General features: G+C 46.3%; 2 protein-coding genes across 2 annotated transcripts; both read left to right on the top strand.

The window, feature by feature from the left end:
* Positions 1–67,992: 67,992 nt before the first annotated feature.
* fap (fibroblast activation protein, alpha) lies at positions 67,993–118,551 on the top strand. Its single transcript, XM_084309506.1, has 26 exons — positions 67,993–68,178; positions 68,614–68,695; positions 69,217–69,309; positions 69,887–69,981; positions 70,887–70,961; positions 71,122–71,174; positions 71,402–71,474; positions 72,198–72,318; positions 73,435–73,589; positions 76,712–76,809; positions 82,145–82,274; positions 84,469–84,507; positions 86,503–86,601; positions 87,687–87,757; positions 88,887–88,940; positions 89,062–89,186; positions 90,232–90,285; positions 91,483–91,581; positions 92,895–92,964; positions 94,291–94,485; positions 96,312–96,366; positions 111,203–111,302; positions 112,333–112,391; positions 113,100–113,172; positions 115,121–115,194; positions 116,148–118,551. Exons 1-26 carry the CDS (start codon positions 68,176–68,178, stop codon positions 116,247–116,249), a joined length of 2,247 nt encoding a protein of 748 aa, XP_084165632.1. The 5' UTR covers positions 67,993–68,175; the 3' UTR covers positions 116,250–118,551.
* A 16,497-nt stretch (positions 118,552–135,048) lies between these two features.
* Positions 135,049–136,555, top strand: gcgb (glucagon b; the record flags this gene model as incomplete). The annotated part of the gene is made up of 3 exons (XM_084309787.1): positions 135,049–135,143; positions 135,834–135,986; positions 136,435–136,555. The coding sequence occupies 3 exons, from the start codon at positions 135,049–135,051 to the stop codon at positions 136,553–136,555; spliced, it is 369 nt and encodes a 122-aa protein (XP_084165913.1).
* Positions 136,556–144,179: the final 7,624 nt, after the last annotated feature.

The raw sequence follows: 144,179 nt of genomic DNA, 5'->3' as shown, positions 1-144,179 counted from the left end.
CTCTGTGATCATTTCTCATTGTCATTATAAAATTGGTTAATGGAATCTTACTGATTGTATTTCATCATATTCCTAGTCAATAATTTTCCAGATACATATGAACTCTGTGAAACAGTTCTTGTTTGTGAATCTGACAGTTGCTGTGAAGTGTTGATCATCTGTTCTCGGTCTGTCGTGTGGCAGGGCCAATACATACATAACAATGTGGACAATGTGTGTTCAGAAGTATCTTGTTCCACAGGTCTCTGATGATGTCTCTTCTTGACGATGCAGTCGGGAACATTCACTGGTCGTCGTTCATTCAGAGGGGGCCTACAGGAGGTCGCCGTCCGCTCCCTGTGTACCTTGTCAAGGGTCACCGGTAGCAGTCAACTATAGTGGTCTTTTCCTGCAGCCTATGTTGTTCTCCACCACCATCACATGTGTTGTGCTGGTTTCGCTGTCCTCTCCTCGTCAATGCGGTACCACTTGATGGAGGGCGAGGGCCCGCCGGTGTAGTGGCTAGTCAGTAGGACGCTCTCTCTCACACGGATGACAATCTTGTCATGGGAATCCACCTTGATGGTCGGGGCTTTGGTTCCCATCTGCAGGTGATGGGTTTGGTCTGCAGTGCCGGGGTGGAGGCCGTCAAAGGTTGATCTCCTCTTCGTCAGTGTCTCCTTGGTCAGTCTCCTTCGTGGTCCTCTGCTCCACTTTCTTGGGGATGTCTGTGGGCTGGGTTGGATGGTTCTCCCACGGTTGTTGTCGTCGCCTCTGGTTGTGTCCGCAGCTCCTTGGTTCAGGTCACGCGTCGTCTCACTCGTCCTGTCCTCTCACCAATTCGTGATCTGAGGGTGATAAACACTGCCTTAGAAAACTCCTCACATAAATGATTCAACGCCTTTCTGCTAAAGTGGAAAATCATTTTGGGATTAATTCAATTCATTGTAAATAAAATCACTTAATTGACAATAGGAAATGCAAGCCAATTGCATTAGCAGTGATTCCTTACGTCAAGAAGGTCACATTCACTACAATTTTATCAGATTTTGTATCTAACTAGATCTTACAGCATTAGGCTTTAAATAAAATTTGTAAATGAATGGCCAAAGTCTTGAATCAGATAAAATAGTCTGTGGTGTTAAATTGAAGTTGATCTTACCTCAGGCCGCGTACGATGGTGTGCTTCTTCAAGATACTTACCTCGCCATGACTTCTCGGTTGTTCTTCACATCTCAGTGTGGCTCATCATAGCATAGCATGGGGAAAAAACATAAAATCTAGGTAGCCAGTTAATTTTGCATGAAAAACAATCATTTCTTATCATTTAACCCTAACTAACCTTACTGTCATGCATTTGTCCTAATAAACTAATCTACACTGTAGCACTCAACACTAATAAAACTAACCTACACTGTGGCACTCAACACTTTGATGAACATTGTTACTCAGCTGATAGAGTTGTGCCCTTTTTGATGTCCTGTCATACAGTGTCAGCTAAATGATCAATGTATGTGTATACCTTGTACATTTAGATAATTGTGTTTCAATTTTGTGGTTGATATTTTTGCAGTCATGGAAAGTATTAGTTGTTAAAAGAATAGTCTAAGGAATAGTCATGCATGTTATTGGTTATAAACAGAGAATAGGAGGGGATTGTAAGTAAAGTTGTTTTCATCATTAATCTTTCATCTCGGGCACTTCTCTAATTCATGTGCCTCTTGAAAAGAGATGATGAAAACGACTGGTTAGTTATTGTTAGTATGGGAGTTAGGTAGATTTTCATAACTGCAAATTCATCACCGGTGTCTAATTCATGTTAATTAAGTGGTTCTCTGTTGCCATCCACCGCCAGGTGAGTTCATCAAGTCTGTGGTCACGAGTGTAGGCATTTGCATTGCTTTGTCTCCCAAGTGCCCACTCTGAAGAATTTACATGTGGGTATTTGGATGTAGATTTGTTCCAAATGGTCAATCGATTGTCTCTCAGCTCTGCACTGTCTCTCGGTTGACATGCAAATTGTTGGATTTTCTGTCTTTTGTGATACAATTTGGGTGTAGTCATTCACTGTTTTGCATCTCGCCTCAGAGCCAGATCTGTAAATACAAACACATGTTAATTTTCCACTCTTTTCTAAGTCCATCTGAGTGGGTTCTCCTTGATTGTCTGTGAGCTTAACAAAACATCAGCTATTTCTCATCCATCCTGTCCTAGGATGTAATGATAGTGTTATCATTTATCAATCATATCGCATATGTACACAAGCATCATATGAATGTGGAACCACACATTTTGAATCATGTTTAAAAATGTCTTACAATGGAAAGGGCTAGTTATCTTTCATTGGTTCTTTAGATAAACACATTAACTCAAGTGAATATAACCTAAACATCTTACTTTTAAACATGATCTATGTTGTTTGTGCCCACGTTTTTTAACATTAAAAGCTTATAAAGCCTAATCTAACGCTGTTTATGTGGACTACAAGGTACGCCCACAGATGTATTATAATTCTGAAACAGACATTGTAATTAGCTTTATGTGACTTATAATGTGTAAATTAAAGCAACATAAACACTCAATTGATCTGAGATAGTTGTAATTTACTGTAACTGAGATGATAGTTTCTACGTCAAATGACTCCCTTTTCTTGACTCCTTTTTTATCACAACCAGTACTGAATTTTCAAATCTGGTATGTCATAAATGTACAGATGTAGCAGTACTGACTATCTGTATGTCATGTATGTCATAATATGTCCTGATAATTTGAAAATGGGGGACCCTGATGTAAACAAATCTGGTATTGAAAATGGGGGACCCTGATGTAAACAAGACTAAAGTCTCTCTCTGGTCTGCATCCCCTTAACAATTGTGTGTTGAGCTGTGCTGTATTGTACCTATTCTGCAATCTGTTAATAAAGTTTTCAATCAATCAATCAAAGCATCTATATTTATGATTTTCATACTCACCGGGGAAAGCTGCAATGTTCGGTTCGTTTCTCCGGTGGTCTGGGATGGTGCAACCTGCATCTCGCCACTGCAACTCAACATTTTCCAATGGCAGCGCGCACATATATATACAAATAAAACATATACTACACGTGGATTTCACGCACCCTTGGCCTTGGGTACATTACACTTTACGTTCGCTTATGGATAGTTTAATATAAAATAATAACTTCACGGCACGCATAGCGTCACGTCATTGCTCCATGCGACGTTCGTGTGTTCTCATTCGCCTCGGAAATAACGCTTTGCAATTCATACAGTATTTTTCCACGAACTCTCAATAGCCTGGAATTCCTATACCAGCGTTTTGTTACCGAATGAACGTGCCTGTGCATATGTGAAACGTAAACAAACTGAAACGATAAAACTATACTTCCCCAAATGGCCGTTCCCGTGGGCCGGTGTTCTGCGGAATCCGGAAATTACTATCCTAGTTTGTTCCCGTGAACTGCACTTCAATGTTATTCTTTGTATAACGGTAACTCGTCTCTCAATGCTCGTCGCGCTATCCGCAGCCGGTTCTTGACTCAATAAAGCAACGCGACGGGTCCTATAATACTTGTGCACATACGAACGAGACTTAAACAGACAAACAAACAATAATACATATAAGTTAACGTGTGTGTATATCTGACTGTATTGGATCGCTGTACGTTTAGTCGGCCAACATCTGTTGCGACAAGGCATTGATACCCTTGATATATAACTACACATCGTTATTAAAATCATAACGACCGAACCTGACTTCGAAATTTACCAGCGATATATTAGATTATATATACCTTTTAATCATACTCTCGGCCTCTTAACCCGCGACTAACGTCCTGTTTAATGTACTTTCCGCGACTGATGTCCCGTTTAATGTACATTTACGTACTCCCGGGACATCGCGTAATCATGTACTAACTAGGACATCGCGTGATCATCTTCCCGCTATCTGTATTGATCAATTGGTTAATTTAATCCAAAATACATCGTTTTCAGGAAATGGAAGAGATTGTGAGCTTAGTTTGAGGTTGAAACAATGAATATTATGACGCTACTCTGGTAATTTCTAATTATGATTCCATCAGCTTCTCGGTCCTAACTTCCCGCCTCTTTGCAAAGGAATCACAGAACGTTTTTTAACAGAGTAGCGTTTTCAAGGATATCACATCTAATAAGCCCACGTTTCTTGCCTTGTTGCCTATTTTTTAGTCTGAATTAGACTTGGGGTAGCAATCCAACAACCTGTATTGTGTGCCTTAGCTTTTGGTCGGCTCCGACTCGACCTGGAATAGCACTTCAACCTTTGTGCCTAAACTTTTGGGAATAGCACTATAACCCATCCTCTCAGAACCGCCTGATAAAGGACCCAGGTGCACGCGCGCCCTGGTAACGATTCTCAATACAGATCAGATATATTAATGCACATTATCCTTACTCAGCCATGATCTCAATATTTGACAACATTCTGTAATATTCACCTGACACAGAGAAAAGCGGGAAGGTTTCAATTCCTTTCCATACATTTTTGGTCGACCATCCTATTATACTCACTTTTCTCTGTATAGTTGAATGATACAGCACGCCGGGAGGACGCAAAAAGTCTGTCACAAGTTCGTAGACGCCAATTGTGGGATATTTGTAGATATCCTGATGAAGAATGTGCTCAGTCAACCGAGGCTTGGATAATAACAAAGGTTTATTAACCAAACAGATAGAATACATAGAGAGAATGGCTGAGGCTCTCGCCCCAGGTGATCAGCTGAAATTACCCAGGTAAGAAGCCTCTATTGTGGTCGGGAGGAGCCCTTTATAATTCAACAAAGGGGGTGTGTGGTCCCATTTGATAGGTCAGATGGGGGGGAGGGGGTACAGGTTTGGGGACACAGGGGAGGGGGGTGTCTTATTCCACAGAGAGGGGGGGGGGGCACAGGTAAAGGGAACACAGGGGAGGGGGATATATTTACATGAGGACATATTATACCACACTGTCCTCCTCTCACATGTCTCCTGTCCTCCTCTCACATGTATCATGTCTGTCCTCCTCTCACATGTCTCCTGACTGTCCTCCTCTCACATGTCTCCTAACTGTCCTCTCACATGTCTCATGTCTGTCCTCCTCTCACATGTATCCTGTCTGTTCTCTCACATGTCTCATGTCTGTGCTCTCACATGTCTCATGTCTGTCCTCCTCTCACATGTCTCCTGTCTGTCCTGCTCTCACATGTCTCCTGACTGTCCTCTCACATGTCTCCTGTCTGTCCTCCTCTCACATGTCTCATGTCTGTCCTCACATGTCTCCTGTCTGTCCTCTCACATGTCTCCTGTCTGTCCTCTCACATGTATCCTGTCTGTCCTCCTCTCACATGTCTCCTGTCTGTCCTCCTCTCACATGTATCCTGTCTGTCCTCTCACATGTATCCTGTCTGTCCTCCTCTCACATGTCTCCTGACTGTCCTCTCACATGTCTCCTGTCTGTCCTCTCACATGTCTCCTGTCTGTCCTCCTCTCACATGTCTCCTGACTGTCCTCTCACATGTCTCCTGTCTGTCCTCCTCTCACATGTCTCCTGTCTGTCCTCTCACATGTCTCCTGTCTGTCCTCCTCTCACATGTCTCCTGACTGTCCTCCTCTCACATGTCTCCTGTCTGTCCTCCTCTCACATGTTTGTCTGTCCTCTCACATGTCTCCTGGCTGTCCTCTCATGTGTCTCCTGTCTGTCCTCTCACATGTCTCCTGTCTGTCCTCCTCTCATGTGTCTCCTGACTGTCCTCTCACATGTCTCATGTCTGTCCTCCTCTCACATGTCTCCTGACTGTCCTCTCACATGTCTCGTGTCTGTCCTCATGTGTCTCCTGACTGTCCTCACATGTCTCCTGACTGTCCTCACGTGTCTCCTATCATGTGTCTCCTGTCTGTCCTCTCACGTGTATCCTGTCTGTCCTCTCACATGTCTCCTGACTGTCCTCTCACATGTCTCCTGTCTGTCCTCACATGTCTCATGTCTGTCCTCTCACATGTCGCCTGTCTGTCCTCTCACATGTCGCCTGTCTGTCCTCTCACATGTCTCCTGACTGTCCTCACATGTCTCCTGTCTGTCCTCTCACATGTATCCTGACTGTCCTCTCACGTGTCTCCTGTCTGTCCTCTCACATGTATCATGTCTGTCCTCTCACATGTCTCCTGTCTGTCCTCTCACATGTCTCCTGACTGTCCTCACATGTCTCCTGTCTGTCCTCTCACATGTCTCCTGTCTGTCCTCTCACATGTCTCCTGACTGTCCTCACATGTATCCTGACTGTCCTCCTCTCACATGTATCCTGTCTGTCCTCTCACATGTCTCATGTCTGTCCTCTCACATGTCTCATGTCTGTCCTCCTCTCACATGTCTCCTGACTGTCCTCTCACATGTCTCCTGTCTGTCCTGCTCTCACATGTCTCCTGACTGTCCTCTCACATGTCTCCTGTCTGTCCTCCTCTCACATGTCTCATGTCTGTCCTCTCACATGTCTCCTGTCTGTCCTCTCACATGTCTCCTGTCAGTCCTCCTCTCACATGTCTCCTGTCTGTCCTCCTCTCACATGTATCCTGTCTGTCCTCTCACATGTCTCCTGTCTGTCCTCCTCTCACATGTCTCCTGACTGTCCTCCTCTCACATGTCTCCTGTCTGTCCTCCTCTCATGTGTCTCCTGTATGTCCTCTCACATGTCTCCTGTCTGTCCTCTCATGTGTCTCCTGTCTGTCCTCTCACATGTCTCCTGTATGTCCTCCTCTCACATGTCTCCTGTCTGTCCTCTAACATGTCTCCTGTCTGTCCTCTCACATGTCTCCTGTCTGTCCTCTCACATGTATCCTGTCTGTCCTCCTCTCACATGTCTCCTGACTGTCCTCCTCTCACATGTATCCTGTCCTCCTCTCACATGTATCCTGTCTGTCCTCCTCTCACATGTCTCCTGACTGTCCTCCTCTCACATGTCTCCTAACTGTCCTCTCACATGTCTCCTGTCTGTCCTCCTCTCACATGTCTCCTGACTGTCCTCTCATGTGTCTCCTGTATGTCCTCCTCTCACATGTCTCCTGTCTGTCCTCTCACATGTCTCCTGACTGTCCTCCTCTCACATGTCTCCTGTCTGTCCTCTCACATGTCTCATGTCTGTCCTCTCACATGTCTCCTGTCTGTCATCTCACATGTCTCCTGACTGTCCTCTCACATGTATCCTGACTGTCCTCCTCTCACGTGTCTCATGTCTGTCCTCTCACATGTCTCCTGACTGTCCTCCTCTCACGTGTCTCATGTCTGTCCTCCTCTCACATGTCTCCTGACTGTCCTCTCACATGTATCCTGTCTGTCCTCCTCTCACATGTCTCCTGTCTGTCCTCTCACATGTCTCCTGTCTGTCCTCTCACATGTCTCCTGACTGTCCTCCTCTCACATGTCTCCTGTCTGTCCTCCTCTCACATGTCTCATGTCTGTCCTCTCACATGTCTCCTGACTGTCCTCCTCTCACATGTCTCCTGTCTGTCCTCCTCTCACATGTCTCCTGTCTGTCCTCCTCTCACATGTCTCCTGTCTGTCCTCCTCTCACATGTATCCTGACTGTCCTATCACATGTCTCCTGTCTGTCCTCCTCTCACATGTCTCCTGTCTGTCCTCTCACATGTCTCCTGTCTGTCCTCCTCTCACATGTCTCCTGACTGTCCTCCTCTCACATGTCTCCTGTCTGTCCTCCTCTCACATGTTTGTCTGTCCTCTCACATGTCTCCTGGCTGTCCTCTCATGTGTCTCCTGTCTGTCCTCTCACATGTCTCCTGTCTGTCCTCCTCTCATGTGTCTCCTGACTGTCCTCTCACATGTCTCCTGTCTGTCCTCACATGTCTCCTGACTGTCCTCACATGTATCCTGACTGTCCTCCTCTCACATGTCTCATGTCTGTCCTCTCACATGTATCCTGTCTGTCCTCTCACATGTCTCCTGACTGTCCTCTCACATGTATCCTGTCTGTCCTCTTACATGTCTCATGTCTGTCCTCTCACATGTCTCATGTCTGTCCTCCTCTCACATGTCTCCTGACTGTCCTCTCACATGTCTCCTGACTGTCCTCTCACATGTATCCTGTCTGTCCTCTCACATGTCTCATGTCTGTCCTCTCACATGTCTCATGTCTGTCCTCCTCTCACATGTCTCCTGTCTGTCCTGCTCTCACATGTCTCCTGACTGTCCTCTCACATGTCTCCTGTCTGTCCTCCTCTCACATGTCTCATGTCTGTCCTCACATGTCTCCTGTCTGTCCTCTCACATGTCTCCTGTCTGTCCTCTCACATGTATCCTGTCTGTCCTCCTCTCACATGTCTCCTGTCTGTCCTCCTCTCACATGTATCCTGTCTGTCCTCTCACATGTCTCCTGTCTGTCCTCCTCTCACATGTCTCCTGACTGTCCTCTCACATGTCTCCTGTCTGTCCTCCTCTCACATGTCTCCTGTCTGTCCTCTCACATGTCTCCTGTCTGTCCTCCTCTCACATGTCTCCTGACTGTCCTCCTCTCACATGTATCCTGTCTGTCCTCCTCTCACATGTTTGTCTGTCCTCTCACATGTCTCCTGGCTGTCCTCTCATGTGTCTCCTGTCTGTCCTCTCACATGTCTCCTGTCTGTCCTCCTCTCATGTGTCTCCTGACTGTCCTCTCACATGTCTCATGTCTGTCCTCCTCTTACATGTCTCCTGACTGTCCTCTCACATGTCTCGTGTCTGTCCTCATGTGTCTCCTGACTGTCCTCACATGTCTCCTGACTGTCCTCACGTGTCTCCTATCATGTGTCTCCTGTCTGTCCTCTCACGTGTATCCTGTCTGTCCTCTCACATGTCTCCTGACTGTCCTCTCACATGTCTCCTGTCTGTCCTCACATGTCTCATGTCTGTCCTCTCACATGTCGCCTGTCTGTCCTCTCACATGTTGCCTGTCTGTCCTCTCACATGTCTCCTGACTGTCCTCACATGTCTCCTGTCTGTCCTCTCACATGTATCCTGACTGTCCTCTCACGTGTCTCCTGTCTGTCCTCTCACATGTATCATGTCTGTCCTCTCACATGTCTCCTGTCTGTCCTCTCACATGTCTCCTGACTGTCCTCACATGTCTCCTGTCTGTCCTCTCACATGTCTCCTGTCTGTCCTCTCACATGTCTCCTGACTGTCCTCACATGTATCCTGACTGTCCTCCTCTCACATGTCTCCTGTCTGTCCTCTCACATGTATCCTGTCTGTCCTCTCACATGTCTCCTGACTGTCCTCTCACATGTATCCTGTCTGTCCTCTCACATGTCTCATGTCTGTCCTCTCACATGTCTCATGTCTGTCCTCCTCTCACATGTCTCCTGACTGTCCTCTCACATGTCTCCTGTCTGTCCTGCTCTCACATGTCTCCTGACTGTCCTCTCACATGTCTCCTGTCTGTCCTCCTCTCACATGTCTCATGTCTGTCCTCTCACATGTCTCCTGTCTGTCCTCTCACATGTCTCCTGTCTGTCCTCCTCTCACATGTCTCCTGTCTGTCCTCCTCTCACATGTATCCTGTCTGTCCTCTCACATGTCTCCTGTCTGTCCTCCTCTCACATGTCTCCTGACTGTCCTCCTCTCACATGTCTCCTGTCTGTCCTCCTCTCATGTGTCTCCTGTATGTCCTCTCACATGTCTCCTGTCTGTCCTCTCATGTGTCTCCTGTCTGTCCTCTCACATGTCTCCTGTATGTCCTCCTCTCACATGTCTCCTGTCTGTCCTCTAACATGTCTCCTGTCTGTCCTCTCACATGTCTCATGTCTGTCCTCTCACATGTATCCTGTCTGTCCTCCTCTCACATGTCTCCTGACTGTCCTCCTCTCACATGTATCCTGTCCTCCTCTCACATGTATCCTGTCTGTCCTCCTCTCACATGTCTCCTGACTGTCCTCCTCTCACATGTCTCCTAACTGTCCTCTCACATGTCTCCTGTCTGTCCTCCTCTCACATGTCTCCTGACTGTCCTCTCATGTGTCTCCTGTATGTCCTCCTCTCACATGTCTCCTGTCTGTCCTCTCACATGTCTCCTGACTGTCCTCCTCTCACATGTCTCCTGTCTGTCCTCTCACATGTCTCATGTCTGTCCTCTCACATGTCTCCTGTCTGTCATCTCACATGTCTCCTGACTGTCCTCTCACATGTATCCTGACTGTCCTCCTCTCACGTGTCTCATGTCTGTCCTCTCACATGTCTCCTGACTGTCCTCCTCTCACGTGTCTCATGTCTGTCCTCCTCTCACATGTCTCCTGACTGTCCTCTCACATGTATCCTGTCTGTCCTCCTCTCACATGTCTCCTGTCTGTCCTCTCACATGTCTCCTGTCTGTCCTCTCACATGTCTCCTGACTGTCCTCCTCTCACATGTCTCCTGTCTGTCCTCCTCTCACATGTCTCATGTCTGTCCTCTCACATGTCTCCTGACTGTCCTCCTCTCACATGTCTCCTGTCTGTCCTCCTCTCACATGTCTCCTGTCTGTCCTCCTCTCACATGTCTCCTGTCTGTCCTCCTCTCACATGTATCCTGACTGTCCTATCACATGTCTCCTGTCTGTCCTCCTCTCACATGTCTCCTGTCTGTCCTCTCACATGTCTCCTGTCTGTCCTCCTCTCACATGTCTCCTGACTGTCCTCCTCTCACATGTCTCCTGTCTGTCCTCCTCTCACATGTTTGTCTGTCCTCTCACATGTCTCCTGGCTGTCCTCTCATGTGTCTCCTGTCTGTCCTCTCACATGTCTCCTGTCTGTCCTCCTCTCATGTGTCTCCTGACTGTCCTCTCACATGTCTCCTGTCTGTCCTCACATGTCTCCTGACTGTCCTCACATGTATCCTGACTGTCCTCCTCTCACATGTCTCATGTCTGTCCTCTCACATGTATCCTGTCTGTCCTCTCACATGTCTCCTGACTGTCCTCTCACATGTATCCTGTCTGTCCTCTTACATGTCTCATGTCTGTCCTCTCACATGTCTCATGTCTGTCCTCCTCTCACATGTCTCCTGACTGTCCTCTCACATGTCTCCTGACTGTCCTCTCACATGTATCCTGTCTGTCCTCTCACATGTCTCATGTCTGTCCTCTCACATGTCTCATGTCTGTCCTCCTCTCACATGTCTCCTGTCTGTCCTGCTCTCACATGTCTCCTGACTGTCCTCTCACATGTCTCCTGTCTGTCCTCCTCTCACATGTCTCATGTCTGTCCTCACATGTCTCCTGTCTGTCCTCTCACATGTCTCCTGTCTGTCCTCTCACATGTATCCTGTCTGTCCTCCTCTCACATGTCTCCTGTCTGTCCTCCTCTCACATGTATCCTGTCTGTCCTCTCACATGTCTCCTGTCTGTCCTCCTCTCACATGTCTCCTGACTGTCCTCTCACATGTCTCCTGTCTGTCCTCCTCTCACATGTCTCCTGTCTGTCCTCTCACATGTCTCCTGTCTGTCCTCCTCTCACATGTCTCCTGACTGTCCTCCTCTCACATGTCTCCTGTCTGTCCTCCTCTCACATGTTTGTCTGTCCTCTCACATGTCTCCTGGCTGTCCTCTCATGTGTCTCCTGTCTGTCCTCTCACATGTCTCCTGTCTGTCCTCCTCTCATGTGTCTCCTGACTGTCCTCTCACATGTCTCATGTCTGTCCTCCTCTCACATGTCTCCTGACTGTCCTCTCACATGTCTCGTGTCTGTCCTCATGTGTCTCCTGACTGTCCTCACATGTCTCCTGACTGTCCTCACGTGTCTCCTATCATGTGTCTCCTGTCTGTCCTCTCACGTGTATCCTGTCTGTCCTCTCACATGTCTCCTGACTGTCCTCTCACATGTCTCCTGTCTGTCCTCACATGTCTCATGTCTGTCCTCTCACATGTCGCCTGTCTGTCCTCTCACATGTCGCCTGTCTGTCCTCTCACATGTCTCCTGACTGTCCTCACATGTCTCCTGTCTGTCCTCTCACATGTATCCTGACTGTCCTCTCACGTGTCTCCTGTCTGTCCTCTCACATGTATCATGTCTGTCCTCTCACATGTCTCCTGTCTGTCCTCTCACATGTCTCCTGACTGTCCTCACATGTCTCCTGTCTGTCCTGCTCTCACATGTCTCCTGACTGTCCTCTCACATGTCTCCTGTCTGTCCTCCTCTCACATGTCTCATGTCTGTCCTCACATGTCTCCTGTCTGTCCTCTCACATGTCTCCTGTCTGTCCTCTCACATGTATCCTGTCTGTCCTCCTCTCACATGTCTCCTGTCTGTCCTCCTCTCACATGTATCCTGTCTGTCCTCTCACATGTCTCCTGTCTGTCCTCCTCTCACATGTCTCCTGACTGTCCTCTCACATGTCTCCTGTCTGTCCTCCTCTCACATGTCTCCTGTCTGTCCTCTCACATGTCTCCTGTCTGTCCTCCTCTCACATGTCTCCTGACTGTCCTCCTCTCACATGTCTCCTGTCTGTCCTCCTCTCACATGTTTGTCTGTCCTCTCACATGTCTCCTGGCTGTCCTCTCATGTGTCTCCTGTCTGTCCTCTCACATGTCTCCTGTCTGTCCTCCTCTCATGTGTCTCCTGACTGTCCTCTCACATGTCTCATGTCTGTCCTCCTCTCACATGTCTCCTGACTGTCCTCTCACATGTCTCGTGTCTGTCCTCATGTGTCTCCTGACTGTCCTCACATGTCTCCTGACTGTCCTCACGTGTCTCCTATCATGTGTCTCCTGTCTGTCCTCTCACGTGTATCCTGTCTGTCCTCTCACATGTCTCCTGACTGTCCTCTCACATGTCTCCTGTCTGTCCTCACATGTCTCATGTCTGTCCTCTCACATGTCGCCTGTCTGTCCTCTCACATGTCGCCTGTCTGTCCTCTCACATGTATCCTGACTGTCCTCTCACGTGTCTCCTGTCTGTCCTCTCACATGTATCATGTCTGTCCTCTCACATGTCTCCTGTCTGTCCTCTCACATGTCTCCTGACTGTCCTCACATGTCTCCTGTCTGTCCTCTCACATGTATCCTGACTGTCCTCTCACGTGTCTCCTGTCTGTCCTCTCACATGTATCATGTCTGTCCTCTCACATGTCTCCTGTCTGTCCTCTCACATGTCTCCTGACTGTCCTCACATGTCTCCTGTCTGTCCTCTCACATGTCTCCTGTCTGTCCTCTCACATGTCTCCTGACTGTCCTCACATGTATCCTGACTGTCCTCCTCTCACATGTCTCCTGTCTGTCCTCTCACATGTATCCTGTCTGTCCTCTCACATGTCTCCTGACTGTCCTCTCACATGTATCCTGTCTGTCCTCTCACATGTCTCATGTCTGTCCTCTCACATGTCTCATGTCTGTCCTCCTCTCACATGTCTCCTGACTGTCCTCTCACATGTCTCCTGTCTGTCCTGCTCTCACATGTCTCCTGACTGTCCTCTCACATGTCTCCTGTCTGTCCTCCTCTCACATGTCTCATGTCTGTCCTCTCACATGTCTCCTGTCTGTCCTCTCACATGTCTCCTGTCTGTCCTCCTCTCACATGTCTCCTGTCTGTCCTCCTCTCACATGTATCCTGTCTGTCCTCTCACATGTCTCCTGTCTGTCCTCCTCTCACACGTCTCCTGACTGTCCTCCTCTCACATGTCTCCTGTCTGTCCTCCTCTCACATGTCTCCTGTATGTCCTCTCACATGTCTCCTGTCTGTCCTCTCATGTGTCTCCTGTCTGTCCTCTCACATGTCGCCTGTCTGTCCTCTCACATGTCGCCTGTCTGTCCTCTCACATGTCTCCTGACTGTCCTCACATGTCTCCTGTCTGTCCTCTCACATGTATCCTGACTGTCCTCTCACGTGTCTCCTGTCTGTCCTCTCACATGTATCATGTCTGTCCTCTCACATGTCTCCTGTCTGTCCTCTCACATGTCTCCTGACTGTCCTCACATGTCTCCTGTCTGTCCTCTCACATGTATCCTGACTGTCCTCTCACGTGTCTCCTGTCTGTCCTCTCACATGTATCATGTCTGTCCTCTCACATGTCTCCTGTCTGTCCTCTCACATGTCTCCTGACTGTCCTCACATGTCTCCTGTCTGTCCTCTCACATGTCTCCTGTCTGTCCTCTCACATGTCTCCTGACTGTCCTCACATGTATCCTGACTGTCCTCCTCTCACATGTCTCCTGTCTGTCCTCTCACATGTATCCTGTCTGTCCTCTCACATGTCTCCTGACTGTCCTCTCACATGTATCCTGTCTGTCCTCTCACATGTCTCATGTCTGTCCTCTCACATGTCTCATGTCTGTCCTCCTCTCACATGTCTCCTGACTGTCCTCTCACATGTCTCCTGTCTGTCCTGCTCTCACATGTCTCCTGACTGTCCTCTCACATGTCTCCTGTCTGTCCTCCTCTCACATGTCTCATGTCTGTCCTCTCACATGTCTCCTGTCTGTCCTCTCACATGTCTCCTGTCTGTCCTCCTCTCACATGTCTCCTGTCTGTCCTCCTCTCACATGTATCCTGTCTGTCCTCTCACATGTCTCCTGTCTGTCCTCCTCTCACACGTCTCCTGACTGTCCTCCTCTCACATGTCTCCTGTCTGTCCTCCTCTCACATGTCTCCTGTATGTCCTCTCACATGTCTCCTGTCTGTCCTCTCATGTGTCTCCTGTCTGTCCTCTCACATGTCTCCTGTCTGTCCTCCTCTCACATGTCTCCTGTCTGTCCTCTAACATGTCTCCTGTCTGTCCTCTCACATGTCTCCTGTCTGTCCTCTCACATGTATCCTGTCTGTCCTCCTCTCACATGTCTCCTGACTGTCCTCCTCTCACATGTATCCTGTCCTCCTCTCACATGTATCCTGTCTGTCCTCCTCTCACATGTCTCCTGACTGTCCTCCTCTCACATGTCTCCTAACTGTCCTCTCACATGTCTCCTGTCTGTCCTCCTCTCACATGTCTCCTGACTGTCCTCTCATGTGTCTCCTGTATGTCCTCCTCTCACATGTCTCCTGTCTGTCCTCTCACATGTCTCCTGACTGTCCTCCTCTCACATGTCTCCTGTCTGTCCTCTCACATGTCTCATGTCTGTCCTCTCACATGTCTCCTGTCTGTCATCTCACATGTCTCCTGACTGTCCTCTCACATGTATCCTGACTGTCCTCCTCTCACGTGTCTCATGTCTGTCCTCTCACATGTCTCCTGACTGTCCTCCTCTCACGTGTCTCGTGTCTGTCCTCCTCTCACATGTCTCCTGACTGTCCTCTCACATGTATCCTGTCTGTCCTCCTCTCACATGTCTCCTGTCTGTCATCTCACATGTCTCCTGTCTGTCCTCTCACATGTCTCCTGACTGTCCTCCTCTCACATGTCTCCTGTCTGTCCTCCTCTCACATGTCTCATGTCTGTCCTCTCACATGTCTCCTGACTGTCCTCCTCTCACATGTCTCCTGTCTGTCCTCCTCTCACATGACTCCTGTCTGTCCTCCTCTCACATGTCTCCTGACTGTCCTCCTCTCACATGTCTCCTGTCTGTCCTCCTCTCACATGTCTCCTGTCTGTCCTCTCACATGTCTCCTGTCTGTCCTCTCACATGTCTCCTGTCTGTCCTCCTCTCACATGTCTCCTGTCTGTCCTCTAACATGTCTCCTGTCTGTCCTCTCACATGTCTCATGTCTGTCCTCTCACATGTATCCTGTCTGTCCTCCTCTCACATGTCTCCTGACTGTCCTCCTCTCACATGTCTCCTGTCCTCCTCTCACATGTATCATGTCTGTCCTCCTCTCACATGTCTCCTGACTGTCCTCCTCTCACATGTCTCCTAACTGTCCTCTCACATGTCTCATGTCTGTCCTCCTCTCACATGTATCCTGTCTGTCCTCTCACATGTCTCATGTCTGTCCTCTCACATGTCTCATGTCTGTCCTCCTCTCACATGTCTCCTGTCTGTCCTGCTCTCACATGTCTCCTGACTGTCCTCTCACATGTCTCCTGTCTGTCCTCCTCTCACATGTCTCATGTCTGTCCTCACATGTCTCCTGTCTGTCCTCTCACATGTCTCCTGTCTGTCCTCTCACATGTATCCTGTCTGTCCTCCTCTCACATGTCTCCTGTCTGTCCTCCTCTCACATGTATCCTGTCTGTCCTCTCACATGTATCCTGTCTGTCCTCCTCTCACATGTCTCCTGACTGTCCTCTCACATGTCTCCTGTCTGTCCTCCTCTCACATGTCTCCTGTCTGTCCTCTCACATGTCTCCTGTCTGTCCTCCTCTCACATGTCTCCTGACTGTCCTCTCACATGTCTCCTGTCTGTCCTCCTCTCACATGTCTCCTGTCTGTCCTCTCACATGTCTCCTGTCTGTCCTCCTCTCACATGTCTCCTGACTGTCCTCCTCTCACATGTCTCCTGTCTGTCCTCCTCTCACATGTTTGTCTGTCCTCTCACATGTCTCCTGGCTGTCCTCTCATGTGTCTCCTGTCTGTCCTCTCACATGTCTCCTGTCTGTCCTCCTCTCATGTGTCTCCTGACTGTCCTCTCACATGTCTCATGTCTGTCCTCCTCTCACATGTCTCCTGACTGTCCTCTCACATGTCTCGTGTCTGTCCTCATGTGTCTCCTGACTGTCCTCACATGTCTCCTGACTGTCCTCACGTGTCTCCTATCATGTGTCTCCTGTCTGTCCTCTCACATGTCTCCTGTCTGTCCTCCTCTCATGTGTCTCCTGACTGTCCTCTCACATGTCTCATGTCTGTCCTCCTCTCACATGTCTCCTGACTGTCCTCTCACATGTCTCGTGTCTGTCCTCACGTGTATCCTGTCTGTCCTCTCACATGTCTCCTGACTGTCCTCTCACATGTCTCCTGACTGTCCTCTCACATGTCTCGTGTCTGTCCTCACGTGTATCCTGTCTGTCCTCTCACATGTCTCCTGACTGTCCTCACGTGTCTCCTATCATGTGTCTCCTGTCTGTCCTCTCACGTGTATCCTGTCTGTCCTCTCACATGTCTCCTGACTGTCCTCTCACATGTCTCCTGTCTGTCCTCACATGTCTCATGTCTGTCCTCTCACATGTCGCCTGTCTGTCCTCTCACATGTCGCCTGTCTGTCCTCTCACATGTCTCCTGACTGTCCTCACATGTCTCCTGTCTGTCCTCTCACATGTATCCTGACTGTCCTCTCACGTGTCTCCTGTCTGTCCTCTCACATGTATCATGTCTGTCCTCTCACATGTCTCCTGTCTGTCCTCTCACATGTCTCCTGACTGTCCTCACATGTCTCCTGTCTGTCCTCTCACATGTATCCTGACTGTCCTCTCACGTGTCTCCTGTCTGTCCTCTCACATGTATCATGTCTGTCCTCTCACATGTCTCCTGTCTGTCCTCTCACATGTCTCCTGACTGTCCTCACATGTCTCCTGTCTGTCCTCTCACATGTCTCCTGTCTGTCCTCTCACATGTCTCCTGACTGTCCTCACATGTATCCTGACTGTCCTCCTCTCACATGTCTCCTGTCTGTCCTCTCACATGTATCCTGTCTGTCCTCTCACATGTCTCCTGACTGTCCTCTCACATGTATCCTGTCTGTCCTCTCACATGTCTCATGTCTGTCCTCTCACATGTCTCATGTCTGTCCTCCTCTCACATGTCTCCTGACTGTCCTCTCACATGTCTCCTGTCTGTCCTGCTCTCACATGTCTCCTGACTGTCCTCTCACATGTCTCCTGTCTGTCCTCCTCTCACATGTCTCATGTCTGTCCTCTCACATGTCTCCTGTCTGTCCTCTCACATGTCTCCTGTCTGTCCTCCTCTCACATGTCTCCTGTCTGTCCTCCTCTCACATGTATCCTGTCTGTCCTCTCACATGTCTCCTGTCTGTCCTCCTCTCACACGTCTCCTGACTGTCCTCCTCTCACATGTCTCCTGTCTGTCCTCCTCTCACATGTCTCCTGTATGTCCTCTCACATGTCTCCTGTCTGTCCTCTCATGTGTCTCCTGTCTGTCCTCTCACATGTCGCCTGTCTGTCCTCTCACATGTCGCCTGTCTGTCCTCTCACATGTCTCCTGACTGTCCTCACATGTCTCCTGTCTGTCCTCTCACATGTATCCTGACTGTCCTCTCACGTGTCTCCTGTCTGTCCTCTCACATGTATCATGTCTGTCCTCTCACATGTCTCCTGTCTGTCCTCTCACATGTCTCCTGACTGTCCTCACATGTCTCCTGTCTGTCCTCTCACATGTATCCTGACTGTCCTCTCACGTGTCTCCTGTCTGTCCTCTCACATGTATCATGTCTGTCCTCTCACATGTCTCCTGTCTGTCCTCTCACATGTCTCCTGACTGTCCTCACATGTCTCCTGTCTGTCCTCTCACATGTCTCCTGTCTGTCCTCTCACATGTCTCCTGACTGTCCTCACATGTATCCTGACTGTCCTCCTCTCACATGTCTCCTGTCTGTCCTCTCACATGTATCCTGTCTGTCCTCTCACATGTCTCCTGACTGTCCTCTCACATGTATCCTGTCTGTCCTCTCACATGTCTCATGTCTGTCCTCTCACATGTCTCATGTCTGTCCTCCTCTCACATGTCTCCTGACTGTCCTCTCACATGTCTCCTGTCTGTCCTGCTCTCACATGTCTCCTGACTGTCCTCTCACATGTCTCCTGTCTGTCCTCCTCTCACATGTCTCATGTCTGTCCTCTCACATGTCTCCTGTCTGTCCTCTCACATGTCTCCTGTCTGTCCTCCTCTCACATGTCTCCTGTCTGTCCTCCTCTCACATGTATCCTGTCTGTCCTCTCACATGTCTCCTGTCTGTCCTCCTCTCACACGTCTCCTGACTGTCCTCCTCTCACATGTCTCCTGTCTGTCCTCCTCTCACATGTCTCCTGTATGTCCTCTCACATGTCTCCTGTCTGTCCTCTCATGTGTCTCCTGTCTGTCCTCTCACATGTCTCCTGTCTGTCCTCCTCTCACATGTCTCCTGTCTGTCCTCTAACATGTCTCCTGTCTGTCCTCTCACATGTCTCCTGTCTGTCCTCTCACATGTATCCTGTCTGTCCTCCTCTCACATGTCTCCTGACTGTCCTCCTCTCACATGTATCCTGTCCTCCTCTCACATGTATCCTGTCTGTCCTCCTCTCACATGTCTCCTGACTGTCCTCCTCTCACATGTCTCCTAACTGTCCTCTCACATGTCTCCTGTCTGTCCTCCTCTCACATGTCTCCTGACTGTCCTCTCATGTGTCTCCTGTATGTCCTCCTCTCACATGTCTCCTGTCTGTCCTCTCACATGTCTCCTGACTGTCCTCCTCTCACATGTCTCCTGTCTGTCCTCTCACATGTCTCATGTCTGTCCTCTCACATGTCTCCTGTCTGTCATCTCACATGTCTCCTGACTGTCCTCTCACATGTATCCTGACTGTCCTCCTCTCACGTGTCTCATGTCTGTCCTCTCACATGTCTCCTGACTGTCCTCCTCTCACGTGTCTCGTGTCTGTCCTCCTCTCACATGTCTCCTGACTGTCCTCTCACATGTATCCTGTCTGTCCTCCTCTCACATGTCTCCTGTCTGTCATCTCACATGTCTCCTGTCTGTCCTCTCACATGTCTCCTGACTGTCCTCCTCTCACATGTCTCCTGTCTGTCCTCCTCTCACATGTCTCATGTCTGTCCTCTCACATGTCTCCTGACTGTCCTCCTCTCACATGTCTCCTGTCTGTCCTCCTCTCACATGACTCCTGTCTGTCCTCCTCTCACATGTCTCCTGACTGTCCTCCTCTCACATGTCTCCTGTCTGTCCTCCTCTCACATGTCTCCTGTCTGTCCTCTCACATGTCTCCTGTCTGTCCTCTCACATGTCTCCTGTCTGTCCTCCTCTCACATGTCTCCTGTCTGTCCTCTAACATGTCTCCTGTCTGTCCTCTCACATGTCTCATGTCTGTCCTCTCACATGTATCCTGTCTGTCCTCCTCTCACATGTCTCCTGACTGTCCTCCTCTCACATGTCTCCTGTCCTCCTCTCACATGTATCATGTCTGTCCTCCTCTCACATGTCTCCTGACTGTCCTCCTCTCACATGTCTCCTAACTGTCCTCTCACATGTCTCATGTCTGTCCTCCTCTCACATGTATCCTGTCTGTCCTCTCACATGTCTCATGTCTGTCCTCTCACATGTCTCATGTCTGTCCTCCTCTCACATGTCTCCTGTCTGTCCTGCTCTCACATGTCTCCTGACTGTCCTCTCACATGTCTCCTGTCTGTCCTCCTCTCACATGTCTCATGTCTGTCCTCACATGTCTCCTGTCTGTCCTCTCACATGTCTCCTGTCTGTCCTCTCACATGTATCCTGTCTGTCCTCCTCTCACATGTCTCCTGTCTGTCCTCCTCTCACATGTATCCTGTCTGTCCTCTCACATGTATCCTGTCTGTCCTCCTCTCACATGTCTCCTGACTGTCCTCTCACATGTCTCCTGTCTGTCCTCCTCTCACATGTCTCCTGTCTGTCCTCTCACATGTCTCCTGTCTGTCCTCCTCTCACATGTCTCCTGACTGTCCTCTCACATGTCTCCTGTCTGTCCTCCTCTCACATGTCTCCTGTCTGTCCTCTCACATGTCTCCTGTCTGTCCTCCTCTCACATGTCTCCTGACTGTCCTCCTCTCACATGTCTCCTGTCTGTCCTCCTCTCACATGTTTGTCTGTCCTCTCACATGTCTCCTGGCTGTCCTCTCATGTGTCTCCTGTCTGTCCTCTCACATGTCTCCTGTCTGTCCTCCTCTCATGTGTCTCCTGACTGTCCTCTCACATGTCTCATGTCTGTCCTCCTCTCACATGTCTCCTGACTGTCCTCTCACATGTCTCGTGTCTGTCCTCATGTGTCTCCTGACTGTCCTCACATGTCTCCTGACTGTCCTCACGTGTCTCCTATCATGTGTCTCCTGTCTGTCCTCTCACATGTCTCCTGTCTGTCCTCCTCTCATGTGTCTCCTGACTGTCCTCTCACATGTCTCATGTCTGTCCTCCTCTCACATGTCTCCTGACTGTCCTCTCACATGTCTCGTGTCTGTCCTCACGTGTATCCTGTCTGTCCTCTCACATGTCTCCTGACTGTCCTCTCACATGTCTCCTGTCTGTCCTCACATGTCTCATGTCTGTCCTCTCACATGTCGCCTGTCTGTCCTCTCACATGTCGCCTGTCTGTCCTCTCACATGTCTCCTGACTGTCCTCACATGTCTCCTGTCTGTCCTCTCACATGTATCCTGACTGTCCTCTCACGTGTCTCCTGTCTGTCCTCTCACATGTATCATGTCTGTCCTCTCACATGTCTCCTGTCTGTCCTCTCACATGTCTCCTGACTGTCCTCACATGTCTCCTGTCTGTCCTCTCACATGTCTCCTGTCTGTCCTCTCACATGTCTCCTGACTGTCCTCACATGTATCCTGACTGTCCTCCTCTCACATGTCTCCTGTCTGTCCTCTCACATGTATCCTGTCTGTCCTCTCACATGTCTCCTGACTGTCCTCTCACATGTATCCTGTCTGTCCTCTCACATGTCTCATGTCTGTCCTCTCACATGTCTCATGTCTGTCCTCCTCTCACATGTCTCCTGACTGTCCTCTCACATGTCTCCTGTCTGTCCTGCTCTCACATGTCTCCTGACTGTCCTCTCACATGTCTCCTGTCTGTCCTCCTCTCACATGTCTCATGTCTGTCCTCTCACATGTCTCCTGTCTGTCCTCTCACATGTCTCCTGTCTGTCCTCCTCTCACATGTCTCCTGTCTGTCCTCCTCTCACATGTCTGTCCTCTCACATGTCTCCTGTCTGTCCTCCTCTCACATGTCTCCTGACTGTCCTCCTCTCACATGTCTCCTGTCTGTCCTCCTCTCATGTGTCTCCTGTATGTCCTCTCACATGTCTCCTGTCTGTCCTCTCATGTGTCTCCTGTCTGTCCTCTCACATGTCTCCTGTATGTCCTCCTCTCACATGTCTCCTGTCTGTCCTCTAACATGTCTCCTGTCTGTCCTCTCACATGTCTCCTGTCTGTCCTCTCACATGTATCCTGTCTGTCCTCCTCTCACATGTCTCCTGACTGTCCTCCTCTCACATGTATCCTGTCCTCCTCTCACATGTATCCTGTCTGTCCTCCTCTCACATGTCTCCTGACTGTCCTCCTCTCACATGTCTCCTAACTGTCCTCTCACATGTCTCCTGTCTGTCCTCCTCTCACATGTCTCCTGACTGTCCTCTCATGTGTCTCCTGTATGTCCTCCTCTCACATGTCTCCTGTCTGTCCTCTCACATGTCTCCTGACTGTCCTCCTCTCACATGTCTCCTGTCTGTCCTCTCACATGTCTCATGTCTGTCCTCTCACATGTCTCCTGTCTGTCATCTCACATGTCTCCTGACTGTCCTCTCACATGTATCCTGACTGTCCTCCTCTCACGTGTCTCATGTCTGTCCTCTCACATGTCTCCTGACTGTCCTCCTCTCACGTGTCTCATGTCTGTCCTCCTCTCACATGTCTCCTGACTGTCCTCTCACATGTATCCTGTCTGTCCTCCTCTCACATGTCTCCTGTCTGTCCTCTCACATGTCTCCTGTCTGTCCTCTCACATGTCTCCTGACTGTCCTCCTCTCACATGTCTCCTGTCTGTCCTCCTCTCACATGTCTCATGTCTGTCCTCTCACATGTCTCCTGACTGTCCTCCTCTCACATGTCTCCTGTCTGTCCTCCTCTCACATGTCTCCTGTCTGTCCTCCTCTCACATGTCTCCTGTCTGTCCTCCTCTCACATGTATCCTGACTGTCCTATCACATGTCTCCTGTCTGTCCTCCTCTCACATGTCTCCTGTCTGTCCTCTCACATGTCTCCTGTCTGTCCTCCTCTCACATGTCTCCTGACTGTCCTCCTCTCACATGTCTCCTGTCTGTCCTCCTCTCACATGTTTGTCTGTCCTCTCACATGTCTCCTGGCTGTCCTCTCATGTGTCTCCTGTCTGTCCTCTCACATGTCTCCTGTCTGTCCTCCTCTCATGTGTCTCCTGACTGTCCTCTCACATGTCTCCTGTCTGTCCTCACATGTCTCCTGACTGTCCTCACATGTATCCTGACTGTCCTCCTCTCACATGTCTCATGTCTGTCCTCTCACATGTATCCTGTCTGTCCTCTCACATGTCTCCTGACTGTCCTCTCACATGTATCCTGTCTGTCCTCTTACATGTCTCATGTCTGTCCTCTCACATGTCTCATGTCTGTCCTCCTCTCACATGTCTCCTGACTGTCCTCTCACATGTCTCCTGACTGTCCTCTCACATGTATCCTGTCTGTCCTCTCACATGTCTCATGTCTGTCCTCTCACATGTCTCATGTCTGTCCTCCTCTCACATGTCTCCTGTCTGTCCTGCTCTCACATGTCTCCTGACTGTCCTCTCACATGTCTCCTGTCTGTCCTCCTCTCACATGTCTCATGTCTGTCCTCACATGTCTCCTGTCTGTCCTCTCACATGTCTCCTGTCTGTCCTCTCACATGTATCCTGTCTGTCCTCCTCTCACATGTCTCCTGTCTGTCCTCCTCTCACATGTATCCTGTCTGTCCTCTCACATGTCTCCTGTCTGTCCTCCTCTCACATGTCTCCTGACTGTCCTCTCACATGTCTCCTGTCTGTCCTCCTCTCACATGTCTCCTGTCTGTCCTCTCACATGTCTCCTGTCTGTCCTCCTCTCACATGTCTCCTGACTGTCCTCCTCTCACATGTCTCCTGTCTGTCCTCCTCTCACATGTTTGTCTGTCCTCTCACATGTCTCCTGGCTGTCCTCTCATGTGTCTCCTGTCTGTCCTCTCACATGTCTCCTGTCTGTCCTCCTCTCATGTGTCTCCTGACTGTCCTCTCACATGTCTCATGTCTGTCCTCCTCTCACATGTCTCCTGACTGTCCTCTCACATGTCTCGTGTCTGTCCTCATGTGTCTCCTGACTGTCCTCACATGTCTCCTGACTGTCCTCACGTGTCTCCTATCATGTGTCTCCTGTCTGTCCTCTCACGTGTATCCTGTCTGTCCTCTCACATGTCTCCTGACTGTCCTCTCACATGTCTCCTGTCTGTCCTCACATGTCTCATGTCTGTCCTCTCACATGTCGCCTGTCTGTCCTCTCACATGTCGCCTGTCTGTCCTCTCACATGTCTCCTGACTGTCCTCACATGTCTCCTGTCTGTCCTCTCACATGTATCCTGACTGTCCTCTCACGTGTCTCATGTCTGTCCTCTCACATGTATCATGTCTGTCCTCTCACATGTCTCCTGTCTGTCCTCTCACATGTCTCCTGACTGTCCTCACATGTCTCCTGTCTGTCCTCTCACATGTCTCCTGTCTGTCCTCTCACATGTCTCCTGACTGTCCTCACATGTATCCTGACTGTCCTCCTCTCACATGTCTCCTGTCTGTCCTCTCACATGTATCCTGTCTGTCCTCTCACATGTCTCCTTACTGTCCTCTCACATGTATCCTGTCTGTCCTCTCACATGTCTCATGTCTGTCCTCTCACATGTCTCATGTCTGTCCTCCTCTCACATGTCTCCTGACTGTCCTCTCACATGTCTCCTGTCTGTCCTGCTCTCACATGTCTCCTGACTGTCCTCTCACATGTCTCCTGTCTGTCCTCCTCTCACATGTCTCATGTCTGTCCTCTCACATGTCTCCTGTCTGTCCTCTCACATGTCTCCTGTCTGTCCTCCTCTCACATGTCTCCTGTCTGTCCTCCTCTCACATGTATCCTGTCTGTCCTCTCACATGTCTCCTGTCTGTCCTCCTCTCACACGTCTCCTGACTGTCCTCCTCTCACATGTCTCCTGTCTGTCCTCCTCTCACATGTCTCCTGTATGTCCTCTCACATGTCTCCTGTCTGTCCTCTCATGTGTCTCCTGTCTGTCCTCTCACATGTCTCCTGTCTGTCCTCCTCTCACATGTCTCCTGTCTGTCCTCTAACATGTCTCCTGTCTGTCCTCTCACATGTCTCCTGTCTGTCCTCTCACATGTATCCTGTCTGTCCTCCTCTCACATGTCTCCTGACTGTCCTCCTCTCACATGTATCCTGTCCTCCTCTCACATGTATCCTGTCTGTCCTCCTCTCACATGTCTCCTGACTGTCCTCCTCTCACATGTCTCCTAACTGTCCTCTCACATGTCTCCTGTCTGTCCTCCTCTCACATGTCTCCTGACTGTCCTCTCATGTGTCTCCTGTATGTCCTCCTCTCACATGTCTCCTGTCTGTCCTCTCACATGTCTCCTGACTGTCCTCCTCTCACATGTCTCCTGTCTGTCCTCTCACATGTCTCATGTCTGTCCTCTCACATGTCTCCTGTCTGTCATCTCACATGTCTCCTGACTGTCCTCTCACATGTATCCTGACTGTCCTCCTCTCACGTGTCTCATGTCTGTCCTCTCACATGTCTCCTGACTGTCCTCTCACATGTCTCCTGACTGTCCTCCTCTCACATGTCTCCTGTCTGTCCTCCTCTCACATGTTTGTCTGTCCTCTCACATGTCTCCTGTCTGTCCTCCTCTCACATGTATCCTGTCTGTCCTCTCACATGTATCCTGTCTGTCCTCCTCTCACATGTCTCCTGACTGTCCTCTCACATGTCTCCTGTCTGTCCTCCTCTCACATGTCTCCTGTCTGTCCTCTCACATGTCTCCTGTCTGTCCTCCTCTCACATGTCTCCTGACTGTCCTCTCACATGTCTCCTGTCTGTCCTCCTCTCACATGTCTCCTGTCTGTCCTCTCACATGTCTCCTGTCTGTCCTCCTCTCACATGTCTCCTGACTGTCCTCCTCTCACATGTCTCCTGTCTGTCCTCCTCTCACATGTTTGTCTGTCCTCTCACATGTCTCCTGGCTGTCCTCTCATGTGTCTCCTGTCTGTCCTCTCACATGTCTCCTGTCTGTCCTCCTCTCATGTGTCTCCTGACTGTCCTCTCACATGTCTCATGTCTGTCCTCCTCTCACATGTCTCCTGACTGTCCTCTCACATGTCTCGTGTCTGTCCTCATGTGTCTCCTGACTGTCCTCACATGTCTCCTGACTGTCCTCACGTGTCTCCTATCATGTGTCTCCTGTCTGTCCTCTCACATGTCTCCTGTCTGTCCTCCTCTCATGTGTCTCCTGACTGTCCTCTCACATGTCTCATGTCTGTCCTCCTCTCACATGTCTCCTGACTGTCCTCTCACATGTCTCGTGTCTGTCCTCACGTGTATCCTGTCTGTCCTCTCACATGTCTCCTGACTGTCCTCTCACATGTCTCCTGTCTGTCCTCACATGTCTCATGTCTGTCCTCTCACATGTCGCCTGTCTGTCCTCTCACATGTCGCCTGTCTGTCCTCTCACATGTCTCCTGACTGTCCTCACATGTCTCCTGTCTGTCCTCTCACATGTATCCTGACTGTCCTCTCACGTGTCTCCTGTCTGTCCTCTCACATGTATCATGTCTGTCCTCTCACATGTCTCCTGTCTGTCCTCTCACATGTCTCCTGACTGTCCTCACATGTCTCCTGTCTGTCCTCTCACATGTCTCCTGTCTGTCCTCTCACATGTCTCCTGACTGTCCTCACATGTATCCTGACTGTCCTCCTCTCACATGTCTCCTGTCTGTCCTCTCACATGTATCCTGTCTGTCCTCTCACATGTCTCCTGACTGTCCTCTCACATGTATCCTGTCTGTCCTCTCACATGTCTCATGTCTGTCCTCTCACATGTCTCATGTCTGTCCTCCTCTCACATGTCTCCTGACTGTCCTCTCACATGTCTCCTGTCTGTCCTGCTCTCACATGTCTCCTGACTGTCCTCTCACATGTCTCCTGTCTGTCCTCCTCTCACATGTCTCATGTCTGTCCTCTCACATGTCTCCTGTCTGTCCTCTCACATGTCTCCTGTCTGTCCTCCTCTCACATGTCTCCTGTCTGTCCTCCTCTCACATGTCTGTCCTCTCACATGTCTCCTGTCTGTCCTCCTCTCACATGTCTCCTGACTGTCCTCCTCTCACATGTCTCCTGTCTGTCCTCCTCTCATGTGTCTCCTGTATGTCCTCTCACATGTCTCCTGTCTGTCCTCTCATGTGTCTCCTGTCTGTCCTCTCACATGTCTCCTGTATGTCCTCCTCTCACATGTCTCCTGTCTGTCCTCTAACATGTCTCCTGTCTGTCCTCTCACATGTCTCCTGTCTGTCCTCTCACATGTATCCTGTCTGTCCTCCTCTCACATGTCTCCTGACTGTCCTCCTCTCACATGTATCCTGTCCTCCTCTCACATGTATCCTGTCTGTCCTCCTCTCACATGTCTCCTGACTGTCCTCCTCTCACATGTCTCCTAACTGTCCTCTCACATGTCTCCTGTCTGTCCTCCTCTCACATGTCTCCTGACTGTCCTCTCATGTGTCTCCTGTATGTCCTCCTCTCACATGTCTCCTGTCTGTCCTCTCACATGTCTCCTGACTGTCCTCCTCTCACATGTCTCCTGTCTGTCCTCTCACATGTCTCATGTCTGTCCTCTCACATGTCTCCTGTCTGTCATCTCACATGTCTCCTGACTGTCCTCTCACATGTATCCTGACTGTCCTCCTCTCACGTGTCTCATGTCTGTCCTCTCACATGTCTCCTGACTGTCCTCCTCTCACGTGTCTCATGTCTGTCCTCCTCTCACATGTCTCCTGACTGTCCTCTCACATGTATCCTGTCTGTCCTCCTCTCACATGTCTCCTGTCTGTCCTCTCACATGTCTCCTGTCTGTCCTCTCACATGTCTCCTGACTGTCCTCCTCTCACATGTCTCCTGTCTGTCCTCCTCTCACATGTCTCATGTCTGTCCTCTCACATGTCTCCTGACTGTCCTCCTCTCACATGTCTCCTGTCTGTCCTCCTCTCACATGTCTCCTGTCTGTCCTCCTCTCACATGTCTCCTGTCTGTCCTCCTCTCACATGTATCCTGACTGTCCTATCACATGTCTCCTGTCTGTCCTCCTCTCACATGTCTCCTGTCTGTCCTCTCACATGTCTCCTGTCTGTCCTCCTCTCACATGTCTCCTGACTGTCCTCCTCTCACATGTCTCCTGTCTGTCCTCCTCTCACATGTTTGTCTGTCCTCTCACATGTCTCCTGGCTGTCCTCTCATGTGTCTCCTGTCTGTCCTCTCACATGTCTCCTGTCTGTCCTCCTCTCATGTGTCTCCTGACTGTCCTCTCACATGTCTCCTGTCTGTCCTCACATGTCTCCTGACTGTCCTCACATGTATCCTGACTGTCCTCCTCTCACATGTCTCATGTCTGTCCTCTCACATGTATCCTGTCTGTCCTCTCACATGTCTCCTGACTGTCCTCTCACATGTATCCTGTCTGTCCTCTTACATGTCTCATGTCTGTCCTCTCACATGTCTCATGTCTGTCCTCCTCTCACATGTCTCCTGACTGTCCTCTCACATGTCTCCTGACTGTCCTCTCACATGTATCCTGTCTGTCCTCTCACATGTCTCATGTCTGTCCTCTCACATGTCTCATGTCTGTCCTCCTCTCACATGTCTCCTGTCTGTCCTGCTCTCACATGTCTCCTGACTGTCCTCTCACATGTCTCCTGTCTGTCCTCCTCTCACATGTCTCATGTCTGTCCTCACATGTCTCCTGTCTGTCCTCTCACATGTCTCCTGTCTGTCCTCTCACATGTATCCTGTCTGTCCTCCTCTCACATGTCTCCTGTCTGTCCTCCTCTCACATGTATCCTGTCTGTCCTCTCACATGTCTCCTGTCTGTCCTCCTCTCACATGTCTCCTGACTGTCCTCTCACATGTCTCCTGTCTGTCCTCCTCTCACATGTCTCCTGTCTGTCCTCTCACATGTCTCCTGTCTGTCCTCCTCTCACATGTCTCCTGACTGTCCTCCTCTCACATGTCTCCTGTCTGTCCTCCTCTCACATGTTTGTCTGTCCTCTCACATGTCTCCTGGCTGTCCTCTCATGTGTCTCCTGTCTGTCCTCTCACATGTCTCCTGTCTGTCCTCCTCTCATGTGTCTCCTGACTGTCCTCTCACATGTCTCATGTCTGTCCTCCTCTCACATGTCTCCTGACTGTCCTCTCACATGTCTCGTGTCTGTCCTCATGTGTCTCCTGACTGTCCTCACATGTCTCCTGACTGTCCTCACGTGTCTCCTATCATGTGTCTCCTGTCTGTCCTCTCACGTGTATCCTGTCTGTCCTCTCACATGTCTCCTGACTGTCCTCTCACATGTCTCCTGTCTGTCCTCACATGTCTCATGTCTGTCCTCTCACATGTCGCCTGTCTGTCCTCTCACATGTCGCCTGTCTGTCCTCTCACATGTCTCCTGACTGTCCTCACATGTCTCCTGTCTGTCCTCTCACATGTATCCTGACTGTCCTCTCACGTGTCTCATGTCTGTCCTCTCACATGTATCATGTCTGTCCTCTCACATGTCTCCTGTCTGTCCTCTCACATGTCTCCTGACTGTCCTCACATGTCTCCTGTCTGTCCTCTCACATGTCTCCTGTCTGTCCTCTCACATGTCTCCTGACTGTCCTCACATGTATCCTGACTGTCCTCCTCTCACATGTCTCCTGTCTGTCCTCTCACATGTATCCTGTCTGTCCTCTCACATGTCTCCTTACTGTCCTCTCACATGTATCCTGTCTGTCCTCTCACATGTCTCATGTCTGTCCTCTCACATGTCTCATGTCTGTCCTCCTCTCACATGTCTCCTGACTGTCCTCTCACATGTCTCCTGTCTGTCCTGCTCTCACATGTCTCCTGACTGTCCTCTCACATGTCTCCTGTCTGTCCTCCTCTCACATGTCTCATGTCTGTCCTCTCACATGTCTCCTGTCTGTCCTCTCACATGTCTCCTGTCTGTCCTCCTCTCACATGTCTCCTGTCTGTCCTCCTCTCACATGTATCCTGTCTGTCCTCTCACATGTCTCCTGTCTGTCCTCCTCTCACACGTCTCCTGACTGTCCTCCTCTCACATGTCTCCTGTCTGTCCTCCTCTCACATGTCTCCTGTATGTCCTCTCACATGTCTCCTGTCTGTCCTCTCATGTGTCTCCTGTCTGTCCTCTCACATGTCTCCTGTCTGTCCTCCTCTCACATGTCTCCTGTCTGTCCTCTAACATGTCTCCTGTCTGTCCTCTCACATGTCTCCTGTCTGTCCTCTCACATGTATCCTGTCTGTCCTCCTCTCACATGTCTCCTGACTGTCCTCCTCTCACATGTATCCTGTCCTCCTCTCACATGTATCCTGTCTGTCCTCCTCTCACATGTCTCCTGACTGTCCTCCTCTCACATGTCTCCTAACTGTCCTCTCACATGTCTCCTGTCTGTCCTCCTCTCACATGTCTCCTGACTGTCCTCTCATGTGTCTCCTGTATGTCCTCCTCTCACATGTCTCCTGTCTGTCCTCTCACATGTCTCCTGACTGTCCTCCTCTCACATGTCTCCTGTCTGTCCTCTCACATGTCTCATGTCTGTCCTCTCACATGTCTCCTGTCTGTCATCTCACATGTCTCCTGACTGTCCTCTCACATGTATCCTGACTGTCCTCCTCTCACGTGTCTCATGTCTGTCCTCTCACATGTCTCCTGACTGTCCTCCTCTCACGTGTCTCATGTCTGTCCTCCTCTCACATGTCTCCTGACTGTCCTCTCACATGTATCCTGTCTGTCCTCCTCTCACATGTCTCCTGTCTGTCCTCTCACATGTCTCCTGTCTGTCCTCTCACATGTCTCCTGACTGTCCTCCTCTCACATGTCTCCTGTCTGTCCTCCTCTCACATGTCTCATGTCTGTCCTCTCACATGTCTCCTGACTGTCCTCCTCTCACATGTCTCCTGTCTGTCCTCCTCTCACATGACTCCTGTCTGTCCTCCTCTCACATGTCTCCTGACTGTCCTCCTCTCACATGTCTCCTGTATGTCCTCCTCTCACATGTCTCCTGTCTGTCCTCTCACATGTCTCCTGTCTGTCCTCTCACATGTCTCCTGTCTGTCCTCCTCTCACATGTCTCCTGTCTGTCCTCTAACATGTCTCCTGTCTGTCCTCTCACATGTCTCCTGTCTGTCCTCTCACATGTATCCTGTCTGTCCTCCTCTCACATGTCTCCTGACTGTCCTCCTCTCACATGTCTCCTGTCCTCCTCTCACATGTATCATGTCTGTCCTCCTCTCACATGTCTCCTGACTGTCCTCCTCTCACATGTCTCCTAACTGTCCTCTCACATGTCTCATGTCTGTCCTCCTCTCACATGTATCCTGTCTGTCCTCTCACATGTCTCATGTCTGTCCTCTCACATGTCTCATGTCTGTCCTCCTCTCACATGTCTCCTGTCTGTCCTGCTCTCACATGTCTCCTGACTGTCCTCTCACATGTCTCCTGTCTGTCCTCCTCTCACATGTCTCATGTCTGTCCTCACATGTCTCCTGTCTGTCCTCTCACATGTCTCCTGTCTGTCCTCTCACATGTATCCTGTCTGTCCTCCTCTCACATGTCTCCTGTCTGTCCTCCTCTCACATGTATCCTGTCTGTCCTCTCACATGTCTCCTGTCTGTCCTCCTCTCACATGTCTCCTGACTGTCCTCTCACATGTCTCCTGTCTGTCCTCCTCTCACATGTCTCCTGTCTGTCCTCTCACATGTCTCCTGTCTGTCCTCCTCTCACATGTCTCCTGACTGTCCTCTCACATGTCTCCTGTCTGTCCTCCTCTCACATGTCTCCTGTCTGTCCTCTCACATGTCTCCTGTCTGTCCTCCTCTCACATGTCTCCTGACTGTCCTCCTCTCACATGTATCCTGTCTGTCCTCCTCTCACATGTTTGCCTGTCCTCTCACATGTCTCCTGGCTGTCCTCTCATGTGTCTCCTGTCTGTCCTCTCACATGTCTCCTGTCTGTCCTCCTCTCATGTGTCTCCTGACTGTCCTCTCACATGTCTCATGTCTGTCCTCCTCTCACATGTCTCCTGACTGTCCTCTCACATGTCTCGTGTCTGTCCTCATGTGTCTCCTGACTGTCCTCACATGTCTCCTGACTGTCCTCACGTGTCTCCTATCATGTGTCTCCTGTCTGTCCTCTCACGTGTATCCTGTCTGTCCTCTCACATGTCTCCTGACTGTCCTCTCACATGTCTCCTGTCTGTCCTCACATGTCTCATGTCTGTCCTCTCACATGTCGCCTGTCTGTCCTCTCACATGTCGCCTGTCTGTCCTCTCACATGTCTCCTGACTGTCCTCACATGTCTCCTGTCTGTCCTCTCACATGTATCCTGACTGTCCTCTCACGTGTCTCCTGTCTGTCCTCTCACATGTATCATGTCTGTCCTCTCACATGTCTCCTGTCTGTCCTCTCACATGTCTCCTGACTGTCCTCACATGTCTCCTGTCTGTCCTCTCACATGTCTCCTGTCTGTCCTCTCACATGTCTCCTGACTGTCCTCACATGTATCCTGACTGTCCTCCTCTCACATGTCTCCTGTCTGTCCTCTCACATGTATCCTGTCTGTCCTCTCACATGTCTCCTGACTGTCCTCTCACATGTATCCTGTCTGTCCTCTCACATGTCTCATGTCTGTCCTCTCACATGTCTCATGTCTGTCCTCCTCTCACATGTCTCCTGACTGTCCTCTCACATGTCTCCTGTCTGTCCTGCTCTCACATGTCTCCTGACTGTCCTCTCACATGTCTCCTGTCTGTCCTCCTCTCACATGTCTCATGTCTGTCCTCTCACATGTCTCCTGTCTGTCCTCTCACATGTCTCCTGTCTGTCCTCCTCTCACATGTCTCCTGTCTGTCCTCCTCTCACATGTATCCTGTCTGTCCTCTCACATGTCTCCTGTCTGTCCTCCTCTCACATGTCTCCTGACTGTCCTCCTCTCACATGTCTCCTGTCTGTCCTCCTCTCATGTGTCTCCTGTATGTCCTCTCACATGTCTCCTGTCTGTCCTCCTCTCACATGTCTCCTGTCTGTCCTCTAACATGTCTCCTGTCTGTCCTCTCACATGTCTCCTGTCTGTCCTCTCACATGTATCCTGTCTGTCCTCCTCTCACATGTCTCCTGACTGTCCTCCTCTCACATGTATCCTGTCCTCCTCTCACATGTATCCTGTCTGTCCTCCTCTCACATGTCTCCTGACTGTCCTCCTCTCACATGTCTCCTAACTGTCCTCTCACATGTCTCCTGTCTGTCCTCCTCTCACATGTCTCCTGACTGTCCTCTCATGTGTCTCCTGTATGTCCTCCTCTCACATGTCTCCTGTCTGTCCTCTCACATGTCTCCTGACTGTCCTCCTCTCACATGTCTCCTGTCTGTCCTCTCACATGTCTCATGTCTGTCCTCTCACATGTCTCCTGTCTGTCATCTCACATGTCTCCTGACTGTCCTCTCACATGTATCCTGACTGTCCTCCTCTCACGTGTCTCATGTCTGTCCTCTCACATGTCTCCTGACTGTCCTCCTCTCACGTGTCTCATGTCTGTCCTCCTCTCACATGTCTCCTGACTGTCCTCTCACATGTATCCTGTCTGTCCTCCTCTCACATGTCTCCTGTCTGTCCTCTCACATGTCTCCTGTCTGTCCTCTCACATGTCTCCTGACTGTCCTCCTCTCACATGTCTCCTGTCTGTCCTCCTCTCACATGTCTCATGTCTGTCCTCTCACATGTCTCCTGACTGTCCTCCTCTCACATGTCTCCTGTCTGTCCTCCTCTCACATGTCTCCTGTCTGTCCTCCTCTCACATGTCTCCTGTCTGTCCTCCTCTCACATGTCTCCTGACTGTCCTATCACATGTCTCCTGTCTGTCCTCCTCTCACATGTCTCCTGTCTGTCCTCTCACATGTCTCCTGTCTGTCCTCCTCTCACATGTCTCCTGACTGTCCTCCTCTCACATGTCTCCTGTCTGTCCTCCTCTCACATGTATCCTGTCTGTCCTCTCACATGTCTCCTGTCTGTCCTCCTCTCACATGTCTCCTGACTGTCCTCTCACATGTCTCCTGTCTGTCCTCCTCTCACATGTCTCCTGTCTGTCCTCTCACATGTCTCCTGTCTGTCCTCCTCTCACATGTCTCCTGACTGTCCTCCTCTCACATGTCTCCTGTCTGTCCTCCTCTCACATGTTTGTCTGTCCTCTCACATGTCTCCTGGCTGTCCTCTCATGTGTCTCCTGTCTGTCCTCTCACATGTCTCCTGTCTGTCCTCCTCTCATGTGTCTCCTGACTGTCCTCTCACATGTCTCATGTCTGTCCTCTCACATGTCTCCTGACTGTCCTCTCACATGTCTCGTGTCTGTCCTCATGTGTCTCCTGACTGTCCTCACATGTCTCCTGACTGTCCTCACGTGTCTCCTATCATGTGTCTCCTGTCTGTCCTCTCACGTGTATCCTGTCTGTCCTCTCACATGTCTCCTGACTGTCCTCTCACATGTCTCCTGTCTGTCCTCACATGTCTCATGTCTGTCCTCTCACATGTCGCCTGTCTGTCCTCTCACATGTCGCCTGTCTGTCCTCTCACATGTCTCCTGACTGTCCTCACATGTCTCCTGTCTGTCCTCTCACATGTATCCTGACTGTCCTCTCACGTGTCTCCTGTCTGTCCTCTCACATGTATCATGTCTGTCCTCTCACATGTCTCCTGTCTGTCCTCTCACATGTCTCCTGACTGTCCTCACATGTCTCCTGTCTGTCCTCTCACATGTCTCCTGTCTGTCCTCTCACATGTCTCCTGACTGTCCTCACATGTATCCTGACTGTCCTCCTCTCACATGTCTCCTGTCTGTCCTCTCACATGTATCCTGTCTGTCCTCTCACATGTCTCCTTACTGTCCTCTCACATGTATCCTGTCTGTCCTCTCACATGTCTCATGTCTGTCCTCTCACATGTCTCATGTCTGTCCTCCTCTCACATGTCTCCTGACTGTCCTCTCACATGTCTCCTGTCTGTCCTGCTCTCACATGTCTCCTGACTGTCCTCTCACATGTCTCCTGTCTGTCCTCCTCTCACATGTCTCATGTCTGTCCTCTCACATGTCTCCTGTCTGTCCTCTCACATGTCTCCTGTCTGTCCTCCTCTCACATGTCTCCTGTCTGTCCTCCTCTCACATGTATCCTGTCTGTCCTCTCACATGTCTCCTGTCTGTCCTCCTCTCACACGTCTCCTGACTGTCCTCCTCTCACATGTCTCCTGTCTGTCCTCCTCTCACATGTCTCCTGTATGTCCTCTCACATGTCTCCTGTCTGTCCTCTCATGTGTCTCCTGTCTGTCCTCTCACATGTCTCCTGTCTGTCCTCCTCTCACATGTCTCCTGTCTGTCCTCTAACATGTCTCCTGTCTGTCCTCTCACATGTCTCCTGTCTGTCCTCTCACATGTATCCTGTCTGTCCTCCTCTCACATGTCTCCTGACTGTCCTCCTCTCACATGTATCCTGTCCTCCTCTCACATGTATCCTGTCTGTCCTCCTCTCACATGTCTCCTGACTGTCCTCCTCTCACATGTCTCCTAACTGTCCTCTCACATGTCTCCTGTCTGTCCTCCTCTCACATGTCTCCTGACTGTCCTCTCATGTGTCTCCTGTATGTCCTCCTCTCACATGTCTCCTGTCTGTCCTCTCACATGTCTCCTGACTGTCCTCCTCTCACATGTCTCCTGTCTGTCCTCTCACATGTCTCATGTCTGTCCTCTCACATGTCTCCTGTCTGTCATCTCACATGTCTCCTGACTGTCCTCTCACATGTATCCTGACTGTCCTCCTCTCACGTGTCTCTTGTCTGTCCTCTCACATGTCTCCTGACTGTCCTCCTCTCACGTGTCTCATGTCTGTCCTCCTCTCACATGTCTCCTGACTGTCCTCTCACATGTATCCTGTCTGTCCTCCTCTCACATGTCTCCTGTCTGTCCTCTCACATGTCTCCTGTCTGTCCTCTCACATGTCTCCTGACTGTCCTCCTCTCACATGTCTCCTGTCTGTCCTCCTCTCACATGTCTCATGTCTGTCCTCTCACATGTCTCCTGACTGTCCTCCTCTCACATGTCTCCTGTCTGTCCTCCTCTCACATGACTCCTGTCTGTCCTCCTCTCACATGTCTCCTGATTGTCCTCCTCTCACATGTCTCCTGTCTGTCCTCCTCTCACATGTCTCCTGTCTGTCCTCTCACATGTCTCCTGTCTGTCCTCTCACATGTCTCCTGTCTGTCCTCCTCTCACATGTCTCCTGTCTGTCCTCTAACATGTCTCCTGTCTGTCCTCTCACATGTCTCCTGTCTGTCCTCTCACATGTATCCTGTCTGTCCTCCTCTCACATGTCTCCTGACTGTCCTCCTCTCACATGTCTCCTGTCCTCCTCTCACATGTATCATGTCTGTCCTCCTCTCACATGTCTCCTGACTGTCCTCCTCTCACATGTCTCCTAACTGTCCTCTCACATGTCTCATGTCTGTCCTCCTCTCACATGTATCCTGTCTGTCCTCTCACATGTCTCATGTCTGTCCTCTCACATGTCTCATGTCTGTCCTCCTCTCACATGTCTCCTGTCTGTCCTGCTCTCACATGTCTCCTGACTGTCCTCTCACATGTCTCCTGTCTGTCCTCCTCTCACATGTCTCATGTCTGTCCTCACATGTCTCCTGTCTGTCCTCTCACATGTCTCCTGTCTGTCCTCTCACATGTATCCTGTCTGTCCTCCTCTCACATGTCTCCTGTCTGTCCTCCTCTCACATGTATCCTGTCTGTCCTCTCACATGTCTCCTGTCTGTCCTCCTCTCACATGTCTCCTGACTGTCCTCTCACATGTCTCCTGTCTGTCCTCCTCTCACATGTCTCCTGTCTGTCCTCTCACATGTCTCCTGTCTGTCCTCCTCTCACATGTCTCCTGACTGTCCTCTCACATGTCTCCTGTCTGTCCTCCTCTCACATGTCTCCTGTCTGTCCTCTCACATGTCTCCTGTCTGTCCTCCTCTCACATGTCTCCTGACTGTCCTCCTCTCACATGTATCCTGTCTGTCCTCCTCTCACATGTTTGCCTGTCCTCTCACATGTCTCCTGGCTGTCCTCTCATGTGTCTCCTGTCTGTCCTCTCACATGTCTCCTGTCTGTCCTCCTCTCATGTGTCTCCTGACTGTCCTCTCACATGTCTCATGTCTGTCCTCCTCTCACATGTCTCCTGACTGTCCTCTCACATGTCTCGTGTCTGTCCTCATGTGTCTCCTGACTGTCCTCACATGTCTCCTGACTGTCCTCACGTGTCTCCTATCATGTGTCTCCTGTCTGTCCTCTCACGTGTATCCTGTCTGTCCTCTCACATGTCTCCTGACTGTCCTCTCACATGTCTCCTGTCTGTCCTCACATGTCTCATGTCTGTCCTCTCACATGTCGCCTGTCTGTCCTCTCACATGTCGCCTGTCTGTCCTCTCACATGTCTCCTGACTGTCCTCACATGTCTCCTGTCTGTCCTCTCACATGTATCCTGACTGTCCTCTCACGTGTCTCCTGTCTGTCCTCTCACATGTATCATGTCTGTCCTCTCACATGTCTCCTGTCTGTCCTCTCACATGTCTCCTGACTGTCCTCACATGTCTTGTGTCTGTCCTCTCACATGTCTCCTGTCTGTCCTCTCACATGTCTCCTGACTGTCCTCACATGTATCCTGACTGTCCTCCTCTCACATGTCTCCTGTCTGTCCTCTCACATGTATCCTGTCTGTCCTCTCACATGTCTCCTGACTGTCCTCTCACATGTATCCTGTCTGTCCTCTCACATGTCTCATGTCTGTCCTCTCACATGTCTCATGTCTGTCCTCCTCTCACATGTCTCCTGACTGTCCTCTCACATGTCTCCTGTCTGTCCTGCTCTCACATGTCTCCTGACTGTCCTCTCACATGTCTCCTGTCTGTCCTCCTCTCACATGTCTCATGTCTGTCCTCTCACATGTCTCCTGTCTGTCCTCTCACATGTCTCCTGTCTGTCCTCCTCTCACATGTCTCCTGTCTGTCCTCTCACATGTCTCCTGTCTGTCCTCCTCTCACATGTCTCCTGACTGTCCTCCTCTCACATGTCTCCTGTCTGTCCTCCTCTCATGTGTCTCCTGTATGTCCTCTCACATGTCTCCTGTCTGTCCTCCTCTCACATGTCTCCTGTCTGTCCTCTAACATGTCTCCTGTCTGTCCTCTCACATGTCTCCTGTCTGTCCTCTCACATGTATCCTGTCTGTCCTCCTCTCACATGTCTCCTGACTGTCCTCCTCTCACATGTATCCTGTCCTCCTCTCACATGTATCCTGTCTGTCCTCCTCTCACATGTCTCCTGACTGTCCTCCTCTCACATGTCTCCTAACTGTCCTCTCACATGTCTCCTGTCTGTCCTCCTCTCACATGTCTCCTGACTGTCCTCTCATGTGTCTCCTGTATGTCCTCCTCTCACATGTCTCCTGTCTGTCCTCTCACATGTCTCCTGACTGTCCTCCTCTCACATGTCTCCTGTCTGTCCTCTCACATGTCTCATGTCTGTCCTCTCACATGTCTCCTGTCTGTCATCTCACATGTCTCCTGACTGTCCTCTCACATGTATCCTGACTGTCCTCCTCTCACGTGTCTCATGTCTGTCCTCTCACATGTCTCCTGACTGTCCTCCTCTCACGTGTCTCATGTCTGTCCTCCTCTCACATGTCTCCTGACTGTCCTCTCACATGTATCCTGTCTGTCCTCCTCTCACATGTCTCCTGTCTGTCCTCTCACATGTCTCCTGTCTGTCCTCTCACATGTCTCCTGACTGTCCTCCTCTCACATGTCTCCTGTCTGTCCTCCTCTCACATGTCTCATGTCTGTCCTCTCACATGTCTCCTGACTGTCCTCCTCTCACATGTCTCCTGTCTGTCCTCCTCTCACATGTCTCCTGTCTGTCCTCCTCTCACATGTCTCCTGTCTGTCCTCCTCTCACATGTCTCCTGACTGTCCTATCACATGTCTCCTGTCTGTCCTCCTCTCACATGTCTCCTGTCTGTCCTCTCACATGTCTCCTGTCTGTCCTCCTCTCACATGTCTCCTGACTGTCCTCCTCTCACATGTCTCCTGTCTGTCCTCCTCTCACATGTTTGTCTGTCCTCTCACATGTCTCCTGGCTGTCCTCTCATGTGTCTCCTGTCTGTCCTCTCACATGTCTCCTGTCTGTCCTCCTCTCATGTGTCTCCTGACTGTCCTCTCACATGTCTCCTGTCTGTCCTCTCACATGTCTCCTGACTGTCCTCACATGTATCCTGACTGTCCTCCTCTCACATGTCTCCTGTCTGTCCTCTCACATGTATCCTGTCTGTCCTCTCACATGTCTCCTGACTGTCCTCTCACATGTATCCTGTCTGTCCTCTTACATGTCTCATGTCTGTCCTCTCACATGTCTCATGTCTGTCCTCCTCTCACATGTCTCCTGACTGTCCTCTCACATGTCTCCTGACTGTCCTCTCACATGTATCCTGTCTGTCCTCTCACATGTCTCATGTCTGTCCTCCTCTCACATGTCTCCTGTCTGTCCTGCTCTCACATGTCTCCTGACTGTCCTCTCACATGTCTCCTGTCTGTCCTCCTCTCACATGTCTCATGTCTGTCCTCACATGTCTCTTGTCTGTCCTCTCACATGTCTCCTGTCTGTCCTCTCACATGTATCCTGTCTGTCCTCCTCTCACATGTCTCCTGTCTGTCCTCCTCTCACATGTATCCTGTCTGTCCTCTCACATGTCTCCTGTCTGTCCTCCTCTCACATGTCTCCTGACTGTCCTCTCACATGTCTCCTGTCTGTCCTCCTCTCACATGTATCCTGTCTGTCCTCTCACATGTCTCATGTCTGTCCTCTCACATGTCTCATGTCTGTCCTCCTCTCACATGTCTCCTGTCTGTCCTGCTCTCACATGTCTCCTGACTGTCCTCTCACATGTCTCCTGTCTGTCCTCCTCTCACATGTCTCATGTCTGTCCTCACATGTCTCCTGTCTGTCCTCTCACATGTCTCCTGTCTGTCCTCTCACATGTATCCTGTCTGTCCTCCTCTCACATGTCTCCTGTCTGTCCTCCTCTCACATGTATCCTGTCTGTCCTCTCACATGTCTCCTGTCTGTCCTCCTCTCACATGTCTCCTGACTGTCCTCTCACATGTCTCCTGTCTGTCCTCCTCTCACATGTCTCCTGTCTGTCCTCTCACATGTCTCCTGTCTGTCCTCCTCTCACATGTCTCCTGACTGTCCTCTCACATGTCTCCTGTCTGTCCTCCTCTCACATGTCTCCTGTCTGTCCTCTCACATGTCTCCTGTCTGTCCTCCTCTCACATGTCTCCTGACTGTCCTCCTCTCACATGTATCCTGTCTGTCCTCCTCTCACATGTTTGCCTGTCCTCTCACATGTCTCCTGGCTGTCCTCTCATGTGTCTCCTGTCTGTCCTCTCACATGTCTCCTGTCTGTCCTCCTCTCATGTGTCTCCTGACTGTCCTCTCACATGTCTCATGTCTGTCCTCCTCTCACATGTCTCCTGACTGTCCTCTCACATGTCTCGTGTCTGTCCTCATGTGTCTCCTGACTGTCCTCACATGTCTCCTGACTGTCCTCACGTGTCTCCTATCATGTGTCTCCTGTCTGTCCTCTCACGTGTATCCTGTCTGTCCTCTCACATGTCTCCTGACTGTCCTCTCACATGTCTCCTGTCTGTCCTCACATGTCTCATGTCTGTCCTCTCACATGTCGCCTGTCTGTCCTCTCACATGTCGCCTGTCTGTCCTCTCACATGTCTCCTGACTGTCCTCACATGTCTCCTGTCTGTCCTCTCACATGTATCCTGACTGTCCTCTCACGTGTCTCCTGTCTGTCCTCTCACATGTATCATGTCTGTCCTCTCACATGTCTCCTGTCTGTCCTCTCACATGTCTCCTGACTGTCCTCACATGTCTCCTGTCTGTCCTCTCACATGTCTCCTGTCTGTCCTCTCACATGTCTCCTGACTGTCCTCACATGTATCCTGACTGTCCTCCTCTCACATGTCTCCTGTCTGTCCTCTCACATGTATCCTGTCTGTCCTCTCACATGTCTCCTGACTGTCCTCTCACATGTATCCTGTCTGTCCTCTCACATGTCTCATGTCTGTCCTCTCACATGTCTCATGTCTGTCCTCCTCTCACATGTCTCCTGACTGTCCTCTCACATGTCTCCTGTCTGTCCTGCTCTCACATGTCTCCTGACTGTCCTCTCACATGTCTCCTGTCTGTCCTCCTCTCACATGTCTCATGTCTGTCCTCTCACATGTCTCCTGTCTGTCCTCTCACATGTCTCCTGTCTGTCCTCCTCTCACATGTCTCCTGTCTGTCCTCTCACATGTCTCCTGTCTGTCCTCCTCTCACATGTCTCCTGACTGTCCTCCTCTCACATGTCTCCTGTCTGTCCTCCTCTCATGTGTCTCCTGTATGTCCTCTCACATGTCTCCTGTCTGTCCTCCTCTCACATGTCTCCTGTCTGTCCTCTAACATGTCTCCTGTCTGTCCTCTCACATGTCTCCTGTCTGTCCTCTCACATGTATCCTGTCTGTCCTCCTCTCACATGTCTCCTGACTGTCCTCCTCTCACATGTATCCTGTCCTCCTCTCACATGTATCCTGTCTGTCCTCCTCTCACATGTCTCCTGACTGTCCTCCTCTCACATGTCTCCTAACTGTCCTCTCACATGTCTCCTGTCTGTCCTCCTCTCACATGTCTCCTGACTGTCCTCTCATGTGTCTCCTGTATGTCCTCCTCTCACATGTCTCCTGTCTGTCCTCTCACATGTCTCCTGACTGTCCTCCTCTCACATGTCTCCTGTCTGTCCTCTCACATGTCTCATGTCTGTCCTCTCACATGTCTCCTGTCTGTCATCTCACATGTCTCCTGACTGTCCTCTCACATGTATCCTGACTGTCCTCCTCTCACGTGTCTCATGCCTGTCCTCTCACATGTCTCCTGACTGTCCTCCTCTCACGTGTCTCATGTCTGTCCTCCTCTCACATGTCTCCTGACTGTCCTCTCACATGTATCCTGTCTGTCCTCCTCTCACATGTCTCCTGTCTGTCCTCTCACATGTCTCCTGTCTGTCCTCTCACATGTCTCCTGACTGTCCTCCTCTCACATGTCTCCTGTCTGTCCTCCTCTCACATGTCTCATGTCTGTCCTCTCACATGTCTCCTGACTGTCCTCCTCTCACATGTCTCCTGTCTGTCCTCCTCTCACATGTCTCCTGTCTGTCCTCCTCTCACATGTCTCCTGTCTGTCCTCCTCTCACATGTCTCCTGACTGTCCTATCACATGTCTCCTGTCTGTCCTCCTCTCACATGTCTCCTGTCTGTCCTCTCACATGTCTCCTGTCTGTCCTCCTCTCACATGTCTCCTGACTGTCCTCCTCTCACATGTCTCCTGTCTGTCCTCCTCTCACATGTTTGTCTGTCCTCTCACATGTCTCCTGGCTGTCCTCTCATGTGTCTCCTGTCTGTCCTCTCACATGTCTCCTGTCTGTCCTCCTCTCATGTGTCTCCTGACTGTCCTCTCACATGTCTCCTGTCTGTCCTCTCACATGTCTCCTGACTGTCCTCACATGTATCCTGACTGTCCTCCTCTCACATGTCTCCTGTCTGTCCTCTCACATGTATCCTGTCTGTCCTCTCACATGTCTCCTGACTGTCCTCTCACATGTATCCTGTCTGTCCTCTTACATGTCTCATGTCTGTCCTCTCACATGTCTCATGTCTGTCCTCCTCTCACATGTCTCCTGACTGTCCTCTCACATGTCTCCTGACTGTCCTCTCACATGTATCCTGTCTGTCCTCTCACATGTCTCATGTCTGTCCTCCTCTCACATGTCTCCTGTCTGTCCTGCTCTCACATGTCTCCTGACTGTCCTCTCACATGTCTCCTGTCTGTCCTCCTCTCACATGTCTCATGTCTGTCCTCACATGTCTCTTGTCTGTCCTCTCACATGTCTCCTGTCTGTCCTCTCACATGTATCCTGTCTGTCCTCCTCTCACATGTCTCCTGTCTGTCCTCCTCTCACATGTATCCTGTCTGTCCTCTCACATGTCTCCTGTCTGTCCTCCTCTCACATGTCTCCTGACTGTCCTCTCACATGTCTCCTGTCTGTCCTCCTCTCACATGTCTCCTGTCTGTCCTCTCACATGTCTCCTGTCTGTCCTCCTCTCACATGTCTCCTGACTGTCCTCCTCTCACATGTCTCCTGTCTGTCCTCCTCTCACATGTTTGTCTGTCCTCTCACATGTCTCCTGGCTGTCCTCTCATGTGTCTCCTGTCTGTCCTCTCACATGTCTCCTGTCTGTCCTCCTCTCATGTGTCTCCTGACTGTCCTCTCACATGTCTCATGTCTGTCCTCCTCTCACATGTCTCCTGACTGTCCTCTCACATGTCTCGTGTCTGTCCTCATGTGTCTCCTGACTGTCCTCACATGTCTCCTGACTGTCCTCACGTGTCTCCTATCATGTGTCTCCTGTCTGTCCTCTCACGTGTATCCTGTCTGTCCTCTCACATGTCTCCTGACTGTCCTCTCACATGTCTCCTGTCTGTCCTCACATGTCTCATGTCTGTCCTCTCACATGTCGCCTGTCTGTCCTCTCACATGTCGCCTGTCTGTCCTCTCACATGTCTCCTGACTGTCCTCACATGTCTCCTGTCTCTCCTCTCACATGTATCCTGACTGTCCTCTCACGTGTCTCCTGTCTGTCCTCTCACATGTATCATGTCTGTCCTCTCACATGTCTCCTGTCTGTCCTCTCACATGTCTCCTGACTGTCCTCACATGTCTCCTGTCTGTCCTCTCACATGTCTCCTGTCTGTCCTCTCACATGTCTCCTGACTGTCCTCACATGTATCCTGACTGTCCTCCTCTCACATGTCTCCTGTCTGTCCTCTCACATGTATCCTGTCTGTCCTCTCACATGTCTCCTGACTGTCCTCTCACATGTATCCTGTCTGTCCTCTCACATGTTTCATGTCTGTCCTCTCACATGTCTCATGTCTGTCCTCCTCTCACATGTCTCCTGACTGTCCTCTCACATGTCTCCTGTCTGTCCTGCTCTCACATGTCTCCTGACTGTCCTCTCACATGTCTCCTGTCTGTCCTCCTCTCACATGTCTCATGTCTGTCCTCTCACATGTCTCCTGTCTGTCCTCTCACATGTCTCCTGTCTGTCCTCCTCTCACATGTCTCCTGTCTGTCCTCCTCTCACATGTATCCTGTCTGTCATCTCACATGTCTCCTGTCTGTCCTCCTCTCACATGTCTCCTGACTGTCCTCCTCTCACATGTCTCCTGTCTGTCCTCCTCTCACATGTCTCCTGTATGTCCTCTCACATGTCTCCTGTCTGTCCTCTCATGTGTCTCCTGTCTGTCCTCTCACATGTCTCCTGTCTGTCCTCCTCTCACATGTCTCCTGTCTGTCCTCTCACATGTCTCCTGTCTGTCCTCTCACATGTATCCTGTCTGTCCTCCTCTCACATGTCTCCTGACTGTCCTCCTCTCACATGTATCCTGTCCTCCTCTCACATGTATCCTGTCTGTCCTCCTCTCACATGTCTCCTGACTGTCCTCCTCTCACATGTCTCCTAACTGTCCTCTCACATGTCTCCTGTCTGTCCTCCTCTCACATGTCTCCTGACTGTCCTCTCATGTGTCTCCTGTATGTCCTCCTCTCACATGTCTCCTGTCTGTCCTCTCACATGTCTCCTGACTGTCCTCCTCTCACGTGTCTCATGTCTGTCCTCCTCTCACATGTCTCCTGACTGTCCTCTCACATGTCTCCTGTCTGTCCTCTCACATGTCTCCTGTCTGTCCTCTCACATGTCTCCTGACTGTCCTCCTCTCACATGTCTCCTGTCTGTCCTCCTCTCACATGTCTCATGTCTGTCCTCTCACATGTCTCCTGACTGTCCTCCTCTCACATGTCTCCTGTCTGTCCTCCTCTCACATGTCTCCTGTCTGTCCTCCTCTCACATGTCTCCTGACTGTCCTCCTCTCACATGTCTCCTGTCTGTCCTCCTCTCACATGTCTCCTGTCTGTCCTCTCACATGTCTCCTGTCTGTCCTCTCACATGTCTCCTGTCTGTCCTCCTCTCACATGTCTCCTGTCTGTCCTCTAACATGTCTCCTGTCTGTCCTCTCACATGTCTCCTGTCTGTCCTCTCACATGTATCCTGTCTGTCCTCCTCTCACATGTCTCCTGACTGTCCTCCTCTCACATGTCTCCTGTCCTCCTCTCACATGTATCATGTCTGTCCTCCTCTCACATGTCTCCTGACTGTCCTCCTCTCACATGTCTCCTAACTGTCCTCTCACATGTCTCATGTCTGTCCTCCTCTCACATGTCTCCTGACTGTCCTCTCATGTGTCTCCTGTATGTCCTCCTCTCACATGTCTCCTGTCTGTCCTCTCACATGTCTCCTGACTGTCCTCCTCTCACATGTCTCCTGTCTGTCCTCTCACATGTCTCATGTCTGTCCTCTCACATGTCTCCTGTCTGTCATCTCACATGTCTCCTGACTGTCCTCTCACATGTATCCTGACTGTCCTCCTCTCACGTGTCTCATGTCTGTCCTCTCACATGTCTCCTGACTGTCCTCCTCTCACGTGTCTCGTGTCTGTCCTCCTCTCACATGTCTCCTGACTGTCCTCTCACATGTATCCTGTCTGTCCTCCTCTCACATGTCTCCTGTCTGTCCTCTCACATGTCTCCTGTCTGTCCTCTCACATGTCTCCTGACTGTCCTCCTCTCACGTGTCTCATGTCTGTCCTCCTCTCACATGTCTCCTGACTGTCCTCTCACATGTATCCTGTCTGTCCTCCTCTCACATGTCTCCTGTCTGTCCTCTCACATGTCTCCTGACTGTCCTCTCACATGTCTCCTGACTGTCCTCCTCTCACATGTCTCCTGTCTGTCCTCCTCTCACATGTCTCATGTCTGTCCTCTCACATGTCTCCTGACTGTCCTCCTCTCACATGTCTCCTGTCTGTCCTCCTCTCACATGTCTCCTGTCTGTCCTCACGTGTCTCCTGACTGTCCTCTCACATGTCTCCTGACTGTCCTCCTCTCACATGTCTCCTGACTGTCCTCTCACATGTCTCCTGACTGTCCTCCTCTCACATGTCTCCTGACTGTCCTCTCACATGTCTCCTGACTGTCCTCTCACATGTCTCCTGACTGTCCTCCTCTCACATGTCTCCTGTCTGTCCTCTCACATGTCTCCTGACTGTCCTCACATGTCTCCTGACTGTCCTCTCACATGTCTCCTGTCTGTCCTCCTCTCACATGTCTCCTGTCTGTCCTCTCACATGTCTCCTGACTGTCCTCTCACATGTCTCCTGACTGTCCTCCTCTCACATGTCTCCTGTCTGTCCTCTCACCTGTCTCCTGTATGTCCTCTCACATGTCTCCTGACTGTCCTCTCACATGTCTCCTGTCTGTCCTCTCACATGTCTCCTGTCTGTCCTCCTCTCACGTGTCTCCTGACTGTCCTCTCACATGTCTCATGTCTGTCCTCTCACATGTCTCCTGTCTGTCCTCTCACATGTCTCCTGTCTGTCCTCTCACATGTCTCCTGACTGTCCTCTCACATGTGTCCTGTCTGTCATCCTCACCTGTCTCATGTCTGTCCTCTCACATGTCTCCTGACTGTCCTCTCACATGTCTCCTGACTGTCCTCCTCTCACATGTATCATGTCTGTCCTCTCACATGTCTCCTGACTGTCCTCCTATCACATGTCTCCTGACTGTCCTCCTCTCACATGTCTCCTGTCTGTCCTCTCACATTTCGCCTGTCTGTCCTCTCACATGTCTCCTGTCTGTCCTCTCACATTTCGCCTGTCTGTCCTCTCACATGTCTCCTGACTGTCCTCTCACATGTCTCCTGTCTGTCCTCTCACATGTCTCCTGTCTGTCCTCTCACATGTCTCCTGACTGTCCTCCTCTCACATGTCTCCTGTCTGTCCTCTCACATGTCTCCTGTATGTCCTCTCACATGTCTCCTGTCTGTCCTCTCACATGTCTCCTGTCTGTCCTCTCACATGTCTCCTGACTGTCCTCCTCTCACGTGTCTCATGTCTGTCCTCCCCTCACATGTCTCCTGACTGTCCTCCTCTCACATGTCTCCTGACTGTCCTCCTCTCACATGTCTCCTGACTGTCCTCTCACATGTCTCCTGACTGTCCTCTCACATGTCTCCTGACTGTCCTCTCACATGTCTCCTGTCTGTCCTCACACATGTCTCCTGTCTGTCCTCTCACATGGCTCCTGTCTGTCCTCCTCTCACATGTCTCCTGACTGTCCTCCTCTCACATGTATCCTGTCTGTCCTCTCACATGTCTCCTGACTGTCCTCTCACATGTATCCTGTCTGTCCTCTCACATGTCTCATGTCTGTCCTCTCACATGTCTCATGTCTGTCCTCCTCTCACATGTCTCCTGTCTGTCCTGCTCTCACATGTCTCCTGACTGTCCTCTCACATGTCTCCTGTCTGTCCTCCTCTCACATGTCTCATGTCTGTCCTCACATGTCTCCTGTCTGTCCTCTCACATGTCTCCTGTCTGTCCTCTCACATGTATCCTGTCTGTCCTCCTCTCACATGTCTCCTGTCTGTCCTCCTCTCACATGTATCCTGTCTGTCCTCTCACATGTCTCCTGTCTGTCCTCCTCTCACATGTCTCCTGACTGTCCTCTCACATGTCTCCTGTCTGTCATCCTCTCACATGTCTCCTGTCTGTCCTCTCACATGTCTCCTGTCTGTCCTCCTCTCACATGTCTCCTGACTGTCCTCCTCTCACATGTCTCCTGTCTGTCCTCCTCTCACATGTTTGTCTGTCCTCTCACATGTCTCCTGGCTGTCCTCTCATGTGTCTCCTGTCTGTCCTCTCACATGTCTCCTGTCTGTCCTCCTCTCATGTGTCTCCTGACTGTCCTCTCACATGTCTCCTGTCTGTCCTCCTCTCACATGTCTCCTGACTGTCCTCTCACATGTCTCGTGTCTGTCCTCATGTGTCTCCTGACTGTCCTCACATGTCTCCTGACTGTCCTCACGTGTCTCATATCATGTGTCTCCTGTCTGTCCTCTCACGTGTATCCTGTCTGTCCTCTCACATGTCTCCTGACTGTCCTCTCACATGTCTCCTGTCTGTCCTCACATGTCTCATGTCTGTCCTCTCACATGTCGCCTGTCTGTCCTCTCACATGTCGCCTGTCTGTCCTCTCACATGTCTCCTGACTGTCCTCACATGTCTCCTGTCTGTCCTCTCACATGTATCCTGACTGTCCTCTCACGTGTCTCCTGTCTGTCCTCTCACATGTATCATGTCTGTCCTCTCACATGTCTCCTGTCTGTCCTCTCACATGTCTCCTGACTGTCCTCACATGTCTCCTGTCTGTCCTCTCACATGTCTCCTGTCTGTCCTCTCACATGTCTCCTGACTGTCCTCACATGTATCCTGACTGTCCTCCTCTCACATGTCTCCTGTCTGTCCTCTCACATGTATCCTGTCTGTCCTCTCACATGTCTCCTGACTGTCCTCTCACATGTATCCTGTCTGTCCTCTCACATGTCTCATGTCTGTCCTCCTCTCACATGTCTCCTGACTGTCCTCTCACATGTCTCCTGTCTGTCCTGCTCTCACATGTCTCCTGACTGTCCTCTCACATGTCTCCTGTCTGTCCTCCTCTCACATGTCTCATGTCTGTCATCTCACATGTCTCCTGTCTGTCCTCTCACATGTCTCCTGTCTGTCCTCCTCTCACATGTCTCCTGTCTGTCCTCCTCTCACATGTATCCTGTCTGTCCTCTCACATGTCTCCTGTCTGTCCTCCTCTCACATGTCTCCTGACTGTCCTCCTCTCACATGTCTCCTGTCTGTCCTCCTCTCACATGTCTCCTGTATGTCCTCTCACATGTCTCCTGTCTGTCCTCTCATGTGTCTCCTGTCTGTCCTCTCACATGTCTCCTGTCTGTCCTCCTCTCACATGTCTCCTGTCTGTCCTCTAACATGTCTCCTGTCTGTCCTCTCACATGTCTCCTGTCTGTCCTCTCACATGTATCCTGTCTGTCCTCCTCTCACATGTCTCCTGACTGTCCTCCTCTCACATGTATCCTGTCCTCCTCTCACATGTATCCTGTCTGTCCTCCTCTCACATGTCTCCTGACTGTCCTCCTCTCACATGTCTCCTAACTGTCCTCTCACATGTCTCCTGTCTGTCCTCCTCTCACATGTCTCCTGACTGTCCTCTCATGTGTCTCCTGTATGTCCTCCTCTCACATGTCTCCTGTCTGTCCTCTCACATGTCTCCTGACTGTCCTCCTCTCACATGTCTCCTGTCTGTCCTCTCACATGTCTCATGTCTGTCCTCTCACATGTCTCCTGTCTGTCCTCTCACATGTCTCCTGTCTGTCCTCCTCTCACATGTCTCCTGTCTGTCCTCCTCTCACATGTATCCTGTCTGTCCTCTCACATGTCTCCTGTCTGTCCTCCTCTCACATGTCTCCTGACTGTCCTCCTCTCACATGTCTCCTGTCTGTCCTCCTCTCACATGTCTCCTGTATGTCCTCTCACATGTCTCCTGTCTGTCCTCTCATGTGTCTCCTGTCTGTCCTCTCACATGTCTCCTGTCTGTCCTCCTCTCACATGTCTCCTGTCTGTCCTCTAACATGTCTCCTGTCTGTCCTCTCACATGTCTCCTGTCTGTCCTCTCACATGTATCCTGTCTGTCCTCCTCTCACATGTCTCCTGACTGTCCTCCTCTCACATGTATCCTGTCCTCCTCTCACATGTATCCTGTCTGTCCTCCTCTCACATGTCTCCTGACTGTCCTCCTCTCACATGTCTCCTGTCTGTCCTCTCACATTTCGCCTGTCTGTCCTCTCACATGTCTCCTGTCTGTCCTCTCACATTTCGCCTGTCTGTCCTCTCACATGTCTCCTGACTGTCCTCTCACATGTCTCCTGTCTGTCCTCTCACATGTCTCCTGTCTGTCCTCTCACATGTCTCCTGACTGTCCTCCTCTCACATGTCTCCTGTCTGTCCTCTCACATGTATCCTGTATGTCATCTCACATGTCTCATGTCTGTCCTCCTCTCACATGTCTCCTGACTGTCCTCCTCTCACATGTCTCCTGACTGTCCTCCTCTCACATGTCTCCTGTCTGTCCTCTCACATGTCTCCTGTATGTCCTCTCACATGTCTCCTGACTGTCCTCTCACATGTCTCCTGTATGTCCTCTCACATGTCTCCTGTCTGTCCTCTCACATGTCTCCTGTCTGTCCTCTCACATGTCTCCTGTCTGTCCTCTCACATGTCTCCTGACTGTCCTCTCACATGTGTCCTGTCTGTCCTCCTCACCTGTCTCATGTCTGTCCTCTCACATGTCTCCTGACTGTCCTCTCACATGTCTCCTGACTGTCCTCCTCTCACATGTATCATGTCTGTCCTCTCACATGTCTCCTGACTGTCCTCCTATCACATGTCTCCTGTCTGTCATCTCACATTTCGCCTGTCTGTCCTCTCACATGTCTCCTGTCTGTCCTCTCACATTTCGCCTGTCTGTCCTCTCACATGTCTTCTGACTGTCCTCTCACATGTCTCCTGTCTGTCCTCTCACATGTCTCCTGTCTGTCCTCTCACATGTCTCCTGACTGTCCTCCTCTCACATGTCTCCTGTCTGTCCTCTCACATGTATCCTGTATGTCATCTCACATGTCTCATGTCTGTCCTCCTCTCACATGTCTCCTGACTGTCCTCCTCTCACATGTCTCCTGACTGTCCTCCTCTCACATGTCTCCTGTCTGTCCTCTCACATGTCTCCTGTATGTCCTCTCACATGTCTCCTGACTGTCCTCTCACATGTCTCCTGTATGTCCTCTCACATGTCTCCTGTCTGTCCTCTCACATGTCTCCTGTCTGTCCTCTCACATGTCTCCTGACTGTCCTCCTCTCACGTGTCTCATGTCTGTCCTCCCCTCACATGTCTCCTGACTGTCCTCCTCTCACATGTCTCCTGACTGTCCTCCTCTCACATGTCTCCTGACTGTCCTCTCACATGTCTCCTGACTGTCCTCTCACATGTCTCCTGACTGTCCTCTCACATGTCTCCTGTCTGTCCTCACACATGTCTCCTGTCTGTCCTCTCACATGGCTCCTGTCTGTCCTCCTCTCACATGTCTCCTGACTGTCCTCCTCTCACATGTATCCTGTCTGTCCTCTCACATGTCTCCTGACTGTCCTCTCACATGTATCCTGTCTGTCCTCTCACATGTCTCATGTCTGTCCTCTCACATGTCTCATGTCTGTCCTCCTCTCACATGTCTCCTGTCTGTCCTGCTCTCACATGTCTCCTGACTGTCCTCTCACATGTCTCCTGTCTGTCCTCCTCTCACATGTCTCATGTCTGTCCTCACATGTCTCCTGTCTGTCCTCTCACATGTCTCCTGTCTGTCCTCTCACATGTATCCTGTCTGTCCTCCTCTCACATGTCTCCTGTCTGTCCTCCTCTCACATGTATCCTGTCTGTCCTCTCACATGTCTCCTGTCTGTCCTCCTCTCACATGTCTCCTGACTGTCCTCTCACATGTCTCCTGTCTGTCATCCTCTCACATGTCTCCTGTCTGTCCTCTCACATGTCTCCTGTCTGTCCTCCTCTCACATGTCTCCTGACTGTCCTCCTCTCACATGTCTCCTGTCTGTCCTCCTCTCACATGTTTGTCTGTCCTCTCACATGTCTCCTGGCTGTCCTCTCATGTGTCTCCTGTCTGTCCTCTCACATGTCTCCTGTCTGTCCTCCTCTCATGTGTCTCCTGACTGTCCTCTCACATGTCTCCTGTCTGTCCTCCTCTCACATGTCTCCTGACTGTCCTCTCACATGTCTCGTGTCTGTCCTCATGTGTCTCCTGACTGTCCTCACATGTCTCCTGACTGTCCTCACGTGTCTCATATCATGTGTCTCCTGTCTGTCCTCTCACGTGTATCATGTCTGTCCTCTCACATGTCTCCTGACTGTCCTCTCACATGTCTCCTGTCTGTCCTCACATGTCTCATGTCTGTCCTCTCACATGTCGCCTGTCTGTCCTCTCACATGTCGCCTGTCTGTCCTCTCACATGTCTCCTGACTGTCCTCACATGTCTCCTGTCTGTCCTCTCACATGTATCCTGACTGTCCTCTCACGTGTCTCCTGTCTGTCCTCTCACATGTATCATGTCTGTCCTCTCACATGTCTCCTGTCTGTCCTCTCACATTTCTCCTGACTGTCCTCACATGTCTCCTGTCTGTCCTCTCACATGTCTCCTGTCTGTCCTCTCACATGTCTCCTGACTGTCCTCACATGTATCCTGACTGTCCTCCTCTCACATGTCTCCTGTCTGTCCTCTCACATGTATCCTGTCTGTCCTCTCACATGTCTCCTGACTGTCCTCTCACATGTATCCTGTCTGTCCTCTCACATGTCTCATGTCTGTCCTCCTCTCACATGTCTCCTGACTGTCCTCTCACATGTCTCCTGTCTGTCCTGCTCTCACATGTCTCCTGACTGTCCTCTCACATGTCTCCTGTCTGTCCTCATCTCACATGTATCATGTCTGTCATCTCACATGTCTCCTGTCTGTCCTCTCACATGTCTCCTGTCTGTCCTCCTCTCACATGTCTCCTGTCTGTCCTTCTCTCACATGTATCCTGTCTGTCCTCTCACATGTCTCCTGTCTGTCCTCCTCTCACATGTCTCCTGACTGTCCTCCTCTCACATGTCTCCTGTCTGTCCTCCTCTCACATGTCTCCTGTATGTCCTCTCACATGTCTCCTGTCTGTCCTCTCATGTGTCTCCTGTCTGTCCTCTCACATGTCTCCTGTCTGTCCTCCTCTCACATGTCTCCTGTCTGTCCTCTAACATGTCTCCTGTCTGTCCTCTCACATGTCTCCTGTCTGTCCTCTCACATGTATCCTGTCTGTCCTCCTCTCACATGTCTCCTGACTGTCCTCCTCTCACATGTATCCTGTCCTCCTCTCACATGTATCCTGTCTGTCCTCCTCTCACATGTCTCCTGACTGTCCTCCTCTCACATGTCTCCTAACTGTCCTCTCACATGTCTCCTGTCTGTCCTCCTCTCACATGTCTCCTGACTGTCCTCTCATGTGTCTCCTGTATGTCCTCCTCTCACATGTCTCCTGTCTGTCCTCTCACATGTCTCCTGACTGTCCTCCTCTCACATGTCTCCTGTCTGTCCTCTCACATGTCTCATGTCTGTCCTCTCACATGTCTCCTGTCTGTCCTCTCACATGTCTCCTGTCTGTCCTCCTCTCACATGTCTCCTGTCTGTCCTCCTCTCACATGTATCCTGTCTGTCCTCTCACATGTCTCCTGTCTGTCCTCCTCTCACATGTCTCCTGACTGTCCTCCTCTCACATGTCTCCTGTCTGTCCTCCTCTCACATGTCTCCTGTATGTCCTCTCACATGTCTCCTGTCTGTCCTCTCATGTGTCTCCTGTCTGTCCTCTCACATGTCTCCTGTCTGTCCTCCTCTCACATGTCTCCTGTCTGTCCTCTAACATGTCTCCTGTCTGTCCTCTCACATGTCTCCTGTCTGTCCTCTCACATGTATCCTGTCTGTCCTCCTCTCACATGTCTCCTGACTGTCCTCCTCTCACATGTCTCCTGTCTGTCCTCTCACATTTCGCCTGTCTGTCCTCTCACATGTCTCCTGTCTGTCCTCTCACATTTCGCCTGTCTGTCCTCTCACATGTCTCCTGACTGTCCTCTCACATGTCTCCTGTCTGTCCTCTCACATGTCTCCTGTCTGTCCTCTCACATGTCTCCTGACTGTCCTCCTCTCACATGTCTCCTGTCTGTCCTCTCACATGTATCCTGTATGTCATCTCACATGTCTCATGTCTGTCCTCCTCTCACATGTCTCCTGACTGTCCTCCTCTCACATGTCTCCTGACTGTCCTCCTCTCACATGTCTCCTGTCTGTCCTCTCACATGTCTCCTGTATGTCCTCTCACATGTCTCCTGACTGTCCTCTCACATGTCTCCTGTATGTCCTCTCACATGTCTCCTGTCTGTCCTCTCACATGTCTCCTGTCTGTCCTCTCACATGTCTCCTGTCTGTCCTCTCACATGTCTCCTGACTGTCCTCTCACATGTGTCCTGTCTGTCCTCCTCACCTGTCTCATGTCTGTCCTCTCACATGTCTCCTGACTGTCCTCTCACATGTCTCCTGACTGTCCTCCTCTCACATGTATCATGTCTGTCCTCTCACATGTCTCCTGACTGTCCTCCTATCACATGTCTCCTGTCTGTCATCTCACATTTCGCCTGTCTGTCCTCTCACATGTCTCCTGTCTGTCCTCTCACATTTCGCCTGTCTGTCCTCTCACATGTCTTCTGACTGTCCTCTCACATGTCTCCTGTCTGTCCTCTCACATGTCTCCTGTCTGTCCTCTCACATGTCTCCTGACTGTCCTCCTCTCACATGTCTCCTGTCTGTCCTCTCACATGTATCCTGTATGTCATCTCACATGTCTCATGTCTGTCCTCCTCTCACATGTCTCCTGACTGTCCTCCTCTCACATGTCTCCTGACTGTCCTCCTCTCACATGTCTCCTGTCTGTCCTCTCACATGTCTCCTGTATGTCCTCTCACATGTCTCCTGACTGTCCTCTCACATGTCTCCTGTATGTCCTCTCACATGTCTCCTGTCTGTCCTCTCACATGTCTCCTGTCTGTCCTCTCACATGTCTCCTGACTGTCCTCCTCTCACGTGTCTCATGTCTGTCCTCCCCTCACATGTCTCCTGACTGTCCTCCTCTCACATGTCTCCTGACTGTCCTCCTCTCACATGTCTCCTGACTGTCCTCTCACATGTCTCCTGACTGTCCTCTCACATGTCTCCTGACTGTCCTCTCACATGTCTCCTGTCTGTCCTCACACATGTCTCCTGTCTGTCCTCTCACATGGCTCCTGTCTGTCCTCCTCTCACATGTCTCCTGACTGTCCTCCTCTCACATGTATCCTGTCTGTCCTCTCACATGTCTCCTGACTGTCCTCTCACATGTATCCTGTCTGTCCTCTCACATGTCTCATGTCTGTCCTCTCACATGTCTCATGTCTGTCCTCCTCTCACATGTCTCCTGTCTGTCCTGCTCTCACATGTCTCCTGACTGTCCTCTCACATGTCTCCTGTCTGTCCTCCTCTCACATGTCTCATGTCTGTCCTCACATGTCTCCTGTCTGTCCTCTCACATGTCTCCTGTCTGTCCTCTCACATGTATCCTGTCTGTCCTCCTCTCACATGTCTCCTGTCTGTCCTCCTCTCACATGTATCCTGTCTGTCCTCTCACATGTCTCCTGTCTGTCCTCCTCTCACATGTCTCCTGACTGTCCTCTCACATGTCTCCTGTCTGTCATCCTCTCACATGTCTCCTGTCTGTCCTCTCACATGTCTCCTGTCTGTCCTCCTCTCACATGTCTCCTGACTGTCCTCCTCTCACATGTCTCCTGTCTGTCCTCCTCTCACATGTTTGTCTGTCCTCTCACATGTCTCCTGGCTGTCCTCTCATGTGTCTCCTGTCTGTCCTCTCACATGTCTCCTGTCTGTCCTCCTCTCATGTGTCTCCTGACTGTCCTCTCACATGTCTCCTGTCTGTCCTCCTCTCACATGTCTCCTGACTGTCCTCTCACATGTCTCGTGTCTGTCCTCATGTGTCTCCTGACTGTCCTCACATGTCTCCTGACTGTCCTCACGTGTCTCATATCATGTGTCTCCTGTCTGTCCTCTCACGTGTATCATGTCTGTCCTCTCACATGTCTCCTGACTGTCCTCTCACATGTCTCCTGTCTGTCCTCACATGTCTCATGTCTGTCCTCTCACATGTCGCCTGTCTGTCCTCTCACATGTCGCCTGTCTGTCCTCTCACATGTCTCCTGACTGTCCTCACATGTCTCCTGTCTGTCCTCTCACATGTATCCTGACTGTCCTCTCACGTGTCTCCTGTCTGTCCTCTCACATGTATCATGTCTGTCCTCTCACATGTCTCCTGTCTGTCCTCTCACATTTCTCCTGACTGTCCTCACATGTCTCCTGTCTGTCCTCTCACATGTCTCCTGTCTGTCCTCTCACATGTCTCCTGACTGTCCTCACATGTATCCTGACTGTCCTCCTCTCACATGTCTCCTGTCTGTCCTCTCACATGTATCCTGTCTGTCCTCTCACATGTCTCCTGACTGTCCTCTCACATGTATCCTGTCTGTCCTCTCACATGTCTCATGTCTGTCCTCCTCTCACATGTCTCCTGACTGTCCTCTCACATGTCTCCTGTCTGTCCTGCTCTCACATGTCTCCTGACTGTCCTCTCACATGTCTCCTGTCTGTCCTCATCTCACATGTCTCATGTCTGTCATCTCACATGTCTCCTGTCTGTCCTCTCACATGTCTCCTGTCTGTCCTCCTCTCACATGTCTCCTGTCTGTCCTTCTCTCACATGTATCCTGTCTGTCCTCTCACATGTCTCCTGTCTGTCCTCCTCTCACATGTCTCCTGACTGTCCTCCTCTCACATGTCTCCTGTCTGTCCTCCTCTCACATGTCTCCTGTATGTCCTCTCACATGTCTCCTGTCTGTCCTCTCATGTGTCTCCTGTCTGTCCTCTCACATGTCTCCTGTCTGTCCTCCTCTCACATGTCTCCTGTCTGTCCTCTAACATGTCTCCTGTCTGTCCTCTCACATGTCTCCTGTCTGTCCTCTCACATGTATCCTGTCTGTCCTCCTCTCACATGTCTCCTGACTGTCCTCCTCTCACATGTATCCTGTCCTCCTCTCACATGTATCCTGTCTGTCCTCCTCTCACATGTCTCCTGACTGTCCTCCTCTCACATGTCTCCTAACTGTCCTCTCACATGTCTCCTGTCTGTCCTCCTCTCACATGTCTCCTGACTGTCCTCTCATGTGTCTCCTGTATGTCCTCCTCTCACATGTCTCCTGTCTGTCCTCTCACATGTCTCCTGACTGTCCTCCTCTCACATGTCTCCTGTCTGTCCTCTCACATGTCTCATGTCTGTCCTCTCACATGTCTCCTGTCTGTCCTCTCACATGTCTCCTGTCTGTCCTCCTCTCACATGTCTCCTGTCTGTCCTCCTCTCACATGTATCCTGTCTGTCCTCTCACATGTCTCCTGTCTGTCCTCCTCTCACATGTCTCCTGACTGTCCTCCTCTCACATGTCTCCTGTCTGTCCTCCTCTCACATGTCTCCTGTATGTCCTCTCACATGTCTCCTGTCTGTCCTCTCATGTGTCTCCTGTCTGTCCTCTCACATGTCTCCTGTCTGTCCTCCTCTCACATGTCTCCTGTCTGTCCTCTAACATGTCTCCTGTCTGTCCTCTCACATGTCTCCTGTCTGTCCTCTCACATGTATCCTGTCTGTCCTCCTCTCACATGTCTCCTGACTGTCCTCCTCTCACATGTATCCTGTCCTCCTCTCACATGTATCCTGTCTGTCCTCCTCTCACATGTCTCCTGACTGTCCTCCTCTCACATGTCTCCTAACTGTCCTCTCACATGTCTCCTGTCTGTCCTCCTCTCACATGTCTCCTGACTGTCCTCTCATGTGTCTCCTGTATGTCCTCCTCTCACATGTCTCCTGTCTGTCCTCTCACATGTCTCCTGACTGTCCTCCTCTCACATGTCTCCTGTCTGTCCTCTCACATGTCTCATGTCTGTCCTCTCACATGTCTCCTGTCTGTCATCTCACATGTCTCCTGACTGTCCTCTCACATGTATCCTGACTGTCCTCCTCTCACGTGTCTCATGTCTGTCCTCTCACATGTCTCCTGACTGTCCTCCTCTCACGTGTCTCATGTCTGTCCTCCTCTCACATGTCTCCTGACTGTCCTCTCACATGTATCCTGTCTGTCCTCCTCTCACATGTCTCCTGTCTGTCCTCTCACATGTCTCCTGTCTGTCCTCTCACATGTCTCCTGACTGTCCTCCTCTCACATGTCTCCTGTCTGTCCTCCTCTCACATGTCTCATGTCTGTCCTCTCACATGTCTCCTGACTGTCCTCCTCTCACATGTCTCCTGTCTGTCCTCCTCTCACATGTCTCCTGTCTGTCCTCCTCTCACATGTCTCCTGACTGTCCTCCTCTCACATGTCTCCTGTCTGTCCTCCTCTCACATGTCTCCTGTCTGTCCTCTCACATGTCTCCTGTCTGTCCTCTCACATGTCTCCTGTCTGTCCTCCTCTCACATGTCTCCTGGCTGTCCTCTAACATGTCTCCTGTCTGTCCTCTCACATGTCTCCTGTCTGTCCTCTCACATGTATCCTGTCTGTCCTCCTCTCACATGTCTCCTGTCCTCCTCTCACATGTATCATGTCTGTCCTCCTCTCACATGTCTCCTGACTGTCCTCCTCTCACATGTCTCCTAACTGTCCTCTCACATGTCTCATGTCTGTCCTCCTCTCACATGTCTCCTGACTGTCCTCTCATGTGTCTCCTGTATGTCCTCCTCTCACATGTCTCCTGTCTGTCCTCTCACATGTCTCCTGACTGTCCTCCTCTCACATGTCTCCTGTCTGTCCTCTCACATGTCTCATGTCTGTCCTCTCACATGTCTCCTGTCTGTCATCTCACATGTCTCCTGACTGTCCTCTCACATGTATCCTGACTGTCCTCCTCTCACGTGTCTCATGTCTGTCCTCTCACATGTCTCCTGACTGTGCTCCTCTCACGTGTCTCATGTCTGTCCTCCTCTCACATGTCTCCTGACTGTCCTCTCACATGTATCCTATCTGTCCTCCTCTCACATGTCTCCTGTCTGTCCTCTCACATGTCTCCTGTCTGTCCTCTCACATGTCTCCTGACTGTCCTCCTCTCACGTGTCTCATGTCTGTCCTCCTCTCACATGTCTCCTGACTGTCCTCTCACATGTATCCTGTCTGTCCTCCTCTCACATATCTCCTGTCTGTCCTCTCACATGTCTCCTGACTGTCCTCTCACATGTCTCCTGACTGTCCTCCTCTCACATGTCTCCTGTCTGTCCTCCTCTCACATGTCTCATGTCTGTCCTCTCACATGTCTCCTGACTGTCCTCCTCTCACATGTCTCCTGTCTGTCCTCCTCTCACATGTCTCCTGTCTGTCCTCACGTGTCTCCTGACTGTCCTCTCACATGTCTCCTGACTGTCCTCCTCTCACATGTCTCCTGACTGTCCTCTCACATGTCTCCTGACTGTCCTCCTCTCACATGTCTCCTGACTGTCCTCTCACATGTCTCCTGACTGTCCTCTCACATGTCTCCTGACTGTCCTCCTCTCACATGTCTCCTGTCTGTCCTCTCACATGTCTCCTGACTGTCCTCACATGTCTCCTGACTGTCCTCTCACATGTCTCCTGTCTGTCCTCCTCTCACATGTCTCCTGTCTGTCCTCTCACATGTCTCCTGACTGTCCTCTCACATGTCTCCTGACTGTCCTCCTCTCACATGTCTCCTGTCTGTCCTCTCACCTGTCTCCTGTATGTCCTCTCACATGTCTCCTGACTGTCCTCTCACATGTCTCCTGTCTGTCCTCTCACATGTCTCCTGTCTGTCCTCCTCTCACGTGTCTCCTGACTGTCCTCTCACATGTCTCATGTCTGTCCTCTCACATGTCTCCTGTCTGTCCTCTCACATGTCTCCTGTCTGTCCTCTCACATGTCTCCTGACTGTCCTCTCACATGTGTCCTGTCTGTCCTCCTCACCTGTCTCATGTCTGTCCTCTCACATGTCTCCTGACTGTCCTCCTCTCACATGTATCATGTCTGTCCTCTCACATGTCTCCTGACTGTCCTCCTATCACATGTCTCCTGACTGTCCTCCTCTCACATGTCTCCTGTCTGTCCTCTCACATTTCGCCTGTCTGTCCTCTCACATGTCTCCTGTCTGTCCTCTCACATTTCGCCTGTCTGTCCTCTCACATGTCTCCTGACTGTCCTCTCACATGTCTCCTGTCTGTCCTCTCACATGTCTCCTGTCTGTCCTCTCACATGTCTCCTGACTGTCCTCCTCTCACATGTCTCCTGTCTGTCCTCTCACATGTATCCTGTATGTCATCTCACATGTCTCATGTCTGTCCTCCTCTCACATGTCTCCTGACTGTCCTCCTCTCACATGTCTCCTGACTGTCCTCTCACATGTCTCCTGACTGTCCTCCTCTCACATGTCTCCTGTCTGTCCTCCTCTCACATGTCTCCTGTCTGTCCTCCTCTCACATGTCTCCTGACTGTCCTCCTCTCACATGTCTCCTGTCTGTCCTCCTCTCACATGTCTCCTGTCTGTCCTCTCACATGTCTCCTGTCTGTCCTCTCACATGTCTCCTGTCTGTCCTCCTCTCACATGTCTCCTGGCTGTCCTCTAACATGTCTCCTGTCTGTCCTCTCACATGTCTCCTGTCTGTCCTCTCACATGTATCCTGTCTGTCCTCCTCTCACATGTCTCCTGTCCTCCTCTCACATGTATAATGTCTGTCCTCCTCTCACATGTCTCCTGACTGTCCTCCTCTCACATGTCTCCTAACTGTCCTCTCACATGTCTCATGTCTGTCCTCCTCTCACATGTCTCCTGACTGTCCTCTCATGTGTCTCCTGTATGTCCTCCTCTCACATGTCTCCTGTCTGTCCTCTCACATGTCTCCTGACTGTCCTCCTCTCACATGTCTCCTGTCTGTCCTCTCACATGTCTCATGTCTGTCCTCTCACATGTCTCCTGTCTGTCATCTCACATGTCTCCTGACTGTCCTCTCACATGTATCCTGACTGTCCTCCTCTCACGTGTCTCATGTCTGTCCTCTCACATGTCTCCTGACTGTGCTCCTCTCACATGTCTCATGTCTGTCCTCCTCTCACATGTCTCCTGACTGTCCTCTCACATGTATCCTGTCTGTCCTCCTCTCACATGTCTCCTGTCTGTCCTCTCACATGTCTCCTGTCTGTCCTCTCACATGTCTCCTGACTGTCCTCCTCTCACGTGTCTCATGTCTGTCCTCCTCTCACATGTCTCCTGACTGTCCTCTCACATGTATCCTGTCTGTCCTCCTCTCACATATCTCCTGTCTGTCCTCTCACATGTCTCCTGACTGTCCTCTCACATGTCTCCTGACTGTCCTCCTCTCACATGTCTCCTGTCTGTCCTCCTCTCACATGTCTCATGTCTGTCCTCTCACATGTCTCCTGACTGTCCTCCTCTCACATGTCTCCTGTCTGTCCTCCTCTCACATGTCTCCTGTCTGTCCTCACGTGTCTCCTGACTGTCCTCTCACATGTCTCCTGACTGTCCTCCTCTCACATGTCTCCTGACTGTCCTCTCACATGTCTCCTGACTGTCCTCCTCTCACATGTCTCCTGACTGTCCTCTCACATGTCTCCTGACTGTCCTCTCACATGTCTCCTGACTGTCCTCCTCTCACATGTCTCCTGTCTGTCCTCTCACATGTCTCCTGACTGTCCTCACATGTCTCCTGACTGTCCTCTCACATGTCTCCTGTCTGTCCTCCTCTCACATGTCTCCTGTCTGTCCTCTCACATGTCTCCTGACTGTCCTCTCACATGTCTCCTGACTGTCCTCCTCTCACATGTCTCCTGTCTGTCCTCTCACCTGTCTCCTGTATGTCCTCTCACATGTCTCCTGACTGTCCTCTCACATGTCTCCTGTCTGTCCTCTCACATGTCTCCTGTCTGTCCTCCTCTCACGTGTCTCCTGACTGTCCTCTCACATGTCTCATGTCTGTCCTCTCACATGTCTCCTGTCTGTCCTCTCACATGTCTCCTGTCTGTCCTCTCACATGTCTCCTGACTGTCCTCTCACATGTGTCCTGTCTGTCCTCCTCACCTGTCTCATGTCTGTCCTCTCACATGTCTCCTGACTGTCCTCCTCTCACATGTATCATGTCTGTCCTCTCACATGTCTCCTGACTGTCCTCCTATCACATGTCTCCTGACTGTCCTCCTCTCACATGTCTCCTGTCTGTCCTCTCACATTTCGCCTGTCTGTCCTCTCACATGTCTCCTGTCTGTCCTCTCACATTTCGCCTGTCTGTCCTCTCACATGTCTCCTGACTGTCCTCTCACATGTCTCCTGTCTGTCCTCTCACATGTCTCCTGTCTGTCCTCTCACATGTCTCCTGACTGTCCTCCTCTCACATGTCTCCTGTCTGTCCTCTCACATGTATCCTGTATGTCATCTCACATGTCTCATGTCTGTCCTCCTCTCACATGTCTCCTGACTGTCCTCCTCTCACATGTCTCCTGACTGTCCTCCTCTCACATGTCTCCTGTCTGTCCTCTCACATGTCTCCTGTATGTCCTCTCACAGGTCTCCTGACTGTCCTCTCACATGTCTCCTGTATGTCCTCTCACATGTCTCCTGTCTGTCCTCTCACATGTCTCCTGTCTGTCCTCTCACATGTCTCCTGTCTGTCCTCTCACATGTCTCCTGACTGTCCTCTCACATGTGTCCTGTCTGTCCTCCTCACCTGTCTCATGTCTGTCCTCTCACATGTCTCCTGACTGTCCTCTCACATGTCTCCTGACTGTCCTCCTCTCACATGTATCATGTCTGTCCTCTCACATGTCTCCTGACTGTCCTCCTATCACATGTCTCCTGACTGTCCTCCTCTCACATGTCTCCTGTCTGTCCTCTCACATTTCGCCTGTCTGTCCTCTCACATGTCTCCTGTCTGTCCTCTCACATTTCGCCTGTCTGTCCTCTCACATGTCTCCTGACTGTCCTCTCACATGTCTCCTGTCTGTCCTCTCACATGTCTCCTGTCTGTCCTCTCACATGTCTCCTGACTGTCCTCCTCTCACATGTCTCCTGTCTGTCCTCTCACATGTATCCTGTATGTCATCTCACATGTCTCATGTCTGTCCTCCTCTCACATGTCTCCTGACTGTCCTCCTCTCACATGTCTCCTGACTGTCCTCCTCTCACATGTCTCCTGTCTGTCCTCTCACATGTCTCCTGTATGTCCTCTCACATGTCTCCTGACTGTCCTCTCACATGTCTCCTGTATGTCCTCTCACATGTCTCCTGTCTGTCCTCTCACATGTCTCCTGTCTGTCCTCTCACATGTCTCCTGACTGTCCTCCTCTCACGTGTCTCATGTCTGTCCTCCCCTCACATGTCTCCTGACTGTCCTCCTCTCACATGTCTCCTGACTGTCCTCCTCTCACATGTCTCCTGACTGTCCTCTCACATGTCTCCTGACTGTCCTCTCACATGTCTCCTGACTGTCCTCTCACATGTCTCCTGTCTGTCCTCACACATGTCTCCTGTCTGTCCTCTCACATGGCTCCTGTCTGTCCTCCTCTCACATGTCTCCTGACTGTCCTCCTCTCACATGTATCCTGTCTGTCCTCTCACATGTCTCTTGACTGTCCTCTCACATGTCTCCTGACTGTCCTCTCACATGTATCCTGTCTGTCCTCCTCTCACATGTCTCCTGACTGTCCTCTCACATGTCTCCTGTCTGTCCTCTCACATGTCTCCTGACTGTCCTCTCACATGTCTCCTGTCTGTCCTCTCACATGTCTCCTGTATGTCCTCTCACATGTCTCCTGTCTGTCCTCCTCTCACATGTCTCCTGTCTGTCCTCTCACATGTCTCCTGACTGTCCTCTTCTCACATGTCTCCTGTCTGTCCTCCTCTCACATGTCTCCTGTCTGTCCTCTCACATGTCTCCTGACTGTTCTCCTCTCACATGTCTCCTGTCTGTCATCTCACGTGTCTCCTGTCTGTCCTCTCACATGTCTCCTGACTGTTCTCCTCTCACATGTCTCCTGTCTGTCCTCTCACGTGTCTCCTGTCTGTCCTCTCACATGTCTCCTGACTGTTCTCCTCTCACATGTCTCCTGTCTGTCCTCTCACGTGTCTCCTGTCTGTCCTCTCACATGTCTCCTGACTGTTCTCCTCTCACATGTCTCCTGTCTGTCCTCTCACGTGTCTCCTGTCTGTCCTCTCACATGTCTCCTGTCTGTCCTCTCACATGTCTCCTGTCTGTCCTCTCATGTGTCTCCTGACTGTCCTCTCATGTGTCTCCTCTCTTTCCTCCTCACGTCTCCTGGAGGCGTGAATACTTTACCCAAACCCAAGGCAATTGTCCTTCCGCGTTCGGTTTGCGCGCCCTGATTGGCCTCTCGGCGCCCAATCGTGTTAGCCCTACTATCGCCGCACGGAGGAATACTATCCTCGAGTTAACCTAATTTATACAAATGGAGGTATTGATTTTGCCGTATCGAATCATTAAAAATATATACCGTTAACTGGAATATGTTGTTTCTTTACACATATGTTGGATTATGTAATTGGTTTGTCATGACAAACCAATAAAAAATTGCGAATTAACCAGTGGTTATCCTATTATATTAACATAGCTACAACAACACACAGTAACGTTAATATAATTACATGCATCATTGTTTACAATGAACGGTGGGGTTCTGTGTTTGTTGGTGTCTGTAGATTGTTGGTGAACAACTAACTTTAGGTTAGTTTTAACGTTAGCTAGCAGCAGGGATGGACGCCTTTGTGCAAATGCAGGCAGCTACAGGCACTCGAGGTGGAAGAGCTGCTGAATTTAATCGGCAGGAGAGAGAGAGGTCGTCAAAGCCGGATATATCCCTGTGGCTATGGTGTGGTTGTAGGCACGAAAATGCAGCTCGAACTACCTGTTATATTAAATTGATTGATTGCTGTTTAACTTGTCCGTGTCCAGTCCTTTCGATTAGCCCCACCGTTCATTGTAAACAATGATGCATGTAATTATATTAACGTTACTGTGTGTTGTTGTAGCTATGTTAATATAATAGGATAACCACCGGTTAATTCGCGATTTTTTATTGGTTTGTCATGACAAACCAATTACATAATCCAACATATGTGTAAAGAAACAACATATTCCAGTTAACAGTATTTTTTTTTAATGATTCGTTACGGCTAAATCAATACTTCCATTTGTATAAATTAGGTTAACTCGAGGATAGTATTCCTCCGTAGGGCTAACGCGATTGGGCGCTGAGAGGCCAATCAGGGTGCGCAAACCGAACGCGGAAGGACAACTGCCTTTGGTAAAGTATTCACACCTCCTGGAGAGCTGCCTGATAGCTGTTGTTCAGGCCCACCTGTCAGCAGAAGCACACATGCTCTATTTAGTCCCCACCACAGACACACACACACACAGAGGAGAGACACAGACACACAGAGAGAGAGACAGATGCTAGGGTTTTTCCATTCAACACAACTGTTCAAATTAGTCATAATTACTTTTTTAATGTGATCAACTGTCTCCACGTGGTGGGGAGGAGGGGCTTGGTGGAGAGGGAGGGGCCTGGTGGGGAGGGAGTGGCTTGGTGGGAAGGGAGGGGCCTGGTGGGGAGGGAGTGGCTTGGCGCTACACTACTGGGGTTAAGGCTTTCAGTTCCCACTCTGAAAAGTGCTTTGCACTTGTGGAACCATGATAGAAGCACTTAATAAGAATAGGCATCCTTGTTTATATACAGACATCTGAGTGTGGTGTCGTTAGCATAATAGTGAATGGTTGAAATGGTGTGTATATGGACACTGGGTTATATAATAAAGTGTGGAGGGTTTTTATGGAGAGATGGGGGTGGGGGGGGGGGGTTCTAGTACTAGTGTTTTTTTGTCATTGCATCGTATCTATACTATTACGTTGCTGCTTGATTACATGCATGTCTAATTTGGGGTCATCCCTATGTTCCCCGTGTCCTATGTTCCCCGATTGATTGATTGAAAATTGTATTAATTTTTATTATTTTATTAATTATTAATGTCCGCCTTGTTTCGAACTGGTTAAGCTTGGCGACTCTTTCGAAGTTGGTTAAGGTTAGAGTTTGGAATCAGGGCTGGTGGTCTGACTATCTATCGCTACCGGGGAACATGGGACCCGGGGAACATAGGACCCGGGGAACATAGACATGCTCCCTCTAATTTAAGGTGCTGTAAGTGGTATTTTTTGGTTTGTTGAAATAAGTAGTCTATATGTTAAAATAATAGCTCTTCTACATTCTGACATCCGTAAATGGCTGCATTTATATAGCGCTTTTATCCAAAGCGCTTTACAATTTGTTCCTCATATTTTACCTATTCACTCACACATTCACACACTGATGGCAGAGGAGACCATGCAAGGTGCCAACCTGCCCACCGGGAGCAATTAGGGGTTAAGTGTTGCTCAAGGACACTTCGACAAGCTGGCTGGGTGGAGTGGGAATCGAACCGGGAACCTCTGGATTACCAGACGACTGCTCTACCTCCTGATCCTGAACCACTGTCGCCGCCACATATCAGCGATCACTGATTATAGTGTCTGGTCAGTAACTAGGGTGACCAGGTGTCCCCCTTTTGGTTGTACTGTCCCACCATTTGACCAAATGTCCCACGTCCCTCATATTGAGAGGATGTCCCTCTTTTCGAAGCCAAAAAAACATGCGTCTAAAAGCCCCTCGCTACAGACAGTAAACGTAGCAACCCGCCTCTTGTCCACACACATTGCTCTGATTGGTTATAGTACTTTAGCGCGCTGCTTGCCTGCTTGTGACGTGACTGAGTCGTGACGCTACCTCATATCGCAGATCTGATTGGTTATAGTAATTTAGCGCACTGCTCTGCTCGTGAGAGTTGAACTTGTGACGCTACTTCATATTGCAAATCTGATTGGTCAAAAAAAACACAACAACATTACAAGCGAACTAGTTCAAGATGGAAAGCAGTAAAAAGAAACGGACCTGCAATTACAACCAAGACTGGCAAACGACACATGACTGGGTGAGGCAGATGGCAGGCAATCCGCAGCAGGCTTTCTGTGTTTTGTGTCATAGTTCTTTTTCAATTGCGCATGGAGGAGAATACGACTTGAAGCGCCACAGTGGACGTGAGTCTCACTTGAAAGTGGTTTACCAAAAAGAAACATCCAGATCTATGGATACGTTTCTTTTTAAACCAAACAATGATAGCCAGACGGACAAGGTCACTGCAGCTGAGATAACAAGTGTCTATCACACAGTACAACACTCCCATTCATACAGGTCAGCCGACTGTGGTATGAAACTAGCTCCTGTCATTTTGCCAGACTCTGTTATTCAATTAAAAAAATTTACATTATCTATCTGTCCCACTTTGTCCCACCAAAATCTTACTGTTGTCCCACCAAAATCTTACTGTTGTCCCACTTTTGGACTTTTTGCATCTGGTCACCCTATCAGTAACATCTAACTATCTATCTAAACAGAATACATTTCCTGGTATCCCTTCCCACTTTATCTAATCAGGAGAGAGAAAAATAAGAAGTAAAAACTAGCTTTAAGCAAATGTGTCGTTGAAACAAGTCAAATAATATTACTACCAGTGCAGTAAATTTGGCTTGGCAAGATTTCTTGAAAAATGTATTTTGTGTTTACTGCAGAGTGGAGGGACTGAGAGACCCATGATGTTACTGACCAGACTCTCAGTGATGGCTGTTGGAATGTAGATATATTCAACACTAATTTTAACACACAAAAAAACATTACAGCGCTTTTAAGCAGAATGCAATTTCATGAAATGTACTATTATACTATACCTACACAGTGCCTTTTGCCGCGGTGTGAAAAATGCAACTATACCAATTATAAATCTTTGTTTACACCGCGGTGAAAATGTGACGACTCGGGACAAAACAATGAATAAAAAGTTTGCTGATGTGATTTTCTCCGCACAATAACATGTCCTGATTTGTTTGACTTTTGATCCGCGGCCAGTGAGAAAAGCTACTTCCTAAATAAACAAGGCAGAGACTTGAGTCCTGCGGGCTGCAGACTGGAGGAGCAAGAAGAGAGACGCGACTGCAGGGATTCGGACTCTTGACGAATGCATTACTATAAGCCCTGCTTATAGTTTCAACCTCAGTCGCACGGAGTCACGGTATTCTTCCGTCGGCTGACGATTATAGCAAATGTTTTATTTTTTTTGTGTTCTTCTCGTGGTACAGTATGAGTTTGTAAATCAGGCCGTTTTGTCCATGAAGTCAACTTCAACAACTCGTCGGCGACTTTTTAAAGGATTGTAAAAGAAAAAAAAGAAACTTGAGAACTGGATGACTCGCCGTTGGATGTCGATCAGACCATCCGTGTTATGGTCAGTAAAGCTCACCTGGCTGTCAGGGGATGAATGAATGAAAACTTTATTTAACAGATTGCAGAATGGGTACAATACAGTACGGCTCAATACACACAATTGTTAAGGGGATGCAGTCAGACCAGAGAATTTTTTTTGGTTTGTTTACATCAGGGTCCCCCATTCACACACATATAACTGGATAAACACACATTAACTGTAGCGAAAGTTTATAAATAAAGCAAAGAAAAATACGATATTTAAATATAAAATGACTTACCTCGAAATAACTTCTGCAGGTGATCTCTTCTGAAATGCACCAGATGAGCAGGAGCGGGATTGTTGTATTATTGCTTGTAAGGATGTTATTGAAACGTGTCTCACCTGCAGGGTATAGCAGCTATAGACTTGTATTATTGCTTGTAAGGATGTTTTTGAATCGTGTCTCACCTGCAGGGCAGCAAGGTGCTTTGGGGGTTGGTGGGGGCGGCTGTCGTCATCACGTTAATAACTGTCCCAGTAACAGTTTATGTAAACAGTAAGTTGATTTATATAAGATAACTTTTCATCATCAATTCTACCAATTCCATTTTGCAGGCTTGAAACATTCGCTTTCAAAGTCATGGGCTTATATAGTCAAGTTATTTTAGAATACATTTTTGGTTGACGTTTAATTAATTTGATTAGTCCTAATTCCAGTTGATCTATCCGTTCGATTGAGTTTAGGGGCTTTGGTTTGACCACCCTGTTCATCATTGTCGTAGGGATACGAGTGACAGTATTATTGTGTTGAAATAAATTCTACTTTAACGAAGTTGTATTTGAAGCTGTTTAAAGTGAGTCAGTCTGCGGTACGAGCTGTTATTCAAAGGGCGCCACCATGTGACTGTAGGATCTGTTTTACAACACTGTTGTACTGTAAGACATATCCACGTCCACGCTGCAGAATGTGAAGAACATTCACACTTGCGCCAATAGCAAGATGTTTTTTTGTATTGAATAATGTTTTGGCTACTAATTTGCCATAAATCACACAGTTGAATCTGATTATTATTCCAGGAGCTGGTTCAGGTGCCAAAAGGTCTTTTACTCTGGCAGATTATTTCAATGACACCATCAGGTACAGGGCGTATAATCTGCGGTGGATATCAGGTACGCTACTACTTTCAGTCCTCCACTAAATACTGTCCATCCACATCTGTCTGTACATACCTGCATAATAATCATTGTTACATATCTGTAGATGCTATATCTATATCTGTAGGCCTACATATCCCTTACCTACTCTTACGCTGCTGGCCAGTATGATTTATATAGTGTCTTTATACATGTATCACTGTACATATTAATACTATATCTATATCTCTACATATCCCTTACTATACTAGTTACGCTGCTGGCCAGTATGACTTACCATAGTGTCTTTATACCTGTATCATTGTGCATATTAATACTACAACTCTGTACATACATCTGATTAGCACTATTACTCAGTAGTACTAATTTATATATTTTATACCCAGTTTAACCACATGTACATTGTATATTACTATTGCACTTTACTGTTACATGTGTACTCTGGTTGGATGCTGAACTTACTTTCGTTGTACTTGTGCTGTGTGATGACAATACATTTTTAATCTAATCTAATGATTTGGTGGTGAATCGTCATATACACCCCCCCCCCCCCCTCTCACAAGAGTTAATCCTCTGTCTCTTCCGTCTGCAGATAAGGAATACCTGCATAAAACAGGAGAGGGAAACGTCCGCTACTTCAACGTTGAGACACAGAAGGACTCTGAGTATCTGAGCAACACGTCCTTTGTAAGATATTCCTGCCGTGAAAGGGTTTGGCAAACACAGTTTGGGAACCACTGTCCTAGAGTGCCTGAGCAGTGGACAACTGCGACCTTATATAGCCTGATGGCTGATGACGTCTCATGATGACCTGTCTGAGCAGCCAATCATGATTTATGACATTATGCACTTTCAATAAAGCATGATTTAAAAAAAAAAAAACATGTCATTCTTATGTTGTGGCAGCAGCAGGGGTGACGACAACTTAGTAACCTAGTTACTTTCAATTACAGGCATCATGAGGCGACAGTGACATGTTTTAAACCACATCAGAATTGGAACCAGAAAAGTCTTTATTGCCAAATACTGTAGTTTTCACATACAAGGGATTTGATTTGTTTATTTGGTGCGACATTAACGGATGGTAGAATAAAATCAAATGGAATATAAACTGAATTAGAATAGAAGCACAATAGAATATAATAGAATTATACAATCAAATATGCCAGGGCTGTACAATTGTGCACGATGTGGTCAAGTATACACGTATTAGAATAAAAATAACAATAGAGTGGGATGGAATATTTAGCAGGGCTGTGCAATTGAGCAGTAATTAGCCAAAAGTATGAACAGTGAAGTATGAACAAGTATGAAGAGTTTTGATTGTATCTACAAATATATAATATAGTCCAGTAGGGGTGTGTTAATGTAACACAGTGGGGGGTGTCAGTGGGGGTCCCGAGCCTTGTTGATGAGGCCCACTGCAGAGAGCCTTTAGTTGCTCATACCGTATTCTATAATGTTTTATTGTCTGCTATAGTAGTATACCTTCATATTAGTATAAATCATATTGAAAATTGTATCACTGTTGATCATTTGTATTTACTCCATCTCTGATGTATTTGAACTTTGAACTCTGCACCCTACTGCAGGCCCAAGTGGACGCCACAGATTATATCCTCTCAGGTGACCAGAAATACGTCTGCTTTGAAAGTAATTACACAAAGGTGAGGAAATTATGCCCACATTTTTATATCAATGAAACTTTAGCTAGTGAAACTTAGCATGTATGTACTTACAATTTACCATTTTTGATGGGGGGGGGGGGGTCTTACGTGAAAGATCCCAAGCAACACATGAATAACAAAGTGTTCTAATAATCCACAGCAATGGAGACATTCATACACAGCCTCCTACACCATCTTTGACCTTGAGAAGTCGTAAGTACCCCATATGCTATGATGCTATACATGTCGTTTTAACTAATCATTGCTTGTTTCGTTTGCAGTGTTCAAATATTGACTATAAGGCTAATCAATATTAAGGATATAGGATTCCTATTTCAACATTACTATTATATGGATGGACAGACACGTCCATCTATAAGGCACTGATGTATTATATCACCATCTCTCACTGAGGATTAATGTTCCTGTACTTGTTCCAGAACATTTGTTACTGCTCTGAACCTTCCAGAAGTTATCCGATACTTTTCCTGGGCACCAACAGGAAACACACTTGTGAGTCCAGACCATTGAAATGTACTGTCTAGATCCCATCACCCAGAAGGGCATTGGCTGTGATATGGAAGGGGTGTGTGTGTGTGTGTGTGTGTGGGGGGGGGGGGGGGTTGTTGTTGTCATAACTCATAATTGTCACCAAACAGTTATTTATAAACATATCCCTTCCCTTAACCCTAACCTTGACTGTACTCTGTATAGTGAAATTCCAGTATACTCGGTATACCTACAGTACACATTCTAAATACATTTAGATAACATTAGATTAGATTAAAATGTATTGTCATTATAGAGCACAATTGGGCGTAAAAAATGATGAATATATTATTTGATCTTATCTTATCTCACCTTACCTTATCTTACCTTGTCTTATCTTAACTTATCTTATCTTAATTGATTTTCTCTTATCTTATCTTACCATATCTTATCTTATCTTGTCTTAAAAGATATCATGTTGTGTGAAAGTGTTAAAAGCTTGTGACTTGCGCTCCCAACGACAGACCGCTCAAAGTGTCTGATTCTGCCCGGGCCACATACTACACATAATACGTGTTTGCCTTGATAGATACTTACTGTATGCAAAGCAACATGCGGTGGGGCTTAACGGCCCCCCGGGAAATGTTTAGGTCAGACTGTTGCAACAACAAGAATTCAGAGTTTGCTTGGTAGCAGAAGTGAGCGAGGATGGAATGTGAGCGTAACCCGAGCGTCTCTCTCCTGCAGGCCTACATCTGGAATTTCAATATTTATTTGAAAGCCAGCGTCACCGCTGATCCAATACAAGTGACCCACAATGGAAAAGAGAACGAGATCCAAAATGGAGTCCCTGACTGGGTATATGAGGGTGAGTAACATTCACTCTTTTACTGGAAGTGTGTGTGTGTGTGTGTGTGTGTGTGTGTGTGTGTGTGTGTGTGTGTGTGTGTGTGTGTGTGTGTGTGTGTGTGTGTGTGTGTGTGTGTGTGTGTGTGTGTGTGTGTGTGTGTGTGTGTGTGTGTGTGTGTGTGTGTGTGTGTGTGTGTGTGTGTGTGTGTGTGTGTGTGTGTGTGTGTGTGTGTGTGTGTGTGTAAATGGCTGCATTTATATAGCACTTTTATCCAAAGCGCTTTACAATTTGTTCCTCACATTTCACCCATTCACTCACACATTCACACACTGACGGCGGAGGCGACCATGCAAGGTGCCAACCTGCTCATCAGGAGCAATTATGGGTTAAAGGGGAACTCCACTTTTTTTGGAAATTAGCTTATTTAACATCTTCCCTGGAGTTAGACAAGAAGATGCATACCTTTTTTGTCTCTGTGCGTGCATTTTAGCTTTGGGAATAGACGCTCCGTTAGCATAGCTTAGCTTCATCACTGGAAGTGAGGCAGGACAGTAGCCTTACAGTGCCTTACAGTGTATTGCAAGGTCTGACATTGACCAAACTTGATATGCATGACCTTGGTGGGCTCTAGGTCAACTCCTGAAAAGGGGGTCAATGTCAGACCTTGCAATCAAAAGTTAGGGGGCGCACTGAAATTATGGCAAGGGTTATTAGCCCCCTAACTTTTGATTGGCACTGTAAGGCTACTGTCCTGCCTCACTTCCAGTGATGAAGCTAAGCTATGCTAACGGAGCGTCTATTCCCAAAGCTAAAATGCACGCACAGAGACAAAAAAGGTATACATCTTCTTGTCTAACTCCAGGGAAGATGTTAAATAAGCTAATTTCCAAAAAAAGTGGAGTTCCCCTTTAAGTGTCTTGCTCAAGGACACTTCGACACGCTGCCCAGGAGGAGCGGGAATCAAACCGGGACTCTCCGGATTACCAGACGACTGCTCTACCTCCTGAGCCACTCTCGCCCCCACTGTCGTGTGTGTGTGTGCGTGTGTGTGTGTGTGTGTGTGTGCGTGCGTGGATAGGGTCAGAAATTCCACAAGGAAACCGTTTGAAAATCGTTTTCCCTGATCAATTTCAGAGGAGGTGTTCTCGTCAAACGAAGCGATCTGGTTCTCGACAAACGGAAAGTTCTTGGCTTACGTGGAGTTTAACGACACCGAGGTCCAGAGAGTGGAGTTCTCCTGGTATGGGTCTGGACAGTACCCCAGAACCGTGGCTGTTCCGTATCCAAAGGTGGGACTGCTCAGATATTCCCAAACATGGACTGTTTACACTGTATGGATTGAGAGATGAGATTTAAGCATGTGCTTCAGCCTATTCCTTTGATTTTGAATTTTGTGTGTGAGATTGCCTTGAATATGTACATTTGTGATTTATTTTTCTTTTTTCTTTTCCTTTTGTAAGTCCACATGGGTGTGTTTGATTTGTCTGTAAACAAAACCGAAAAAATAAACATCATTCATTCATTCATTTATTCATTCATTCAGAGACACATTAATATCAGTGCTATATCGTGTACATAAGATAAGATATTGTTAGGGATTAGTGTTGGCAGAGGACCCAAATGCAGAACAGGATGAGGAGAAGAGGCAATAGGCAATAGCGAGAAAACGGAGCCAGGGGTGAATGTCAAAAGTATAATGCTTTACTGAGCAAAAACAAGGAGAGCACAACAATGGCTGGCAGAGAGCAAAGTACTAAATAACAAGAAACAAAACCACAGCAGTGCTGGTAGGGAAACAATTTACAAACTAATCTACAAACAAACACTGACAAAAACGACTGTAAACACGAAAAACAAAGATGGTAAAACAAACTGAAAACTAGACTTACTGACAAGGAACAAATGACAGAGCAAGAGTACACACGAGGACATCAAACAAGGAACCAAAACAAACGATGAACCGAAACAATGAACCCACAACAAGGGTAGGGAACACACACCAGTTATAGAGGGAACAATTAACACTAGAGAGACAGCAGGGCAATTAGCAAAACGAGACGCACATGGGGTGAGACAACCAGGAAGGAAACACACAAGAAAATACTGAACACTAGACAGAGTAACATAACAACCATACAACCACACAAGGAACTAATAAACAAGGAACATAACATTTAACAGGGGAGCAAGAGACAAAGTAGCAGGGGAAGGGCACAGAGAGACATGTAGACATTAAAGATACACCAGTGCACCAGGAGGGTATGCATGAGGGAGATAAGGGGAAGTTCAGGTGAATGTCCAGCAGGGGGAGGTACAGAGTGAGGAGCATTATTCATGAGTGGAGGACGTCCATGGACAGGTGAACCCTTACAGATATTCCTTTATTGATCCCCTCGGGGAAAATTCAGGCATCATAGCAGCATGGGGGAGGGGGGGGGGGGGTACAGGTATCGGCAGGGTAATAGTAGAAAGACATAAATACAAGTAATAAGATTATAGTACAGTAGAAAGTAAAAATAGACAGTGTAAATAATATAATTAACTCTGAATATACGCACATGAGCAAGTAGGCAGTGTGATCAAGGTGCAGATGAGGGTCTGTATGCCCTATCAGTTATATTATACATTACAATAAATATGGTTACAATAAACACTAGAATCTAAATGTATACTATGAGTAAGTAAAGTATACACAGGTGGTACATATGGTACTGTATATAAGAACAATGATAGATAAACTTCAGAACACAAGTGAAGTGAAATACTGAACAGTAGGTAGGGTGACCAGATGCAAAAAGTCCAAAAGCAGGAAGATTTTGGTGGGACAAAGTGGGACAGATAGATAATGTAATTTTTTTTATTAGAATAACATGGTCTTCACCGAGACCAATGTTTTTTTTTTTGCTTCAAAAAGAGGGACATCCTCTCAATATGTGGGACGTTCGGTCAAATGGTGGGACAGTACAACCAAAAGGGGGACACCTGGTCACCCTAACAGTAGGCCTACAGTCACGTGATTCACACTGTATTTCAAGTACATTATATACTATATTTAGCATTAAATCAAGTCATAATGTAAATGTAAAGTCAAGTCAAGTGTTCCTTTATTAATCCCCTTGAGGGAATTCAAGTGTCATAGCAGCGTGGGGAAGGGGGGTACAGGTAGGATAGGTAGTAGTAATGATAGAACATAGAACAAAGTGCAAAGTAATAATGATGATAGTGATAACAGTAGTAGTAGCAGTGAACAGGATTCAGTCAGACAGTAGTAATAGTAATGATGGTATACATGGTCCAAACCGTAGTAACACACTGCACCAGAGTCCGTCCACTGTTTGTTATTAAGAGTCAGACAGTCCTAACAGTGTATATTAGTAAGAGTCAGATAGTCCTAACAGTGTTTATTATTAAGAGTCAGATAGTCCTAATAGTGTTTATTATTAACTCATTCAGCGCCGGAGCTATATGCCCGATATAGATCTAGATGGCCACCGCTTTAATCAATGGGAGGAGTGGGAGATTTTCGAGTGCTTAAAATATATCTTAAATTATGGCTATGGGTCTAATACACTCGTAGATTATCAGTGAGTTGCTTGCAGTCAACATGTACTAAACGGATTGTTTTTTCATCAGTACATTTCCATTTTATACCGTTTTGAATACGAGTATAGTTTTGGTGATTTCTAGTAATTCCAGAGAACGACGCGATAATAGCCCTTTAGTGGAATACACAAAACACGTTGTAATTTTTCAGCTGATTATCGAATCTTCCTGAAATCAACGCTAGATCATAATTATTATCCTTCCTCGTGCACGCATGCAATGTTGTTTAGACCAGATCTATCATTGAAATCAGGTTACCTCGCCTGATTATTTAAACCACGCCCGCACAGCTTGGATCATCCCAGAAAAAAAAACGATACCATTCCCAGTGGAGTGCAATACCAGCCGGAAGGCGTAGGGGGCGGTATTTGCCCTTTTGCGAGCTCAGACCCATTCCCAACGATAACATCAGGCTGGATGGATGAAAATGAATGGATATCGCTAATAAAATAAATAACGATTAAAACCCGACTATACTCGTGATTGGTGCTCAAGCGATGGCGAGTTAACCCGACTATCATCAGGTCTGGCGTCCAATGAGTTAAGAGTCAGATAGTCCTAACAGTGTTTATTATTAAGAGTCAGATAGTCCTAACAGTGTTTATTATTAAGAGTCAAATAGTCTGAACAGTGTTTATTATTAAGAGTCAGACAGTCCTAACAGTGTTTATTATTGAGAGTCCTAACAGTTCTCAAGTTCACCAGCTGTTAGTATTTCACATTTCTTCAGTTCTTCAGTTTTAATTTAGTCTTATGCACCTTATTAAACCATTTTAAACAAGTTGAATGCTTCTTGTATTTCATCCAGGCTGGGTCAACTATTCCTAAGGTGAAACTCTTTGTAGTTGATACAGCAAATCCAACAAGTCGGACACAAGTGATGGCCCCGGCTTCCATTGCTGCAGGGTCTGTACACTATCACTTAAATTAAAGGTGTTGTTAATGTTGTTTTTCTATTGTTTCTATTGGGAAATGCGCTTACCGACTTCTCCGGAGTCAGAGTAGAAAAAGAAGATTCCCTCTCTGTGCGCTCTCTCCGGCTGCGAGTTAGCCTAGCTTAGCACAAACGACTGGAAGTGGAATATGCACCACTAGCCTAGCTTAAAACTCCGGGAGAGTTTCCCCCCCCCCCCTCCCAACAGCTAGGCTAGCTGTTTCGTATCCGCTTCCATTAATTTGTGCTACTGAACGCACAGAGAGGAAACTGGTATTTATCTTTTTGTCTGACTCTGCAGAAGACGGTACGTGCATTCCCCATAATGTTGGCGTGTTCCTTTAAGTCTAGACAGAATGTAACCTGACTTGCTCCTCGCTTTCCTCAGCCTGCTTTCCTCAACTTGGGGGGGGGGGGGGGTCAGGAACAAATTGGTCCTCAACCGAGCTGACATCCTCCACAGGGGGTATAACTTCAGTCTGATGGATGAGCTGAAGGTTGACGTCGCTCAGCAGGAGATATAGTTCCCTACTTGGGCTCCAGATATCCTTCCACACTAGGAGATACTGGCCCTACAGTACGTCTGCCACACACGTAGCAGGGTACCTGCGGGGTATTAAAGGAACACGCCAACATTTTGGGAAATTAGCTTACCATCTTTTCCAGAGAGAGACAAGAAGATAGATACCAGTTTCCTCTCTGTGCATTCAGCTATCTGGCTGCACGTTAGCCTAGCTTAGCACAATGAATGGAAGCAGACAGTGCCGGTTAGCCTAGCCATTGTCCAACTAACACCTCTCCCGAAGGCTAACCAGCACTGTCCACTTCCATTCATTGTGCTAAGCTAGGCTAACGTGAACGCACAGAGAGGAAACTGGTATCTATCTTCTTGACTCTCTCTGGAGAAGACGATAAGCTAACATTTCCCAAAATGTTGGCGTGTTCCTTTAAATAGTCTTAAAAAGTATTACATTCATAATTCTCAATTTAAGGCCTTAACATGTATTAAAATGTCTTACATTTTATTTGCACAGGTATTATGTTTGGGGGGGGGGGGGGGCAGCCCAGCTGTCGGTAGATGAAGGAATATTAAATAGGCCTATATGAAAAGTCGTTATGCAACTGCCAGTTCAGTGTTGCTATGTGTTCTGTTTTTTTTTGCTAGTATGCTTGTGAAATTGGTATAACATTTTGCAAGTGGTATTAAAAAGGTCTTAAAACGTCTTAAATTTTATTTGTTATGGGTAGGCAGATATTCCCTTTAAGGACAGTCTGCATTACCTCGGTCCACCAGCAGAGGGCAGGTGTCTAAGGGACATTTTCCCAGAGGACAGAAATCCCTGTCACTTTCAGGCCAAATATGCATTATTCAGTTTTCTCACCTTGTTACTTTGGTGACTCATAGACGCTGCACTCTTGAATTAAAACATTGACTTACAAGATAAGATAAGATGGATGAGATGAGATAAGATAAGATAAGATAAGATAAGATGAGATGAGCTGAAATGAGATGAGATGAAATGAGATGAGATGAGTTAACCTGTTAACCTGCAGTGAGTCTCCTGGCCATTTTAGTTTTCGTTTTTGAGGACTGCATACTTTTTTTGCAAACCAAAACAACATACTTTATACTTATAGCCCATGCATGAGCCTGGTCTCTTTTGAAAGATGACATTCTGAAGTTTCTGATTCCAGAGGAAAATTCACTTCTAGTGCTAACGTAATAGAGTTACATAGGTCTGAACTTGAGTTGTAAAAAAAAAACTTGTTACTCAAGTTTTTCTGTAGTAGTTAGTAGTCCAGAGGTAGATCCATTCAGAACTGTGTACAAAGAAAAACTCAGTTTTCTCATAAACTTCAATTCATTTGGCTTCCTGTTAAAGAATTTAGTTGTTCACCTATTCAATCCAATTCAATTCAATTTATTTAATGACCACACAGCCAGGCTGGTGGAATTTAGTTTCAGTGCAGGTTTCATAGCAGTTCCAACATAAAAACATAAAACCACAAAAACATAGAACATATAACATCACTTACAGCGTACATAAAAGAAAACACAATTACATAGATACAGTTCAGAGTTTGTGAGTTTGTCCATGTCCATGTCAGCAGAGGTAAGGGGGGTTGCGGGGGGTACTGCAGGGGGGGGGGGGTGCTACAGGGAGTTCAGTGTCCGTATGGCAGTGGGGAAGAAGCTGTTTTTGAACCGGGTTGTTTTGGTGGTCAGGGATCTGTAGCGCCTCCCGGAGGGCAGCAGCTGGAAGATGTGGTGTGCTGGGTGAGTGGGGTCGGAGATGATTTTCCTGGCTCTCCTGATTGTAATTTGGCGGTGGAGTGATTCGAGGGAAGGGAGGGGGGTGCAGATTATTTTTGAGGATTTATTGATGATTCTTTGTAGTTTGTTTTTTGAGTGAGTGTCCAGATTGCTGTACCAAACGGTTATGGAGAAGGTGAGGATGCTTTGTATAATGGCCTGGTAGAAACGGAGCAAGAGATGTTTATTGACTCTGTATTTCTTAAGCTGGCGGAGGAAGAAGAGTCTTTGATTTGCTTTTTTGTGTATGTGGTCTGTGTTGGTATTCCATTTGAGATTATTGCTTATGTGAGTGCCGAGAAATTTGAAGGAATCTGTGGTGATTATGGGTTTGCCGGAGATGGATATGGGGGTTTTGGGGTTTGGCTGGCGTCTGAAATCTATGATGAGTTCTTGGGTTTTTGATGAGTTGAGAAGGAGGTTATTGTCTGTGCACCAGGTGAGTGTGTGGTTGATTTGTGTACGGTATTCTGTTTCGTTATTGTCTGTGATGAGGCCTATAAGGGTTGTGTCGTCTGCATATTTATATATTTTTACGGAGTTGTGGAGGGATATGAGCAGGTTGGTGTATAGGGAGAAAAGCCAGGGTGAAAGGACGCAGCCTTGGGGGGCTCCTGTGCTGAGATATAAAGGGTGGGATGTGATGTTATTTATTTTGACCTTCTGCTGTCTGTTGGAGAGGAAGCTGTGGATCCAGTGGCAGATGCAGGGGTTGATGTTCATGTCCAGAAGTTTATTGGTGAGTTTGGCTGGGATAATTGTGTTGAATGCGGAACTGAAGTCCATAACCAGAATGCGGGCGTATGAGTTGCGGGTTTCCAGGTGTTGCAGCAGGTGGTGAGTGGCTGTGTTGACTGTGTCATCCACAGACCTGTTGGTTCTGTAGGCAAATTGATGTGGGTCCATGAGGGGGGTGGTGCTGGTTTTGAGGTGAGGTGGGTAGATCCCTGATTCACACATCCCTACATGGGGTATCATTGGAAGCCACACTCATTGGCTACAACGATCCACAATCATTTTCGAGATCGGATCTAGATTGACGGAACTACTGCAGCCTGATGCGGGAGTGGTATTTTGCGCAATACCGTGTACTTTGCACAAGCCTCAAATACCGGCATGTAACTCGAGAACCGCTGAACGGATTTTGTCGGATCTTATCACTATCGACAGGCAACAAAGAAGCCTTCAATTCGATATATATATATTGTATTACAAAATATGCACACCCGAGCCACTAGGGGTCGCCAAAGTTCCGGTTGCAAAAAGTCCGAAAAACGTCCCTGATATGGGCTGTCGCAGGCTAAGAGTTAAGATAAGAGATACAATAAGATAAGATAAGATATTCCTTTATTGATCCCCTTGGGGAAATTCGTGCATCATAGCAAATATAGGCAATACAATTTGATCTGAATATAAAAATATGAGAAAGATAAACAGTGTAAACAATATAATTAACTCTGAAAATAAAAATATGAGAAAAATAAACAGTGTAAACAAAGGTGCAGATGCCCTATCGGTTATATTATATGTTACAATAAATATAGGCAATAAATAATTTGAATCTGAATATATACTATGAGTAAGAGTGAAAGTAAACAGTATACAGAAAGGTACCCTAACTCGCACGACATACGTCATACGTTGTTGTGAGGGCTGCAGGTGTGTCACGGCTTGGCATATTGAACCCAACATGCAGACAAAGAGAAAAGGCAGACAGGTCTCGTTAAAACCCAATATGGGTATATTTAATAAGAGGTCAAAGGTCGATTTACACGGGGGAGAATCTCGTACAGTCCAGGGGCGTGTGCGGGACAGGATAGTCAGACAGGCAGCGGTCGACTCGATACACGGGTTACAGGGTAGTCAGCTAGGCAGGAGTCAAAACGAGTTCAGGTCCTCATACGTTCCGGGAAAAGGCAAGGAGAGTTGTCAGGCAGGCGGAGGTCAGACCATGTTTGTCCAGAGCCAGAGATCAGGGTGAAGAGCCAGGTATTGGACTGCGGTGAAAGGAGGACAACAAAGGGTTAGGCACGGTCAAAGAACAACAGACTAAGTAACTATACGAGTGCATTCATTTATTAAATCTTTTTTGGACTTTATGGTGTTTTTGTTTTGTTCTTGATTTATTGTGATGTTTCTTCTTGACTTGTTTAAATAAGACGTGTCCGGCCCATGGGGACATTAACGTGTGTTGTCGGGCCTTACAAATACATTTGATTAGATTTGATTTGATTTGAATAACACAACTAACTGCTAAGCATCACGACATCTGAGGCGGGGTTATATCACTGACGTAACCGGCCCACAGACGTCGAGAGAGAGAGAGAGAGAGATGCAGGGACTGTGACAGGGTGTTTTGGTCGCTAGCAAATAATAGGGACTCTTTAAGTTATTCGTATAACGAATAACCACTAAACTGCTACAGTATGCAGACATTAAGGAGAAGGGGAAAAGTAAACAACAAAAAACAACCTTTACAGGTGGAAGCCTCATTCATTCCTGTAATTCCTAGCGGTCAGACATTCCTAATACCGTAGTTCTGCCGGCGTCAGTTCTCCGGCTGCTGACAGCAGTCCATGCCCAGGGTTGCGGAGCCTGTAGTTTGCTTGCATTTGTAGTTCAAGTTTGTTTTTATTTGTCACGTTTAAGGTACATGTACATTACAGTGAAATGCTTGGTTCTGTATGAGCCCCTGAGAATGTGCTTCATACAGTAAAAAAGTAAGTAAAAAAGGAATAACACTATACAATACAATATACAAACTAAAGTACAACCTATAAGTACAATCTAAGTAAAATGAAGTAAAAATGCAGACAACGAGGTACAGATGCAGACAATGAGGTACAAAACTAAGGCAAGGTGCAAATGCAAATGCAAATGATGTAGAGCCTTATAGTGAAACAGTGAAAGCAGATGAAATAGTCAAAACATGGTCACAGTCATCACAGTGTCTACTGTCTACACGTGACATGTTGTTCCTTGTTTTTCCTCAGTGATCACTTCTTGAGCTCGGTGACGTGGGTCTCAGACGAGCGCGTTGCAGTTCAATGGCTCACGAGGAAGCAGAACTATGTGCTCGTTCAGCTGTATGACTTTGATGGGAGCAGCTGGAAGGAGACGCAGGTATCTGTTATTAGACATCAGCCGCCGGACGATCTCTGGCAGAATGTCAACTGAGTGAATTATGATATTACATCTGTGTGGTAGAAAAACTGCAAATAGAATACATCCCGATTTACAGGGTTTGGGTCGATATAATAAAATCTAAACGTAAACAGGTTATGCTAATATGTCTATATTACTACCTACTATGCTAATATGTCTATATTACTACCTACTATGCTAATATGTCTATACTACTACCTACTATGCTAATATGTCTATATTACTACCTACTATGCTGGTATGTCTATACTACTACCTACTATGTTAATATGTCTATACTACTACCTACTATGCTAGTATGTGTTATGGTTTGAAACTGACCCCAATCGCACAACACAAGACAGGTATTAGAGTAAGCCAAAACAGGGCAATATTTATTAAATAACAAAAAGCAACACAGTCCCTTTAAGGGAGAACACAAAAAACACAAGAGTCCATGAAATAGGAAAACTGCGGCACTGTGCCTTTAACGGGCGAACAGGCTAAGGGACCAGGGCTAAGGGTCAGGGCTAAGTGTCAGGGCTAAGGGTCATGACCAGGACCAGGGCTAAGGGCCAGGGCTAAGTGTCAGGGCTAAGGGTCAGGACCAGGACCACTTACAGGGATGAGGACAGGGTTACGACAGCGGAGGCCGGGCACGGAGATCCTCCTCCCGTCCCTACACCGAGTAGGGCTCTGCTGCTCAGGAAGGAATCCTCCTCCTCATCCTCGGATGCTGCAGACGGGCAGCGCAGAACAAAGGGGGTCCGAGGGGAAACGGGATGGGCACACGCCATCCTCCCGTGGAATACTAGGGAGCAACGGCGAGCCTGGGTCCGAGGGGAAACGGGATGGGCACACGCCATCCTCCCGTGGAATAATAGGGAGCGACGGCGAGCCTGGGTCCGAGGGGAAACGGGATCGGCACACGCCATCCTCCCGTGGAATAATAGGGAGCGACGACGAGCCGGGGTCCGAGGGGAACGGGATGAGCACACGCCATCCTCCCGTGGGATAATAGGGAGCGACGACGAGCCGGGGTCCGAGGGGAACGGGATGAGCACACGCCATCCTCCCGTGGAATAATAGGGAGCGACGACGAGCCGGGGTCCGAGGGGAACGGGATGAGCACACGCCATCCTCCCGTGGAATAATAGGGAGCGACGGCGAGCCTCACCCCAGGAACGAGGATCACGAAGAGACGCCTTCCTCCCGTGGAATCGGGAGCGATGGCAAGCCGGCTTGACGTCTGGAGTGGGAACACTGGAAACCTCCCGTAGAGAATTAGAGAGCGAAGGCGGTGTCCCACTCCAGGCAAACGGCGACAGGTGGTGATGGCTGGCACGTCGTCTCACGCCGGAGACGCGGCAGGTGATGGTAACGTACAGAATACAGAACGAACACAGAGTCCAGAACACAGAACGACCCGACAAGGACTGGAGGGGAGTCTGCAACCTAAGTACTCTCCCGAGCTGATTGCAAACTCCCAACAGGTGCGTGAAGGTAGAGGAACAAGAATGTCCAAGGGTGGGGGCTGGTGAAGAGTAGGAGACAGGGAAAAGTTCTCGCAAGGGTGGGGGCTGGTGAAGAGTAGGAGAACAGGGAAAAGGGGTCCAGGGACAGGCGAATCCTCACAGTATGTCTATACTACTACCTACTATGCTAGTATGTCTATACTACTACCTACTATGCTAGTATGTCTATACTAATATGCACTCAAGACTGTCGCACTCACTGTTTGACCAAGAATCTTACTTAGCCTTAGCTGCCAGAGTTATACCCTTCCTGCTGGCTTGTTGTACAGAACTTGTAAGTCGCTTTGGATAAAAGCGTTTCAGCTAAATAACTCAAGTTTCAAGTTTCAAGTTTCTTTAATAGTTGTCATACAGAAGTACAGAATACTTTCATACAAAATGCTTCATACTGTTACGCTCCAGAGACTGTGCTAGACAAGATAGTATCAAATAACATAGTATAGCATGTAATAACTAAATGTAAATGGGGCATTGTTCTCATTTACTTATCAGTAGGTTGGAAAGTACAGCATTTTCTTGCCAAATGTTTTTCAATATTTGAATTTGAAAGAGGATACACTTCCTGAATGAATTGAACTGAAGGTGAATTGATCCTGATCAGTTCATGTAAAAGTACGTCTTGCTTCTTTTATTCATAGAAATTTGAACAAACAAGCAGAACCGGCTGGGTTGGACATGTAAGTTCCACTAAATACCTTGTTGTTTGTTTGATGTGTGTTTTAATTATTTCTAGGGATGTCCGATATTATCGGCCTACCGATATTGGCATTAAAATGTGATATCGGAAATTATCGATATCGGTAAAAATTTTTTTTTTTTTTTTTTTTTTTAACATTTATTTAACCTTTATTTACCCAGGCAAGCAAGTGAGAACAAATTCCGATTTTATTTATTGTCAAAAGTATGCATAATGTTGTGTTAATTCCACGACAAGAGATATGTAATGTTAATTACCTGAAATTATTCTGTTTTTTGGGGGGGGGGGGGGGGGGGGACCCTGCATATATCGGTTGATATCGGTATCGGAAATTAAGAGTTGGACAATATCGGTATATCGGTATCGGTAAAAAAGCCAATATCGAACATCCATAATTATTTCCCATACCTCTGTGATGTATGTAACGTCTATTTTATTTTATACATTTCTTTATCTTTTATTCTTTCATTTCTCATTTGTTTTACATTTCTTAAAACAAATTGGGCCCTTTCCCTGTTACCCTTCAAGAGGCCCTTTTGTCTTCTCACCAGGCTGTCATTGCAAATAAGAATTTGTTTTTAATTGACCTGCCTGGTTAAATAAAGGTTAAATCAATCAAATGAGGCCAACAGAGACGTCATTGATTGTTGCTTCGGTTCAAATAACAAACTCAGCAAGACCGACGGCTTCTCAGTTACAGTGGGTGACAATATTGTCACAAGGAAAGATGAAATTACCTACCTGGGTTCCATCCTAGAGGCTAATCTTTCCTGTGACAAAATGGCATCCAATGTAATAAAAAAAGTCAACCAACAAACTCGATTCTTGTACCGGATCTCCTCTCTGGTAAACAAGAATACCCTGAAGACTCTGGCAGGAGCACTCATTCAAGGGTACTACGACTATGCTTGCACCTCATGGTACCAAAGCACCTCAAAGGCACTAAAAACCAAATTACAAACATCACAAAACAAACTAGTCAGACTACTGCTTGACCTGACTCCTAGAACCCACCTCACCCCTGCCCACTTTGCCAACCTAGGATGGCTTAGAGTAGACGACAGAATACAGCAACTTGCAATGGGCCTGGTCTACAAGATACACTACGCGACCAAGGTACCCATGTACATGTCAAAATACTTCCCAAGGGTCAGTGAATACCACGATCACAACACCAGAGGAAGCTCCACAAATCATGTTAAACCCAGATTCGGCTCAAACAAGGGACTAAACACGTTTCGCAATTATGCCACATCAATGTGGAACGCCCTACCCAAAGCTGTAGAGGAATGTGAATCACTACCCACTTTCAAAAACACTCTCAAAGAACTCCTACGGGAGACTGCAATTCAAAACTGGCCCCTACAAATGTCCTAACCCAGTTGTACAGTAAAGACCAAGTATGGCTTTGTCAGTATTCCAATGTACAGTGTGTCCCCCCCCCTACCCAACCCCCCCCCCACCTCCAATGTACAGCCCCACCCCACCTATACCCAACCTCCTCCAATGTACAGTTTCTATGTCAAATGTATGTCAGTATTCCAATGTACAGTGTACAGTGTGTGTGTCCCTACCCAACCCCCCCCCCCCACCTCCAATGTACAGCCCCACCCAACCACCCCCCACCTACCCAACCTCCTCCAATGTACAGTTTCTATGTCAAATGTATATACACTCTTTTTTCTGGATTTTTTTAGTATCACAAACAGTACTGTATTTGCAAATCTGGTATGTCATAAATGTATAGATGTAGCAGTACTGTCTATCTGTATGTCGTGTGTGTCATATGATGAATTGAAAATGGGGGACCCTGATGTAAACAAGACGAAAGTCTTTCTCTGGTCTGCATCCCCTTAACAATTGTATGTATTGAGCTGTACTGTACTGTACCCATTCTGCAATCTGTTAATAAACTTTTCAATCAATCAAAGAAGGTGGATAAACTAAAATAACTGAAGATGTCTTTTGTTTCCAGTATTCTCCTCTTCCACTGTTCTTCGCTGAGGATAAACTCAGCTTCTACAAAGTGATGAGTGACACACATGGCTACAAGCACATTCATCATATACAGAATGTAAGCATCTTGACATTTCTCATCTGGTGTCGAAGCAACATGGAGCATATACAGCTAATTGACACAGTATTAACAACATGTTACTTCATAGAGCATACAGCTAATGGACACAGTATTAACAACTTGTTAATTCATAGAGCATACAGCTAATGGACACAGTATTAACAACTTGTTACTTCATAGAGCATACAGCTAATGGACACAGTATTAACAACTTGTTAATTAGACCATACAGCTAATGGATACAGTATTAACAACTTGTTAATTCATAGAGGCGAGCATACAGCTAATGGACACAGTATTAACAACTTGTTAATTCATAGAGCATACAATGATACAGTATTAACAACTTGTTAATTCATAGAGCATACAGCTAATGGACACAGTATTAACAACTTGTTAATTCATAGAGCATACAATGATACAGTATTAACAACTTGTTAATTCATAGAGCATACAGCTAATAGATACAGTATTAACAACTTGTTAATTCATAGACCATACAGCTAATGGATACAGTATTAACAACGTGTTAATTCATAGCATATTATCGATCGATTGATCGTAGCGCAGGTCAATTGTGATAACGTATGAATGCATGTTGTCTATTTTAGGATTATTGTCTATCTTATACAAATTTTATGTCTGCACTTTATGCATTGCTTTTATCTTGTCAATTCTCTGCTCATTTATGCCTGTCTATATGTATGCCTGTCTGTGAAGCACTTTGGGCTGCAATTCTTGTATGAAAGGTGCTACACGTATACAAATAAAGTTTATTATTATAATAATAATAATAATAATAATAATAATAATAATAATAATAATAATAATAATAATAATAATAATAATAATAATAATAATAATAATAATAATAATAATAATAATAATAATAATAATAATAATAATAATAATAATAATAATAATAATAATAATAATAATAATAATAATAATAATTATTATTATTATGATTATGATTATGATTATGATTATGATTATTATTATTATTATTATTATTATTATTATTATATGAAAATAATAATGAATACATGAAGCCCATTATACACACATTGTCATTCTTAAAGGGGGAAGCAACACCGATCACGTCAGGAAAGTGGGAAGTTATCTACATCTCCAAGCTAACAAAAGACGCCATGTAAGTAGAGCTGCAGCCTGAGTCACGTTTACATCTGACAATATCATTATTATATGTTTTTTATATTATATCCATAATCATTTATACATTGTGTTCATGCCTTTTTTTCATGCATTTAGTATTCTGCATAGCTTAGTCTGTGATGTGATGTTAGGCAGTAAACAGGCCTCCCTCACAGGAAGGTCAAAGGTCAGTGAGTTCCCATCTAAAGTAATGGCCAGGCCTTGGTTTGAGAGCGGACTGAGGCTTTAACTGGTCAACTTAGTTTATTGCACCAAGGACTGCTATCTTGAGGAACATCTGCATCCTGCTATCTTATCTTAAATGTCAAAGAATGTTAAACATCTTGTTGACTTATGTGATTGATCTAAATGTGATGACTGCATGTTCCCGCTCTTTTCTTTGTGTAAGGAGACTAAATGACTAAAGGAGATAAGGAGCCTTGTGTCTTCACTTCTCACTATCTCTCTTCCTTTCCTCATCTCACTCGCTCCTTCTGCCTTTAAGCTTTTTGGACTTAATCTCGATATAACTAACTATATTTTGTCTATTGTCTTTTGTATTTTAGTATGGATCCATACTTGTAATAAACAATCATATTGAACTTTAGAAATCACCTCCTGATCATTATAATTTTGGACAGCAATTAAATATTCCTTTTTAATATCAATTAGTAAGCAGAGGATATCAAATATCCATCATTACATGCCATCTCCTATAGTATAGAGTAGAACAATGGTACTTAGATGCACCACTGCACTCTTTTTTGCACTTCACTGCACTTTTTTCTTTTCTTTTGTTTATTTTAATGCACTGAAAATCTATTTGTGAGAATGTACTGCTTTTCAGAATCAGAATCAGAAATGCCTTTATTCCTAAGTAGTTTTCACATACAAGGAATTTGCTTTGTTTGTTTTCGGTGTGACATTAACGGACAGACAGATAATAAAATAAAAAGGTGTATATATCCTATATCCTTTTTTTAATTCCAGAGAATCATTATTTTTTTATACTGTGCCTTCTTTTTAGTTTCTCTTTTCTTTTTTGTGTACAGCACTTTGGATCGCCTCCGTGTATGAAATGTGCTTCATAAATACATTTGACTTGACTTGAGACTTAATCTCCACAGATATTATGTCGCCAACGAGCACAAAGGAAAACCCGGAACTAGAAACCTTTATAAGTAAGTATAGTACAGACCGTCTCCTCTGATGTATAAATACACACATGGCGTGAAGATGTGAACGTTTCGCTGCGGCGATGATGTAAAGTGACACAAGGCCTTTGTTTTGTTTGTTCTCCAGGACGGCGGTGGGAAGCGGCTCCCCCGCTCCCCGGTGCCTCACCTGCTCGCTGGACGAGGACAGGTGTCAGTTCAACTCAGCCTACCTGAGCTGGGACGCCTCGTACTATCGGATGGACTGTTATGGTGAGTTGCCGCTCCACCAAACCGCGTCTCGTATTTTCATGAGCACTAGCCCGTCCATAGCTAACGTTAATGCACAAAGATAACAACATGTGAACCGTGGGTTAAAAAAATATATATATATATATATTATTGTCTATATTTATTGTAATGTATAATATAACCGATATGGCATTACAGACCCTCATCTGTGCCTTTGTTTACACTGTTTATTGTCCTCATTATGTTTATATTCAGATCAAATGTTATTGCCTATATTTATGTCTGTCTTCTATTACCCTGCCCATAGGGGAGGTGCAGCTCAGCTGCACCTCCCCTCCCCCTCCCCCATGCTGCTACGATGTTCCGTTTGGAAATGTTTTAGACAGCCCATGTATTTGCAGTTAAAAATCAGTCCATATCACATCAACCTGTATACTGTCTGTAGCTGAATGAACTAGAGCCGCTACTAATCATCATTTAAGTAATCGATTCGTGATCCAACGGTTATTCTATTGATTAATCATTGTATCTAAACGATGAATCAACAGACAATTGAAGATTTACATTTAAATAAACTGAAGTCCTGCTGAAGCGTGAACTTTGAAAGGATCTCTTTAGAGGTGTCTTGTCTGTATGTCTGTCTCTGCTGTACATGGTTGTCTCTCTGATGTCGTGTCTGTATGTCTGTCTCTGCTGTAACATGGTTGTCGCTCTGATGGCCTGTCTGTATGTCTGTCTCTGCTGTAACATGGTTGTCTCTCTGATGTCCTGTCTGTATGTCTGTCTGCTGTAACATGGTTGTCTCTCTGATGTCCTGTCTGTCTGCTGTAACATGGTTGTCTGTGTGTTCTGACACAAAACACATTCTGTGCCAACAGACAATAAAGAATGATCTTATCTATATATATATTATCTTTTATATTACTATATTGTATTTGTACTGTGAAGCTATGCATCCCCCAGTGACCCCCACCCTGTATTCCCCCCCATGCTGCTTTGACACCTGAATTTCCCCAAGGGGATCAATAAAGGATTATCTTATATTCACTATCTTTGGTTTCTGCAGGACCTGGGCTGCCTTTCTTTACACTCAGGGATAATAGGGGCTCAGAAGATTCAGGTATACAAATGTTTTTCTGTTTGTTTGTTTGTTTGTTGTTTCATCATGTAGCTCAACCTTAGCATCTTACTCACACTGTAATAAAGTCCTCTGTCAATTCATGAACACACTGTATAACCACACTGTATAACCACACTGTATAACACCACGCTGTATAACACCACGCTGTATAACACCACGCTGTATAACACCACGCCGTATAACACCACGCCGTATAACCACGCTGTATAACACCACACTGTATATTTGAATTATAAAAAAAATTAAAAAAATTAAAAATAATTATCATTCTTTCCAAAAGAAAAGAGGCATAGAAGCGTGGCTAACGCTAATGGAATGCATACCAGAGGTTAACTGCCTAAGAAAACAGGCACAGAGGCACTGAAAGAGGATTTCACCCATCAGGATTTTCCCCATCAATTAGTTTAGATTAGATTAGGTCCATTATCCATTATCCCTTACCTTCCCTCATCCCCTTTCCCCCCCCTATTTCCCTAGCCCTATTTTTTGTCCTGATTGTGAAGCGACCTTGGGTTCTATGAAAGGCGCTATATAAATTTGATCTATTATTATTATTATTATTATTATTATTATTATTATTATTATTATTATTATTATTATTATTATTATTATTATTATTATTATTATTATTATTATTATTATTATTATTATTATTATTATTATTATTATTATTATTATTATTATTATTATTATTATTATTATTTATTATTATCTAATGAACACACTAGACAAGACAAATATCAAGATGTATCCATCAGTGGACCAATTGCATGCTTTTGCAGAGGACAAGAAGCCTTCCGTTGACTCCTTCAGACATTAAGCACCCCCCACATCCCAAATGGAATGATACAAATTTTTTTTTTATAGTCGACTATCGGCTAATTTTGGCCAATCATAGTCGACTATCCAAATCCTTAGTCGGGGACAGCCCTACAGTATAGTAATATAGTGGCTTTCACTCTAAACCCAACCCGTCCCCTGAATGCCAGTTACTGTAGAAAAACTAAAGCCAAGTGATGCGAGTTTCCCAGTTGTTTCTTATATAAAAGGCTGAAACAACATCGTTTTGACATCCATGATATCAGTTGTACCGACCAATATTGATATCATATTGATACAATGAATAATTGTTCATTTGTTGCCGTGATTTCTGGCCGCGCCGTCTGTCTGTTTCAGAGATCAAGGTTCTGCAAGACAACACAGATCTGGAGAACATCCTCTCAGAGTTCCAGATGCCCACCCTGAGGCGCGGGACCCTGAGGGTCGCGGGGTTCGGTGAGACAAACGTTCTAACATATGTATTTTAGGAATGTCTGACTACTAAGTGTGTCTGACTCTTAACCACCAAAACCTGCACGGACTACGACTGTCATGGTTTTTGCTTTGTTTCGTATTCCTGTGATGGACAGCTGTCAATCACTGGCCTCTGTGGTTAATCGCCCCTTGGTAGGGCAGGTGTGTGGGCTTGATTGCGCCTGATTCAATGCAGCTATTTAAGTTGGAATCTCGCAGGGTCAGCTGCTTTCTCATTCCCCTTTGTGTTGGCTATCCTTCTGGCCAGGCTTGTTATAAGTGTAGTGCTGTTCTAAATCAACATTTAGCCTTTCTCTGTAGCCATTCTGGTTTTAGGATACTGGCTTATTTAGCACTTTGTTTTCTAGAAGCTGAGCCTTTTATTGTAGTGTGTTGCTTTTCATGACAGTTTTCTTTTGTTTCTTTAGAACCGTCATTAATCCACTACTACACATAAACTCCCTTAGTGGAGGTTTATTGTTATTTAAGTTCTTTGTATAAAATATTTATTATGACGTTATTCGGAAGTGCCGTTATGGCTTATTTAGTTTTTTCTATATTACCTCTTTATTGAGTGTTGTCCTATTTTTTGGACTTGATTTATTTTCTTAAATACTCATGTTGAGGCTTCCACCTGTAAAGGTTTTTTTTTGTCTGCTTAGCAGTTTAGTGGTTATTCGTTATACGAATAACTTAAAGAGTCCCTATTATTTGCTAGTGACCCAAACACCTACAGCCCTCACAACAACATATGACATATATCGTGCCAGTTAGGGTACCTTGTGTGTATACTGCACCTTGTGTATAATGCACCTTGTGTATACTGTTTATTTTTACTCTTACTCATAGTATATATTCAGATTAAAAATCTTTATTGCCTATATTTATTTTAACATCATATAACCGATAGGGCATACAGACCCTCATCTGCACCTTTGTTTACACTGTTTATTTTTCTCATATTTGTATATTCAGAGTTAATTATATTGGTCACACTGTTTATCTTTTCTCATATTTTTATATTCTGATAACATTTTATTGCCTATATTTACGTCTTTCTACTATTACCCTGCCCATACCTGTACCTCCCATTCCCCATGCTACTATGACGCCTGCATTTCCCCAAGTTATCTTATCGTACCATTATCATATCATATCTTGTCTTGTCTTGTCTTGTCTTGTCTTGTCTTGTCTTGTCTTGTCTTGTCTTGTCTTGTCTTGTCTTGTCTTGTCTTGTCTTGTCTTGTCTTGTCTTGTCACCACGTAAAACATGTCATAATCCTTTTCCCCAACAGACCTTTGGTATCAGATGATGTTACCCCCGAATTTCAAGAAATCTAAAAAGTATCCTCTTCTCATTGATGTGTAAGTAGTACATGACCTCCTGAGAGAAAGTAACCTCTTCTCATTGATGTGTAAGTAGTACGTGACCTCCTGAGAGAAAGTGCGTACTTCGCTGCAGCTGCCCCCACCCTCTGGAATGCCCTTCCCAACCATATCCGTCATGCAGACACTCTTTCATCATTCAAACAAGCCCTCAAAACCCACCTTTTTACCCTTGCTTTCAACCCATGAACTCCTTCCTCTCTCACCTTTTTATTTATCTATACTAAAACTGTATTGTATCGTTTGTTTTGTTAAAGCGCCTTTGAGCATTTGAAAAAGCGCTATATAAATCCAATGTATTATTATTATTATTACTGGGGGCTGTTTCAAGAAGGTGAACTGCTCAGTTACAGTAGCTGTATAGCTCATCAAAAATTAAATCAATTATTAGTAAACCTTTGAAAATACAGTAACAAATCATAAATCAAAGACAAAAAGCAGTAATAAAAATCCAAATATAAAACCATGATAAGAAATAAAATAACCAGAAGAAAACATTGTAGAATAATTATTATTAAAAAGCTTTTTCATAAAATGTAAAAGATGATACTCGTACTCCTCTGTCATTCCAAAGCTGAGGGGCCCTGATGGCAAAGGCCCTGCTTATCATTATTTCATTTCATTACAAACCTTTATTTCAACTCGTGAGACACTGAGGTTATCCTCATTTACAGTGATGATGATGAGCTTACAAAACAAGACACAGTTTATCAGCAATTTCATACATATAGACACAATAAATAAGAATAAACAATAAAAGAAATAATCAGCTAAGACAGTTACAAGTCGACACACAGAGATCATACTTTTAAATGCAGCAAGAGAAGGAAGAACCTTCAAGCTTCAGAATCAGTCGGAGGGCGTTAAGAAGCAACCAGTCATTTGAACGTGTAGAATAGGTTCCAAGATTCCATTCCAAAAATAAACAAATACCAATGATAGTTCCGGCTACTTGGGTTATTCTACTTCCTCAAAACGTGCCCAAGCCTCTGTACCTCACCTCAACACAATACGACAGCGGCTCAGGAGGTAGAGTAGTAATCAGAAGGTTCCTGGTTCGATTCCCGCTCCTCCCAGGCAGCTTGTCGAAGTGTCCTTGAGCAAGACACTTAACCCCTAACTGCTCCCAAGGTTGGCCCCTTGCATGGTTTGCCTCCGCCGTCGGTGTGTGAATGTGTGAGTGAACGGGTAAAAATTTAAGGAACAAATTGTAAAGAGCTTTGGATAAAAGAGATATATAAATGCACCATTTACCATTGAATATATGGTGAACTGTGACCACATGGCCGGCCGCTCTCCCTGCAGGTACGGCGGCCCCTGTAGCCAGAAGACGGACTTCCGCTTCAGGCTAAACTGGGGCTCCTACCTCGCCAGCACGGAGGGTGTCATCGTCGCCAGCTTCGACGGGAGGGGGAGTGGTTACCAAGGTGACGAAATAATGCACTCCATCTACCAACGCCTGGGAACGTACGAAGTGGAAGATCAAATAACGGCCGTGAGGTGACGTGCATTTAGAGCTTGAACGCCGACGCCCCCCCCCCCCCCCCCCTGTGACCACAGTATGTCGGGAGATGAAATGTGTTTGTTTATTGTTTATTGACAAGGATCACCATTAGCTAACGCAAAGACGCCAACTAGTATTCCTGGGGTACAACATGACACAATTAAAACATCACACAGACCAAAGAAACACACAATCAAATGATAGCAGAACACATCAAGGTAACAACAATTTCACATGGCTCTACATTATCACTTTCATATTCATTGGCTCTGTTGTAAGTGAGATCTCAACTTACTTTTAAAGCTAGCTATATCTTGTATTTAGCTTATGCCACTTGAAAGACATTTCCATGCCCAGATAGCCCTATATATAACAGTTATTTTCATGCTTTTGGATTTTGCACGGGGTAGACTAATCAACCCTCTACTTGCCCCTCTGGTGAAATGCATGTGAACATGTGTGTTTCTTGGCGACTGCGTGGATGAGCGGAGTCCATGTCGTACTAGTTCTATCTCTGACGGCAGCCATTGTGACACCATCACCATCGTCACAAAAATGAAATCAACCTCCATACTGTCTTTTACTATTATGCACTCTGCTACTAAGGAACCTACTGTGCCTATATTACTGTATACATACTAGGGCTGTCCCCGACTAAGGATTTGGATGGTCGACTATGATTGGCCAAAATTTGCCGTCAGTCAAAATTGGTCAAAAAAAAAAAAAAAAAAAAAAGTATAATGTTTAAAAAAAGAAAATTAATATATATATATATATTTTTTTATCATTCCATTTGGGCTGTGGGGGGTGCTTAATGTCTGAAGGAGTCGACTGAAGGCTTCTTGTCCTCTGCAAAAGCATGCAATTGGTCCACTGATGGATACATCTTGATATTTGTCTAGTCTAGTGTGTTCATTAGATGGGTGAAATCCTCTTTCAGTGCCTCTGTGCCTGTTTTCGTAGGCAGTTAGCTTCTGGTATGCGTGCCATTAGCGTTAGCCACGTTTCTAGGCCTCTTTTCTTTTGGAAAGAATGATAAAAAAATATATATATATATTATAATTTTAATTTTTTATATATATTCGACTAAGAGGTTGGCTGGTCGACTACGGCTCCTTTCGACCGATTAGTCGACTAATCGACTAATAGGGGTCAGCCCTACTACATACTACGCTAGTATGTCTATACTATTATTCACTTTGCTACTAAGTAATCTACCTAGCCTATACTACTACCTACTATGCTAATATGTCTATATTAATACCTACTATGCTAATATGTCTATATTACTACCTACTATGCTAATATGTCTATACTACTACCTATGCTAATATATCTATATTACTACATACTACACTAGTATGTCTATACTATTATGCACTTTGCTACTAAGTAATCTACCTAGCCTATACTACTACCTGCTATGCTAATATGTCTATACTACTACCTATCATGCTAATACTACAATACTACTATGCACTCAAGACTGTAGCACTCAAGGTCAACACTGTTTTACGAACAATCTTACCGACCCTTACCTGCTAGAGTAAGCCCTTCCTGCTGACCTGTTGTACAGAACTTAACTTTGGATAAAAGCGTTCAGCTAAATGACTAAATGTAAATGTAAAACCATCATTAGAATGTTCAGTTCTGAACATTCTGATCTTGTTTGTGAGGTTGTACTCGTGAACGGGTTGACATTTAAATAATTAAGGTAAATCTCATCTTTCTTTTATAAATATCTAGTTTGTTTGTGGCACATGAAAGTTTAAAATGTTTTATGTTTATTGCTTTGTTGTTGCTGTTGTTGTTTGTCCTCTAGACAATTCATTGACATGGGCTTCATAGACAAAGAGAGAATAGCCATATGGGGCTGGGTAAGTCTGGTCTCTTATCTATTGTACCTATTTCTGGTTTTTGACATGCGGGTTCCAAGTCAATGGGTCTCATTCCCCAACGGATTTACGACAAAAAATTTCCTCTTAGGCAGATTTCTGCCCATTTAAGACATATTAGCACGAGTATTTATGCAAATTAGCTGTCGTCAGCTTGTGACTGCAACTTGTTCCTGTTTGCGGACGACTCAGCCCTGCTGGTCTCTGACAAGAACAAGTTACAGGTTGAAAATGCCCTCAGCTCGGAACTAGGCAAAATCTGCATATGGCTCGCCGACAACAAACTATCATTACACATGGGCAAAACAGAGTCCATTCTCTTCGGTTCAAATAACAAACTCAGCAAGACCGACGGCTTCTCGGTTACAGTGGGTGACAATATTGTCACAAGGAAAGATGAAATTACCTACCTGGGTTCTATCTTAGAGGCTAATCTTTCCTGTGACAAAATGGCATCCAATGTAATAAAAAAAGTCAACCAACGAACTCGATTCTTGTACCGGATCTCCTCTCTTACTTACTTACAGTACTTAGGCCCATCGCTCCCAATGGAGCATAGCCCATCTACGAGGATCTCCTCTCTGGTAAACAAGAATACCCTGAAGACTCTGGCAAGAGCACTGATTCAAGGGTACTACGACTATGCTTGCACCTCATGGTACCAAAGCACCTCAAAGGCACTAAAAAACAAATTACAAACATCTCAAAACAAGCTAGTCAGACTACTGCTTGACCTGACTCCTAGAACCCACCTCACCCCTGCCCACTTTGACAACCTAGGATGGCTTAGAGTAGACGACAGAGTACAGCAACTTGCAATGGGCCTGGTCTACAAGATACACTACGCGACCAAGGTACCCATGTACATGTCAAAATACTTCCCAAAGGTCAGTGAATACCACGATCACAACACCAGAGGGAGCTCCACAAATCATGTTTTTTTTTTTTTATACTTTATTGTGTCAAACAAAAACATTTTACATTTAGGTATAGTAAGTGTACCCACATACACATACACAACTGCACCTGTCCATACCTACATACGTACATACCCACACAAATGTACATACGCATATTCCAAATCTTTTTTTTTTTTTTTTTTTGTACCCATCACCCATACAAAAAACAGGAGACGAAAACACAAACAAAGGGGCGAGCACCAGCATAGATCCCGGACCGGCACACATCCAACATCCATCCCTACCCGTCCCCACACACACACAAGAAAAACAACAAACAACAACAACAATAATAACAGCAAACAAATAAGAAATTAATAGAAAAAAGAAACCAACCAAAAAACTAAAAATTTAAATAAAATAATAATAATAAGTAAAAAGGCTTGAATTTTCATTGTAGGTATACAGTAGCTGTAGGCCTAAGGGGTGTTCCCCAACAATTGATCAGTAGATCATCACTGTTTCCTGTTACTTAAAATCTTCCTTAAAGACTGATCTGTCTGTCAACTAGTACCCCTCCATAGTTTAAAGAGACCCCATCTTTTTCCCAGCATATTTTCATTCTTATTGATTTTGTAGGTTACCTTTTCCATACTATATATGTCCTCTACAGTTTCTAACCATTTGTTTACTTTCGGGGGTTCAAGTTTTTTCCAAGCTCTTGTAATTTGTTTAAGTGCTGCAGCTCTCAAAATAAAAAAAAAGGTATAGTTCTTCTTTTTGTAGGTTTTTGGGGCGTGTTCCTAAGAGTATATCATGTTTTTCTATACCCACTTCCTTAAACATCTGTTCCATTATGTCTAGAATATCTGACCAGTAGATTTGAATTTTTTTACATGTAAAGAAAATATGTGTATGGTCAGCATTCTTCTCCCCACACTCCCTCCAGCAGCCGGGATCATTTTGTGCGTATTTGGACATACTCGATGGTGTTCTAAAGTACCTCATATTTATTTTCCAAGCATACTCCTGCCAAAAGGGTGATTTTATGTAATGGAAGATATCTTTAAAGCTTTGATTACACTCCTTATCTGGTATGTTTGTTTTCAGTTCCTTCTCCCATTTATTTTTAATATAGCTTAAATCTTCAATTTTGTTTTCTTGGAGCATTTTGTAAATTTGTCCAGTTGTATTTTTGAGGTTATGGCTTTGTTGAGTCTTTATCATGTATTTCAGTAGGGGGTGGAGATCTTCAAGAGTTTTAATTTGGACTTTTTCTCTTAAGTAGCTTCTTACTTGCAGGTATCGGTGAAAGTGATTACTAGGACAGGCATATTCATTAGCTACATTTTCAAAAGAATCCACTCCTTCATTGTACATTTGATAGAAACGTATGAGGCCCTTAGCTTCCCATGTCTTAAAAAAACCGTCAATACTGTTTGGAGAAAAATCTGGGTCCCATGCTATTTGTCTTAAGCAGATCATTTCTTGTTCCTTAATTTTATTTATTTTACATATTTCCCTCCAGATTTTAAATGTGTTATATATAGAGTAATTGTGTATTTTGATCTGTGCTTTTTTATATCTGGAGAAGATCAATGATTGTGTATTTTGATCTGTGCTTTTTTATATCTGGAGAAGATCAATGTGCTGAGTGATTCCACTAGATTCAACTCAATTGACTTCCATTTGGGTCTCATCTCGTTTTTCATCCATATTAGAATCGGTTTTACCTGTGCTGCGTAATAATAATTAATTAAATTTGGTAATGCTAGTCCCCCTCCTTCTTTTTTTTGTTGCAAGATTTTGAGTTTGACTCTAGGTTTCTTTTCATCCCATATACATTTTCTCAGCAGCCCCTCCCAAACGTTGAAACATTTAGGTGTTATGTATAATGGCATGTTTTGGAATAAAAATAGAAAACGTGGCAAGATGTTCATTTTAATAATATAAATTTTTTCAAATAAAGTGAGAGGTACAATTTTCCACCTATTCAGATCTTCCTTTACAGAGTTCTCCAAACTTCCATAATTACACTGATGTAGATTGTCTAGGTTATTAGGTATAGTTATTCCCAGATATCTCACTTTGTTTCGGTCCCATTTAAAGTTAAACTGTTTTTTGAAGTCTTTCTCCAAGTGGTCAACTACTTCCATAGCTTCAGTTTTATTTAAATTAAGCTTATATCCAGACAGAACTCCATAGTTTGTAATTTCATCGAGTAACTCCGGTAGTGAAATATATATATCTGTAAGATACACTATGATGTCGTCCGCGTACAGTGCTAGTTTATGTTCATCTTCCTTTATTGTGAGACCTTTTATCCTCATATTTTTCCTTATGCTTTCGGCTAAGGGTTCTATGCATAAGGCAAATATTTGGGGCGATAATGGGTCCCCTTGTCTTGTCCCCCGTTTTAAAATAAATTTCATAGAGAGTGTCCCATTCACTCTTACTCTTGCGTTAGGTTCTTTATATATTCCCTTAATCAATTTAATAAAAGTTTGGTGGAATCCAAAATTCTCACATACTCCAAATATGAAGGGCCATGACACCCGATCAAAGGCTTTTTTAGCATCTAATGTCAATGTCAGCATTTGTTGCTTTGTTTGTACTGCATAATCAATGATATTAAGAGTACGCCGCACATTGTCGCTTAGGAGACGATCTTTAACGAATCCTGTTTGGTCCAAGTTAATTATATTAGGTAGTATATGTGAGAGTCTGGTTGCTATAATTGATGTGAATAATTTTTGATCTACATTTAAGAGCGATATTGGTCTATACGATGCACAGTCTGTCGGGTATTTTCCTTCTTTAGGTATAACAGTAATGATGGCAGAATTCCATGTGTCCGGCCAGTTTCCTGTTTGTAGGATCTCATTAAAAACTCTACATAAGATGGGAGTAACTAGGTATCTAAACTCCCTGTAGAATTCGTAAGTAAATCCATCACTTCCAGGACTTTTTCCCGGTTTACCCTTCTGGATGACCTTTAGGATTTCTGTCTCTACTATTGGTTGTACTAATTCATTATTTTGTTTAACGGACACTGTGGGAAGGTTTAAAATATCTAGGTATTGTTTAATTTTCTGTGGGTCCACACCTATTGTGTAGAGGTTTTGATAATAATCCTTAAAACATAATGCTATTTTCGATTTCCCCCTCTTATATGTGGAGTTGTTATCCATAATAGTGGCTATTGCAGTTTTTTCTTTCTGTTTCTTTAGTTTAACTGCTAATATTTTCAGTGCTTTTGGGCTGTTGTCATAATATGTTTGCCTACAGAGCATGAGATTCTTTTCAATGTCATGTATTTCTATAGTTTCCAATGCTTTTTTAGCTACGTTCAATTGTATCTGTACTTCTTTGTTCCTCCCTTTCTCATGTTCTTCTTGTAGTTTTTTTACTTTGTTTTCCAGTACCATCTTTTCTCTATCTCTTTGCTTCTTTTTCCAGGATGAATATGCTATGATTTCTCCTCGTATTGTTGCTTTTGCAGCTTCCCACAGTATTGTGGATGTCACTTCTCCATTGTCATTGATCTCAAAGTAAGACTTCATGCTATGTTTTATTTTCTCCTTGAAGTCCTGGTCGCCAAATAGGGAGTTGTTTAACCTCCAAATCGTTTCCCCTCGTTCCATCTTCAAGTTTAATTCCATTATGATTGGTGCATGGTCTGCTATAGTTATAGGTAATATTTCACATTTTGTGACCTTTGAAATCTCATTTTTAAACATAAAGAAGTAATCTAGTCTTGAATAGACCTTATGTGCATTGGAATAAAAGGTGAAGGCCTTGCCTTGGGGATGTAGACAACGCCAAACATCCAAAAGTCCCAACTCTATTTGGGTTTTTCTTAATAACACTGCCGCTTGTTCCGATTTATGTTTTATTCTACTTTGGGTGTCTACCTTCTGATTCATCACCAAGTTGAGGTCTCCCCCCATTATGAGTGTTCCCTTCACCTCTGTCATTATCAAGGATACGATTATTTTCATTAGATCTGCTCCTTTTCCAGGCGGATTGTAGACATTAATCAAAGTTATTTGTTGTTCTTCTATTTCCCCCGTAACCAAAACATATCTTCCTTCCTTATCTCTAATACATTTTTCTTTATTAAAAGTGAGGTTATTTTTTATGAGGATTGCCACTCCTCTTTTTGCTGATGTGTGAGAGGAGAAGAATACTTGGGCTGAGGCTAATTTCTCCAACTTTGCATGTTCCACTTTGGTCAAGTGTGTTTCCTGAAGGAAGATTATTTCTCCTCCTTCCTTCTTAAGTTTTTGCAGTATCCTCTTCCTTTTTATTGGGTTATTTAGGCCATTTGTATTGAGAGAGATTAATTTAAGTGTCCCCATTGCACTGCTTTTGAGGCTCTTTTCTTATATATGTATTCAAAACCTTTAACCAAAAAAATAAAAATAAAAAAAACATAGATAACTGAAACTTTGTGTACAAGAACACAAACATAAAACACAAACATAACACCCAACAGTGAACTTCCAATTTCTGCAACCTCTAACCGGTTACAGGAGATATTCCACATTATTAAGGTTATGTGGAAAGAGGGGTTCTGTATCGTTAGTGGCTTAGCTTGGCATCACACTGCACTATCTCGCGTACGTGCACGCGTACTGAATAAACCACAAATGTACCTCTAATACCAGTATTAGTCTGACCACACCCCTCATCAGCTTACCTTCATAAGCAGGTGTGTGGTCACCTGCTCTCCTCCTTCTCGCTTTCACCACAAGGAAGAAGTGCCTCGGTAGATCCCCACACTTGACACCATGATGGAAGAAATTGGATTAGGAACAGCTTGGGAAACAAGGATACGTTGACATCATATCTTTATTTTCTCTCTCACTATTTTTCGAGAAAATACGGCGATATTGTCTTCGTACTGGAGTGTCTAGAAGATGATGATCATTCTAAAAACCCTCCACCGGTTTTCGTATTGGGAGCACGCCGCTGCATGCTTCTCAACTGCAGTTCCTTGCTGTGTTTGTTGGGGTGAAACCTGTCAGGCCACAGCTGAACTGTCGGACATGCCGCTGTTGTGAGAAGCGGTGCGTTCCAGGTTGGGTGAGTAGTGTTTGCTGGCGGGCTCCACTTGTCTGTTAGTGCTATGGGGGCTACTTGACAAAGTTTATGGAAACCGGCCCCAGGCTAGGGTCCTTTGTTTAGCCGCCTAGGCGACAGAAGGCCTTGGTCTGGAGACCATTATAGTTTTAACTAGTGGGCCGCGACCATTGACACTGGTGATCCCTGTGTGTTCTGGACGAGTGGATTCTCTCTGTCACCGTGTTAAGGCCCCATCTTTCATATCCAAATGAGAGTATTCCTTCACGAGGGGATATGTGCATGTAATGTGCGATAGCGGCAGATTCATGTTCGAAGTCAGCTACACAGGCCAGTTGGTACTGTGCTGATTCCGCCGGATGTGGTAAAGTCACCGTTGTGAAGCGGTGTTGACGTCTTGTTTTCTCTTTTCTCTTAAAAAGTGAGGAGAGGTTCAGAACGGCGGCCTGTCTGGGTGAGTGTTATGTCATTGTTTACATGTTCATAGCTTACGGTTAGCCAGTCAGCTGTTAACTGCTGCGTTAGCCTGCTGGATCGCTGCATGGCCTGCTTAAGGCCTACTATTAGCCAGTCAGCTGTTAGCTGCGGGGCTAGCATGTCGTGGTCGCTAGGTAACATTAGCTTGCTGCTATGGCCATGGCTGGCGCGGGGTAGCTTAGCTTCTCGCGCGCCGCCGGGAGCTCGCTTCTGATCGCCGTTAGCTTGATGCTATTCTGTTGAACGTGCTTTGATTTTAACATGTTTTACACTCTTGACCGCGACGTCATCCTTGACAGGGGATGTTTCGTCGACCCTGCCCTGAGCCTGGACGGGGATTGCGTCAACAAAGAGGACTGTAGCGACTGGTTGGAGCGGCGACGCTGCCCGGATCGAACAACACAGGACGGCTGTGTTCTACGGTGTCTTGTGACTGCACTTCGCTGATCTGCGTTCCGGGTAGGAACGGGGTTGACCAGACCTCATAACACGTCTTCTGGTTTTACTTTGCTAAATGTATTGTGAATAACGGTGTTTTTTCCCAAAACGTGTGTTGTTGCAATGCATTTAGGATACGCTGCGGGTTATGTGTGAGCTGTTTTTGTCACTGGCAGTTAGCTTCTCCGTGCAGATCGTGATGTATTGATCTGGTTGTTGTGTGAGAAACATCATGGTGTTTATGTGTACCGTGTACTCACTACTAAGGCAACTAACCTATGAAGCTATGCTTGGTGACAAGTGAGTAAAAGAATGTTCTTTCTCAGACTGTAATGACAATGAACAGTGTGTTCACACATTAACAGGTTTTCCTGTTTTAACTGGCCGTATTGAGGGTAAAATAGGAGGATTGTGTTTTCCCCCCCGGTTCCCTGGGGACTTTATCACCTCCTATCAGACATGTTGTGCATTAATTGTGTCTTTTGTGTGGTAGGGATACGATGTAACTCTTAGCTTGATTGCTGAGGTTGTGCTAAATCTGCTGGAGAAACTTATTTCCTAAAGGGAAATTGGTTTGGTTGCTGTCATGTGTGCTTAGCAAGGCCTGTGGTCGATACTAATCAAGAATGATGTATTCTCTCATTGTGAAAAAAACGGCGTTCCTCTGTTGAGTGTTTTTGCCATTTTTTGTAGGTGATGATGGGTTGTGTGTGTCATGTGACCTACAACTGGGTTGTACTGGCCACAGAAGCACATGTGTATGTTGGACCGGGGTTCTTAGAGCCCTCTCTATTCTGTGTTTTTCCTTAGTAAAAATCAGATAGCAGGTTAGCTCATGCGCTGTGTGGAGCTGTGAAACGCTTCATAGAGCTGACTATGACTGTGTCATATTCTCTTTTTGTCGTTACGTCGTATCATGGGTGTGGGGTCGTAAAGGGGTGAACTGGTAACCTTTCCTCTCCCCATTGTTCTGTCGGTCAGGGGTACACCCCCTGTCCTTCAAGGTTCCCGTCACGTGGCGGTTCGGCACGTTACGGGGGGGGGGGGGGGGGGGGGGGGAGGGAGTTCCTGGTCCCACGGCCTGGTATATTGGGCGTGTGCACCGCAGGAATTCCCCCGCCATAGAGTACGTCACCGTGCGCGTCTCTGTTGGTAGGACTTCCGTGTGCTGTTCAGGTCCATGTGATGGATCTGTTTTCAGGGGGGGTGGTCAGGGCTCCTCCTCACCAAGCGCCTATTCAGGCCTTTTGTGAGTTCGGACTCCTTCTTCCATGTGAGGAAGCCTCCATCAGAGTACAGAGCCTTCCTCCTCAGATTGTCAAAGTGAGTGGACCCTCTAGAAGGGTCCTTTTCTATTGTATGTATATTCGATTCAATTCGTTTATTGAGTGTGTATGGGTTCAGTGCCTCTTCCCCGGAGGCCCTAAAGCCAGTTTTTTACATGGCTCAAGGTGCAATATATTCTTTTCAATCTGTACAGCTCGCGTGGGAAGTCTCTCTGGGGATCCCCGTCTCTTTCCTATGGGAGGGTGGTGGGATGTAAAAATGTGAACATTTTTTACCCCGGCTGTGTAGACTGGGATACATACTGTTGATGCTTCCTTCTTTCTATTCCAGAAGTGTTGGAGTTAGGGAGTGTCACACCCCTCTTGTCGTTCCCCTGGGCGCCTTGGGGATTCAATGACAGGTCTAAATAGCCTGTTCATTGATGGGGGTGTGTCCCGACGCACGTATAGTGCTAGCTCGCTGTAAACAGGCGATTGACTGGCACGCCTTGGTTGCTTGTGGTTGAAACAGCGTTTTTATAAAGCAACTGAGATGGGGGTTTTTCCTCTTCCGACGACCACATCCCATGACCTGGGTGGGTTGTCGACGGATTCTCGTTCATGTCTGGGGGATGATGACAGGATGGATCTGAACATATGTAGTGGGGTCTCACGCCCTTGGGGTGGGCCACCAGGCGCGGTTCGTCCGAACGTCTGGGTGGCGCCTTCTTTTCATGTTAAGATCAACACGCATATCTGCCCTTCTCCTGGAGTAGGCATGTCGGCGTGGTTAGGGCACGGGACTGGTTCTGGTCACGCTGGTCCAGATCAGTTGAACCCGTTGTCCGCCGGGGATGCAGATCGGCTGTTCTGGTACCCTGAGGGACTTGGGCTTTTTTCAGGGGGAAAAATGCCAGGTCGGTCTGGGTGTCACAGGGTTAAGCGCTATGGAGACCCTGGTTGGGTATGTTTTTACTCAGCACTGTCGTCATGGCTTACAGCCATGCCATTCTGTACGCGCTCGATCTCGTCGGATCTCGGCCGCTACACAGGTTGGTCCTGGTTAGTACTTGGTTGGGAGACCGCCGGGGAATACCAGGTACGGTGTGCTTAGGGGCTGGTTCTCCATTATTTTTCGCTCCTCTCTCACGCATGGCGAAGAGGGGCCTGTGGGGGTGGTTTTTTGACCTCCTCTGGTGACCCTGTGCTTCCCGTACCGCCAGGCCCGGTCCGAAGTGATGTTTGCGACCCGTAGGCCTGGGTTAACCCTTTTTGGAAACTGAAACACTTGTACTGCGGTATAGCCGGTGTATACCCGCAGGTGTGTTTTGGAGTTTTTTCTTGAGGGGTTATAGGAACAACCACCGCATTGGGTAACACCGAGGTGGTTGATTCCCTGGTGTGTTGGAGCAGTGTCAACTCCCGGGTTCACCGTTTGAGGGTGCCCCTGCACGTTCATGACGTCTGCCAATCGTGTCAGCCTTCTCTGCCTCGACCCCTCTGGGTGGGGGTTGTTAAATGGAGGCTTGGTCATGCAACACCGCCAGCTTACGCTCCTTCCGCCGGGGCGGCTGTGTTCAGCTGTCCCCTCTGGCGCCTGTCTCGTCCGCAGTCTCCAGGCTAGGGTTAACAGCCTGTTGCCTGGTTTTTCCCCGGTGCGCTGCCTGCTTCCGTTGGTTAACCTTTTTTGTGTGCTTACGGCCATGCTGACTGCCTGTTCTGCAGGGTCAGTGTGCCAGGCGGTGTACTATTGGGGGGACGGGGCCCGCTCGGCTTACGGCCATACCGACCTGAACACGCCCGATCTCGTCCGATCTCGGAAGCTAAGCAGGTTCTGGCCTGGTTAGTACTTGGATGGGATTCCGCCTGGGAATACCAGGTGCAGTAACTGAGGGGCCTTTGTCCGAATACGCTGGCGATGTGGGGGGCGGGGCACTACGTGCCCACCTGGTGGGGTCTTGATGCTGGCATCATGGACTTCTCCGGGCCCCCATTCTAGGGAGTCCAGTCCTTTTGGTGGGTCTGGGTCTTCCTTCGTGCTCCGCTGCTACGGCCTTGCCACGGGGTTGGGTTTGCCCTTGACCCCGTGATTCTGGGGGCAGTAACGAGGTTGTTCCTCCGTTCGTTCCCGGGTGGCATGCGGGTTGTGCGTGTGTGTAGTCGTGGGGTCAAGCCACGGTCTGCTCACCCTGTGCGTTGAGTTGCTTGAGTGCCTCTTCGCACGGTCGGGTCCGTCGCCCTCCCGTGACGTCCCTAATAGGGGGGCTACCCGCCATTAGGGGGGGTCGGGGGGGCTCGGCCCTCCCTGTTCTGATGGTTGTGGGGGGGCTGTCAGCGGGGTGTATTTGTCAGCCAGTGGCTCCGCTTGGCCTCCCTTGTGCAGTGTGATGCCAAGCTAAGCCACTAACGATACAGAACGATAGGTTATGACTATAACCAAGTTCTGTTAGTTAGGGGCGATGCTTGGCATCAGACGGCCGCTGCAGCCCTTGTCCTCACCTTGTGGTGAAAGCTTGGGAAGGAGGAGAGCAGGTGACCACACACCTGCTTATGAAGGTAAGCTGATGAGGGGTGTGGTCAGACTAATACTGGTATTAGAGGTACATTTGTGGTTTATTCAGTACGCGTGCACGTACGCGAGATAGTGCAGTGTGATGCCAAGCATCGCCCCTAACTAACAGAACTTGGTTATAGTCATAACCTATCGTTATCATTAAGTAACCCCTGCCACAAGGTGGTGAGTGTGGCTATAGTTATGGGACAAAAGGTTGCCCATATCTGCATGGTAGACGGCATGCGGGTGCACAGTCCCTCCAATAATTTCTCTATAGCTAATTTGTGTAACTCAAGTATATGTCCAATACAATTCAAAGAATAGATTATAATAATAGTCATAGTATATGCAGGTATGCATACATATACACGATACTACGCATACATACATACATACATACATACATACATACATACATACATACACACACAACAATCAACAGCACCCTCCCCTCCAGACATGTCTCTAATCTCTATAGCTCACATAGATCTCTAATACCATTCAAAGCATAGATTATAATAATAGTCGTAGTATATACCGGCATGCATACATATACACAAAACTACATACATACCGACTCACACACACACACACACACAGCAACTAACACCAATACGGGGAAGGGTAACCATATGTCATACCTACACTCATATGTGCATACGCTCACATGCATTGCACCCACATGTGAGCACACATAACACATACCCCCCATACCAACACCAATCACCATTATCCACAAATCATGTTAAACCCAGAATCGGCTCAAACAAGGGACTAAACACGTTTCGCAATTATGCCACATCAATGTGGAACGCCCTACCCAAAGCTGTAAAGGAATGTGAATCACTACCCACTTTCAAAAACACTCTCAAAGAACACCTATGGGAGACTGCAATTCGAAACTGGCCCCTACAAATGTCCTAACCCAGTAGTTGTACAGTAAATTACCAAGTATGGCTTTGTCAGTATTCCAATGTACAGTGTACAGTGTCGTCGCCCCCCCCCCCCCCCCCCCCCCCCCCCCCAAGTCTTTCTCTGGTCTGCATCCCCTTAACAATTGTATGTATTGAGCTGTACTGTACTGTACCCATTCTGCAATCTGTTAATAAACTTTTCAATCAATTCAATCAATCAGTAGAGCGATTCCCAAAATGTTCCTGAGATCGGATTTGACCGTGGCTGAGAGCAGAATTTAAGAGTGCTGAGGAGCACACTTATGATTGATTGACTAATTGAACATTTTATTAACTTGACAGACTGTGTTCTCATAGTGATTCCTTCATGTCAACGCTACAGGCCTCCTTGGAATTAATTACTTAATCATAATTAAAATAAATATGACAATATTTGTACGATAAGAAATTACGCATTTGATGTCGGAAAAATAAATAATATGGATTCATCTGATCACAGGGCAGCTGGATTAACCATATCTGAACCAGCTATTTTGGACAAATGTACAATTACTTTAATTACTCAGATATTTAAACACAATTATGCAATTATTGTGAAATGATTGAAAATAATAATTATTTAATGCCTTCTGTGGAATTTGTATTTCTTATTTGTTACATATCTGTTTTAATGATTAATTATACATTTGAAAGAATGCAGGTCAACATGCAATATATCCCATTGATTGGTATACAATGGGACAGACCTTTGTTTGATATAGCTATAAACCTGCATTCCTTCGAATATATCATTAATCAATTAAACTTATATTGAAATACACTATATAGCCTATACACCAACACTGAAATGACAGTGGATAAATAAATAAATAAGAACTAAAGCTAATCGCGTGGAAATAGACTGCATTAATATTCCATAAGTCTTGTGTGCGCCAGTATAGCCTACGTGTCTAATGAATGAACAGTATATAGGCTTATATTATTCTAATTACTTGTTTCATTAGGATTTAGTAGGTACTATATGCTCTGCCCTACCTACGTACAGTAAGTACAGTATACACATAAGGCTGCCAGAGTCGGGCGTACCAGCGGACTGCATGGTGGACTGTACTACGTCTACGTGTAGTATATTTGCTGCTCTCCTAATAAAACAAGTCATGATTAGAATAATATAAGCCTATACTGCGTTCATTCATTACGCGTGTAGGCTATACAGTACTGCGCATGCGCATGTGTGTGTGTGTGTGTGTGCAGTGGCGGCTGGTGAATTCCTCCTCGGGGGGGGGGGCGGAATTAATTAGTATCCCCCTCTATCTCTCCTTCTCTCTCTTTCTCTCTCTCTCTCTCACTCACACACAGCGCGATGTGGAATCGATTCGTTACACAATCAGACCTAGTAGTATGTGTAGTATATGTTGAGAGAGAGAGAGAGAGAGAGAGAGAGAGAGAGAGAGAGAGAGAGAGAGAGAGAGAGAGAGAGAGAGAGAGAGAGAGAGAGAGAGAGAGAGAGAGAGAGAGAGAGAGAGAGACCGCAACTCACTTTGTTTAGTTGAAAAACGCGGTCCAGGAGGGCTTGATAAAGTGTATATCCACTTTCCCAGACTGTTGATGTATATATCCACTGTCCCAGACTGTTGATGTATATGTCCACTGTCCAGACTGCATCCAGCTAGCCATTATAGCGTGTTGTTGTTTGTTGTCAAACCAGCTAAGACAGAGTATAGCCTACCCTTCAAGAAGCTTTGTGGTCCAGACTCCAGGCTTGAACTTTCCATAAAAGTGTCCATATAAATCTATTTAGTTAGATCCAACACTGTCTGAATGTACAGTATCTTGTGATTATTATCAATTTCCGACAACTACTATTTCCTAGTAGCCCCTCGAATAGCATAATATCTGCAGAGCCAGAGCCCAACGTCTGGGGACGCGATGTCACGTGCCACTCTCAGCCAATAGTGACTACATCGGGCACTCGAGCGAGCGCCCTCTGGTATCGTATTTGACAGCGATATGTTGTACGTACGTATTTATTTATACGTATTTGCATTTTGCCCTGTGAGATGCGCAATTACGGCGGAGCAGAAATGAGCGCCCATGAAAACGGAGTGGAGGGGGCTAGGCGCCGGCCCGCGTGAACACTTAAGGCAACTAACATGCACTTCCACGTTTCTCTGATTGGCCAGCGTTCTCCTTCGTGAATACCAGCCGCTCTATGCTCGTTCCCTACGCCGAAGAAATTTTTCGAAAAACACAAAGCCGCCATCTTTAATGTCTCGCATAGGTAATATTAATACCGTGGCATTATGCATTCGTAATCCCCCCTACATAATAACCACGCAGGTTAATCAGCAAAGGTTAATAATAATAACCACGCAGGTTAACAAGCTCTACTATATGATGACAATACAATTAATCTAATCTCATTTTGATCGGTTGCAAAGCGCTTCCTATCGGCAACCATTTTCACACGGCTGCATCGTCAGTTGCATTCTAATGAGCTGGACAGGTGTGTCTAACTATTGACTTTTTGCAATTTCATCTGCACACTTCCGTATTGGCTGCCTTATAAGGAGCTTCGGACGGGAACGCGCGTTCATGTTTCAGAGCGGTGAAATTCCTCATTGCGGCATCTCAGCTGAGACAAGTTTGAGTCATTAAGACATGTTCCCAGCGCGTTGAGGACTCAGAGTGAACTTGTCATTGATTCTGTCGGTTCCAAGATAAGTCTTCCAAGAGAACTCTTTGGAAAATATTGGGGAATGAGACCCATTGTTCTTGCGATAAAAAAAACATAATCTTTACTGTTACTGGAAAATTCACCACTGCCATAGGCTTCCATTGTATCTGAAAATGTGTCTTAAACACCACATAACCCCATGACAGTCACCACATCTGAATAACATGTGTCTTAAACACCACATAACCCCATGACAGAATAAAATGTCATGCTAACATCTGAGGTACATTTATCTTCCCTTTTCAGATATACTTGAAGCCTATGGCGTTGGTGAATCGGCTGAAAATAACTACCACATTTTTCAGTAACGGTAAAAGATTATGAAAAAAAGAATAGCCTCTATCAAGGCAAGAGTGACTTTTAACTCACGTGTCAAACAGACCGATATGGTCCTTTAAATCAGATGGGATTTTTTTGTGTTCATTAATCTTGTGTTCTTTGATTGTCAGTCGTATGGTGGCTATGTTTCCTCCATGGCCTTGGGCGCTGGAACTGGGCTCTTTAAGTGTGGGATAGCAGTTGCCCCTGTATCCAAGTGGGAATATTATGGTAGGTGTGCAACCATCATCCTATTCTATCTTCATCCATAACAGTTTAAAAGTGCTATTTCTCTCACTCTTCACTCCTCATGTGAAGAGAGTGAAACCCACGTTTCAACTAACCACTTCGGCCAGTCCTTCATACCAGCGGCCATCAGGCTCCACAACAGTGGGCAGGGACCGCTGCCAGACATTCAACTACTAGGAATGTGTGTCTGACTCCCACCTAAACGGACAACATATAATGTATATCATGCCATACGCACCTTATGCATACTGCACCTGTGTATACTGTATACTTACTTACTCATAGTATATATTTAGATTATAGTGTCTATTGTAAATATATTTATTGTAATGAAAATATAACAGATACGGCATACACCTTGATTTACACTGCCTACTTGTTCATATGCGCATACTCAGTGTTAATTGTTATATTGTTTACACTGCCTATTTTAACTTTTCTACTGTACTATAATTGTATGACCTGTATCATGTCTTCTACTATTACCATGTACCTGTACCCCCCTCCCCCATGCTGCTATGATGCCTGAATTTCCCCAAGGGATCAATAAAGGAATATCTTATTTGGTCTCTTATCTTATCTTATGTGAAACCCACCGTCAACTAACAACAATATCTTAAATTAAAAAGAAGTAATAAAAAAGAATAACCTTCTTACTGTCTTTTACTATTATGTACCTTACTACTATGCCACTATACTTATACTACTACCTATCATTCTAATATGTCTATATTACTACTACCTACTATGCTAATGTTCTATACTACTATGCACTCAAGACTGTAGCACTCAAGGTCAACACTGTTTGACCCTTACCTGCCAGAGTTGTACCCTTCCTGCTGAGTTGTTGTATAGAACTTGTAAGTCGCTTTGGATAAAAGTGATCAGCTAAATGACTAAATGTAAATGTTATGTACTTAGTTATTACTCAAACAATGCATCACTCAGTCTCTAATCACAATCTTTGTCCACCTCATAATTGTGATCGACTTAATTGTTTTCTATTCTGCAGATGCAGTGTACACTGAACGCTACATGAGTACGCCCGCGGAGAATGCTGACGCTTATGCGGTAACCTTTGTTTACGCTGTTTATTTTTCTCATATCTCTATATTCAGAGTTAATTATATTGTTTACACTGTTTATTTATCTCATATCTCTATATTCAGAGTTAATTATATTTTTTACACTGCTTACCTTTCTCATTTTTATATTCAGTTCTAATTTGATTGCCTATATTTATGTCTTTCTACTATTATTCTGCCCATACCTGTACCTCCCCTTCCCCCTCCCACATGCTGCTACAGTATGATGCCTGCATTTCCCCAAGGGGATCAATAAAGGAATATCTTATCTTAACGATCAATAAGAAACACTTTCCAAAAAAAACATCTATACTTCAAATCTGCAACCAGGAGAAAAAAAATGTTTGATCTAAAAGAAAAATCTGCAACCCGGAAATATAACTAAACTATTATTTCATCATGGATATCAATACAGAAGGAAAGGATCTTCCTGACTTTAGAATAATTGAAGTAACTGTAACTGTAACCGTGTAACAGTTTAGCAAATAATTTACATCTTCGAAGAATGAACTTGGGCACAGAATACGTGTTTCAACCACTTAACTTCATTAAAACCTTTATTCTGAAACACACAGGAAGCTCCTTTTCTCCTTATTGTTGTAAATATTTCCCGCTTCCAGATTTCAGTTTTTGAATCCTTTCATCATGTATATAAAAAAAAATTATTAACAGTACATTTTGTTTTATTCACCAGAATTCCACAGTGACAAGCAGAGCAAAGAATTTCAAATCAGTAGACTATCTACTGGTCCATGGACTAGCTGACGGTATGCATTTTTACATTTTATCATACTTCAAAATGTGGTCGTCCTATAAAGCAGGACAAACAAAGCTGAACAAAATTATTCTCTCACACGGTTACTTGCCATAACTTTAAAAATGCAACGTTTCGGTCACGGCGATCACATTAATTAAAGTTACACAAGTGAAGATAGTATGGAGGGAAGTGAAGATAGTATAGAGGGAAGTGAAGATAGTATAGAGGGAAGTGAAGATAGTATAGAGGGAAGTGAAGATAGTATAGAAGATAGTATAGAGGGAAGTGAAGATAGTATAGAGGGAAATGAAGATAGTATAGAGGGAAGTGAATATAGTATGAGAGGAAGTGAAGATAGTATGGAGGGAAGTGAAGATAGTATAGAGGGAAGTGAAGATAGAATGAGAGGAAGTGAAGATAGTATAGAGGGAAGTGAAGATAGTATAGAGGGAAGTGAAGATAGTATAGAGGGAAGTGAAGATAGTATGGAGGGAAGTGAAGATAGTATAGAGGGAAGTGAAGATAGAATGAGAGGAAGTGAAGATAGTATAGAGGGAAGTGAAGATAGTATAGAGGGAAGTGAAGATAGTATAGAGGGAAGTGAAGATAGTATAGAGGGAAGTGAAGATAGAATGGAGGGAAGTGAAGCTAGTATAGAGGGAAGTGAAGACAGTATGAGAGGAAGTGAAGATAGTATAGAGGGAAGTGAAGATAATATGAGAGGAAGTGAAGATAGTATAGAGGGAAGTGAAGATAGTATAGAGGGAAGTGAAGATAGTATAGAGGGAAGTGAAGATAGTATGGAGGGAAGTGAAGATAGTATAGAGGGAAGTGAAGATAGTATAGAGGGAACTGAAGATAGTATAGAGGGAAGTGAAGATAGTATAGAGGGAAGGGAAGTTAGTATAGAGGGAAGTGAAGATAGTATAGAGGGAAGGGAAGTTAGTATAGAGGAAAGTGAAGATAGTATAGAGGGAAGGGAAGTTAGTATAGAGGGAAGTGAAGATAGTATGGAGGGAAGTGAAGATAGTATAGAGGGAAGGGAAGTTAGTATAGAGGGAAGTGAAGTTAGTATAGAGGGAAGTGAAGATAGTATAGAGGGAAGTGAAGATAGTATAGAGGGAAGTGAAGATAGTAAAGAGGGAAGTGAAGATAGTATAGAGGGAACTGAAGATAGTATAGAGGGAAGTGAAGATAGTATAGAGGGAAGGGAAGTTAGTATAGAGGGAAGTGAAGATAGTATAGAGGGAAGTGAAGATAGTATAGAGGGAACTGAAGATAGTATAGAGGGAAGTGAAGATAGTATAGAGGGAAGGGAAGTTAGTATATAGGGAACTGAAGATAGTATAGAGGGAAGTGAAGATAGTATAGAGGGAAGGGAAGTTAGTATAGAGGGAAGTGAAGATAGTATGGAGGGAAGTGAAGATAGTATAGAGGGAAGGGAAGTTAGTATAGAGGGAAGTGAAGTTAGTATAGAGCAAAGTGAAGATAGTATAGAGGGAAGTGAAGATAGTATAGAGGGAAGGGAAGTTAGTATTGAGGGAAGGGAAGTTAGTATAGAGGGAAGTGAAGTTAGTATGGATAGAATGAATGCTTTGTGTTCGCCTGCTCCGCTAGAGTTAGCTGTTAGCAAGGATAGCAGCCTATTAGTATTCAAATATTTCCCAGTGACTATGGAATAGTACATTTGTTAGTTTTGCCATCCCTAGGGGGGAGGTGAAGATCACACGTTGGGAATTATTTTGTTCAACTTTGTCAAGGTCCTGTTTTTTTCCTTCACAGCTGTTGAGATATATAAGACAAATGCTCTCTAGTTGGTAGTCCTACAAAAAGCATGGCTGGTTACATATTCAATTCATTGGTGAATGAACTCTACTGGCTTAATGGAAGTGTTTTAACAAATGGATGAGCTTTCATGATCATGGTCACATAGTAAAAATAGATTTTCTTTCCTGTAGACAATGTTCATTTCCAGCAATCTGCACAGATCTCCAAAGCCCTGGTTGACCAGCAAGTGGACTTTGAGGCGATGGTAAATATTGGTTCAGGCCAGGGCATATGACTAATATTGGTCTGGATGGTGTTGATTGATTGAGGCGTCCACGTGACTCCGGGGAGAGATAGCAGTAACTGGTAACGATCTAGAACATGTTCCCTGCAGTGAGACGTCTGGTCTGAGATTTGAGTAATTCACAGTTAATCAATTTGTTAACGTCCTGTAGTTCCTCGTTACCAAAAAAACAATGCTGACTAATTTTGCACACAATTTCGCATTCCAAAAACTCTAAACTGTTTTGCACACATTCATTTAGTTTGACAGTTATTGAGAGTTGAGAGAATATGAATATATGAGTTTGAATATGGCCACCAGTGATGTCACCGGGACATTGAATCCTTGTCACTAGCAAATAATAGGGACTCTAAGTTATTCGTATAACCACTAAACTGCTAAGCAGACATTAAGGAGAAGGGAAAAAATGTAATAAACAAAAAACAACCTTTACAGGTGGAAGCCTCAAATGTGTATTAAACTAAATAAGCCACAAAGGAACCTCTTAATAACCTCCTAATAAGTGTATACAAAGAACAATAAACCTTCACTAAGGGAGTTAATGTGCAGTAGTGGACTAATGCCAGTTAAAAAGAAACAAAAAAAACTGTCAGGAAAAGAGTTAATTATATTGTTTGAATTAAATTTCATTTGAATCTAATCGAATCTAATCTACTGTAGCGTAGAACCTCATAATTCCAAGGTCACACATTATTATTGTGCTCCCCTGAAGTAGAGTGTTACCGAATATAAAAATACATATATTGAAAAGTATCCGCCCGATTTGTACAAATGATGTAAAGTATGAACCTGTACTTTCATATCATGGTTAAAAAATATATATAATTTGAAGATCCCTCTAAAGGACCCAGAGTCTGTGCTGGGTCACATATGAATTGGCGAAGCTAATATGTAACACTGTGTACTGGTTTCAGTGGTACGCCGACAAGGGCCACGGACTGGGAGGAGCCGCCCTGCAGCACGTCTACACTCACATGAGCCACTTCCTGCAGAAGTGCCTCGTCAAGCCCAAGTAGGCGTGAAAACGTTAACCCTTTCACTGCCACACGACAGAAGGTTAACCCTTTACTATCACACTACCGACGGTCAAGCCCAAGTAGACGTGAAGACGTTAAGGTTCATACCTACAAGACCCTCCTGCTCACCTACAAATCCCTCCACGCACCTCAGTACCTCACTGACCTCCTCCACCCCTACACTCAGTCACGGTCCCTGCGATCCATGGACACTGGTCAGCTCTCCATCCCCCGAACCAGACTGCGGACCTTCGGGGACAGAGCTTTCAGTGTGGCAGCTCCCACCCTCTGGAACTCCCTCCCCGCAGAACTCCGCAACGCCCCAATTCTGGACTCATTAAAAAAACTGCTCAAAACCCACCTCTTCAACTTGGCCTTTAACCCCTAATTTCTCACTTTGTATGTTGTGTCTGTCCACTATGTTTGTTACTTTTGTTATTTTTTCCCCCTATGTAAAGTGACCTTGGGTCTTTTGAAAGGCGCTATATAAAATGAAGCTATTATTATTATTATTATTATTATTATTACCGGGATCTGGACTGATTCAGCATTCATACCGGGATCTGGACGGATTCAGCATTCATACCGCGATCTGGACGGATTCACTTTCAACGTAGTGAATTCACCAAGTGGATTTGATTTAGACATCCAAATACTGGAGAGAGAAAGAAACTGTGTACTGTCCAACGTATTGACAAGTACATGCAAATGTATGTTCCAGCATCAGAGAGTAAATGGCAATTTCTGTTTACATTTTTTTATTGATTTTGAACTGACAGTGGATTGATCCTGAACTTGATTTATACTGTGTAGGGGAGAACGGGGGACGTTGTCACACTTTTTACTCTAGTGTGAATTGCTCATAATCAAAACATCTTTCAATAGTCATTCCTACATTAAATTTAAGCTTAAGATGTTGGCTTGAAATGTGTATCCCTCTCATTTTCCAACGTATTGTAACAAAGAGTTAATCACCTATCAAAGACACTCTGACACATTGTGACAACCAACCCCATCATGGGGATGGTTGTCACACACTATGGGGTTGGTTGTCACCATGTGTTTTAAAACATTTAATGGGAAAATATTAAAAAGAAGACAAGATTTAGATTTCAGATAATGATTGAAGAAGTGCGTCTTTAGTCGACGGCGAAATATTGGACGGGTTTCGGCTGTCCTAACTGGGGTGTAGTTCATTCCACCATTGTGGGGCAAGGACTGAGAATAGACAAGAAAGCAGAACTAAATTTGAAAGTTGAATTGCATTGACAAGTTGACAAATACATAACTTAATGCATCTTAATGAACATAAACAGGAAACACATCTTTAGGCCATCCTATATAACAAAATAAGAACACAATAAATCGGCCTAACAATAATAGCACAACAATGTGACAACCAACCCCAAATAAAATGTGACGACCAACCCCAACTGGAATGTCAAGGCTAACAGCCATCTAACAACTAGTTAGCTAGCTAACAACAATCTAAACTATAGCTATCCCTATATAGCTATAGCTATAGGGTAATAATTATTTCATTATAAACCAATTGTGTAAAAGCCTAGAAGAAAAATACTGAGGAGCGGAATATTTACAAATGGACATGAAAACACAAAAAGTCCTCTCACCTCAAATTCAGCTGTTTCACTCCAAATATGACAATGTAGGTGAACTCTGACCCCAATTCTGGACATTTAAATACCAAAGTATGGGAGACAGGATCCTCTGGTGGTGAAATATAATGAATGTGACAACCTACCCGTGTGACAACGTCCCCCGTTCTCCCCTACTGCCATTATATACTGTAGAAGATGTTATTTCATGTACTTGATTTATACTGTGTACTGCCACTATAATATTGTAGAAGATGTTATTTCATGTACTTGATTTATACTGTGTACTGCCACTATATAGAAGATGTTATCTCATGTACTTTTATTTTCTTTATAATTTCTTTTTTTACGTTTGATATTCTGAACTGTAAGAGTCCATGTCTTGAAGTCTGTACATTTTGTAGAGGTTATTATGAACAAATGGATTGATACTTTATAGGGAACATTTGTTTTGTATATGGAATTATGGAACTCAAACGATCAAATTATGTGACTGTTCAACACTATATTCCAAAGCCATTTGCATGTACTGTATGTGTGCGTTTAAACCGTGTCGTTTGTAAAGAGGACCTCCGCGGTGTTACTTACCTCTGACCGTAGATACATAGTCGTACTGCACTGACGTAGTTGTGATTGGTTTAGCCGTTGTGACACAGGCTACGGTGTAATGAAACAAGCAAAAAGGGTTGTTGTTTTGAAATGTGTGTCAGTAAATATGAAATAAAAAATACGAAATGAATGCAAACATTTAAGCCTACTTACTATGCAAATACACAATGCATTAGTCATACACGCTTTATTAAAATACTATGGAACTTTCACATTCATTCTCGTGTTTCTCCATAGTATTAGTAGTTATGATATATATATTTGAATTATATCATAATACAATAATACAGTACTGTGGAATAACCTCCTACTTAGTGTCTGTATCCAGGGAGGGGTTTAGAGACGTCAGGTCACCTCTAGGTAAGATAGAGGGGTTTAGACGTCAGATCACCTCTGGGGTAAGATAGAGGGGTTTAGATGTCAGGTCACCTCTAGGTAAAATAGAGGGGTTTAGATGTCAGGTCACCTCTAGGTAAGATAGAGGGGTTTAGATGTCAGGTCACCTCTAGGTAAGATAGAGGGGTTTATACGTCAGGTCACCTCTAGGTAAGATAGAGGGGTTTAGACATCAGGTCACCTCTAGGTAAGATAGAGGGGTTTAGACATCAAGTCACCTCTAGGTAAGTGTTAAATGCTCATGTCAGCCTTCGGTCAGATTGATAACCCAATAACTCATTGGTCCGCCCATCTCAACATCAAGCAGCGTCCTGCGATGTCTGTGATATCCAGAACTCAATGCGTCCACAAATTGCAGGGGTTAAACCCGACCGACAGACATGACACACGCACCGATCCGTCCCCCCCAGTCATCGACCTTAGGTCAAGTGATTGGAGTTGCGGAGTCTATTATTTTATTTGCACCGGGAAGGATTCATTTTACAAAATGACTTGTAATACTGCTCAATTGAGAGCTCGGTTGTATTACTACTTTTTTTTAATAAGTATTACCACTGTAACCTTACTTAATAAGCCCATTATATAGAATCTACATTATATATATATATATATATATATATATATATATATATATAGAATATATATATGCTTACCTACACGCATGGCCTACATATGATATATTTCTTTCAATACCGGGTCTGTGTGGATACAGACATAATGTGATCATTCTACTAGAGTCTTACATCATAAATCCTAAACATCACGAGGCAGTGCTTCATCATGCTTAAAAAATGGGTAAAGTTACAATGCAAAACATTTCAATGCTTAGCCGAATGGTCAGAAGAATGTATACGAAGTGGGTTCAAAAAAGGTTTTATTTCTTTAAAAATACAAAATTACACTGTATAAAAATGTCCATTAGTTAAAAGATTATATAAAACAAAACATCACATCTCTTAAGATCGCAAAGGCCTAACACGGCTTGTGTCTCCACGCAAACTCCTGCATGTCCACCTTCTGTAAAAACTGATCATCTGAAAATCTGAAGGAATTCTGCCAAGATCCAGTGAGTTAGCCCTTATAAAGGCTCTCAAGATCTATTCGCCATTGGTTCAAATACAGTGATGCAATTTTCCACCCTCCAATCAACGCACAATACGTAGAGACTAGCTCTCCTCCCCTCCTACTCCACTGGGCCGTAACTTGAAAAGTAATTGTAACATTTTTGCTGGAACAGAGTACGATATGGTGCAACCTCCCTTTGTCTCTGCTGTGGAAAGCACCCTGCTCGGAGATGTCTCCAAGGCCATCACCTCCCGGCATTACGAAGGGGCCCCCTTCGTTCTCACTCACCCCAACTCAAGGGGATGCAGACGAGGGAGACTGCGTGTGCTATATAGTACATGGTCCTTTTTAGCATGATTAGCCTAACACATACATATACAGATATATACAGGTACACATACATGTATAATACAGTACATATATATATAGTATACAGTGTACACATATATATGCACATACTTGTACCTATCATTGGTTTTACTCTATGCAGGCAGGACAGGGTTAACATGTGCCGACTTGGTCTCAGCTCGGGCCTGCTCTTAGCTCAAGGCCACAGATAGAGAGAAGCACATTCCCCCCCCCCCCCTCTAACAGAGACTGCACTTCTGCCTCCATTCCGACTGCACATTAACTGTAACATAGTTTTAAAGTGTATAAAGAATATACAGGTCACATACATAGCTCCAATCATACACAACAAACACAAGAACACTATACAAAGTGTCACTCGTTGACTTGTGGCACTTAACATGTGTTTACACATGTGTTTACACATAACGTGTTTCTTCTCAATTCCTTTCTGACTGGGCGTTTACCAGCCAGAATGCATATCACATCTAGACACCTATAGTAACATATGCCTAGATTTAAAACAAATATATACAATAAACCTATTGTATTGATTCCATTGTCCAGGAAGAATCTACAGACATTCCCCATAATCATATATAAGAGCAGGATGTCATAATAACCAGTGTCACTAGTTGGCTGTGACACTTTACACCCCCTCTGTCATCCTGGTCGGTCATTTTCCATTGTCTTAATAGCGTCTGTACTGGGGGACGAGATGGCGATTGCGGGGTCACGTGGCTGTGACCCTCCACACCCCCTCTGTCATCTTGGTTCCCTGTTACCCTGGTAGCCGGCGGGAAGACTTGCATCTGTTGTTCCCTGGCTGGACGGCCCGACAGGATAGGGGTCACGTTGTTGCTTGGTATCCGGCGGGAAGACTTGCATCTGTTGTTCCCGGCCAACGCACCCAGGTGTTGTCGTCTGAATACAACACCTGGTGGTCATCTTGTGGTCACCCCCTCTGACCTCTTGGATCTCTCCCATAGTTTGAGGTAGGTTGAATTGTCACTTCTCGGGCGACCCCACGGGTCCCCGAGAATTGTAGCAGCATTCCTCTATTGAAGTGTGGTTGGCCTGGTCGTGTGACCTTGCCCGTAGGCCACGCAGGACATCACAGATATAGTCCACAGAGGACTCATTTCTTTTCTCTCTTTCAGGTCCATTCAGGGCTCTCGTCGCCCTGTAACCTGGGTCCAGGCCGATATCTCTCTGTCTCCATGTCACATGATATGCGGGCCTCCGGTCTAGGAGGTCTAGGAGGTCTAGGAGGTCTAGGACGGTCTAGGAGGTTCGTCCCTTGGGTACCGAACTCTCTCCCTAGATCTTGATCTAGATGAGGACCTTGAGGATGCTCTGGAGCTTGACCTATCCCGGTCTTCCTCCATTTCTGAGTTCTGATCTGGGTCAGTATATTCCTTTTTGCCATTCGCTGCGTCGTCCACTGACTCCGGGGGACAGCCCCCCCCGTCTAAGAATGTGGCACTGGTTCAGGTTTTGTCCCCTTTACCAGCGCACATTGTTCACAGGCCTTTCGGACTGTTATCGCTCTTTGTTTGGCTTTAGGTATGAGAATGTTGTTAGTTCTCAGGTATACCAACATCCTCTTACTTCCGGCATGTCCAAGGTTATCATATACCTGTCTGATCATGTGAGTAGCCTCGTCCTGTTAGCAATGGCTAGTTAGCCTGCTATTCGCTCCTATTCGAAATGGCTATTTCAGCCTGCTTTTTGCTCCTGTTCGCAATGGCTATTTCAGCCTGCTATTTGCTCCTGTTCGCAATGGCTATTTCAGCCTGCTATTTGCTCCTGTTCGCAATGGCTATTTCAGCCTGCTATTCACAAAGTAGAGTTTTTTCTACTTAAGTGTTGACTTTAAGTAAGCATTTAGTTACTTCAAGTTCAAGTGACTTTAGGGCTCCCTAGCCCTGTTAGTCGCGAGTAAACGCCACTTCAAGTGGTTTCTTATGAACCCTCTCTTGTTCCTGATAGATTTTTTACCTCTTAGGCTGTCTGCTGCGCTTTGCAGACCTCTACGTCACTCATTGTTCCAGATCTCGAGCACTTAGGAGGAGTCTTGGTTGGAGAGGTTTGCTTGCTGATAAGACCAATCTTGAGTAAGGTTTTAACTCAAATCTGTAATAAATTTTACTCCAGAGGCACCTGACCGCAGTTATTTCAGTTCATATTCTTTCGGCTTTTGATACCTATTCAATTAGTATAAAGCCCAACTCACGGATGTTCTAAGCCCCAGAACCTCCAATCCGTTTTGACAGACCTATAAACCAGTGACTCGGCCGCCCAAGCACTACAGCGTCCTGTATGCTGAAGCTTCCGAGTCCCCACAAATCTGATAGGCCCGTTGGATATAGAGACCCTGATGCTCGCTCTGTCCCCCCGCATCAAGGTGCTAAGCTTGATGAGAGTTTGCAGAGTCTCAATTTTTATCCATAGGCGCTGGTGAGTGTACATCTCACGCAGCTGATATGGTTGGTACAGGTGCTAACCTACCAGATGGTAGCTGTCAGGAAATCCCCTTTGCATGAAATAGATTACAAATTCTTTCGTCCTCTTTACTCTGGTTTAGAGAAAAGACGGACATCTTTACATAGTATACTTAAAATGTATACAAAATGCATGTAGTATTCTATGTCATGTTTCTTCCTAAATGACAATAATACTATATATTATTCCTCTTGACAGATGAGCTGTATGTCAAGTGCAGTTTGCACTTGCTTGAGTGTCATGTGTCAGGGCCCCAGAAGGTAAGGATACTATTGATTCTCCTTCCGGGCTTTGGATTTCTCCCTTTCTGCCCTCATCTCTGCTTGCTGTTCTGGGGTTAGTGCCCCCCAATCGTCTGCAGAGAGGTATTTGATGTCGGAAGACTCCGTTTTCCTTGTTCTAGCCTTAGCTGGTGGCTGTTGCTGGACTTTGGGAGGCCGAAGTTGAGCCTTCTCATCTCGTGGGTTCTTCCCTTTCCTTTCCCCCTTATTGTATCTGTGTTGAGAAAGCATTTTGACTTGGTCATACAGCATACATTCAGTTCGTAACTGGTCTCCTGACCATGCTGCGCATTTGGCTGCCAGAAGGTCACCCCCTGGTACACCTATGAATAGCTTTTCAAGCAGTAAGCCTGATCTTTGCCTAGGTGTTCCACGTATGACTGATTCTGCTGCAACAGTGCTCCCGTCTCGCACCTGTGGGATTAGTTTCTCCACCATATTTTCCCCTGGATCTTGACCGGGGATTCTTACTTCCATTTCCATCATTTGGGCCATTGAAGCCCCTTCGGGGATCTCCAGTCCTTTGAGGTGTCACAAAATGCGAGCGGCATCCGGGTCATCATAGAGAGGTGACCCATGGAAAATCTGAGCAATCCTATGGATATAAGCAGCCTGGGTCTCCCCTCGAAGCATTTCTGGGGCTAGTTTTTTGAGCACTTGGGTTTTGCTTAACAATTCTTGTGCTTTGTTGCTTTCTCCATATTGGGTGCTGTCATGCAGACTCCTGCCTGTATGTGAACTCTTTCCTCTCGGTCGGTAAATGTCTCCGGGAGATTGGGCTAGTATGGAGTGAGGGCTCACTTCCGGTCGGTGTTCCTCTGTGCTGTGTCTCAGGGCTCGGATTGGGCTTATGGACGGGGCCTCGTTCAACCAGTTTCTTTCTCTCCTGGCTATTTCAGCCATGGCCCTGTCTAGCTTGTACACCTTTTCACGTAGTATGTCATAGCCTGCATGTAAGTATGCATGCTCGTATGGTTCTGTTACCCCAGGGTGAGACAACACTTTTTCTGCCACGGGTGACCGGGCTAAGGCCTGAGCCGTTCCCCATCTCACGGGATATGCTGGCATAATATCCCCTGTTTCCTTTCCTTCCAAGTCTCCTTCACTCTCTTCGGAGACGTCCTCCAATCCTGAGCTCCAGGTCAAGCCCGAGGGTGACTGAAAGGTGGTGCCTTTCAGAGTAGGCCCCTTGCCTATAGGTCTCAGTTTGACCGGTTTCGCTCTCTTGTTTCGAGGTCTAGGAGGTTCGCCCCTCGGGTACCGAACTCTCTCCCTAGATCTTGATCGAGATGAAGACCTGGAGGATGCTCTGGAGCTTGACCTATCCCGGTCTCCCTCCATTCCTGAGTCCTGATCTAGATCAGTATACTCCTGTTCGCTACTTGCTGGGTCGTCCCCTGACTCCGGGGGACGGCCTAGAAGTCTATGGATACTCCTGGCCTGAGATCGCGCAGGTTCCGCCTTTTCAGGTTCGAACTGTACTGTCGGTCTCCTGGGTGTGGATGATCTCCCTCTCTCCGCTGCTCGGGAGGAGTTCTGGGAGTTGGACCTTTCTTTCCTGGGTACGGGTCCCGACCCCTTAGGGTTCGGAGGGGGAGTGAGAGGTACCAATGCAGGCTCATCGTCCTCGTCTTCCTCACCCTCCCCGGCTCTATCCACGGCCAGGGTTATTGCCTCATGGTCCCTAGGTTCAACCATGAGACGGATCTCCGTGTGCTCTGCACTCCTTAGGCTTGAGATCGCGCTGATTACGGCTTTCCCCAACCATATGCCTCTTTGGCCATATCCTCGAGACCTGCCCCACATCAGGTTTATGGCTAGTCGGTAGGGCATGTCCTTAGTACCATGGCCAGCATAGATTTCCCTTTTCTGCAGTAGTTCCTTTATACAGGACACCAGTCTGTCCCAGTTTATGTGTGAGGACTTTATCTCCTTGTATTGGTCTTGGCTTAGTGTCATATGGACAATTTTCTCCGCGTGAAACACCCCATAATCACACTCTGTGATTACTGCCTTGCCTGGTTTCAGGGGCTCTGTTTCCTCAGGTTCCGGTAGTAAGAGCCTCCTGCCGTTACCATGCTTGTTTCCCATCTACCATAGTTCGTCAATGACGGTCCAGTGAAGGTGAGGATTGACCATGGTGTATCAGAGTTATCGGTCCAGACTGGGTAGTTAGTGACTGTTATGTCTGGTGATTGTCTGTGAGACCTTGTAGATGTCACTCTCACCCCTGAGTGTTCACCACGGGGAGATATATAGGTTGCTCTCGCTTGCCTCACTTCCTCGTGAACACGTGGTCCTGGGCTTATGCACTGCAGGGAGTGATCTCGCCCTGGTGTGGTTGATCCCCCCAGTGTCGGGAGGTGTCCCCTGAGTGTATATTCTCCCATTTCGTGTCCAGAGGGGGCTCTCATTGAGGGCGGAGCCCTCTTATCCATATACATGGAAGTGGGAGCAGGCAGTGTTCTGCCTGTTTCCTCATATATCCTTCCTTGTCCTGACCGGGGCCACGTAATTTGAGCCCTCTGGTCTGAGTGACTCACTGCTTCCCTTGGTGTTCCCGAGGGACAGACTGTCCGGTTTCTGTACGCCAGCTCCTCCTGAGCTAGCGTCTCTAGCATCTGTTGTGCTAGCGTCTTCCGTGCTAGCATCTCTTGTGCTAGCTTCTCTTGAGCTAGCATCAGCTGCGCCAGCTCCTCCTGAGCTAGCGTCTCTTGCACTAGCATCTGCTGTGCTAGCGTCTTCCGTGCTAGCATCTGTTGTGCTAGCTTCTCTTGAGCTAGCATTAGATGTGCTAGCATCTGTTGTGCTAGCTTCTCTTGAGCTAGCGTCTGATGTGCTAGCATCTGTTGTGCTAGCTTCTCTTGAGCTAACTCCTTCTGCGCCAGCTTCTTTTGAGTTAGCATCTTCTGCGCCATGTTCTTCTGAGCTAGCGTCTGCTGTGCTAGCTTCTCTTGTGCTAGCTTCTCTTGAGCTAGCGTTGGTTGCTAGCTCCGGCTATTTAGCCTGCTGTTAGCTCCTGGCTTTGTTAGCCTGTGGTTGGCTAGTTAGCCATCAATTCACTCTTGGCTTGTTAGCCTGTGGGGAGCTAGTTAGCTCTTGGCTAGTTAGCCATCAATTCACTCTTGGCTTGTTAGCCTGTGGGGAGCTAGTTAGCTCTTGGCTAGTTAGCCTGTTGGGAGCTAGTTAGCTCTTGGCTAGTTAGCCATCAATCAGCTCCTGGCTTTGTTAGCCTGTGGTGAGCTAGTTAGCTCTTGGCTAGTCAGCCATCAATTAGCTCTTGGCTAGTTAGCCTGTGGTGAGCTAGTTAGCTCTTGGCTAGTTAGCCTGTGGTGAGCTAGTTAGCTCTTGGCTAGTTAGCCATCAATTCACTCCTGGCTTGTTAGCCTGTGGTGAGCTAGTTAGCTCTTGGCTAGTTAGCCTGTGGTCCAGTGAGCACCATTTTGGCTGGCTCACGTAGCCTCGGGCTAGGTAGCCATCCAGTTAGCATTCAGTTCGCTTGTGGCTAGTTAGCCCGTGTTCCAGTGAGCGCCGTTTTGGCTGGCTCATGTAGCCTCGGGCTAGGTAGCCATCCAGTTAGCATTCAGTTCGCTTGTGGCTAGTTAGCCTGTGTTCCAGTGAGCGCCGTTTTGGCTGGCTCACGTAGCCTCGGACTAGGTAGCCATCCAGTTAGCATTCAGTTCACTTGTGGCTAGTTAGCCTGTGTTCCAGTGAGCGCCGTTTTGGCTGGCTCACGTAGCCTCGGGCTAGGTAGCCATCCAGTTAGCATTCAGTTCGCTTGTGGCTAGTTAGCCTGTGTTCCAGTGAGCGCCGTTTTGGCTGGCTCACGTAGCCTCGGGCTAGGTAGCCATCCAGTTAGCATTCAGTTCGCTTGTGGCTAGTTAGCCTGTGTTCCAGTGAGCGCCGTTTTGGCTGGCTCACGTAGCCTCGGGCTAGGTAGCCATCCAGTTAGCATTCAGTTCGCTTGTGGCTAGTTAGCCCGTGTTCCAGTGAGCGCCGTTTTGGCTGGCTCACGTAGCCTCGGGCTAGGTAGCCATCCAGTTAGCATTCAGTTCGCTTGTGGCTAGTTAGCCTGTGTTCCAGTGAGCAAAGCACGAAATTATGTTGCACTTGTAACTCCCCCCAGAGCTTTCTAGTGAAGCGTGATTTTTTTCTTTGAGTAGAGTCTTCTACGTTAGGTTTTGTCAAATCTGTAATTAATTTTACTCCAGAGGCATTTGACAGTAGTCCTGTTTTCTTCGGCCGTTAGCACCTATTCAGTTAGTATAAATGCCCACCCAGGGACGCCATGTTAAATGCTCATGTCAGCCTTCGGTCAGATTGATAACCCAATAACTCATTGGTCCGCCCATCTCAACATCAAGCAGCGTCCTGCGATGTCTGTGATATCCAGAACTCAATGCGTCCACAAACTGCAGGGGTTAAACCCGACCGACAGACATGACACACGCACCGCTCCGTCCCCCCCAGTCATCGACCTTAGGTCAAGTGATTGGAGTTGCGGAGTCTATTATTTTATTTGCACCGGGAAGGATTCATTTTACAAAATGACTTGTAATACTGCTCAATTGAGAGCTCGGTTGTATTACTACTTTTTTTTAATAAGTATTACCACTGTAACCTTACTTAATAAGCCCATTATATAGAATCTACATTATATATATATAGAATATATATATGCTTACCTACACGCATGGCCTACATATGATATATTTCTTTCAATACCGGGTCTGTGTAGATACAGACATAATGTGATCATTCTACTAGAGTCTTACATCATAAATCCTAAACATCACGAGGCAGTGCTTCATCATGCTTAAAAAATGGGTAAAGTTACAATGCAAAACATTTCAATGCTTACCCGAATGGTCAGAAGAATGTATACGAAGTGGGTTCAAAAAAGGTTTTATTTCTTTAAAAATACAAAATTACACTGTATAAAAATGTCCATTAGTTAAAAGATTATATAAAACAAAACATCACATCTCTTAAGATCGCAAAGGCCTAACACGGCTTGTGTCTCCACGCAAACTCCTGCATGTCCACCTTCTGTAAAAACTGATCATCTGAACATCTGAAGGAATTCTGCCGAGATCCAGTGAGTTAGCCCTTATAAAGGCTCTCAAGATCTCTTCGCCATTGGTTCAAATACAGTGATGCAATTTTCCACCCTCCAATCAACGCACAATACGTAGGGACTAGCTCTCCTCCCCTCCTACTCCACTGGGCCGTAACTTGAAAAGTAATTGTAACATTTTTGCTGGAACAGAGTACGATATGGTGCAACCTCCCTTTGTCTCTGCTGTGGAAAGCACCCTGCTCGGAGATGTCTCCAAGGCCATCACCTCCCGGCATTACGAAGGGGCCCCCTTCGTTCTCACTCACCCCAACTCAAGGGGATGCAGACGAGGGAGACTGCGTGTGCTATATAGTACATGGTCCTTTTTAGCATGATTAGCCTAACACATACATATACAGATATATACAGGTACACATACATGTATAATACAGTACATATATATATAGTATACAGTGTACACATATATATGCACATACTTGTACCCATCATTGGTTTTACTCTATGCAGGCAGGACAGGGTTAACATGTGCCGACTTGCTCTCAGCTCGGGCCTGCTCTTAGCTCAAGGCCACAGATAGAGAGAAGCACATTCCCCCCCCCCCCTCTAACAGAGACTGCACTTCTGCCTCCATTCCGACTGCACATTAACTGTAACATAGTTTTAAAGTGTATAAAGAATATACAGGTCACATACATAGCTCCAATCATACACAACAAACACAAGAACACTATACAAAGTGTCACTCGTTGACTTGTGGCACTTAACATGTGTTTACACATGTGTTTACACATAACGTGTTTCTTCTCAATTCCTTTCTGACTGGGCGTTTACCAGCCAGAATGCATATCACATCTAGACACCTATAGTAACATATGCCTAGATTTAAAACAAATATATACAATAAACCTATTGTATTGATTCCATTGATTCCATTGTCCAGGAAGAATCTACAGACATTCCCCATAATCATATATAAGAGCAGGATGTCATAATAACCAGTGTCACTAGTTGGCTGTGACACTTTACAGTAAGATAGAGGGTTTAGACGTCAGGTCGCCTCTAGGTAAGATAGAGGGGTTTAGACGTCAGGTCACCTCTAGGTAAGATAGAGGGGTTTAGACGTCAGGTCTACTCTAGGTAAGATAGAGGGGTTTAGACGTCAGGTCACTCTAGGTAAGATAGAGGGTTTAGACGTCAGGTCGCCTCTAGGTAAGATAGAGGGGTTAGAGACGTCAGGTCACCTCTGGGGTAAGATAGGGGGATAGATTGACAGGCAGGTGGACATATTGATTGTGATTGTTATATTTTGAACGTACTTGATGTATTTTTGTAAATGTTATGTTGGTCTTGTTTTTATGTTGATTGATTGATTGATTGAAAAGTTTATTAACAGATTGCAGAATGGGTACAGTACAGTACAGCTCAATACATACAATTGTTAAGGGGATGCAGACCAGAGAAAGACTTTCGTCTTGTTTACATCAGGGTCCCCCATTTTCAATTCATCATAACATATAGCTAACCTCACCTTTTAATTGCCAAATAATAACATACACTTTTACCAGCGGTCAAAACAATGCCATTTACTGCTTTTTATATAGAAATAAAATGTATATCATGCATAATTGAGTTTGGAATTTTGGCCCGGCCCTCCAAAATATTTTCAGTTGCTCATTTGGCCCCCTGGGAAAAATAATTGCCCACCCCTCATGGTTTAGAATAAGCAGCCAATGTATTTACATTTACATTTAGTCATTTAGCTGACCGTTTTTATCCAAAGCGACTTACAAGTTCTATATGCACTGCTGCCAGACTAGCTCTCCACTGTTCAAAGTGCACTAACATTGGAGTTATGCACAGAAGTTTATCATGGCTTCCGGTTGAGAAACGTCTGCAATCCCGTCTCATTACTTTTATCAGAAATGTTCAAGTTGTCAAAAAACCACAGTATTTTTATGATCATATAGTTTACATAAGAGAAGAGCATGACCATATGACCAGACAAGCTACGTCAGGCTACATCTACTGGTACCTAAACCCAGAACAAATCTACTAAGCCACTTACAGAGCTATCATGGAATGGAACTCATTGCCAAGCTACTTTGCGGAAATAGAATCCAAAACCACTTTCAAGAAAAAATGTAAATACCATCTACTAACGAGCATGCACTGAACCCTTATGGCATAGCGGTGAAGACCAATTGACTGTTAATTGTATTTATGTTGATAGCAGTGAGTGCTGCTCAGGAAGCACTATTTAATTTATTTTAATTATTTTATTTTAATACTTTATACTAATAAGTATCTTGTACAATGTCATCCTTAACTGAGGATGAGATTGTTAATGATGTTGATAATGATGTAATTAATGATGTAATTGATGTTGATAATGATGTAATGTATTGAATATTGTTGTATTGTTGTAAGTGTCAAACTGTCAAACCGTCTCACTCAGACGTAACCTGGCCTCCCTATCCCCCTCCACCCTCTCCTCTGACATAATATCCGCTCTACCTTTGAGTGACACCTTCTCTGCTCTCCCCACAGAGATGGCAACCTCCACCCTCCTCTCAGCCCTTGCAACCTCCTTTGACAAGCTCTGTCCCCTCGTTGAGAAACCTGCCCGCCGTTCCCCACCCAGTCCATGGCTGACGGATGCAGTGAGAGAACAAAGACAGGTCCTGAGAGCGGCTGAGAGGAAGTATAGAAAGTCACGCCTCACTGCTGACATCGACACATATCACAACCTCTTGTTAACATTCTCCAAAACCATTACTAATGCCAAAGCTTCTTTCTTTCACCATAGGATCGAGGCCTCTGCCAAGAATCTTCGCAAACTGCATGCTACCATGTCCTCCCTCCTCACTCCCCCCCACCCCCTCCTCCCTCATCTTTTTCTGCCGAAGACTTTGCGATCTTCTTTGAGGAAAAAGTGGAGAACATCCGCAGCTCCTTCTCCCAACCCTCACCCATTCCAAACGCTGAATCGAGAACCTCATCCTTCACTCTGTCATCTTTCTCTCCCATTACAGAAGCCGAGACCCTGACACTGGTAACGTCGAACTGTCCGACTACATGCCAGCTGGACCAGCTACCCTCCCCACTCCTCCAGACCATAGCACCGGACATCCTCCCATTCCTAACTGCAACCATCAACTCCTCACTCAACTCGGGGGTGGTCCCCACCTCCCTAAAACAAGCCAGAGTCACGCCCCTCATAAAAAAACCAACCCTGAACCCCACCGTCATAGCCAACTATCGTCCTGTCTCTCTTCTCTCCTTTCTTTCTAAAACACTTGAACGTGCTGTATCCAACCAACTTACTGCTTATCTCTTACAGAATGACCTCATAGACCCCAATCAGTCTGGCTTCCGGACTGGCCACTCCACAGAAACGGCCCTCATTGCGGTCACAGAGGCACTTCACTTAGCAAAAGCGAAAGGCCTCTCCTCTGTCCTGATTCTCCTAGATCTATCTGCAGCCTTCGACACAGTCAACCATCAGATCCTCCTCGCGGCCCTCGCAGGAATGGGAGTGGCTGGATCTGCGCTGACATGGCTGACATCATACCTCAACGACCGCTCCTACCAAGTGTCATGGAGAGGGACTCTGTCGGCCACCCGCCCCCTCCGGATGGGTGTCCCCCAGGGCTCGGTCCTAGGACCCCTTCTCTTCTCCCTCTACACTAAATCACTGGGTAACATTATCACGTCTCATGGCTTCTCATATCATTGTTATGCCGATGATACTCAACTCTTCCTCTCCTTCCCTCCCTCAGATATCCACGTCTCTGAGCGGATCTCGGCCTGTCTGTCCGACATCTCCGCCTGGATGACGACCAACCACCTCAAACTGAACCTAAGCAAAACAGAATTGCTCCACCTGCCGGCCAAATCCTCCCCCCTGACCGACCTCTCCATCACAGTCGAGAATGCAGCTGTGACCGCGTCCCCGACCGCCAAGAACCTTGGTGTTGTCCTCGACGACCAGTTGAACTTCTCTGCTCACATCGCAGCGACAACCAGAACCTGCAGATTCCTCCTGAGCAACGTCAGAAGGATACGCCCCTTCCTGACAAAAGAAGCCACCCAACTCCTCGTCCAAACAACAGTCATCTCCCGCCTCGACTACTGCAACGCACTGCTAGCTGGCCTCCCGGCCACTGCCACCAAGCCTCTTCAACTCATTCAAAACGCAGCGGCCCGCCTGATCTCAAACCTACCGAAGTCGGCCCATGTCACCCCACTTCTTAGGGACCTGCACTGGCTCCCCATTGCTGCACGTATCCGCTTCAAGGCCCTCGACCTAGCATACCGTGCGGCAAAGGGAACCGCTCCCGCCTACCTCCGGTCAATGGTCTCTAACTACACACCCTCAAGACCCCTACGCTCTGCATCTTCTGGTCGCCTCAGACCTACTCCTATCCAAGCTCCCGGAGGGTCATCAAAGAGAAGCCGCCTATTCTCAGTCCTTGCCCCACAATGGTGGAATGAACTACCCATCCCAGTTAGGACAGCCGAAACCCGTCCAATCTTTCGCCGTCGACTAAAGACTCACTTCTTCAACCATTATCTGAAATGATTAAAAAAAAAAAACTAACCCTGACTAACCTTACTGTCATGCACTTGTCCTAATAAACTAACCTACACTGTAACACGCAACACTTGATGAACATTGTTACACAGCTGATAGAGTTGTACCCTTCTTGCTGTCTTGTCGTACAGAACTTGTAAGTCGCTTTGGATAAAAGCGTCAGCTAAATGACTAAATGTAAATGTAAGTGCCGGACCCCAGGAAGAATAGCTTTTGTCAAGTGCAAAAGCTAATGGGGATCCTAAATAAACACAAAAAAGGAAGGATGCAACTATGTAACAAACAGTGTTGAAACTTGGGTGCTACAGTCTTGAGTGCATAGTAAGACATAATATAATATTATTAGTATAGTAGGTAGTAATATAGACATATTAGCATAGTAGGTAGTAATATAGACAAGAAAGATTATTTATTGGCAAAGTGCATAATAGTAAAAGACAGTACGATGGTTATTGAAGAATTTATCCTAATATTAGTAATGGTGAACAAAAGACCTTTCCCAGACTATCCATTCATTGTTAATCACTGGCTAAAAAACACTTCCATGACCAGTTGAAGGAGAAAATGCTACTATTCCAGCCACTGATTTAGGTATATATAATTCATTTATGTTTCTTTTCTCACACACACAAAGTGCCCAATACTCATGGGTTTATACCAAAAACAACCAAAAAGTACACAAAAAATACGGTTGCAGTGTTCCGTTATTATATTACACACTACCTTTCATTACCTAAATATGGATTACAGCTCGGTCTTAAAGAAATTATTCTGTCTTCTCTCCGAAGCTTGGCAAATAAAATCTTCCTGAAGCACTGAACTCAAATTGTTCATATTCTCAAGAAAATCAACATAAATGGACATTTGACTAAAAAGTACTTCCCTTACGTCCTCGTAAACAGGACAGTAAAACACAAAGTGAACCTCATTCTCTATTTCACCTCTAACTCACACACCAAACAAAGTCTGTCCTCCTCTGGGGCGGCATTAAACCTGCCCGTCTCCAGGGCGCGTGGTGTCCCTGACCGTATCTGTGCACGTATAGGGATCTTTGTCTATAAACATTTATTTATATAAATTGGTGATTTTTTATAGTTTTAGCCCTTCACATTTCATGTTCTTTTTACTCTTTTACTAGTTTTATCCCTACTTATTTTATGTTCTTTTTACTCTCTTACTAGTTTTTATGTTCTTCTACACTGTAGTGCCTTGAGATTTGTTCCACAAACATAAAGCGCCCCTCATTATTATTATTATTATTATTATTATTATTATTATTATTATTATTATTATTATTATTATTATTATTATTATTATTATTATTATTATTATTATTATTATTATTATTACATATAACTTCACACTCATATTTAAATAAAATAGAAGCGTCAGGTGCAAGACGCTGAATATCATCCCATAATGAAATATGCATGTTATTCTTTTCACAGTTGCTTTGAAACAATTAGTTGCACTGGTTAGTCTAAAAAGACAATAATGAATTCATAAACACTCTCCACAACCACTGGTTTGGTTTCTTGCCACCGGCTGGAGACCAGGATGATGTGAACACAGATGGCGCATGTAGAGTTGAATAATTTGAATGTGTTTGTCAGGATGGAGATCGTGTTTGATCTTGACACCTGAGGTAACAGCAGCTCTTACCTCTCGCATGATGTTTTCCACATTTTTTCGAAGTCAAACACGTCTAGCGGACTGAGCCCGGAAGCTGACTAATAGCTCGAGAGTAACAGAGGATATGCTGAGCTTTTCTGTGACGGGGGAGGGGGAAGGGTAGGGGAGGGGGAAGGGGAGGGGAGGGGAGGGAGGGAGGGGGGGCACCTGGGACCAGTGCCACTGAGCTCAACTATAAAAGAACTCACCGGTCCAAGAAGGCACCATGAGACTGCTCTAAGAGTGATACCAGCCAGAGAGAGAACAGCCAGAGAGAGAGGTGAATCGAGCGCAGCGAGAAACCGACGCACCTTATAAACTATCTCCTCTTCCTCCTAGACGTCTGTTGGACAAGGAGCAGGTGAGCATCTTCAGAAACCTTCTTCCTCTTAATCCTCCTCACTGAGACCTTTTCAGGTGTATCATCTCAGTATATTTGAGAACATTATACATCACTGAACAGCTGATGAGTTTGAGAATTCAAAGATGTAATTCTGGTAAAACAAAAAAAACACCTGAAAGATTTCATGGACCTCGGAATTATAATAATTTAAAAAAATAAATGGATATCTTCAGAATGTCTTACGTTCGACCTCTCGTTCTGTTTGTTCGCTCTCCTCTGGAAGGTCAAACGATGAAAAGCGCCCACTCTCTAGCTGGACTCCTGCTCCTGATCCTCGTGCAGGGCAGCTGGCAGGTCTCTGACCACGAAACGGAGGAGAACTCCAGGTAAGATCTCTCGCACGCTGCTCCCAACACGCCTCCCCCTCTGGAGCCTCGTCCGGCCGTCATTCATCACTGAAACCTCTCACGGTATCTCTGTTTAGATCCTGTGTATGCTTAAACTGCTGCGCTTCCATTGTGTTTCTGCACCTCTGAGCTCTCGTTCACAGCCTTGTCCTCAGGGACGTATTGGAGGGTAATAGCGGTTACCATTATACGCTGATGATATACTAATCATGAATGGTTGAAACTCCTAGTCTAGAATAGATTATAGTCTATATTGTCATTGTTTACCCATCTTTTATATTTCTCTACATCACTGCTTGTCCTTTATATTATCCTATATACTAACATACACTTAGTATACAGTATACATACACTTTGATGAACATTGTTACTCAGCTGATAGAGTTGTACCCTTGTAAGTCGCTTTGGATAAAAGCGTCAGCTAAATGACCAAATGTAAATGTATATTGCACCTTCGTGTCTCTCCTTGGAACAGAACCTTTTGTTCATAAAAAATCCTGTATTTTCATAAAATTTGGAAGGGGAAAAAAACTGCTTCTGATTCTTGATAGAATTCTCTGTGTGTGTGTGTGTGTGTGTGTGTGTGTGTGTGTGTCTCTGTCTGTCTGTCTGTCTGTCTGTCTGTCTGTCTGTCTGTCTGTCTGTCTGTCTGTCTGTCTCTGTTGGCAGCTTACTGACAGACAACTCTATGTTCAGCGATCCCAGAGGATCAAGCATGAAGAGACACTCAGAGGGGACGTTCTCCAACGACTACAGTAAATACCTGGAGACCAGGAGAGCGCAGGACTTCGTCCAGTGGCTGAAGAACACGAAAAGAAACGGGTGAGCGACGGGTCATTCTTGCGTTTTGGAGCTCGTTCACTCGTTGGCGATCAATTATCAGATCGCCTCTAATGTGACACTTCAAACTCTGTGATGTCACAGGAGGGATGACGCTCGTAATACCTTGAAACAAGAAGGCAAAGGATTTCTATTGGCTGCTGTAGTACAGTACATCCTATGTCTGAGATAATCAGAGCCATTGTTCCCACTACTGTATTTCAGATGTACTTTTATTAATGATTCAATCATGATTATTGCATGACATTTAAATAAACAGAATCAATCAATCAACCAATCAATCAACTAATCAATCAATCAATCAATCAATCAATCAATCAATCAATCAATCAACCAATCAACCAATGAACTAAAACAAGTGTATTGTTGGGTACAGTACACAAGGGGTACGTCTCTAAACGTTGTTTTCTCCTCGCCCGCGGTCTCACAGCGGTCCCACCAGGCGCCACGCGGACGGCACCTACACCAGCGACGTGAGCTCCTACCTGCAGGACCAGGCGGCCAAGGAGTTTGTGTCCTGGCTGAAGACGGGTCGAGGCCGACGAGAGTGAACCCCCCCCCCGAGACGGAACGACCCGAAACAACACCAGCTCCTTCCCCTGTTGTTGACAGCCTGTACTGCCCTTCTTCTTCATCCACGGTCATTAAATTCCCCTCATGAGAAGCTCTTTGTCGGTCCTCATTGGTCAAAAGAAGTATTTTTTTCATTAATAAGGCGGGGGGGGAAAGCTATATTTGAAATGTGTATCACATATCAATGGAGTGTGGGTTCTGATAGTCAAGCGTTCAGGAAGACGTAATCATAGTTCACCCCCCCCCCCCCCCCCCCTGTTGCAGCTTTGTGTTCCTGCTCACATCAATGTGTAACTGTCATTGTGTTCTGATCTGCATTGCAACTGGGATTATTGCCTTCTGTAGATCCTCTGTCTCGATCACTTTCTTATTATTCATATAAAGTCGTCTTTAGTTTTCAATAAAGAAAATGTGCTCAATCTGTGAGATCCTTCTTTTAAACGGAACCAGTTTTAAATGGAACCATTTCTTTTTTTAATGGAACCAGTAATAAATGGAACCAGTTTTAAATAAGGGTTTCTAGGCAGGTGAACAGGAAAACAGACATCATCAACATCAGTAGATGAATACATTTCATTTTGATCATGTCAATAATTGTAATAGGATGCACAAGCTATTCATCAGGAACAGGTTTATTTCTACGTTACACGGTACAAGGAATTCATCTTTGTGCTTTGTTCACACAAAACAACACGTCTACAATAATATAAAAATAAATATAGAAATACAAATCAAGTCAAAAGTGACCAGAGAGAATGATTTTGTTTGATATTAGATTAGATTTAAAATTAAATGTATTTTCATTATACAGCTGTGGAGGAATTTAACCGGATCAAAGATGTACTCAGTCAAATATAGACTTAACACAGGTTTATTTAGCTTACAACACAGGCGATTTGGCTTGAGAGACCTGGCGGAAGCCCTGGCCGGGGGGGGGGGGGGTCTCATAACGGGCTCCCTGAGACAAGGGAAATGCAGATCTTTATAGTCAGAGAATATGGGTTGTGCCCAGGTGAGATAGGAAAGATTGGATTGGAAGAGTCAAGGAGGGGGGGAGTTAGGAGGAGGAGGAGGGTTTAGACAGCTAGTTGGAAATGGGGAGGGCTGGAGAGGGTTGAAAGGGGGGGGGGGTGAGAGACAAAAGGTGGATAAATGGGGGAGGGTAGACAGATTGGAGAGGTGTGGGGGGAATACAATCAGTTTTACTGAATTAGACTAGGTTTCTTATTTTTGGATTTGTTTGCTACTGAATCAATTCACTGTTTTTATTGACCGTTTTTATTGAATGATTAGTTTCTACTGGATTGTTATTGAATCAGTTTGTATGTCTGTCATGAGGATCAGTATTTTATTTAGTATATATCTAGCATCAAATGGCTGTAACTGAGACCCGAGTACTGTATCTCGTGCTTCCATGTCAATGGAAAAATGACAAACTTAACTTTGATAATAAGAATGGTGTGAAGGGGGCGGCTAGGTGGTGTAGTGGGCAAGGCGCTCGCCACCAATGCAGGAGACGCTGGGCTCGAGCCCAGCTCTCCGCATTGCTATCAGCTTGGCTGGTCGTTCATACTAACACAATTGGCACTGTTAGGGGTGGGAAAGCTGATGGGTGGGGATCGGACGTTGTGGACAGCGACTCCTACAGGTCGGTTGGTGCGCCTGCGCAGCAGAATCAGGAAGCGACAGGGGCGGCGTGTCCCTCCCACGCAGACCTCCGCCGCTGAGAGATTGCGCTGTGCAGGTGAAAAGATGCGACGGCTGCTTCCTCGAGTACCGGAGGGGACACGTGATGTAAGGCTTCGTCCACATTGCAGCCGGCTTGTGGGAGGCATGGCCTAACAGCATTCGAGACAGGGGAGGGTAGAATTGGACGATACGAAATTGGGATGGGAGAAAAATAGAAAATGGGAGAAAAAAGGGGATCCAAAAAAAAAGAATGGTGTAAAGGATTAGTGTTGGTGAAGGACCCAAACGCAGAACAGGACGCGTCTATGCCAAATACAACGCAGTTCGGTTTCCGGGTTCCTCTGATTGGCCACTAAGCCCACGTGACCGCGCGCTAGCACGCCCCCCTTATCGCCTGCTGCCGCGCTGTGAGGCGGAAGAGCCAGCGAGGCGACGCGAGGAGGTGGTTTCAGCAGCAGCGGCCGTCTTCTTCCGAAGCAGCTCGTTCTTATTAATCCCTAATGTCATGTATGTTGTGTATGTCATAAATGTCGATATGAATTGAAAATGGGGGACCCTGATGTAAACAAGACGAAAGTCTTTCTCTGGTCTGCATCCCCTTAACAATTGTGTGTATTGCACCGTACTGTATTGTACCCATTCTGCAATCTGTTAAATAAAGTTTTCATTCATTCATTCATTTCTCCCCCACTACTCCCAAAAGTAACACTAAATAGATAAAGTACAACAACGCCAGACTCAAGAAACTGTGTTCCCTTTGGATGTGTTCTCATAAACAATGTTTGTTTACACTGCACACGACACTCGAGGCTGCATGGGTGTAATCTCTCCTCTATCAAAGAGGTTGCGTTCAGGAATCGACGTTGTGGCGTCTGTGGTGATATTTGACATTGAATTTCATAACTAATATGTGTGAATAATTAGAGAATCCATAATGTAAAAGCAGGGCTTAGCCAAAAGTGATTATTGGTGTTAGATAGGACATTCCAAACAAACCCCCGCTCAGGGTAAGACTGGATTAGAGAACAACAGTTGCAGGTCATAAAAGGCCGCAGGGGAAGTCACACCCCACAGGAAACGGTGGCTCACTCTAACTAGCAGAGGGACAGCCGGTCTAGCAGATAACTAGCAGACACATCCAAGGAACTATTAAGTCAGTATACTTTATATAGGAAATCTGGTATTACTTATTACATTAACCATATCAATGTAGAAGGTAACTTACAAAGAAGAATACCATTTAGAATGTCACCCGAGTATGAAAGTAATAGTGTTATTTCACTCTTGTTATAAAATCCTGGTATATTTATCACAGTTATATTATCTGGTAAATAAAGGTTGGTGTGGTCTCCTATATGATGTCTGGTATCAGCCTAGAAGAAATGACTGTACTGGGATGATATGAGAGGTCTGTAGGTCATTACACAAACCATATAGATTGGAAAATCAATAATGGTACACGAAGGAATGTTGAAGTGTTTGATGCATTCAGAGGAGACACAGCCCTCTGTCCAAACATGAGAAGCCACAGCCCAAAGGAGGGGGCCATCGACACCAACCCCCACACGACAAGGACATGTTGGGGCAGATCAGCCCCAACAAGAAGACCGATACTTGTGATTGGTTGAACCAGTTTAAAAATAAGTGAGGTCATTCAAACCTATAAGTAGTAGAGCAGTACCGTTAGTTGGGAGGCCAGCCCACCTACCCGTCCCCAGGGGGGGTCCGGCTGAGCCTCCAACCACACCACCAGAGAAATGTGCTGTTATACATGTGAGTAGAATCATGGACTCATTATTGTTGGCTAGAGGAACATGTAATTCCTACCTTAGACCAGGTTGTGCCCATGTGTATGGCTTAGTACATGCTCGTTTCATGCATAAACATGACTGATATTTATGTGCAACAATGTCTTGATGTAAGGAAGCCACTGTGAATGGGCTATTTTGATTAACCTCATCAAACCTTCTGTACAATCATGTATTATGCTGAATTAATTCCTGTGTGCAACTGATGCCTTATCCACCCTTGGCCCTTTGGCAAATAAATCAGTTGAGTTGAACTATGGTTCCTTTTGTCTGGACTGCACGTTTATTTCTCATCTGACTAAGTCAACTGAGAAGACCATGTTTCCATCGCTCTCCTTTTCCTCCTTCCAGTTAGCGCCCTCCTTGTGCTGCAAATAGCCTTAGATATTGTATAGATTATACGACAGAAATGGTGCCTATCTGACCCGCTCTGTTGTGCCCCCCCCTGAAGATGTGCGGTGAGGTTTGTGTGGCTGGCTGCTCGGAGCCACGGCCCTGCCTGCACGTTGGGGACATCCAGAAAAAAAGCCGGAGGTTGATGCGTTCATTACGAGGGGTTTTGCAGTGCAGGGTTTGCTGTCTGAATAGAAGAACAGGGGAAGGATGGGAGGCTGGTTGTGTAGCCACTAGTTGGGGCCCGGGGTGAATATAGCCTTTGCGTACAGGAATGGTGGAGTGGTGATTAGGTTAGACTGTCCAAAGGTAAAGGGAATGCGCTTGTTGTTCAGTAAATATACAATCATGGGCTTTTGATGTTTGTATGGTTATTCAGAAACAGGAGGCCGTTTCCGGCCTGCTCGCTTGGGGTTTATGGCAATAAGTATGGGCAGCGTATTTTGTGCCAGGCCTTTGCGAGCAGGGGGATAGTACTTTTTTATTTTGTTGTTGTTGTTTAAAAAGCGGCGGCCCGACGATTGGTTAGAGGATGATTGGGGTAGCAGGAATGCGTGACGATTCACAGGTCATATTGGCATGGTTCAATTTAAAAGCGGGGACGTCTAGGATGCCACTCGAAAATTTATGGAACGGGCTGCGTTTGACGAATGGCTCTTGATCGTGGCCAAATTCGTCTTGCGTTCGGGAAGCTCGGTAGAATACACCCTGGTTTACAGATGGACCCATGTCTTTTCAGGAGGTGTATGGTATGTTGAGTAATTTTTTTCGAGTACTGTACAGTGAGTGAATTATGAGAGTGTGCGATTGCTGGGTAAACGCCAGGCCTCGGCTTACTGACGTATCTCAAGCGACAGGGAGCGGCGGTGTAGAACGTCGGCAAACAACGCAAATGGAATTTTCAGGCTCTGGTCCACAACTGTACGGGTCACGGAATCAGATGGATGTGTAATGAAGGCGCCGATATGAAGGGCGGCTAGGTGGTGTAGTGGGCAAGGCACTCGCCACCAATGTGGAGACGCTGGGTTCGCGTGTTCGAATCCAGCTCTCCACATTGTTTTCAGTTTAGCTGGTCGTCCGCAGTAATACACATTGGCCGTATTACGGGGAGGGAAACTGAAGGGTGGGGATCGAGCGTTGTGAACAAGCGACTCCTACAAGTCGGTTGGTGCGCCTGCGCAGTAGAATCAGGTAGTGTCGGGGGCAGCGTGAGCCTCCCACGCGTTACTCCTCGACACTGAGAGATCGAGCTGCGCAGGTGAAAAGATGCGACTGCTGTTACCTCAAGTACCGGAGGGGACTTGTGCTATGTATGACTTAGTCCACATTGCAGCCGGCTTGTGGGAGGCAAGAAACAGCGTTCGTGACAGGGGAGGGTTGAATTGGATGATACGAAATTGGGATGGGAGAAAAATATAGAAAATGGGAGAAAAAGTGGATAAAAAAAAATGAAGGCGCCGATATGGTGGTGTTCGTCACGGGTCGCAGGATATTAACGTAGTAGTGGTGAAATGAGCGTACGAGAGGGGTCTTCCGAAGCTGAACACGTAAAGCTTTTGAAAATATCACCCAGTTTAGCCGGATATTAGGGGATTTTCTCTGGGGTATCAGCTGGTCTAGCCGAAATCGATCCGTTGTTGAGGGTTGATTAGGGGGATGCGGGATTTGCCTGTTAACCACGAGAAGGTTCATTTCAGAAGGCAAGGACCGGCGGAGGTCCCGATAGAACGTGTTTAGCTTGGGCGTCTTATTTCAATACGTTACGCCGCGACGATCGGGTACAAAAAGCTCTTAGCAACTAATTGTTTATTAAGTCATGTTTAGGGACAGCTGGGGGTATTATGTATATGTGTAAATGTATGATCATAGCAAGCTTGGCCGGGTTGTTATGTTGTTAAACGTGGATCGGAACGATACGAGTCTGTGAATCATATTGGAAGTTGGGGCTAACTAGCTTAGCTCTGTGGAAGAGCCGCAGTAATCTATGGACGTTAAGGCGGCGATGTGAGAGATTTGACGAAAGACTGTGGGAGCAATTGTTGTCAAGAAGCGAGTCGAGTGGTACGTTGATGTGATTGTGGCCGTATTAATGGTTATATTTAATGCGGTAATAATTGTGTACGACGATGTTGTTATGGAGAAGCAGTCGCAGGTTGATGACGTCATAATGTGGAGAGGAGTTTTTGGACATCCTGGTTATTGAGCCGGGCGGAGAAAGGGTAGGAGAATTGGTTTAAGATTCGTGTTGAACTGTGTAACGGCGTTGGTATATTAGAATGTTTTAAATTCTTTTACGATAGTTTGTTCTTTTAAAATAGTTTGTTGTTTAAACACGTGTAGGTTGTTTGGAGATATTATTGGTACTGGGCGGATTGAATGAAATGTGCGGATCCCGGCCGCGGGTGGATCATCACATGACGCGCGGATCTTGGAGTGTGGAATATCACATTAGGCTGGCTAGGCTGTTAGCTTGCATGCGGCTGTTTTGTGAGTTTGCGGGCGACATGTTACAGAGCATGAGGTGAGGCGGACCTTTAAAAAAGTGAATATCAGGAAGGCAGCAGGTCCGGACGGCATCCCCGGCCGCGTCCTAAAAGTCTGTGCCGACCAACTGGCCCCAGTATTCACTGACATATTTAACCTGTCCTTAGAACAGGCTGTCATCCCCACCTGCCTGAAGAAGTCCACTATTATCCCTGTACCCAAAAAATCCAAGCCTGCTTGCCTCAACGACTACCGCCCTGTAGCTCTCACCTCCATAGCCATGAAGTGCTTTGAGAAGCTAGTAAAGGGCTACATCTGCTCCTCCCTCCCCATCAACATGGACCCCCTGCAATTTGCATACCGCCCCAACAGGTCCACGGAGGACGCCATAGCCCATGTGCTGCACACAGCAGCATCACACCTGGACAAGAGGCAGGGGAACTATGTGAGAATGCTATTCATCGACTACAGCTCGGCATTCAATACCATAGTCCCCTCCATACTCATAGCCAAGCTCAGGGACCTGGGCTTGGGCTATGACCTCTGCCAGTGGGTCTTGGACTTCCTGACTGGCAGACCCCAGGTGGTGAGAGCAGGCAACTGCACCTCCTCATCCATCACCCTCAACATAGGGGCCCCCCAGGGCTGTGTTCTGAGTCCCCTCCTCTACTCCCTGTACACACACGACTGTGTGGCTCAGCGGAGTAGCAATACAATCATCAAATTTGCTGACGACACAGTGGTGGTGGGCCTGATCTCTGCCAACGACGAGAGGGCCTACCTGGAAGAGGTCAAGGTCCTGGCGGGATGGTGCCAGGAAAACAGCCTCTCCCTGAACGTCAGCAAAACAAAGGAGATGATTGTGGACTTCAGGAGGTCGGGGGTCAAGGACTACAGCCCCCTCAGCATCGACGGGGCACCGGTTGAGAGAGTCAACAGCTTTAAGTACCTCGGAGCCTACATATCCGAGGACTTGACATGGACCACACACATTGACAGTGTTGTGAAGAAGGCACGACAACGCCTCTACTTCCTCAGGCGCCTAAGGAAGTTCCAAGTCAGTCAGAAGATCCTTAAGAACTTCTACTCATGTACAATAGAGAGCATCTTGACCGGCAACATCACCTCCTGGTTTGGGAATAGCACTGCACAAGACCGAAGCAGACTACAAAGAGTGACACGTTCAGCCGAACACACAATTGGAGGGGGGCTCCCCACCCTCCAGAAC

This window comes from Notolepis coatsorum (assembly GCF_963971535.1).
Source record: "Notolepis coatsorum genome assembly, chromosome: 3".
In the NCBI taxonomy this organism is placed as follows: domain Eukaryota; kingdom Metazoa; phylum Chordata; class Actinopteri; order Aulopiformes; family Paralepididae; genus Notolepis; species Notolepis coatsorum.
The sequence above is the reverse complement of the archived record's forward strand: the minus strand, read 5'-3'. Positions and strand labels throughout refer to the sequence as shown.

Bases quoted from the DNA above. Each gene is read 5' to 3' on its own strand.
- fap (XM_084309506.1), top strand. The intron at 71,175-71,401 runs GTAAGTACCCCA...TACTTGTTCCAG, and splicing joins ATCTTTGACCTTGAGAAGTC to AACATTTGTTACTGCTCTGA. The intron at 84,508-86,502 runs GTAAGTTCCACT...TTTTGTTTCCAG, and splicing joins GAACCGGCTGGGTTGGACAT to TATTCTCCTCTTCCACTGTT.